At 39.6% G+C, this 144179-nt stretch overlaps 1 protein-coding gene across 1 annotated transcript; it reads left to right on the forward strand.

Moving 5' to 3' along the window:
* Positions 1-5448: 5448 nt before the first annotated feature.
* HTR1E (5-hydroxytryptamine receptor 1E) lies at positions 5449-84664 on the forward strand. The gene is made up of 2 exons (XM_053914088.1): positions 5449-5484; positions 83159-84664. The coding sequence occupies exon 2, from the start codon at positions 83344-83346 to the stop codon at positions 84439-84441; it is 1098 nt and encodes a 365-aa protein (XP_053770063.1). The 5' UTR covers positions 5449-5484; positions 83159-83343; the 3' UTR covers positions 84442-84664.
* Positions 84665-144179: the final 59515 nt, after the last annotated feature.

Consider the following 144179-nt stretch of genomic DNA (forward strand, 5'->3'; position numbering starts at 1 on the left):
CTGGGACTCAAATCAATGGTGTGGACCAGAAGGAAGAAACAAACATCCAAACAGAAAAGAATGAAGAAACAAGAACTTGGAAAAATGAGGAGAGGCTTAGGAACCTCCCGGATGCCTTGAAACGTTCCCACATCCGAATTATAGGGGTGCCAGAAGGAGAAGAGGAAGAACAAAAAATTGAAAACTTATTTGAACAAATAATGAAGGAGAACTTCCCTAATCTGGCAAAGGAAATAGACTTCCGGGAAGTCCAGGAAGCTCAGAGAGTCCCAAAGAAGCTGGACCCAAGGAGGAACACTCCAAGGCACATCATAATTACATTACCCAAGATTAAACGCAAGGACCTACATCCAAGATTACTGTATCCAGCAAACCTATCACTTAGAATGGAAGGGAAGATAAAGTGCTTCTCAGATAAGGTCAAGTTAAAGAAGCTCATCATCACCAAGCCCTTATTATATGAAATGTTAAAGGGAGTTACCTAAGAAAAAGAAGATCAAAAATTGGAACAGTAAAAATGACAGCAAACTCACAGTTATTAACGGCCACACATAAAACAAAAACGAGAGCAAACTAGGCAAACAACTAGAACATGAGGGTTGTCATTAAGGGAGTGGGAGGGGGAGAGAGGGGGAAAGGTACAGAGAATAAGTAGCATAGATGATAGGTGGAAAATAGACAGGGGGAGGGTAAAAATAGTGTAGGAAATGTAGAAGCCAAAGAACTTATAAGTATGACCTATGGACATGAACTATAGGGGGGGAATGTGGGAGGGAGGGGGGTGGGCAGGATGGAGTGGAGTGGGGGGGGAAATGGGACAACTGTAATAGCATAATCAATAAATATATTAAAAAAAAAAAAAAAAAAAGAAAAGAAAAGTGCTGAGGATAAGCCACTGTTCAGACTAGAGCTTGAGGTTTTGTTCATGTTAGGTTTATCCCAATCCACCTAGTCTTTCTTACTTATTTTCTTATGGGAACAAATATTAACGTGTGCCAACATGGAGAAACAGTCAGGTTGTGGCCATAGAATGGAGCTTTTCTTTAGTGCAAGGACAACTGTTGCTGCAGTGTATGGACCCTGATGGCATGTTCTAATCAATTAAGTCAATCAACCTAGATTCATTATTTTGTTCCCTGTATCCTGGGATTAGTGAACACCATTAGCTAATGGAGTCAATAAATAAATATTGTAAAGAGAATATGTCAAAAGCTTCACTGAAAACGGTTGTCAATTAAATAATTTGCTCACAATATTTTGTCACTCCCAGGCCCATTTCTATGGAACCCAGACCTACAGCCAATCCATAGCTAATACATAATGTGAGCAAGATATCAACCTTTGTTATAATAAGTTACTGATATCTGAGGGTTATGCTTTATTACCATAGCATAACTTACTGAAAGTGGACTAACGTAGAAAGCCACCTATAGACATTTTGTAACAGGGAGGAATTAGGAGGAATAAAAATGGGAATTTGTAATGGGATCCAGAACTCAGGGTTATGTAGGAAATATTAGATGTAACTGGGAGGCAACTCCCCCTGGTTACAGAGCCTGCGTAAGGGCTTGGAGATGATTGGCTCCACACCACAGGGCCACACCTGCCCAGACTTTCTATGGCAGCCCAGGAAAGCTGGAAAATACAGGAATGCTAGCAGCTGTGGCCAGTTGTGGGAGGAATTGGAAATGGTGCGGCAGAGGAAGATTGGCACTGGGATTTAAACCCAGTCACGGCAGCCATGCGGCGTCTTTTTGGGACCACGCAGCTTGGACAGAGAAGAGCCATGACTTCTATTTCTTTTTCTGAGATATGGTATCCTGGACTGGGCAGAGGGGGAAGAAAGGACTGTGTGTTTGTGGGTGTTCTAAAGGACTTTGGGTTCTCAATGAAGACACTAAGTTATTACTCTTAAGTTTGTATAACTCTTTAAATAATCCCTTTCCTTTTGAACAATCTCTGGCATTGAGAGACATCTTTCCCTGGTGGCAGGCAAGGTGAACCTAGTACGGGATGGGGGACCCCAGAGCACAAGGGTGGGTCCATTCGGTAACAGTATATTGTTCCCCACCCCCCAGGTCTGTTCTGTAACAGTTTCATACTCACCCTCTAGCCTTTGTCACACCACAGACAAAGGATGAAATTTGAAGCTCATTCTTTAAAAGCAACAGTAAAAAAGATAAAAACTCTGTCATAGGGTTATTGGGATTATTTGGTGGAATAACACATGGAGATCACCTAGGATTGTGTGGCTCCTCCCACCACAATTCCTTCCCTTCCCATTTTATTCCCACTCCCACTATGGAGATGAGAAACCACAAACAAATGTCTGCTAGTGTCTTGACTATTTTCTATCCTGTAAGATGAATAGGTTATACACAGTCCCTACCTTAAGAAGCTTCTAGTCTAACTCCTCGTAGAAAAATGCACCATGTGCATGCTGGCTTCTTCATACAATAGTTTCCAGCATCCCAGTGGTGATTAGGATGGGTCTTGGGGTTGTATACAAGCTATTGTTCATTTTTCCCAACACCCACCACTACCAACCACCCTTCCTCTTATACACACGCTACAGCTGCCCCCACTTACAGCTGATATTCCCTGACCCACGAAGCTGGTTTAGATTGCCCTCCTTTCTGCTCCCACAGCATCCTGAACTCCCCCATTCTCCCAACCATTACTTTGGATTGGATTAACTAGTTCACAAATGAGTCTTTCCACTAGATACTAGGATGTGTAAAAGAAGAAATTATATCTTCTTTATTGTATTCCTAGAAGCTGGTTCATGGTTGATACAGGGTGGGTGTTAACCAATATTATTTGAATGAATGAATAAATTTGATCAATTAATTTCTTCCTAATGATTTTTGAGTTCTCATAGCAAGTTGATGAATTTGTTATGCCTATGGCTCCACTCAATCCTTGTAGATGTTTATTTTTTTAATTTATTTATATATTTTTATTCAGTTACAATTGTCTGCATTTTCTCCCCATCCCTCCACCCTACCCCAGCGAGTCCCACCTCCATCCCCCACCTTTACCCTCCCCCTTGATTTTGTCCTTATGTCCTTTATAGTAGCTCCTATAGACCCCTCTCCCCACTATCCCCTCCCCACTCTCCTCTGGCTATTGTTCTTAATTTCAATGTCTCTGGTTATATTTTGTTTGCTTTTTTCTTTTGTTGATTATGTTCCAGTTAAAGGTGAGATCATATGGTATTTGTCCCTCACAGCCTGGCCTTGTAGATGTTTTTTAACTGATATGAAATTCTTCATTATGAAATTGGCATGTGATTTACATCCACCTACACTCTTAAAGCTCTCATAGAGTCCCTTGGAAATGCAAATGAATAGGCCACAAATTGGATTATTAGATCTTAATTAAGCAGATGTTGACTCTCATTAATACTGGTAAAATATATCCCAGAAGTTAAATAGCTTGAGAAGGTAGGGCATTCTGAGGTATGTTCAGGAGCATTTCCAAGTCAAATACATGTTTCTATAGCTGCTTACACTGCAATTACCAAAAAAATGGGCAAGTTGATTTCAAAAAAAATAAAAATAACAGAACGAACTCAAATTTCCTTCATCTTTTGGAAGGACTCCAGAGTTGCCCTTACTGTTACTTGCTCCTGAGATCTCTAAAATCTTTGATCCTATAAGGTTATTTTTAAAGATGAGGAATGATTCTTGTTCTGTTTATTTTTATATGACACCTCTATCATCAAACACATTTCAAAATGATGACTTGGAAGCACCATCTTTTTTGGTAGGAAAACATCCTTCCATCCCACTCTCCTATTAGGTGTTAGTCCACTTAAATCTTTTCTCTTAGTGTAGTAGGATTAAGAGAAGTAAATCACAACTCAAGACTACAGTTTGCCAACCTTCCTTTCTCTTGTTCAGCAAAATTCCCTTTCATACTCATCACCCAGCCCCTGCTGATATTGGGAGGCATTACAGACAGCAGTAAGTAAGAAGGGCACACATGTTTACTTCCTGAATCCAGTAAGATCTCACTTCTTTTATAATTGTCAAAGAGAGAGAGAGACAGAGACAGACAGACAGACAGACAGACACTTCTCAACTCAGCCATAAGGCTACACACAAAAAAGGCAAGTGTGAGGCAGGAATTTAGGGGAACAAAATGGGTTGTATACAGAGGCTCTGAGGTCCTTTTGACCCAAAGCCTGTAATAGACTATCTACAGGTCATATTGTCTGCATAAGATTCCCTATGTGAATAAAATATATTTTTAAAAAAATATTTCCTATGTCATTTTGCGGCTCCCCATCCCTTCTCTCCCATCAGCCAGAGGTGTAGCTCAAATGATCTGAGTTTCCCCCCCAAAATATCGGGGAATCTATCTACGTAAAGCTTCAGGGTTTCAGTTCCTGGCAGGAGCCCTCAGGAAGCTTCCGTCAGCAGTGCTAGGATTCTGTAAATTTCTTCTCAAGTTACCTTCTCTGGCCTTGCAGCAAGTGGATTACTCCTGGTACAGCAGGAACAACGCGAAATCCTCAGCCAACCTGAAGTATCAGCCCCAACCACCCCATCCTACCCCTTCTCCTTTTCTTCTCTGCCTTCCCCACCTTTCTGTCCTCCCCACCTCTCTGCCCCTTTTACTTTTCCCCTCCCCAATTTTCTTCCCCTTCCTCCCTTTAAAGAACTCAGTGGAGGTTGACTGTAATTTTCCCCTCGAGGAAAGCAGAGAATTTGCCTGGAGGAGCCACAAGTTCAAACCTGCCATCTCTTTACTCTCTTTCTCTCTCTCTCTCTCTGACCCAGCCTGGCCCTAGAAAAGAAGAAAGAAGTCTGCCTCTCCTTGCACTAACTGGCCCCTTCTCTGCCTGGGCCACAGCCAACAGTGGGCTCCAGAGGTGTGACTCTGTGTCCAAACCTCCAAGCCCATAGGCCAGGTTTATAGAGTGGACAGCGCTGCCCTCCAGTGTTTCCAATCGGAAGGCCTGAGAGCACCATCAGCTCCAGAATTTCTTTTACAGCCTAAGCAAGAAAGAGTTGAAGCACCTGGGAGCTCCGACCGCCAAGTCTCTAACACCACTCCAGCTCACCTGTTCATCCCCCCCATCCCTTCTCCGTTCAGTGATATCCTGGATGGCTGCAACCTGCCGGTTGATTTAATAGACTGGCCCCTGCTCCTGCTCCTCCTCCTATTGCCTGCTATCGCCTCCTCTTCCAGTTGGGGCGCCCAGACTTGGTGAAGCGCTGCGCCTGACGCTCTGTGCTCCTCGCTCCCGGCTCTGTCTCACCGCAGCCCAGGGTCACCGGTGAGAGCAAAAGACGCTAGAGAGGTACAGTGCCCCCGGACTCAGCATAGCCCAGAGCCGGGTGTCGCGAGAAGAGGTGCTTTGATAAAGCCCGGTGGGGGTGGGGGAAAGGAGCGGATTTAGGAGCGAGACTTCTGGAGCCAACGGGACGCCCCAGTTCGCCCAGGGCGACGCGGCTGCACGCTTCATCTGCGAAGGTGAGAGGTGCGCCCTTACCCCGAGGACCGGCTTTCCTGCTTATCTCCACCCTAGGCCAGGGGCTCAAGGTCTGTCAGGGGTCCATAGATAGAGGACGGGATTTGTACTCTCACTGAGGCACAAAGGCGGCGGGGAGTTAGGGCAGGGGGCGGCAGACTACGGGGGTAGTAGCCTGGGCATGGTACCTGCACCCTGGACATCTTAATAAGGAACGCATTTCTCAGTCAAACAATCCCCCCAACTGTGTGAACCTGAATGTCAACATTGCATATAACTGTAGTTTATGAATTCTATCCTGCTTCCTTGAGAAATAATTTGAGGAGGCTTAAGGATTAAATAAATGTCAAAGGGGTTTTAGGAGGAAAAACTTGGGTAGAAATCACGCGGAGAGGGATGTGCTCCAGGGACCACTGGAGGACGAGGTGATCTCAAAGCCAATGCTGATTGAAAAACCTTTGATTAAAAAGGATGGCGCATTTGCTCCAGCCCTCACAAAATAATGATGTGCTCAGTCCCCTGGTGGGGAGGTGATGGGGCTGACTCGTTTCCTGAAAATATAAAATGAAGCTTGGAAGTGCAAGTTAGGGAGGGAAATTTTGTCTTAGGCTATTTCCACTCAAGAAAATACTGTAAGGTGAGAGACTGCTCTCCCCATCCCCCTTAGTGGAGAAAATGAAAGGGAATGGAGGATAAATGGAAGTGGTTCCTGCTATCACAGGATCACACATGGTTTTGCATTTTTCAAACGTATATACTTAGTATGTTTTTGTCTGTGTCCACTTTTGGAGAGGACCTCGTACTCAACCCATCCCTTCTTGTCCTTGGGTTAGAAGGATGAGGCAGAGGGTGTCAGTGTCCCAGGGTGCTGCTTCCTAACCTTCTTCATGGTCCTTCCCTGCCTCCTGCACCAAATCTCTGAGTCCAGGAAAAAATGACGGATGGACAAATGGGTTAGGGTAGGGGTGTTTTTCTCAAATTATTCAGGATTCTCCTGTCATTCTTACTTTACCCCCAGCTCCAAGCAGTATATGCCCCTGGTCTGAACTTGACATTGCTCCAGAATATGTATTTGCCAATAGTTACACATACAGACATAATATGCATGACCTTAAACACCCGGTGTGGACTTGTGAATCTGGACTTTCCTGAGTTAACCCTGTTCATGGGGCAGGAAGTAGAGGCCTGCTCTGGGTCCCTGTGCTGCCTCTTCCAAGGGAAGCGTATTTGAAATCCCTTTGAAATATATATTTTAAATACAAAAAGGAGATTATGAGCTAGCCTTTCTTCTCTTGCTGGTGCACTTGTATTCCTGCTGAATTAAATGACATGACCTTGTCTTCAAGAAGTAAGTGAGCAGAGGCATTTGAGGTCCACTTAGCAATTTCAGAAAATATGCTGCCTGCTTTTTGCCTCCCTTCAGAACTTTAGACCCCAGACCACAGAACTCTGAAAATAAAGTGGGCTATGTAAGTGGAATTCAGCTCAATTTCTGTATCATGTTTAAAGCAAAATATGTTGCTTATTTCTAAAATTGCATAGCACCTCCACAAGTAACCATTTTGCTGCCTAGAAGTAGAAGTGCCTCTGCTCAGACATTTCATCACTAGAGAGCTATACAGAGAAACTCCTTCAAATCCTGATTCATCATTGTTGATAGAACTTTATGATTATGTCATCATCACCTGAAGCCCCCCAAATTGCTACAGATCTCTGTATAGATTTGTGATGATAGAGCTGGAAAGGAGCTCAAAAAATAGTTTAGCCATCATCTTGGTCCTCAGAGTCTGGGTACATGCATGCCTAAATATTCCTTTAGGTGCTCATTATTCCTTTCATGAAGATACTCAGAGATGAAGACTCCACTGATTATTTTTATATTAAAAAGTATTCAAATTAATCATTTATATCTACTAGCCGGCAAGTTTAAAACTCTACAGAAATCAACAACACAAACATAGTAAACTCAAGTTTTCATTCTTTTCTCCTGTCCATGGTGACTTTTACTCAGGGTTGTATTACTAGACCAAGAGCTCCTGTGTATCCTCCTAGACACACTTTCCCTTGGGCATGTGTTGAGACATGAGTCACAGCCTCCCTTGAAAATCACCCTAATATCACCTTTGTTAGCCATTTTGGTGCCTATTCAAAACATTTGCTCCCCATTTCCTTTTATTGATGCCTGGTCAGCATAGGTCATGTAAATGAATTTCTACCCATTGGAGGAAAATAATCAAGATAGGATTTCTCAGAAGTGGTATTTAGGGAGAGACAACACCAGGACACATCTCTAGCCCAAGTGGTAATACAGTATGTTCCCACACTACCAGAAGTTTACAAAATTTAATATATATTTATAAATTTTTTAAAAACCAGCCAACTAGAAATAGAAGAAATAAATTGCTTAATAAACTAGAAACAACAGATTTTTGCAATAAGAACATCTTTCTGAAGCAATAGCTAACATCACGCTGATTGGTAAAGCTCTATAAAGGTGAGACAAGGATGCATGCTAACACCACCACTATTTAACACTCGTCTAAATGTTCTGATCAGTGCAATGGACAGAAAGCAAAATGGGGCAGGGGGTGGGGAATGAAAGAAAAGGAAGAGAAAAGAAAAAGGGGCAGGAAAGGAAAGTGTTATAAACTTATAAATTCTGGTCAGGTTGTACTGTTATTTACAGATTAAGTCAGGGATTATTGAGGCCCATCTTAAGGCTGCCTAACACAAAATGATAATATACAAAAAGCGGTAAAGGACTCAATTTAGTATCAGGTGCTGATGTTATTACCTCATAGTACTGTTCTTAGACTGCAATTAGGTAAAATAAATTTGTAAAATGTAAATTTTCATGCAAACTCCAGATTTCATTAGTTTTATTAACATTGACAATCTAGTTCCAAATGGCAGGTGGCAGGATAAGAAGAAGGGCAGGTGGTGATATAAGAAGATACAGGAGTAAGAGGTCTGAACTGTACACCTTCTCTGTGTGTGACCTTGGAAAAACCATGTATCTGTTCCATGCCTTAGTTCTCTCATAAGAGCATTGATAACAGCAGCCTGGCCAGGGTAAAATGAGATAGTATGCATAAAATTATGCTGAAACTTAAAAAATTAGATTATAATGATGGTGATGTCAATGTGGCAAAAATAATTAAAAAATTATGTATTTCAAAGCTGCTTCTAGTTCCTTTAACAATTGAACTAAACAGATGTGATTTTTATGTTAATGTTTTTAAACATTTTCATCAAGTTCTGCTAATCCCTATTTTCACAGTAATTTTATATGGCTTAATATTACTTGCATTGCACATCAAATATACTGCCCTAAAAGGGGGATACAAATAGAGTATTTGGAAACTGACCCATAATTCAAATGCACAGAGAGGGTTTCCATATAATTAATGGAATTTTACAATTTATGTGAGATGTTGTAATATAATTAGTATTTTTCTAGTAAAAGTCATTATCTTTAATTAGCTTGAACTTTCTTTTTTTTTTTTGTTGCCTCTTTTTTTTTTTAAATATATTTATTGATTATGCTATTACAGTTGTCCCATTCCCCCCCCACTCCACTCCATCCTGCCCACCCCCCTCCCTCCCACATTCCCCCCCCATAGTTCATGTCCATGGGTCATACTTATAAGTTCTTTGGCTTCTACATTTCCTACACTATTTTTACCCTCCCCCTGTCTATTTTCCACCTATCATCTATGCTACTTATTCTCTGTACCTTTACCCCCCTCTCCCCCTCCCACTCCCTTATTGACAACCCTCATGTTCTAGTTGTTTGCCTAGTTTGCTCTCGTTTTTGTTTTATGTGTGGTCGTTAATAACTGTGAGTTTGGTGTCATTTTTACTGTTCCTATTTTTGATCTTTTTCTTAGGTAACTCCCTTTAACATTTCATATAATAAGGGCTTGGTGATGATGAGCCTCTTCAACTTGACCTTATCTGAGAAGCACTTTATCCTCCCTTCCATTCTAAATGATAGCTTTGCTGGATATAGTAATCTTGGACGTAGGTCCTTGCGTTTAATCTTGGGTAATGTAATTATGATGTGTCTTGTTGTGTTCCTCCTTGGGTCCAGCTTCTTTGGGACTCTCTGAGCTTCCTGGACTTCCCGGAAGTCTATTTCCTTTGCCAGATCGGGGAAGTTCTCCATTATTTGTTCAAATAAGTTTTCAATTTTTTGTTCTTCCTCTTCTCCTTCTGGCACCCCTATAATTCGGATGTTGGAACGTTTCAAGGTGTCCTGGAGGTTCCTAAGCCTCTCCTCATTTTTCCAAGTTCTTGTTTCTTCATTCTTTTCTGGTTGAATGTTTGTTTCTTCCTTCTGGTCCATACCATTGATTTGAGTCCCAGTTTCCTTCTCATCACTATTGGTTCCCTGTACATTTTCCTTTGTTTCTGTTAGCATAGGCTTCATTTTTTCATCTGTTTTTCGAATAGATTCAACCAAGTCTGTGAGCATATTGATAACCAGTGCTTTGAACTGTGCATCCGATAGGTTGGCTATCTCTTCCTCGCTTAGTTGTATTTTTTCTGGAGCTTTGAAGTGTTCTGTCATTTGGGCCATTTTTTTTGTTTGTTTGTCTTGGCGCGTCTGTTACTTTAAGGGGCGGAGCCTTAGGTGTTCACCGGGGCGGGGTAATGCTGGTCGCTGCGCTGTGACGCTGTACGTGGGGGCGGGGCCGAGAGGGAGCAATGGCGCCCGCTTCACTCTCCTCCGGATTTCAGTCTTTCACTCCGCTACCCACAATCAAACTGGGCCCCTCTGGTGCTGGTTCCCGAGTAAGTGGGCCTGTGCACACTCTAGGCCCCTGTGGGTCTCTCCAACAACCTCTCCTGTGAGGCTGGGAGTCTCTCCTGCCGCCCCAACCCCCAGGGGCGCTTTCAATCAGAGGTTTGAGGCTTTATTTCCCCGAGCTGGAGCCCTGGGTTGCGCAGCGGTCTGCTTCTCTGCCCGCCGTTCGTCCGGTTTATCTGTGGGTGAATGTGGTGCCGCAATGTGCTATCCGCCACTCTGCCTGCCCCACTCTCCGCCACTCTGAGTCCGGCCCTCTGGGTTTATCTGTGCAAATGTGGGACCGCAGGGTCTGCTAGTGCTCGGACTGCCTGCGCCATTTGTCCCACACTCCGCCAGTCTCAGTCCCGCCACAGCCACGCGAGTCCTCTCCACCCCAGTGCCGTCTCCGCCCCTCCTACCAGTCTGGATGAATGATTATTTTCTGTTTCCTTGGTGTTGGTCCCCCTTGCTGTTCGATTCTCTGTCAGTTCTGGTTGTGCGAGGAGGCGCAGTGTGTCTACCTACGCCGCCATCTTGGTTCTCCAGCTTGAACTTTCTGACATTATATCAAGTGCTCTAGAATTGGGCACACCTGCATAAATAATTTTTAGCATACAATCAAGCCTTATAGTTACTAAAAAAAGAGCTCACAAAACAGCCTTTTGAAGTAGGGAAATGTAATCAACTCTTGGTTATCTCAAAGAATGTTTTATGTTTGATTCTTGTTTTATCTGCATTTCTTTTCTCACTCTATTCTGACACAAATTTAACAGAACAAGTAGAGTTCAAAATCCTCTGTTCAGTTACTTTAAGGTTTTTTCCCTGATTACAAATGTATTACATATTCATTGTAGAAAATATGGAAATACAGATAAGTATACAAAATAGAATTAAAATTACTCAAAACCTCCCCACCAAGAGATAGCTACTATCAATACTTAGATGTATCTCTGTCCCCTCTCCCACAGTGCTGTTCACCTATATAGGACAAAAACAGGTGTTTCTTTTTTTTTTTCAGATGTTTCTTTTTAAATAAAAATAGAATACTATGTATTTTTTTTATCCAATTAACTTTTCTCAATTAACATTCTATCTTCCATACTTTCACATAAATATTCTTTAAAAACATCACTTCTAATAATTATATAACATTCTTTTTAAAATTTTTTTATTGTTATTCAATTACAATTGTATGCCTTTTCTCCCCATCCCTCCACCCCACCCCAGGCGAACCCACCTTCCTCCCCAACCTACACCCTCCCCCTTGGTTTTCTCCATGTGTCCTTTATAGTAGTTCCTGTAATCCCCTCTTCCCACTGTCCCCGCCACCCCCCCCCGACCCTGGCTATTGTTAGATTGTTCTTAACTTCAATGTCTCTGGTTATATTTTGTTTGCTTTTTTCTTCTATTGATTATGTTCCAGTTAAAGGTGAGATCTTATGGTATTTGTCCCTCACCACCAGGCTTATTTCACTTAGCATAATGCTCTCCCGTTTCATCCATGCTGTTTCAAAGGGTATAAGCTCCTTCTTTCTCTCTGCTGCTTAGAACTCCATTGTGTAAATATACCATAGTTTTTGGATCCACTCGTTTGCTGATGTGCACTTAGGTTGCTTCCAGTACTTGGCTATTGTAAATTGTGCTGCTATGAACATTGGGGTGCACAGGTTCTTTTGGATTGGTGTTTCAGGGTTCTTAGGGTATAATCCCAGCAGCGGAATTGCTGGGTCAAAGGGCACTTCCATTTTTAGTTTTCTGAGGAAATTCCATATTGTTTTCCACAGTGGCCTCACCAGTCTGCATTCCCACCAACACTGCACTAGGGTTCCCTTTTCTCCACATCCTCTCCAACATTTGTTTGTGGATTTGTTTATGTTGGCCACTCTGACTGGTGTGAGATGGTACCTCATTGTGGTTTTAATTTGCATCTCTCTCATGGCTAGTGGTGCTGAGCATCTTTTCATATGTCTCTGGGCCCCCTGTATGACTTCCTTGGAGAAGCGTCTGTTCAAGTCCTTTGCCCATTTTTTAATTGGGTTGTTTGTCTTCCTGGAGTGGAGTTGTGTGAGTTCTTTATATATTTGGTAGATCAGGCCCTTGTCTGAGGTATAATTAGCAAATATGTTTTCCCATACTGTTGGTTCTCTTTGTAATTTGGTGCTGTTTTGTTTAGCCATGCAGAAGCTTTTTATTTTGATGAGGTCCCATTTGTTTCTTCTTTCCTTTATGTCCCTTGCTTTAGGAGACATGTCTGTGAAGATGTTGCTGCATGGAATGTCTGAGATTTTCCTGCCAATGTTTTCCTCAAGGACTTTTATGGTGTTACGACTTATATTTAAGTCTTTTATCCATCTTGAGTTTATTTTCGTGTATGGTATAAGTTGGTGATCGAGTTTCATTTTTTTGCACGTAGCTGTCCAGATCTCCCAACACCATCTGTTGAAGAGGCTGTTGTTACTCCATTTTAGGCTTCTGCCTCCTTTGTCAAATATTAATTGACTGTATACACTTGAGTTTATTTCTGGGCTATCTGTTCTGTTCCATTAGTCTATGTGCCTCTTTTTATACCAGAACCAGGCTGTTTTGATTACCGTGTCCTTTTAATACAGTTTCATATCAGGTATTGTGATCCCTCCTGCTTTGTTCTTCTTTCTCAGAATTGCTGCAGCTATTCAGGGTCATTTATGGTTCTATATATATTTCTGAAATGTTTGTTCTATATCTATGAAATATGTCATGGGTACTTTAATAGGGATTGCATTAAGTCTATAAACCGCTTTGGGTAGTATGGCCATTTTGATGATGTGAATTCTTCGATCCATGACCATAGTACATGCTTCCACTTTTGTGTGTCTTCCTTAATTTCTTTCTTCAGTGTTGTGTAGTTTTCTGGGTATAGGTCTTTTACCTCCTTGGTTAGGTTTATTCCTAGGTACTTTATTTTTCTTGTTGCTATATCAAATGGGATTTTTTTCCTGATTTCTGTTTCTGCAGTTTCGTTGTTGGTGTGCAGGAATGCCTTTGATTTCTGAGTATTGACTTTGTATCCAGCTGTTTTGCCAAATTCATTTACTAGGTCGAGTAGTTTTTTGGTGGAGTCTATAGGATTTTCCATGTACACTATCATGTTGTCTGCAAACAGTGACAGTTTCATTTCCTCCTTTCCAATTTGGATACATTTTATTTCTTTTTCTTGTCTGATTGCTGTGGCTAGGACTTCCAATACTATGTTGAATAGGAGTGGTGAGAGAGGGAATCCTTGTCTTGTTCCTGATCTTAGTGGGAAAGCTCTAAGTTTTTGTCCATTGAGTGTGATGTTGGCTGTAGGTCTCTCACATATGGCCTTTATTATGTTGAGGCATGCTCCCTTTATTCCCACTTTGCTGAGTGTTTTTATCAGAAATGGGTGCTGTATCTTATCAAATGCTTTTTCTGCATCTATTGATATGATCATGTGATTTTTGTCTTTGTTTTTGTTTATGCTTTTTATTATTTTTATTGATTTGCGAATATTGTACCATCCTTGCATCCCTGGGATGAATCCCACTTGGTCATGGTGGATGATCTTTTTAATGTATTGCTGGATGCGGTTTGCTAATATTTTGTGGAGAATTTTAGCGTCTATGTTCATCAGCGATATTGCCCTGAAGTTTTCTTTCTTCATTGTGTCTTTTCCTGGTTTTGGGATTAGGATGATGCTGGCTTCATAAAACGAGTTTGGGAGTCTTCCATCAGTTTGGATTTTTTTGAATAGTCTGTGAAGGATAGGGGTTAGCTCTTCCTTAAATGCTTTGTAGAATTCTCCTGTGAAACCATATGGTCCAGGGCTTTTGTGTGATGGGAGTTTTTTGATGACTGCTTCAATTTCGTCTGCTGTCATTGGTCTCTTCAGGTTTTCTGCTTCTTCTTCATTCAGTTTTGGAAGATTATATTTTTCTAGAAATGTGTCCATTTCACCTAGGTTTTCAAATTTCTTAGCATACAGTTCTTTGTAGAAATTTCTTACAATCTTTTGTATTTGTGTGGTATCAGTTGTAATCTCTCCTCTTTCATTTCTAATTGTGTTTATTTGGATCCTCTCTCTTTTTTTCTTGATGAGCCTACTTAAAGGCTTGTCGATTTTGTTTATCATTTCAAAGAAGCAGCTCCTGGATTCATTGATAGTTACAATTGTGCTTTTAGTCTCTTTGTCATTTAACTCTGATCTGATCTTGGTTATTTCCTTCCTTCTGCTTGCTCTGGGCTGTCTTTGTTGTTGTTCCTCCAGTTCTTGTAGGCGTAGGGTTAGGTTGTTTGTTTGAAATGTTTCTATCTTTTTAAGGTAGGCCTGTATTGCTATGAACTTCCCTCTCAGGACTGCCTTTGCCGTGTCCCATAGAATTGGGTTGTTGTGAGTTCATTTTCATTTGTTTCCAGAAACTTTTTGATTTCTTCCCTAATCTCGTTCTTGACCCATTCATTGCTTAATAGCATGCTATTTAGTCTCCATGATTTTGAGTGTTTTGGGTTTTTCCTTTGGGGTTGGTTTCTTCTTCAGTCCCTTGTGGTCAGAGAAAATGCTTGATATGATTTCAATTTTCTTGAATTTGTTGAGGCTTGCTTTGTGTCCTATCATGTGGTCTATCTTTGAAAAAGTTCCAAGTACACTTGAAAAGAATGTGTATTTTGCTTCTTTGGGATGAAAACCTCTATATATATCAGTTAAATCCATTTCATCTAGGGTATTGTTAAGTGACACAAAATCCTTTTCGATATTTTGTTTGGAAGACCTGTCCATTTTTGATAGTGGGGTGTTAAAGTCCCCTACTATAATTGTGTTCCTGTCAATATCTTTCTTGAAGTCCTCCAAGATTTTCTTTATGTATTTGGGTGCTCCTATGTTGGGTGCATATATTTTTACAATGTTTATGTCTTCTTGGTGGATTCTTCCTTTGAGTATTATGAAGTGACCTTCTGGGTCTCTCTTTATGGCCCTTCTTTGGAAGTCTATTTTGTCTGATATGAGTATTGCTACCCCTGCTTTGTTTTCCTGTACGTTTGCTTGGAAAATTTGTTTCCAGCCCTACACTTTCAGTCTGTGTAAGTCTTTTGTCCTGAGATGGGTCTCTTGTAGGCAGTGTATGTGTGGGTCATGTTTTCTTATCTATTCAGCTATTCTATGTCTTTTGATTGGAGCATTTAATTCATTTACGTTTAAGTTTATTATCGATAGGTAGTTATTCATTGCCATTTTTTCCTACATGTGTTCCTCTGTCTTTCTCTTTTTCTTCCTTTCCTTAAAGCAGTCCCTTTAGTATCTCTTGCAGAGCTGGTTTGGTGGAGCTGTATTCTTCTAGACTTCTTTTGTCTGGGAAACTCTTTATTTGGCCTTCTATCTTGATTGAGAGCCTTGCTGGGTAAAGTAGTCGTGGTTGCAGGCCTCTGGTTCTCATTACTTGGAATATTTTTTGCCATTCTCTTCTGGCTTGAAGCATTTCCATTGAGAAGTCAGTTGCTAACCTTATTGGGACTCCCTTTTATATTACTTCCTGTTTCTCCCTTGCTGCCTTTAAGATCCTCTCTTTGTCTTGGAATTTTGCCATTTTAATTTTGATGTGTCTTGCAGTGGGTCTCTTTGGGTTCCTCTTGCTTGGGACTCTCTGTGTTTCCTGGATTTGGGTGACTTTTTCTCTCCTCAGATTAGGGAAATTTTCCATCATTACTTTTTCAAACAGGTTTTCTATCCCTTGCTCTTCTTCTTCTCCTTCTGGTATTCCTATTATACGGATATTGTTACGTTTCATGTTGTCCTGCATTTCCCTTATTGCCTCTTCATTCTTTCTGAGCCTCTGTTCCTTTTCTTGCTCTTTCTGGGTGTTTTTTTATACTTTGTCCTCCAGCTCACTGATCCAATCCTCTGCTTCATCAAGTCTGCTTTTCATTCCTTCTACTGTGTTCTTCAATTCAGAAATTGTATTCTTCATTTCCTCTTGGCCCTTGTTGATAGTTTCTATTTCCTTTTTCATGTTGATATAGTTTGCAGTGAGTTCATTGTAGTTTTACCTGTAGTTTCTGGTAGTTCTCTGTGAGCTCAGAGAGCTCAGTGAGCTTCCTGATAACCATTGCTTTGAACTCAGTATCTGATAGTTGACTTGCCTCTTTTTCAATTAGCATTCTTTCTGAGGCTTCCTCCTTTCCTTTCATTTGGGAATTGTTTCTTTGTCTTCCCATTGTTTGTGAGACTCTTCTTGTTAGCCTCTGCTTCTTAAATTGATCTATTCGGACTCCCTGGGTTTATGGTATGAACTTCTATGGTAGAATGCCAATGGGATTCAGTGGCGCTGTCTCCTTAATCTCCTGTGCTCACTGGTCTTGAGCTGATGTTTATAGGTGTAACACAGTCTTACTCTGGTCTTTTCAGCACTCCAGGTTTACTTGTCTCACCTGTGGGAAAAAGAGGAATGGGGGGAAAAAGAAAAAAAAACGGAAGGAGGGAAAAAGGGTATAGAAAAGGAAAGGAAGGAAATGAGTAGGAATAAAGAAAGATCAGAGGCAAGATAAGAAGGAATTTTTTAACAAAAATTAAAACAAGAGAATAAATAAAAGAAGGCAGGAAGAAGGAATAAAAAAGGTAAAGGATGGAAGGAAGAAGGAATAAAGAAAAGAAAGGAGGACAGAAAGGAAGAAGGAATTCAGGGGGAAAGGATGAAAGAAAGAAAAAAAAAGTCTTCTGCTGGCTTTAAACCAGTCAGGTTGATTCTGCTGGTCGTCCTGTCTGTGGAATGGGAGGGGTTGGTTGGAAGGATTGGTTTCACTTTTCTCCCTTCCTGAGCCACAGTCTTCGCTGTTGTTCAGCCTTCATTCTAGTTCTTCCGGGTCCTTCTGCTCCCCACTAGGCCTTTAGTTCACCAGCTGTGCTGTCCTTGAGTTGCACCAGTTAGGGGCAACTCACATTCCACCTTCTTGCTCTTTGTTGTCTTAGATGCTAGGGGCTCTTGGTGCTGCTATGGGGTAGTTCAGCCCCCTACTGTGTCGAGTCTTTCTGGGGAATGCCGTCTCTCCTAGCCCTGCAGCTCCCCTCTACTGGGCATTCTGCCTTCCTCCTAGAGAGCCAGTAGGCCCTGCAGAGTTCTATGCACAGGGGCTAAGTAGGAGTTTTTCAGAACCAGTGCTTTTGGCTGTGGTCGCCTGCAAGCAGCCAGGGCATTGATTGGGTTGTGTGGCCGATCTCTGCTTTGAACTTCGGTTGGTTGCCGATCCCCTGCTTTGGGTCTGTGCGTGGGGGCAGCCAGCCACTGATCCGATTGCGCACTCACCCAGGAGATTTTTGTCTGTGCTCCTAGGCAGCTGTGGGCTTATCAGGGCGCCCGCCCACCCGGGGTTTCAGGTGTGGGCCCCAGGCCAGTGATTGGGGTATGCACCCACTGGGGCACTTTGGGTCTGGTGCCCAGGCAGCTGGGCCGCTTATCAGGGCTCGCGCTCACCCGGGGTTTCAGGTATGGGCCCCTAATCCGCTAATTTGAGTGGGCACCAGCCGGGCTTCAGGTGAGCGCTGGGGCTGCTTTTCCTCGATCACCGTCCAGGGGCAGAGGGGGGAGGGGCGCCAGAGGCCTTGGCTGCTGCAGAGAGTTCTCTAACTAGCTACTACGTGCCTCTATTTTCTTTTCCTTTTTGAGAAATTCTTCCTATTCAAGCCCCCCTGGTCCAAACAAGCACCTGGCTGCTCACACAGCTCAGCCTGGCTCTCTCCCAAGAATCCTGCAGCAGACCCTGCGCCATGGCAGGGGCTTCAGTCGACCTCGTCCCCGCGCAGGTCCCGGGGATCTTATTGTCCTTAAACACTCTTCTTACCATCTGATCTTTCGATGTCCTCTATCTTTGGTCTCTGATCTTCATATATGCTGGAATACCGTTGGCTGTTCGCTCTGCTCCTCATATCAGCTAGGTATTTCACTGGCGTTGAGGGGAAGTGGACTCCACTCCCACCTATCTCGCACCATCTTCACAACTCTGATCATTATATAACATTCTAATGTGAGGATATACCATAACTTATTCAACCAATTACTACTATTGCCCTTCTAGGTTATCACCAGTTTTTTCTTTTAAATACAGCATTATAAAATTATAGTGTCAAACTAAGCAAACAACTAGAACAGGAACAGAACCACAGAAATGGAGATCACATGAAGGGTTATCAATAGCGGAGTGGGAGAGAGGGGGAAAGGTACAGAGAATAAGTAGCATAAATGATAGGTAGAAAATAGACAGGGGGAGGGTAAGAATAGTATAGGAAATGTAGAAGCCAAAGAGCTTATATGTATGACCCATGGACATGAACTATAGGGGGGGAATGTGGGAGGGAGGGGATGAGCAGGATGGAGTGGAATGAAGAGGGGGAAATGGGACAACTGTAATAGCATAAACAATAAATATATTTTAAAAAAGAAATTAAGAAAGCAAAACAATTATAGTGTCAAAAGAAAATTTTACATAAATCTTTTCTCATTATTCCAATTATTTTAGTAAAAGTTCTGTAACAAAGAAGTTCTTTAAGTCACTGGGAGGGCAAAGAGTTTTGGTAATTTAAGTGCAAATGGAATTTATATATACATCAAATCCTGTTCTTTCCTCTTCCCTTCTTTCCTTGGGCAAAAATTTACAGGATTTTAGTGCTGGAAATTGCCAATGCAACAATCTAATTGAGTGGCCAGCTGTCATTCTCTGCCTACCCAGCCTCCATCTCCCTTCTGTGGAAACAGTGCCCTGACTTTCCCTGAGGAACCACACCTCTTCACTCTCAGTCTGTGTGGTTCAGGTCAAACTGAATATACTGTTTGCTCCAATAGTTACATGTGACCCAGACCAGTCCCAACATCTTGTCCTTGCAGCCACTGTGTTTGATTCAGGGTGGCCAGTGATCCATGGAAGACCAATCAGAATCAATGAAATTCGTTTCAGGGGTTTACAGGTGCCATCAAGACACTGTATTTATAGTGGCTTTGGAGATTTCAGGAGGTATGCCTAAGATTGCTGGGACCTGGCAGAAGGGCAGAGCCTCCTAAAGATAAAAGCTTACATGGTGAAAAGAAAAGATGGAAAAAGATTCTTCATATTACTGTTTGAGTTTCTAGACCCACTAGTGCCTAATCTACTGTGGACATTGAAGTTTCGTGAGCAAATACATTCCCTTTTTTTCCAAAAACCAATTTAAGAGGATTTCTGCCATTTGTATTTGAAAGGATCATTACTAATTCAGGGATCTTCCACCCTCAAATGATGAAAATGAGTTATGATTAAGATATTGTAGGGACATACTTTAGAAATTTATGAGTTGTGGTTAAGACACATCTGGAGTCGAACCCTAGCTCCATCACTAATGTTACATGACCTTTCCCACCTCAGCTTCTTTACCTCTACAATGAGGAGAATGCTAATACTTACCTCATAGAAGTTTTGAAGGGTTAGATCAGTTAACATGTGAAAAGTGCTGAGAGCAGTGCCCTGCACCTCCTGAGTGTTATATCAGTGTGTCCATGCTGCTACTGCTGTTGTTTAGAAGGCAGAAAGTGAAACACAGGAGGGTAAATCTTGCTCTTGCAGAGATTTATTGGGCAAGCCAAAATTCAAATTTAGGTCTTCTTTCTTCTCCGTTCATTGAGCCTCTTCAAAACTTAACCATGTCATCATCTTTATGATTGACAGTTAAGCAGTAAGTTTTGAGAGGGTTTTTGTCCATGTATTTGAATATTTCTGTCAAAAGCATTTGAGGGAAACCTAGAGCCCACAAAGGAGGTTTATGTTGCTAGCAGAGATATGACCCTATTGTTAGAGCTGTTTGTAGGTTATAACTTGTAACAATATCCCTTATCATATTAAATTTAATTAAATTTATTGTTAAATTTATTTTTAATTAGAATGAAAACACATTTTATTATAATTTCTGTTATTACAAGTGACTGAAAAAGAAATACTTTGCACCTTTCCCAGCTTCCTATTTTAAATAAAATATACCTTCCCATTAAACCAGTTGCTCTTGTAGAATCCTTAAATCATTCAGCATTCAGTTAGTCATCTCCCATTACCTACTGAGCACTGGGTGAACATGTTTTAGGGGGAGGCAGATAGTCTCTCCTAAATGGAAATCAGATTTCATTATGTCTGGCTCAGAGAGAACATGGCATATGGCAAATGAATACACAGCTGCCTTTTCCACTGAGAATTAGTCTAATATCTAAATGCACAGTAAATAAAGCATTATCTAAATAAGAATATTATGTTTAAATTCCTTGTCATTGTTAAAGAATCAGGTCATTCCCTTCAATTATAACAAGATCATGCTGTCTTACTTGAAAAAGTACCTGTTAAATAGTATTTAATGTCATACTATTCAATCTTAGCCTGCCTTTTAAATTCTATTATTAAAAAATTATTTTCAGGCAGCTACATTGCCTGTTATTAAAGCCTTCCATAAGTCCTTGTAGAGTTCTACTAGAAATGAAGGACTTGGTGGAATGATAGTGTGTGGGGAAGATCCATGGCCTAGAGCTTTGGAACAGTCAGATCAGAGTTTAAATACAGCTCTGCCATGTCTTGGCTGCCTGACACTAAGCGAGGTACTTATCTACTTTCTGCCATAGTTTCCACATCTGAAAAATGGTAGTAATAATATCATGTAATGATGATAATAATACAGACCTCAAAGAATTGTTGGAATCAAAATGAGAAATGCATACAGTGCTGTTAGCACAGCACCTGTTGCATAATAAGTATGCAAAATAATGAGAGCTGCTTTGTTACTGGTTCTAAAGTTTTGCTGAATTATCTTTGTAACCATGGAAAAATTATCAAACTTTCCTGGGCCTGAGTTTTGTCATCTTTATAAGTTAATTGGATCAGATTCTGTATAAAATACCTTTCAGGTTTAAAATGTCATGGCAATGCCCACAGGTGTTGGAGTAAACCAAAACTCTGTAACAGTGTCAAAGCTGTGAACACTTTTTTAAACCTGTTGTTTTACAGTGAAATCAAGCTGCATCCATTCTCCAAGGCTGATCATCCTCCCAGGTAAAACAGCAAGGTTCATCCTTCAGGACTTTTCGTCCATCCAGTGCTCAGACTTCTTAGCACTTACATGGGGGAAGTTCAATGGTCCACTTCAGAAGTTCTCTGATCATGATGACTTTAGTAGCATTATTGACATTATTTCAGATTCTGTAATGAAGCCTTATCATAACCAAAGGGCTTCAAGACACTGACAACACAGACAAAAGAAACCAACTCAAATATGAACTGGTTCATGAGGAGGATTGCTAATGCAGATTTTTCCCTCCCAATTGTTTAGTGGGGTGAGTGCTGGGTGCACTATCTAGTTGTCTACACTGATCAAACTAACCTGAAAATCTCCTTATTAGCCCTTAAATTTGTACTTCACCAACACAACCTTTGATTATTTATGTTTTTCTTTACATAAAGAGCTTTTAACTTTTTTCCTTAGACTCCAAAGTAAAAAATTAAATAACATACTTTCAACCTAGACTCTGAATGTTTCCACACATCATTATTAAATCTAAATTGATAAGTATTTTTTCCTTAAAAGATGCAATTTTTAAAACTAGGTCATTTGCTATGTGAACAACTGTAGCTGTATTGATTTATGAGCTCTGTGGAAAAAGATGGGCTACATAAGCATTAGCTGTTAAGCACATTTTAAGCTGATAATAATGTCCCTCTTACAATAGGTGTTTTTGTGTTAACTGATGTTTATACTCACTTTTCAAATGATAGATTATAGATTGATAAAGGTTATATATTCAAAATTCAGTTCAGTGGAAGAATATACAAGAGGTATATCTATTTAAATATATGCTACGAGACTGGAAAATGTTTTTCTTCTAATAACATAAATGGAATTTTAGTGGCACACAATATTTTGGCCCTCAGATTGACAACACCAGAAAGTAAAATAGTAACTAGATACAGCTAAGCATTGGCAAATATCCTTTTATTTGGTTGTGAAGAAACTGATACTAACTGCCTTTTCATTGATATAAATTTTTCTTATTTGAGGCTCTCTTGATTATAAGTAACATATTCCCATTTAAAATTAACCTAATCATGAAGGGAATTTATTAGAAGATGATAGGACATTTGATGGAACCCAGGAGCCCAAGCTAGCTGCTAGGCAATTATCAAGAACCTGGAACCTAATGTGTATATGTCTCTCTTTTCTCTTTCCTCCCTTTTCTTCCATACATCCTCTCCACACCCCATTCCCCTCTTCTCTCTGGATTAGCTTTCAGTGTTTCTGCAGGTGCATGGCCAAATACATGTGTTCTATAGCTCCTTAGTTGAGATGTCTAGATTCAAACAACTCAGCATCTCTTACTCGCAGTTTCAAATTTTCAGAAAAGAGACTGATATAGTTAGATGTCTACCCCTGGCCCTATCAATAATGTCCAGGGTGTGAGGTATGGAACCCAAACATGGTTGCTGAGAATCTAATCCTAGCAGGGGGGGAACAGTGTGCAGGGAAGAAAAGGATATGGATTGTAGATATACTGCCCCAAAGTTGTCTATTCTCTCTTTTGGCTGGCACACACACACACACGCCTACCTTTTTTTTCATTTACTAAGAGCTCTCTCTGTTATACATGATTCAATCATGTTACATTAAATGACACTCACCCATCCTCTTTCTAAAGGGAACTAATCCAGTCACTCATATCTAGCAATTGAAACCAAAAATGTTATCAGTGGATCACTCTTCTCAAAGTGAGTGATTTCCAGATTAGTCCATTTTTTCTCTAGATCAGACTCCATTTTATTCATACAACACTCTTTTCCATCCTGCAATGGAGTGGTTATGTGGGAAACTTAGCTAACAGGACCACAAATATTCCCATTTCGGAAAAGAAGCAAAAAGCAAAAATCTTTTATTTATTTTTTTATTTAATATTTATTGTATTTTTCCATTACCATCAGTCAGTCTCTTTATAGCAATCCTCCTTACAGCAATCACCACAATGTTGTCCATGTCCATGAGTCCTTTTTCTTTTTTGCCCAATCCCTCCACCCCCTCACCTCCCACTCCACTAGCTGTCATCCTGCTCTCCATCTATGAGTCTGTCACCATTTCCTTGTCAGTTGAGTTTGTTCATTAGATTCCACATATAAATGAAACAATATGGTATTTGTCTTTCTCTGACTGGTTTATTTCATGTAGCATAATGTTCTCCAGGTGCATCCATACTGTGGCAAAGGGTAAAATTTTCCCCTTTTTTACAGCCAAGTAGAACTCCATTGTATAAATATCCCATAGTCGTTTTATCCACTCACGAATTGATGGACACTTGGGCTGCTTCCATATCTTGATGATTGTAAATAATGCTGCAATAAACATAAGGGTGCTTATGTTCTTTCAAATTAGTGTTTTGGGGTCCTTCAGATATATTCCCAGAAGTAGGATTGCTGGGTCAAAAAGCAGATCAATTTTTAATTTTTTGAGGTAACTCCATACTGCTTTCCACAGTGGCTGCACCAGCCTACATTCCCACAAACAATGCAAAAGGGTTCCCCTTTCTCCACATTATCACCAGCATTTGCTGTTTGTTGATTTACTGATGGTGGCCATTCTGACAGGTGTGAGGTGATATTTCATTGTGGTTCTAATTTGCATTTCTCTGATGATTAGTGACATTGAGCATCTTTTCGTGTGTATTGGCCATCTATAGGTCCTCCTTGGAGAAGTGTCTATTCAGGTTCTTTGCCTACTTTTTAATTGGGTTTTTTGTTGTTTTGGGGGGTTTTTTGGTGTTGAGTTTTGTAAGTTCTTTATAAATTTTGAATATTAATCCCTTATCAGATGTATCGGCAAATATGTTCTCCTGTTCTGTGGGTTGTCTTTTTATTTTGTTGATGTCTTCTCTTGCTGTGCAAAAACTTTTTAGTTTGATATAGTGCCATTTGGGGTTTTTTTGGTTTGGGGGGGAGATATATCCGATAAAGTATTGCTATGAGCAATGTCCAAGATTTTGCTGCCTATGTTTTCTTCGATGATTTTTATGGTTTCAGGTCTAACATTTCAGTCTTTGATCCTTTTTGAATTTATTTTTGCATGTGGTATTAGAAGGTGATCTAGTTTCACTGCATGTATCTGCACGTATCTGTCCAATTTTGCCAACACGATTTAATAGACTACCTTTAGCCCATTGTATGTGCTTGCTTCCTCTCTTGAATATTAATTAACTATAAAAGTGTAGGTTTATTTCTGGGATCTCTATTCTGTTGTATTGACCTCTGTGTATGATTTTATGCCAGTACCAGGCTGTTTTCATTACTATGGCCTTGTACTATAGTTTCATATTAGGTAGCATGATTCCTCCAGGTTTGTTCTTCTTTCTCAGGATTGCTGTTGCCATGCATGGCCTTTTGTGATTCCATATAAATTTTTGAAATATTTGTTCTAGTTCTGTGAAATATGTCATTGGAATCTTGATCAGAATTGCATTGAATCTATAGATTGCTTTGGGTAGTATGAACATTTTAATGATGTTAATTCTTCCTATCCATCAACACAGTACGTGCTTCCATCTATTTGCACCATCTTCAATTTCTTTCTTTAGTGTCTTATAATTTTCTAGGTATAGGTCTTTTACATCCTTGGTTAGATTTATTCCTGGGTATTTTGTCCTTTTTGAAGCAATTGCAAATAGAATTGTTTTCTTAATTTCCCTTTCTGTTAGTTCATTATTGGCATATGAAAATGCAACTTATCTGGATATTAATTTTGTATCCTGCTACTTTGCTGAATTCATTTATCAGTTCTAGTAGTTTCTTGGTGGAATCTTAGGGGTTCTTTATGTACAGTATCATGTCATCTGCAAATAATGACATTTTACTTCTTCCTTTCCAGTTTGGATGCCTTTTATTTCTTCTTCTTGTCTGATTGCTGTCTAGGACTTCAAGTACTATGTTGAATAAGGGAGGTGAAAGAGGACATCCCTGTCTTGTTCCTGATCTTAAGGGCAACACTTGCAGGTTTTGCTAGTTATGTACGATGCTGGCAGTGGATTTCTCATATATGGCCTTTACTATGTTTAGGTATGTTTCCTCTAATCTCGCTTTGCTGAGAGGTTTTATCATAAGTGGGTGCTGGATATTATCAAATGCTTTTTCTGCATCTATTGATATGACCATGTGGTTTTTATCCTTCATTTTGTTTATGTGGTAAATCACATTTATTGATTTGCAAATGTTGTACAAACCTTGCATTCCCAAAATAAATTCCACTTGATCATGGCATATGATCTCTTTGATGCATTGCTGTATTCTGTTTGCTAATATTTTGTTGAAGATTTTAGCATCTATACCTATAATTTTCTTTCTTTGTAGCATCTTTATGTGATTTTAGAATTATGACAATGCTGGCCTTGTAAAATGAGTTTGGGAGCTTTCCCTCCTCTTGAATTTTATGAAATAGTTTGAGAAGGAGAGGCATTAGTTTTTTTTGGAATATTTGGTAAAATTCACCTGTGAAGCCATCTGGTCCAGGGCTTTAGTTTTGGGGAGTTTTTTTATTCCTGCTTCAATTTCAGTAGGTGTAGTCTGTCTATTAAGATTCTGAGATTCTTCCTGATTTAGTTTTGGAAGATTGTATGTTTCCAGTGTTTCCAGGAATTTATCCATTTCATCTAGGTTGTCCAGTTTGTTGCAATAGGTCTTCATAATATTTTATAACAATCCTTTTATTTCCTTAGTGTCCATTGTTACTTCCTCTCTCATTTCTGATTTTATTTATTTGGGTCCTTTCTCTTTTTTTTCTTGATGAGTCTGGTTAAAGTTTTGTCAATCTTGTTTATCTTTTCAAAGTACCAGCTCTTTCATTCATTGATTTTTTTTTGTACTTTTAAAAAATGTATTTCATTTATTTCAGCACTGATCTTTATTTCCTTCCTTCTACTCACTTTGGGCTTTGTTTATTGTTCTTTTTCAAGTTCCTTTAAGTGTGAGGTTAGATTGTTTAACCTCAGATTAAACCTCAGATTGAGCCTTTTCTTATTTTCTGAGATAATCTTGTAATGCTATGAATTTCCCTCTTAGGATTGCTTTCCCAGTGTCCCACAGATTCTGGATTGTTGTGTCAATTGTTGTCTGATTTTCATTTGTCTTAAGGTATCTTTTGATTTCTCCCTTGACCTCTTTGTTGTCCCATTCATTGTTTAATAACATGTTATTTAGTTTCCATGTCTTTGTTTGTTTTTCAGTGCTCTTCTTGTGATTGATTTCTAGTTTCATAGCATTGTGGTCAGAGAAGATGTTTGATATGATTCCAATCTTCTTAACTTATTGAGATTTGTTTTGTGCTCTAACATGTGTTCTATCTAAAACCATTCCATGTGCACTTGAAAAGTATGTATATTCTGCTGCTTTGGGATGAAATGCCCTGAAGATATCAATTAAATCCATTTGATCTAGTGTGTCATTTAAGGCTCCTGTCTCCTTGTAGATTTTCTGCCTGGAAGATCAATCCATTGCAGTTAATTAGGTATTAAAATCCCCAACTATGACTGCATTTCTGTCGATCTCAACCTTTATGTTCATCAAGATTTGCTTTACATATTTAGGTGCTCCTATGTTGGGTGTATAAATGTTTTTCTAAGGTTATATCCTCTTCTTGGATTGTTCCCTTTATCAATATGTAGTTTCCTTCTTTGTCTCTTACTATAGCCTTGATTTTAAAGTCTATTTTGTTGAATATAAGTACTGCAACCCCAACTTTTTTTTCTTTTCCATTTGCAGTATATCTTTTCCCATCCCTTTATTTTCAGTCTGTGTGTATCTTTCAAACTGAGTTGTGTGTCTTGGAGACAGCAAATATATGGGTCTTGTTTTCTTATCCATTCAGCTACCCTCTGTCTTTTGGTTGGGCATTTAAGCCATTTAACTTTAAGGTGAGTATTGATATATACATATGTAGTGCCATTTATTGTTAAACTGTTCTCTTCTGGGTTTTTTTCTCCCCCTCCCACTCCCCTCCCCCTCTCTCTCCTCCTCCTCCTTCTTCTTCTTTCTTCTTTCCTCTTTCTTTCTCCTTTCTTTCTTCTTTCTTTTTTCTTCCAAGCCCTTTAACATTTGTTGCTGTACTACTGGTTTGGTGCTAACAACCTCCTTAAGCTTTTTCTTGTCTGGAAAGCTCCTTATTTCTCCTTTGATTTTATATGATAGCCTTGCTGGGTAAAGTAGCCTTGGCTTCAGGTCCTTGCTTTTCATCACCTTGAATATTTCACACCACTGCTTTCTGGCCTGAAATATTTCTCTTGAGAAATCAGATGGCAGTCTAATTAGTGTTCCTTTGTATATAACTATCTGCTTTTCTCTTGTAGCTTTTAGGATTCCCTCCTTGTCTTTAAGCCTTATCATTTTAATTAGGATGTGTCTTGGTGTAGGTGTTTGGGTCCAACTTGTTTAGGATTCTCTAAGCTTCCTGGACTTGTGTGTCTTTTTCCTTCACCAGATTAGGGAAGTTTTCAGTCATTATTTCTTCAAATAGGTTCTCAATCCCTTGCTCACTCTCTTCTCCTTATGGTGATCCCATGATGTGGATGTTGTTATGCTTCATGTTGTCCATAATATTTCTTAAGCTCCCGTCATCTTTTAAAATTCTTTTTTCCTTTTGCTGCTCTGCCTGGGTGTTTTTTTCTACCTTGTCTTCCAAATCGTCTAATTCGATCCTCTGCTTCATCTAACCTACTGTTTATTCCTTCCACTGTATTATTTACTTCAGTATTGTGTTCTTTATTTCTGACTGGTCCTTTTTTATGGCTTCTGTGACTTTTTTCATGCATGTTGAGTATCCTTATAATCATTACTCTAAACTCTCTATCTTTAAATTGCTTCCCTCCATTCCATCTAGTTCTTCTGGAGAATTTTCTTGTTCTTTCATATGGGGTCTTTTTCTTTGTCTTCCCATTTTGGCTGCTTCTTTGTATTCTTCGTATTCTTTGCATTCTTTGTATTCTTTGTTAGTTTGTAACAACTAACCACCATAGTTGTTAAACTGATTGGTGATATAGCCTCCATCTGTAATCAGCAGCCTGGTTTAAGCACCACAGAGTGGGGCAGAGTGATTCCTGTGGGCAGGGCTATTGCTTCGCTTCATGCTGATGACATTTGGAAAGGAGTGCTCTGCCTGAGAAAGATGCTTCTGCAGTATGGGGGATGACTCAGCACAGGAATCCTGGCAGCTGTTCCTTCAGTTCCCTTCCCAGAACCACCATACCCAGACTCTCCTCAAGTATCTCTAGTCCACTCTGCCCTCCCTCTGCCAGAGCTCAGGGTAAGTATCTACAAACAAAATTTTGTGCATTGGCCTTTTAAGAGGCTCTCTGTTTCTCTAGCCATCTCTCCCTGGCATACAGAAACCCTGCTGCTTTTCACAGCTGCATGTTATCTGTGCTTCTTTCCAGCATTGGTGCTATGGGCTGGGGTACCTAGCTTGAGGTTTAGACTCCACATTTCTCAGGGGAACCCCTGCCCCTGGCCTGCTGAAATATCCCTCTGGAACTTCAGCTGCCACCCTGGGAGCCTAGCCAGCCCCCTTGCACCTTCTCCTCACTCCCTACGAGTCTCATTGTAGTGAAGTCATTTCTTCTGTCTATCCTTGGTTATAAGGCTTCTCTCCAGCTAGTGTCCAGTTGGTTATTCAGGATGATTTCTCTACAATTTACTTGTAATTCCAGATTGGTCCTGGGAGGAAATTAGTGTAGCTTCCACTTACTCCTCTGCCATCTTGGAACTACAAAAGGCAAAAAATCTATTCTACAACACCATAGATTGGCTACCAGAGCAGAAAAATATATTGCATTCCAGAAGACAAGAATTACAAGGCAAAAAATAGGATAAACAACAAATTTTGTGAGCATCCAATGGTATCGGGGTGTGTGAATTCCTTGCTTAATTAGCTGTTTTATCATAACATGATGCAAAGGAAGGTGTTCTGTCTATACACCACCAGGAGTGACAGCCCATGAGTTCCACACTCTCTCTGTAGCTCTGTTAATTATAGCCTTCTCTATTGATACAGTTTCTCTCTTAGTCAAGATTCTTGGGTTACAAGTAAAAACATACACAAACACAAAGCCACATACTTCAAGTTAGTTTAGGGGAAACATATATTGTGAGGAATTTATCAGAAGGGTAAAAGGATGTATCAGTTAGCTTTTACTGAATAACAAATGACCCCCAAACTTAACGATATAAAACAGCATCCTTTATTTAACTCAGTTTTGGAGATTAGCTGGGTAATTTTTGTGCTCTGGTGCAGCCTAGCTGGTCTCTGCTGAGATTGCTCTGCATACAGCTGGCAGGTCAGTTATAAGCATGATGATCTATTATGTTTTCACATTTCTGGAGTTGGCAGGCTGTCAGCTAGTGAAAGGAAGTAGGTGGGCCATGTGGTTCTCAACATCCAGGATATTAGACAAGGTATCCTCACTTTCTGGTTGCTGAAAGGTCACCCTGTGGAAGGGGATGTTGTGGAATCCTTCCCAGAGGGACTCTCTATCACAGTGTGTAATGGCAAAGCCTGCCTGTGTGAAAAAGACAAGTAAGTACTCTATTACCAAGACAGTAGCAGGCAAGCGCAACAAAAATTGAAAACAAGGTTGTCATTTTCTTTTATTCCTTCTGAACCTGAAGTACCTGTAAAAAACCCTCTGTTCTATTAGACAGTTTGTAAACAATATTTAATGGAAGTCAAATTTGATGTTTTCGCCTATGTTGGGAACATCCCCAATGAAAGAAATATTCCAGAGCACCATCCCAGGTTGCAGCTGGAAAATGAGTGTCACATAAACCAAAGCAAATGGGCTATCTGCTTCCTGATAATAAGCTTGATTCTTGGGCACTTCCCTGAGCCTATGTCTTACAGCTTCGCCACACTTTCCTATAGCTTGTGGAGGTCCAGCAAAGAATCAGCCTCCCCAACACTGTTTTTGGGACAACTTCCATCTCTTACTGGCACCACCACTTATTATTTCTACAGAGCAATTGAGAAGGAACATGGGCTCCATGCAGATCATCTTCCCATCTGCACTGGCCAATCATGTAACCTCAAGCAGAGCCTCCTATCAGCTTGTCACCTGCAAAATCTAAATTTAAAATAATCTGCTCTTGCTGGTACTCCATATGTTGGTTATCAAGATCAAATGAGATGGGTGTCTATAGTGGTAGCACCTTAGAAACAGTAGGATGTCCCATGCATGTAAAGAAGTGGAACTTCTCTCACAGGACACTTGGTAGTGAGCTCAGTTGTGACAGGTCATTTTATACCCAGTGTCCTAGTACAGAAGTAAAAATCCCACCTTGGAAATGTAGATGACCACAGGTAAAATTTTTGCTCTGCCACCCTGGTTTGCTGCTGCTTCTTGCAGTATCTCGGAAGCTTTTCCTCTTAGCTTTACTCTTCAGGTACAAACATTTGAATAAGTCCATCAGAAGAAGGTTGGAAGGCATAAGAACTTAAAATTTGGTTCTCCCAGGAAAAGCATCCAGAAAGTCTGCCAGTGGGTTCAGTGATGACTTGTCACACTGTTCTAGTTTAGAAGCCCTTTGCCCCACTTACTTTCTGATCTCTCTTCCATAATTTTCTCCTACATTTATCATTATTATTTCCTCTGATTTCCTTTGAACTTCTCTTCAACAGATGATGCTTTCCCATCCTTGAAATTACTTCCAAATGTCAAGCAGACTCAAAATTGTAAAATGCTAAACACCCAACATTCAATTTATGTTCTGGATGTAGTACATTTTTCTGTTATTTTTAATTTTTACACTTGAAATTTTTCCCCTACTCCTACATTTTACTTTAATGAGTTTCAAGTCTGCAGAAAAATTGAAAGACTAGTAACATGAGCTTGGGTATATTCTTCTAGTCAACAGTCATTAACATTTTTTCACATTTATTTGCCTTCTGACTCTCCATATACAAACACACACATCCAAAATTAACAAAATATATTATGCATATTCATATATGTCTATGAGTGTACAGGTACACATATATGTATAGGTTGAACTATTTGAAGTCACAATATATTCTAGGCTCATTTTGGACTTTCTCTACACCAATATAGAATCATCCATTTCTCCAAGGAGTACTGGTTTCTTCTGATGGTGAATGATACTTAGAAACCACAACCTGAGTTCTAGATATACTTGTTACTAAAGTTTCATTGCTTCTAGACCTTCTCAGTGAACAGAACTAGGAAAATAATTTTAAATTGTGAGCTTATATTAATGTTTCCAATTCAAATCTGGCACCCCAGGGTTCTTTCTCACCATCCCATTCGTACTTTATCACCCTTCTTTCACACTGAGAACTCTTGTTTCCAATTACATTAGTGTATTTACTCAAGTGTTCTATCCTGCAGTACACACAAAATAGACTCAGAATTAGTGTACCAATACTACTGCTAACAATAAAGCTTTTGAGTAAGGTCAAGATTTCTTTGCTTTTCTATTTTTTCCTTAGAATGTATATCATTTAGTATTATAAAGTATACGTCACTATACAGGGTGGAGCAAAAGTAGGTTTACAGTTGTGAGTACACAAAACAGAGTTTAATCTTATACTATTATTTATTAATTATTGTATTATTTTCTACATAATACAATATCTATTTCCCATATAATACAATAGTATTATCAGCTTGATTAGAAACATTTGTTTCTATTTATGGCCCATTTTATAATTTGCTTTTTTCCATTGTTTTTTTCATTCATTATTTTTTAATATATTTTATTGATTATGCTATTATAGTTGTCCCATTCCCCTCCCTTTATTTCCCTCTGCCCTGCACCCCCCTTCCCAGCCACATTTCCCCCCCTCCCACCCTTAGTTCATGTCCATGGGTCACATATATAAGTTCTTTGGCTTCTACATATCCTATACTATTCTTAACCTCCCTCTGACTATTTTGTACCTATCATTTAAGCTTCTTATTCCCTGTACCTTTTTCCCCATTCTCCCCCTTCCCCTTCCCTGCTGATAACCCTCCATGTGATCTCCATTTCTGTGATTCTGTTCCTATTCTAGTTGTTTACTTAGTTTGTTTTTATTTTTGTTTTTAGGTTCAGTTGTTGATAGTTGTGAGTTTGTTGTCATTTTACTGTTCATATTTTTGATCTTCTTTTTCTTAGATAGGTCCCTTTAACTTTTCATATAATAAGGGCTTGGTGATGATGAACTCCTTTAACTTGACCTTATTCTGGGAAGCACTTTATCTGCCCTTCCATTCTAAATGATAGCTTTCCTGGATAGAATAATCTTGGCTGTAGGTCCTTGCCTTTCATGACTTCAAATACTGCTTTCCAGTCTCTTCTTGCCTGCAAGGTTTCTTCTGAGAAATCAGCTGATAGTCTTATGAGAACTCCTTTGTACATACTGTCTCCTTTTCTCTTGCTGCTTTTAAGATTCTCTCCTTATCTTTCATCTTTGGTAATATAATTATGACATGCATTGGTGTGTGCTTCCTTGGGTCCAACTTCTTTGGGACTCTCTGATCTTCTTGGACTTCCTGGAAGTCTATTTCCTTTGCCAGGTTAGGGAAGTTCTCCTTCATTATTTGTTCAGTTAAGTTTTCAATTTCTTGCTCATCCTATTCTTCTGGCACCCCTACATTTCAGATGTTGGAACGTTTAAAGTTGTCCCAGAGGTTCTTAAGCCTCTCCTCATTTTTCTGAATTCTTGTTTATTCATTCTGTTCCAGTTGAATGTTTATTTCTTCCTTCTGTTCCAAATAGTTGATTTGAGTCCCAGTTTCCTTCACTTCACTGTTGGTTCCCTGTATATTTTCTTTTATTTCACTTTCTGTAGCTTTCACTTTTTCCTCCATTTTTTGACCTTACTCAACCATTTCTGTAAGCATCCTGATTACCAGGGTTTTGAACTCTGTATCTGATATGTTGACTATCTCTTCATCCCTCGGTTCTATTTTTGGAGCTTTGATCTGTTCTTTCATTTGGGCCATGTTTCTCTGTCTCAGCCCATCTTTTACATTTTAACAGGTGAAGCCTTAGGTATTAGCCAGGGCAGGGCAATCCATGTTGCTGTGTTGCGGTGCTGTATAGGGGGCAGGGGCAGGAAAGGGAACAGTGCTGCTTGCTCAGCTCTCGGCCAGCTTTCAGTCACTTCCCCCATTACCCACAAGAAAACTGGGCCCTGCTGGTGCTGATTCCCTGGGTGGGTGGGTTTGTGTATGGTCTAGGACCCTGTGAGTCTTTCCAGTGGACTCTCCTGAGGCTGGGAGTTTCTCCCGTTGCCACAACCCCCACAGGTTTTAGCCAGAGGTTTTTGAGGCTTTATTTCCCCATTCTGAAATCCTGGGTTGTGCTATCTATCTTGCTCCCCAGTTGTTCCTCCCAGTTATCTGCACACAAATGTGGGACCATCTGGTCTGCCAGCCACCACCTTGCCCATGGTGGTCCAAGAGCCACTGCCTCACCCACCCAGTCTTCCAGCTGCCTCTTTATAGAGAGTTGTCTCTGCCAAGCTGCCCATCTCTGCCCCTCCTACCAGGAGTCTGGATGAATGATTCTTCTTTAATTCCTTGTTTGTCAGACTTCCACACAGTTCAATTTTCTGGCAGTTCTCATTATTTTTTGTTTTTAAATTTGTTTTTGTCCTTCTTTTTGTTGTGTGAGGAGGCAAAGAATATCTACTTGCACCTCCATCTTGGCCCGAAGTCTCATTTATTATTTTTTGAACACATAAAATATTTACAAAGTTCTATAGTCAGAATATATTCTTAAAAAGTACACTTAGAGAAGTAAGTATTCCCATTCTTCTTACCTCATTCTCCATGGGTAACCATTTGCATTAGTTTCTGGTTTATCTCTGTTGTTTCTTTTTATAAACTTTTGCCTTTTGTCTTACCCAAAAAGTAGCATATACGATATACCTTTATACCATGCCTTTTTTTTTTTTTTTGCTTATCGGTATATCTTGGAAATAGCTCCATGTCAGTTCAAAGAGATCTTTTCCTTGATTATTTTTCATGACTATATAATACTTAGTTTTGTGGATGAACCATTGCTTATTCACCCAGTGGCACATACAAGAGTTTTAAAATTGTTTTTACTATTTTATTTTTAAAATAATTTTGCAGTGCTTAATGTTGGGTTTTTTAGAAGTAAAAAATTTTAGAGGTAAATTCATATAAGTAAGATTACTAATAAAAAGTTAAACATACTTGTATAGTGAATTCCTAGAAATAAGATTGCTAAGTCAAAATGTAAATATATGTGTAGGTTTGTTAGATATTGTCTAACTTCCCTTTCAGCAGTGTAGGAGAGTGATGTTTTCTCTAAACCTTGCCCAAAAGAGTATGTGGTCAATTTTTAAAATTTCTCCAGTCTGCTAGGTGAGAAATGATATTTCAATGTAGCTTTATTTTTTTTTTTACATTTCTCTAGTTATGAGTGAATTTGAACATATTCTCACATAGTTAAAGGTCATCTATATATCTTTTCTATAAACTGTCAGGTCATATCTTTTGCCCATTTTTTATATTGGGCTTGGATCTTTCTCAATTAATTTTAAGAGCCCTTTTTATATTTTATAGAATAGACCTCTATCTTCAATACATGCCTCAAATATTTTTCCTGTGTGTTTGTATGTGTGTCTGTGTTTTACCATGTAACATTTTTAATATAGTCAAATTTATTAGTATTTTCTTTTGTTGCATCTACATTCTGAGGCATTATAAAGGCTTTTCCCTAGGTTCTCAAGGAATTGACCTATATTTTCTTTTGTTCTTGTATAAATACAGTTTTAAATTTAAAACTCTGATTAATCTGGAATTCTGGTATGGATCTAATTTTACCTTTTTTTCAAATTTCTATCCAGTTGTCCCAACATAATTTATTTATAAATCCATCACTTTCCCAGTGATTTAATTTTTATTAATATTTTTAAATTGTTAATTTATTTTTTAGATAGAGGCTAAGGGAGCTAGAATGAGAAGGAGGGAAACATCAGTGTGCAAGAGAAACGTCACTGAAAGGCTGCCTCTTTTATGCCCCCAACCAAAGACTTGGCTTGCAACCCAAGCATGTGCCCTGAATGGGAATTGAATCAGCCAGGGCTTCCCAGTGATTTTAGATGGTACTTTTAAGATAATCAACATTTCCATTTGCACTTGAGGCTCTTTGGGGAGCTTTTCTTCTGTTCCATTGGTCTGTCTATTTAAGCACTAATATAAGTGTGATAACTTTTCAACTGGGTTTTATACAATAGCCACTCCTTCTGCAATTGGTGCTTGTATGTAGTAAGGGGAGGAGGGTCCATCAAGCCCAGTATCTCACAATTTAAAGACTTGGAAAAGTATTTGTGGTGGACAGACCTTAAGGTAATTCCCTATGATTCTGCCTTCTGGTACTCACACCTTTGTGTGCTTTCCTCCCCTGGAATGTGAGTGGGTTCTCTGACTTAATTCTAAGCAATAAAATACAACAAAGATGAAGATTGCCACTCCCTTACATTAGATAAGCCTGAGTCTTGCTAGCTGACATACTCTCACTCTCCTGCTGGACTTGAAGAAGCAAACAGCTATGTTGTGAACTACAGAGTGAGCACATGGCAGAGAACTGGGGTGGCTTCTAGGAACTGAGGGCAGCCTCTGGCCAAGAGTCAGGAAAAAAACCCCAACCCCACAGAAAACTGATCATCTAGAGTCTCTCTTCATTGTGGGCTTTAAAGAAGCAGGCTACCATGAATCCTATAGCTTTGAGGAAATTAATTTTGCCAGTAACCTAAGGAAGTTTGAAAGTGGGTCTTCCTGCATTTAAGTCCGTGATGAGAACCCAGTCCTGATGGGCACCTCAATTGCAGTCTTAAGAACTCTAAGCAAAGAACTCAGCAAAGTCATGCTCAGACTCCTGATCAGAGAAACTATAAGATAATAAACATGTGTGGCTTTAGGCTGCTAAATCCATGGTAGTTTATTGTGTGTGCATAGGTTTGAGTGAGAGAATGTGTGTGAGAGAGAGAAAAATGAAACACATTAAAACACTAAATATATTTTTAAAGTATTTTTATAGTCATAAATAGCTGAGATACTACTTGCTTGCCCTGTGGCCTTGTATACATTATATACATTTTCTGTTCTCTTTTTTATCTTTGTGAAAATAAGAATAACTCCACCAACCTCGTAGTGTATGAGAATAAATGGTTAAAGTATGTGAATATGCTTAGCCCATTATTTGGTCATGTTAGAAGACTATAAAATTAGGTTTCTGCTTATTGGTTTGTTTGATTCTTTTTTGGTCTTCACTAGGTTCAATGGCTGTGTTCCATAACATGCCACACTTGTCTTTCAGTACATAAAACAATGAGGGATTTGTAGCGTTGCTGAAACAGCCAGTCTTCAGATACCCAACAAGCCTGTGCACTGAGACAGCTTAGTAAAACCTACCTAACAAAATTTAAGAAGCCTTGGAAGCAGGTGTTTTGGAGCAATTTCAAACAACTTTGGGCACCAACCCATGGGCAATTTTTGCTTAAGTGGATCTGGCATCTGGGACTTTTCAGAAACAAAAATTCAACACGGTTCAAAGCTAATTATTTCTTACCTTTTAAGGTGACTACTTGAGCAATATATTTCAAATAATCCTAATCTAAGGACAATTTTCCATTTTAACCTTTTTAAAAAGGTAAGAAAAGAAAATTATCTTTTTTCCCTCTTAAATAGCTGTATAGAATACCTTCTATTTATTAGGAAATTTGGAACTTTCTTTTTATGACAGATGCTGGCCAAGACCCTCTATGCTTTTGTGAAACACTGTCACAGTTAAATTCCAGGATTCAAGATGAGCTTTCTCTTACGCTGTCACTATTCCTCTCACCTATTCACACTAAAAGGACTCTGTAGAGACCTCAGATATGTCCCAAGTCAACTTTCCACTTGTTTTAGCTTCTTACAAAATAAAGTATTTTCCCAGTGTGGAAAAAAGAAAGATTTACATGTATTTGCATGGAAAGATTTCAAAGATATATTATTAAATGGGGAAAAAAGCATGTGATGGAATGAAGGCAAATATGCATAGCAACATTTCATTTGCATGGAAATGTATGGTGAAGGTCTGCAAGATGCATGCTGGTGACCCATGGAAGGGGGGAATAGAATGTGAAAGTGGAAAGGACCTGTCATTCTTAGTTATGTATACTTCTATATTTACATTTTTACATTTAGGCTATATTCACACATTATTTAATTTTTTTAAGTTGGTTTTAACTGGGAAAAAAAAGACATGTAGTCCTTGATTAGTAGAAGCACTTGTCAACTCCTTGAAATAATATTTCTTAACAATTCTATCTAAAGTATCCTCTCTTCCTCTGTCTGTGTCTGCTTGCTTCCTTTTCCCCCCTCTCAAAACACTTGCCACAATCCAAAATTCACTTGTATAGGTGCTTATTGTTTATTGGCCTCTCCCCCAACTAGAATGCAGGCTTTGTAATAGCAAAAACTCAATCTTGTTCAATTTCAATTCTTCAGTGTCTAGAAAAGTACCTGGCGTGGAGTCAATAAATGTTCGAATGAATGAAACAGATGCCTGTTTGCCCTTGTACAATTGTTCTCAGCTGCACAACTCCAAATGGACAGAAGCTGCAAGGAAATGTATCTGTTTGTCCAAGTTTTACGCCTGCTTCCAGAGTATACATCTCTTCTTTGTTAGACACACTAGTTTCAAGAACCCCAGAGAAAATTTGCCCAATGGCAGATTCTAGCAGTCACAGACTCTGAAAGAGAAATAAGTGCCTATGAACTACAAGTTGTCCTGGCTCCCAAAAAGTATGATGTAGTGTGTTAATTAGGATCTCCAGAGAAACAGAATCAGCAGGATGGATGGATGGATGGATGGATGGATGGATGGATGGGATGGATAGATGATAGATAGATTAGATAGATAGATATAGATAGATAGATAGATAGATAGATAGATAGATAGATAGATAGATAGATATAGAAAGAAGATAAGGACTTATTTTAAGGAATTGGCTCACTCTATAGTGGGGACTGATAAGTTCAGACTCTGCAGGATAGGCCTGCAGGCTGGAGACCCAGGGAAGGGTTGATGTTGCAACTCGAGCCCAAAAGCAGTCTGCTTACAGAGTGCCCTCTTCCTCAGAAGACAGTCTTGTTTCTCTTAAAGTCTTCAACTGATTGAATGAGGCCCACAGTCCCTCTAGAGGGTGATCTGCTTTACTCAATGTCTTCTGATTTAAATGTTAACTGATCTAAAAAAAAATACCTTCACAGAAACATGTAGACTAGCATGGCCTAGTCAAGTTAGCCATCATAAGCAGGATCGAGGGCATGTGTGAGGAAGAAGGGGCAACTTCTATGTAAATGCCTGACAGATATTGAATCTCTTTTAACCCTCTTATGCAATGATCAGAAAGAAAATCAGGTGGTACAGCCAAGTTCAGCAGTGGGAGCCCTCACTTTCCAGTCTCATCTCAGCCATGAGCCAAGATAAACTGTTGGCAGAGACCCAGTAGCTCTGAATCCCCAGCTTCATCTGTAGTGACACTCTTCCCAGTGTCACACTATATTCTTGAGTACCAATATTACCCAATTTACTGGTCAGGAGATTGAAATGTAGACTGTCTAAACAAGTGAACTAAAGTGGCACACCGAAAATGTTGTCCAAATAAATCAGAATAAGATTTAGCAGACAAGTTTGAAAAGCTATATTTTGAGTTTACATTATTCCAGCTGGTGACCTTCAGCAGTTAGATTCTCTTTTTGCCTCAACTCAAGCAGATGTTCTGTTATCACAGGTGTTCTGTCCGTCTCTGTTCAGATGCAGATGGGAAGAGGAGCTGATCAGGGGCAACCACTCTGGGAAAGTGGAGGGTTATGAAAGAGAGGCTGGAATTGACCAATAATTTTTTTAAAGGCTGGACTGGGCATTAAGGGAACAGAATTCTAATAGGTTTACCACCTCTCTGGTAATTTGGGACAAGTCACTTAATCTTCAAGCCTCAGTTTCCTCACTGATTCTCTCCCAGGCCTACAATTTCATGGGATATCTAATCTCAGACACTCGACTGGTCATAAAGGCCTCAAGCCCCTCTCTTCATGCCTAAAGCTAATCCTGTGTGCCTTCAAATATCTGCTACTGCTGTTGTTGATTTTTTTTCTACCACTTAAGTAATTAAAAAATCGATATTTTAAAGTATTTATTTTCCCACAATGGTGAGTCAGAATATAGGCTCTGAATTGTTTGACACATAACAATTACAAATACAATTACAGTAAACAATTACATAAAGTGTATGTTTATTCAATTACAAGTAGAAAATAAAACTGTGCCAGTGGAAAAAATGAAGCTAGAAACTGTCAACAGAACCTGATTATATTTCCAAGTCCTACTACATTCTTTAATAGTTTGATTTCAAATAAGTTTCCAATACCCAAGAGGTTGGTTTTTCTCTTTTAATATTTTTGTTGCTCAGTTGATTCAGAAAATCTCTTGTTGCTATGAAGGTTGACTGGGTTTCTGCATGTGTTTTAAAAATTTCTCTTCGTGCCTTTACAATTAAAAGTAATACCTAATTATAATGCTAAATGAGTGAATGTGAGATCACATGTAAAATAAAAGAGAGCGCTTTTTCTAAGTTTATTTTTCTACCAGACTTTAACACCTTCCCATTCTTTCACATCCCACTTGAATGCAACTAAAGTGTGACTAAAATCAATTATATGAGTTTAATTTGCCCAAACTCAAGGTAAAGTTTTATTACTCTTTTCCTGAGCATCTGGTTATTCCAATTAATTTTCACCTCCTTATCAGAGGCTTTAATAATTCACTTCCATGCCCTGCTTTTGCCAAGTGCGTCAGAACCGGATTGTTAGCCAGAGGTGTCTCCATGGCTGTTAAGAAGCTATGACCTTGGATGAAGAAATAAGCAGTGTACTGAGCAGAAGGGGGATGAGGTCATGGCTTTGAGCAGCGACCGCCCCCTTTATTTTGCCCTTGGGTTTTGTAATGTACACACACACACACACACACACATATGCATCATTGTATGCATTCTTATGTCAGTAAAGAGTGGCGAGTGGAGATGAGGGCATATTCCACATATTTTAACAAGTCTAAATTCAGCTCTTTGGCAGAGCTTCATTTGAGTAACCCCTTTTAAATCAGGGCCCTCTAATTAACCCAAATTCCTTTAACACTGAGCTACTTATGTGCCTCTGTTGTTGTGGTACAAGATCAGGCCCCAGGCAAACATGGTCATGACTGGCATTGAAGGAAATGCGGACCTGCTAAAAAAAATGAAGAAGATGATGTCAGTGCCTGGAATTAAGGTTGGAGACACACTAAATATAAAATGGGGTGAAGGACACCTATCTGTGGAAGATGTGTGAACATGTCCCTGGTCCACAGAAGTCCTCAGGAGGCTTCTTGACTTCTTCCCTAAGGTGTTCTGGGTACGTGCCTCAGTCCCATACACCGAGTGTCTGACAATACTAAAAACACATGGGAAAACAGATGCATAAACATGAGTACATCCATGTGGAAGGGGACTACCACCACAAAAAATGTATGGAGGCTAACATCAATCACAACAAAAGAATAAATCAGGAACCCATGCTCTATGCTTCTATTTTGTCTTTAATTTCCAAGGCTAATCTTCTAAGTAAGAACTGTTTTCCTGGAAGCATTTTTTCCATGTACCTTCTACTTGTTCACACAGGATGAGCAAAGAAGGGGGTATAAAGGCGGTGAAATTTTGTTTGCACATTAAGAAGTTCTTAGTGATAAAAATGGAACAGTTTATAAAATGTGATTGTGTGGTCTGCCAACCTGGAGCACATAAAGTAAAAAAATACTATTTGTCTAAAGTCGCTTGAGTCTGAAAGCACAGGAATGGAATTCAAATTATCTTATCTCACTGTGAACCACCTTTATTTTTTTTCAAGCAAGGGTAGTTAGATTTGTCTAAGTTAAATGAGCGCATGATGTGATTACACTGTATTACTTTGACTTCTCTTTAGAACAATAATGAGTTACAGTTTGAACAAATATCTTTGAAACAGCTTAACAAATTCTCTTAAAATAGTGATTCACAGTAATGAAGAAGTAAATAATATGGAAATAAAATAAAACTTAAGAAATAATATTAATTTTAATGTCCTTTGATTTTTAATGCTCTGCAATTACAAAGAATTACTCGTTTGCAGAAATGATAACTTTCACATAAAATTATAATTGACCATTTAAATTAATAAAGGAAACAATATGGTACCACTAAAGAAATTAAAAGGAAGATCATTAGAGATGTATTCTCTGAATTTACTGTGTTTCATCCACCTCCAGATTGTGTTGTTCAGATTGTTGCTTTAGAACAAAATCTGCTCAATCAATATCACCTTCTGCCTTGTTTCTGTTGCTTCTATAGGCCAATTTCCCCATCAGTGCACCCACTCCCTGCCCTACACACATGCAGCCTTTCAGACCAATCCCAACTTGAGGGACTCAGCCCTTTGAACTTCCTACCCCTTGCAGCAGAGCTGTCTGAGGGGCCCCTTCATCAATCCTGGAGCATGTTCACTGCTGCTGTGATACAAAGCATGACCAGAGCTAACCCCTGACGCTAGGCAATTCTCCTTCTCCTCACCCTCTACAGTTAATGGTCCTTTCCTGATAATGAGGCATTGAATCTATCCCACTCTCCTCACCTTCTGAGTTCCAGTTCAAGGACTGTCATTGATTCTCAAATGAAAACATTAGAATTCTTCAATGTAAGGTGATTCTCAAACTTGACTGCATATTTTATTCACCTGAGGAGTTTTTTGTTGCTTTTTATTTAATACCAGTGTCTGGCCCTAGCCACATAGATTCTGATTTAATGGTTCTGGGGCAGGTTACAGTCATTAGCATTTGTAGAAGTTTCCCAGGTGGTGCTAATGTGCAGCCAGGGTTGAGGACCACTGTCCTAGTGGGCTCCACAAATAATCCCAGTCTCACTGTCCAAGGCAATGCCAGCAGCCAGGCCAGGCCATCCAGGGGTTTCTATAAGTAAATAACTCAAGGAATGATAACAAATAAGTGGTCTTTCTCTATAATTAAGTAGTTTTAACTGATAACAGTCTTACTTGGATGATACTAAGGAATAAAAGGATAAGATTGTTTTATAGATTTTCAGACTCAAAAAAAATTAAAGGAAATATCTGGGCTATGTGGAATCTGACGTGGAGAAAAATGATATTACCAAGAAGAGGAGAAAAACAGAGCTAAAAACCAAAGTCGAGTGAAGTCATTGAGTCCAAGGAAAAAAAGATGAAATGAGGAAAGAGAGAAAAGTAAGGAGGGAATAATTGAAGTTTTAAGGTAAGTTAATCTTACCTACATTAACAGACTTACAGATACAGGAAATCTCCACCCAGTTATTAGTATCATCAAATGACTGAGACTCTGGGGAGTAATGAAAAGTATAGAATTTTTGAGCTAAAATGGACAGACTAAATCTGTCCTCTTTCTAGCTCTGAAATCTTGGGCAATTGTGGCAGATTTTCCAAGATGCCCACAACAAGATCTCTTATGTCTTATGTTCTTCTTACGATATGGCATTAAATTTTCTAATAAGAGATCTTCCCCATCCCTTGAATCTGGGTGGACCTATGACCACAGTGGACATGACACGACATAACTTCTGAAATGATGTAATGAGAAGCCATACAGCTGTTCTCAGGAAAATCTCTCTGGGGATGTTCCCTCTTGGATCCTGGTCACCATGATGTGAGGAAGTGAGAGACCATGTGTGTTTAGAGGCCCAACAGCTCCAGCTGAGGTCCCAGCTCACCACCACCATCAACTTCTAGAATGAGCCTTTAAGTGACTGTAGCCCCCAACTTGCAGGCATTCCCAGCTTCAAGTGTTCCCAGCTGAATTCCTAGCCCACAGACTACTGGAGTATAATAAAATAGTTGTTGTTTTATACACTATGTTTAAAGGGGTTTGTTACATCACAATAGTTGGAATAGCAAATTCATAATTTTCCAAGGTTTGATCTAGTGGTTCATCCAAAGTTTTGGTTCAGTACACTCCTTTTTGTGGTTATGTTGACAATAGTAAATAATATGTGTAATTTCCCTGGCACTGGCACAAAATAAGTGCTCATTAAATGATATCAATTCATGATAATGACTATCATTCATTTCCATTAACTATTTAAGGCCTGGCCTCTGCCCTTCAAATTTAAAGATGCATGAGAAAGTGAACAAAAAGCTCTGTGTGATGGATTCTCTTTCAAAATTAACTGTGCACAAGGACCAGCCCTTTGGTTTGCGGTGATACCAGTCATTTGCCCCATGACTCTATTATGTGTTACTTTTCAGATTTATGTTTTTCTGAGCAATTTAATATTTATTAAACAGCATCTGTGCACAGTGATACAGAAGATAGAATCCCCACCAAAAAGAGTTAATAATCTTAATAATAATTAAGAAAATAAAATCATTAAACAGACCTAAGAGAGTTTCTAAAATATCCCTTCATTTTGTACTTGAGGAAAGTGAAAACTGGAAAAGTTGCTGAAGTTGCTCAGGATCACACAATATTAGCAGCAGAGCTGGGACTAAAGCCCAAGACTCTTTACTTCCAATAATTTATTCATTTATTCCTTCATGAAATATTTGTCGAGAGTTTTCTATGTTCCAGCCATTGGGGATATGAAGATGAATAGGAAACACTCTTACTGGTGAGGAACTCACAGTCTAATGGGAGATACCATCACAAAAGCAGATAAATACAGAGAGTGAGAGAAGTGCTTCAGCATTGCCAGGGGGTATGGGAGCAGAGTGAGGAGCTGCCTACTCTTCTTTCTTGGGGACTCAGAAAGGAGGTGACGTTTGTGCTGAGGTTTGAATGCTGAGTAGGAGTTTGCCAGGCAGAGAGAAGGGCATTCCCAGTAAAATGATCAATACGGAATTTCCCATTATCACCAGTTTTGCTTTCTGGGTTGTCCTACTGATAGCCCATAGCTGTCTGAAAATATTAAATGGAAATTTTCAGAAAAAAATTGTAAGTTTGAAATTGCACACCATTCTGTGAAGCATGATGAAATCTCTCATGACTTGCTCCATCCCACCCAGGACATAAATCATCCATTTGTCCAAGGTATCCACACTGTACATGCTGCCTGCCCATTAGGCATTCGGTAACGTCTCAGTTATCAGATCGATTGTTGCAGTACCACAGTGCTTGTGTTCAAATAAACCCTTATTTACTTAATAACATCCCCAGATTGCAAGAATGTGATGCTGGCAATTCATATATGCCCAAGAGAAGCCATAAGGTGCTTCCTTTAAATGAAAAGGTGAGCACAGTACAGTAAGACATTTTGAGAGAGAGAAAAAGAGAGAAACCACATTCATATAACTTATATTACAGTATATTGCTATAATTGTTCTATTTTATTATTAGTTATTGTTAATCTCCTAATGTGCCTAATTTATAAAACATACTTTATCATAGGTATGTACATATAGGAAAACACATAGTATATGTGGGACTCAGTACTATCTACAGTTTCAGGTGTCCATCGGGGATCCTGGAATATGTCCCCCGTGGATAAGGGGGGACTACAGTATATGTGAAGCTTTGGAGATATGAACGCACATTTTCATCACACCAGGATTTCTGAAACTCAGTTTCATAAACATATTCTTAAAGGACTTAGATAAGTTTTATCCTTTTAAAGGATTAATATTGTATTCAAGTTTAATGAACAGGCATAATTCCTAATACCCAAAGGCACATAAAATGTACCTCTTTTTAGAGAAACATAGAGCATCTGAACTCATAGAGCATCTTTGAGGGCCCTCAGAGATCATTAAACTCAGGCCTCTTGTACGCATGTGCCAGAGCTGAGGGGTGACACAGCATAATGAGCAGGAAGACTGCGGAACCAGGATCATAGTTAAAGAGCAAGAACAATTAAAACAGAAGGCGGGGGAGGGAGGTGGGTTTGTCTGGGGTGGGGTGGAAGGGAGGGGAGAAAATGCAGACAACTGTAATTGAACAGCAATAAAAAATGTTTAATAAAAAAAGAATAAGATAAGGATGCTTTAAAAAAAGGTTAAAATTAGATGATTATTGCCTTTGATGCCCTTCCCCCATGGTGTATCACAAATTATAAAAGCAAAGGGAAGGAAAAAAACAGCAAATGGGAAGACTATACTCTCTAGACAGCCTATCAGAATTATAATAAGGTATTTGGAAGAAGAGAAGACATTTCAAAAGTGCACCATTATTAGTGCCACCAAGGAGGAACTAGAAAGTTGCTGTTTAAATCATTGGTTTTCTGCCAGTTCTCTTTCTTATATAAATATAAATTCCCACTGTGAGTTATTGCACCTTAATTTAGTTAGGAATACATTTTTTAAATGGCTTGCTAAAATGTGTGATTCAATAGAGGAAAAGTATTATCAAGTGGTGTAGTGATCTACAAATAGCTATTATTACTAGTACTTAACCTTCGTTAAACACCCACAGTGAGCTAAGCACTGTACTCAACTTTGGATAGGAATGGTTCCTTCTTTGACAAGCAAAGATTAAATATACAGTAGAGAAGAAAGCTTAGATCTATGTAGGATCAGGGAAATTTATTTTTTTACTCCAATTTGTCCTTGCTGCTCTTGTCAAATTAACATAATTCAAGATACTAAACTAATACTAGTAACAGTTATTCCTTATGTTCAGTGTTTTATACTTTACAAAGGGCTTTATATACATATCTCCTTAGATAACTTAGTATATAGTCTCTGGAAGATGTGAATGTTAAGGAGAGGTAGTTTTATTTCAAGAGAACACAAAAAAAGTTGGAGGGGTCAGCTGGCCTGTCAGAGCATCAAAGGGAAGCTGTACTTTGAGGGAGGAGAGAGATTTTTCAGATAGGCAATATATGCTAAAGTAATGGCCCCTTCCACCTGTGTCATTGATTTCGGCCACTGGTTTGCCTCCTTGGAGGTAGTGGCTGGTAACCAGTTTCTTGTGTATGCTTCCAGAGATATCAAATTCACACACTAGCTACAGTTTACACATGCGCTATCATACTTTATGCATTGTTGTGTACTCCACTTCTTTCTCTTATGACATACTTTGGAGATTATTTCATGCCACATCATCATTATTATTATTTATTCCTCACCCAAGAATATATTTCTTGACTTTAGGGAGAGAAGAAGGGAGGGAGAGAGAGAGAGAGAGAGGGAAACATTGATGTAAGAGAGAAACATCAGTTGATTGCTTCCTGTATGCACCCTGACTGGGGATGGTACCTGAAACCTAGGTATGTGCCCTATCCAGGAATGGAACCTGAAACCTTTCAGTGTATGTGACAACACTCCAACCAACTGAGCCACCCAGCCAGGGCCCACATTATTATTTTTAATGATTGTATTATATTTCAGGTATAAATATACCATAATTTATTTAACTAGCCTTCTCTCAAAGGATATTTAGGGGTTATTTTTGTTGTCTGTTTCTTTGTTTTTGTAAACTCTGCTATTACAATGATTCAATAAATAGCCTTATAGAAACAACTCTGCAAGTGTATATGTAGAACATAATTTCCCATAATTGGAATTGATGAGCCAAAGTGTATATGAATTGGTCATTTTGATAGCTGATGCCAAATTGCCCTCCAGAAAATCTACATTGATTGAGATTGGGGTACCTATTTTCCCACTGTTACTAATGCAATGTGTTTTTGAAATTCTTGACGTTTGATAAACTGGTAAGTGAAAAATCGGATCTCATGGTAGTTTCATTTGCCTTCCTTTTAATTATGAGACTGGTCATTTTTTCATAGTTTAAAAAACATCAGTATTTCCTTTTATGTCAACTCTGTTTATACCCTCTCTCAGTTTTTCTTTTGGAGTGGCTTGTTCTTTTTCTGATTGATTTTGGGAAACTCTTTAAATATTAATGAAATTAGTACTTAGTAGATAATCTGAACTGCATATACACATATTTTCTTAGTATGTCTTTTGTCTTTGTTAATGATATTTTTGCCTTATAGAATTGTCTAGTTTTAATAAAGTAATGAATTAATTACTCTTAGGTTTTGTTTCATATTTATAAAGGCCTTTATCGAAGTGCCCATCAGCAAACAAGTGGATCCAAAAACTATGGTATATTTACACAATGGAATTCTACGCAGCAGAGAGAAAGAAGGAGCTTATACCCTTTGCAACAGCATGGATGAAACTGGAGAGCATTATGCTAAGTGAAATAAGCCAGGAAGTGAGGGACAAGTACCATATGATCTCACCTTTAACTGGAACATAAGCAATAGAAGAAAAAAGCAAACAAAATATAACCAGAGACATTGAAGTTAAGAACAATCTAACAATAGCCAGGGCGGGGGTGGGGGGTGGGGGCGGGGATAGTGGGAAGAGGGTATTACAGGAACTACTATAAAGGACACATGGACAAAACCAAGGGGGAGGGTGGAGAGGGGGGAGGGAGGTGGGTTCACCTGGGGTGGGGTGGAGGGATGGGGAGAAAAGGCATACAACTGTAATTGCATAACAATAAAAAAAAATAATAAAAAAAAAAAAAAAAAAGAAAGTGGTCTAAAAGAGGGAGAATTTCAAGTAAATGCATGGATTTTTCTATAGGTTTATAAAGATTATAAAAATATATGCTTCTTTTAAGTGCTGCCAATTTGTGTAAATATCTAAACTTTTCCTGCTATTATAAGTATGTACCAATTGTCATAATTCAATTGCTTATTTTGAAAATATACCAAAAACGTATTTCCTTGAAAGTTACCTCTAAAAACTCAATTAAATGAAATTATCTCAACTTTGTTTTTATTAATTTTAAAATTTCTAAATACACTGCTCTTTATTAGAAAAAAAAAAAAAGATTATTTCTAAAAGAAACTCCCTCATTTTAATTTGGTACTATGATTTTTATTTGTAAATTATTAATCTATTTGGTATTCATTTAGTGTGAGGTAAGGATCTAACTTTGTTTTTGTTTTGTTTTCTTGATGGTTACTAAGTGGTCCCAACTCCATTCATGAATAATTCACCTTTGCCCCTCAATATGAAATGCCACCTCTGTTATTACATTCCCTTATAGAAAGTAGTACCTTGTTAAAGCCATTACTCAGTTTAGGGATCTAGAAATTCCACTGGGTCAATTCACCAGAGCTGATGCTAGCTAGATACAACCTACTAACCCCAAGTGGATATGTGTGGCAGGAATGCAGAAAAAGTAATGGAGGAAATGGGCAGAGGACTTTGCTGGAATTAAGACAGCAAATAGAAACAGAGAAAAGTCAAGATAAAAAATATGAGGGAAAACATAGGAAAGCTTCCAAAACAAATGCTTTAATAATGCAGATAATGCTTTAATAATGCTTTAAAGGGGATGGGAAGGGACCTATTCCATTTGCTCTCAGGATCAAGTTCAAATTCCATCATGTGAACTCCTCCACCTCTGTGATCTGGCCTCTGTTTACCTCTCCAGCCCAGGGCAGGTTACCTCTTACTTGTCTTTAGGTTTCAGCCTACGCGTTATTCCCTTGGGTCTACTTCCCTGACCTGGCCAAGACTGAGCAAGAACTCTTTTTCTGTGTCTCTGCAGGATTCTGTGTGGTATAGAGGCTAATAGTTTGGTCTCTTAATGCTTCCACCTCTGTTGTGGACATTTTCCTACACTCCCAGCTTCTATTCCTCTTTCTCCTGGTAACTAAGTTTCTCTTGGGGGGCAGCTCCTTCTCTTATAATAAGCCTCTGTGTTGCTGGTGCTGTTGACTCCACCCAGAGGTCCCACACAAGATCTAGAGCAAAGCCACTTAGCACCAATCATTCTCTGAGCCCCAATAATTAGTTCAGGAATGGTATGTGCCCTGGGACAGCTAATAGGACACAGTGAAACTTAGGCTGGGGGTGGTGAATGAAAACTCACACAGAAGTCATCTTACAACACAAGGATGAAGAAGGGACCAAAAATGAAGAAACGGACCAAGAAATGGAGAGACAGAGAACATGACTTTAAGCCCTAGGTCAAATCTGAAACCAATCTTCCCCTTAACTGTTTAATGTTATGTGAGAGTAAGTTGCCAAGCATTATCCCTACCACCACTAAATATTTTAGTGTGTATTTCAAACGAAAAAGACATTCTCTTTTCTTATGGCTGAGTAGTATTCCATTGTACATCTGTACCACGTCTTCTTTATCCAATCATCTATCGAAGGACACTTTGGTTGTTTCCATGTCTTGGCCACTGTGAATAATGCTACAACAAACAGAGGGGTGCACATATCTTTGTGAATAAATGTTTTTGAGTTTTTCAGGTAGGTACCCTGAAGAGAGATTGCTGGGTCATATGGTAACTCTATTCTTAATTTTTTGAGGAACCTCCATACTGTTTTTCACAGTGGCTGTACCAATTTACATTCCCAATAACAGTGAATGAGGGTTCCTTTTTCTTCACAACGTCTCCACACTTGTTATCACTAGTCTTGTTGATAATAGCCATTCTAACAGTTATGAAGTGGTATCTTATTTTGGTTTTTTTTCTTTGCATTTCCCCAATAGCTAGTGAAGTGGAGCATCTTTTCCTGTATCTGTTGGCCATTTTGTATGTCTTCTTGGGAGAAGTGTTGGTTCAGGGTCTCTGCCCATTTTTTAATTGGATAATTTGTTTGTTTGGTGTTTAGTTGTATGAGTTCTTTATATACTTTCAATATTAACCCCTTGCCAGAGCTGTTGTTTGCAAATATCTTCTCCCATTTGGTTGCCTTTCTGTTTTGTTGTGTTCATGTGGGCAGTTATTTTTACCATGCAGAAGCTTTTTAGTTTGATATAGTCCCATTCACTTGTTGTTGCCTTTACTCCCCTTGCCATTGGGGTCAAATTCATAAAATCCTAAGATCAAGGTCCACAAGTTTAGTACTTATGTTTTATCCTATATAATTTATTGTTTCAGATCTTATATTTAGGACTTTAATCCAAATATGAAATACTGCCATTTGTAACAACATGGGTGGACTTTGAGAATACCATCCATACTAAGCAAAATAAGTCAGAGTGTTAAACCATTACCTTTTTAACAGTTTTGGTTCAAAAAGTGTAACAGAATATGATGTTCTTCTCTACTTCACTTAATATTGCTAGAGTTCCAAAAATGTTCTTGAAAAACAATAGAACTAAAGACAAAAGTTTTAGGGAAAAACAATACCCATTCTCAGAATTGATAGACAGTTAATTCATAGTTTGACTTAATTCACAGATATTTTTAGCTAGAGTAAATCTTTCTACATGCTTCCTACAGGTGCTATTATAGATACTACTGGAAATATCAGTAGAAAATATTAATTGCCTTAGCATCCATTTCTCTTTCTTCCTTCTTAATAGAACCCTGATTTTATTTGGATGCCCCTTCCCAAATGACTGAGGGAAAACCAACCCCATTGTCAAGTTGTTCCTGCAGTCAGCACATGGCATTGCTCTCACTGTTATTGTAGATAAAGAAGTTGTGTGGCCTCATACTTGGGGGAAAGGTTTCTCTCTTTTTTAGAGTGTGAACAAGAATATGTGTAGGGTTAGAGAGTGCTGGTAAGTATCTTGCAACCCTAAGAGAAGCCAGTCTGAATTCAACACTGTTACACTGAGGAAAGCAGAGCAAAACTGTGGGAAGAGTTTATATCCGTGATGACATTATGGAATTATTGAGTCACCAACCTGCCAGGCCTAACTATTACTGTACTTGCTGTTATGTGAGATAATAAACTTCTTTACTGTATAATTTTTCATTAAAGTGGGCTTTTGAATTTGCAGCCAAAAGTATCCTACTCAATCAAACCATGTCTAAGCTCTAGTCTGAAAGCTGAAATTGTAGGCAGACATCCAGGCCAACCTTGCAGCGCTGAGAAAAAATGTTTTTATGGGTTAGAGTCAAGAGTTACAAGGACTTCTCAGTATCCCTGAAGAAATAAATCTGAAAATAATTGGGCTTTTCCCCTAAGATAAAAATGTTCTTCTGGTTCTGTGATCCTGGCAGTACTTTGTTAGTGTCAAAGAGAAAAGTGTTTGTGTAAACAAGGTAATTTGCTTTGATTTCATCTCCAAACTATACTAGTTCACATTGGATTCACATTTCTCTTCTGAGTTCCTATGAGCATAAATTGTGTCTGTGAGTATGCGTGGATGTGTACAGATAATTTACTGAACTGATCAATGCAGATTCCATGTATATAGGTGATCTGAAATGCCACAACTATTGTGTCTGCGTCATTTCAGACTGATTGTATAGGTTGTGTGGTACAATGGAAAGCATTCTAGACTTCATGTCTGGAGGCACAGGTTACAATCTGTCTCTTCATTCATAAACTGTAGGACTCTTGCAAGTCTCTTCACCCCTCCAGCTTCTCTTTTATTTCCATAGAAGAGGTTGAGACAACAAAGGCTCTGATGTCATTTCCAGCTTTCACATCTTGTAGTTCTCCTGCATGTCCCTTATTGTCATGCCTAATAAAAACCACCAGTTTTGTTGCTTATTGGTCACTTTAGTTTGAGAGGGCTTTTTTTTCAGACAATGTAGAGAATGCTAAACACTATTTTAATGTAAAATGTAGGTAAAGAAACAAGCAGATGACATTTAAATGCAGTAGATCCCCAGTGACTCTGAGAGTCTAACAGTATAGCTTCTCATGAATCTTGGCATTTTCCTAAATTGCATAAATTATGTTTACCATTTCACAGGTAAATATTTACATACCTAACTAATGACTCCACAAAGCTATGAGGAATGAGGAGAATAATTTATGCCCTAGAGTATATCTGAACTTTGTAACTCAGCTGCATTGAAGAAACACTCCTTAATATCCTTAATGTTGTCTTCACTGTCCTAGAACAAAGGCGTTACTCAGCCACTTCTGAGGCTGAAATATTCCATGTGAACTGTCACATGGGTACTTGTGCAACATTCCTGCATGGTATAAATAAATAATTACCTACATGTTTAATTCCCACTGCACACTATATTTGGTGTATTATGTTTGTTTTTAGTTCTCACAACTGTCCTTTGTTAGCAAGTCAAATTTAGTGGTCTCAGAGAAGTCAAGTAACTTAACCAAAGACAATAGCTAGTAAGTGATAGAGACAGGATTTCAACCTAAGATTCTAAAGCTGATGCCTTCCTTCTTGTTGCCCCAGTGTCTCCAGCAACATCTGTTGGACACATCCATTACATGTCAAACACTCCCTTTGCTTTTCGTAGAAACTGGAGCTTTCCACCTAACTTTGCTTTCTCCCTTGAGCGATGCCTCAGCACTCAGAGCCTTTCCACATGTCCTTCTAACACCCACCACTCCATCAGGAATGAGAACTGGCTGGGCTTGGCCTCAAATGTCAGCATACTCAGCTCTGTAACAGGGGCAACTGACACCTTGAACAGGCTTGTCTTTAGGCATTAAAAGCTCTATTTCTTTTCTCTCTTATTCTTAAGTATAGACATTTTCCCCATAAGTATCTACCTCTTCTCTCCTTTCACCATTATCAACCAATTGCCCAAATAACCTATTCCCTACTTCATGTTCTCTCCAGAAAACATCTACCTTCTAAATGTGTTTTAGAATACTGTACACCTTTACTGATCTTTAAGAAAAAAGAAAGATTGGAGGCACTGTCCTAGACTACTCTCCTTCTGTCTTACACTGGGTCTCCTGGAAACAGACTGAAGTGGAGAACTGTGTGCAGAAGGCTGGTTCGGGAGACCTCTCAGGAGATTCACATGCAATGAAGTGAGGAAAGGACTGAGGGCGGGAAGACCCACCCAGGGATGGGTCAGCCCTAGAGAAGGGTCTGGGATGAACAGCACAGGAGGCACTACATCCTGTCCAACTGGTGGACCTAATTTGTGTCTTCAGCTTAATTGCCTCTTCTGCTTCCAGTGTTTAAGGTCCTAAAGACTAGTGTGGAATCTGACTATGCAGAATTTCAAGCATCAGGATCTTTCTCTCCTGGGAAACCAAATGGAACAAAGAAAGATTATGAAATATGAAAGTTCTAAAAATAATAGAATGAAATTGGGAAATGAAAGCCAGTCAAATCTATGTGGAATATAGCATATTACTGATTCATTATCAGGCCACATAATTTAATTATATTCTACTTAGCAATTTTCACACCCTAAACTTTTTAGAGTGAAGTCTGTATTTTGTGATTAAGAGAAAGGAGAGGGAGAAAGAGAGACAGAGACAGAAAGAGGTGCCATGTAAGAGAAGCTTGAATGAGGATATCAGAATGCATTGCAAATTCAGAAACATTTTTAATATGTAAAAGAAATGATGGAGCCCTGGCTGGTGTAGCTCAGTGGATTGAGCGTGGGCCTATGAACCAAAGGGTTGCTGGTTCAATTCCCAGTCAGAGCACATGCCTGGGTTGTGGGCTAGGCCCCCAGTAGAGGGCACACAAGAGGCAACCACACATTGATGTTTCCCTCCCTCTCTTTCTCCTTTCCTTTCCCTGCTCTCTAAAAATAAATAAATAAAATATTAAAGAAAAAAAAAAAGAAATGATGGAGCCCTGGCTGGTGTGGCTCAGTGTATTGAGCACCAGTCTGCAAACCGAAACATCACCAGTTTGATTCCCAGTCAGGGCACCTGCCTGGGTTGTAGGCCAGGTTCCCAGTTGCGGGTGTGTGAGAGGCAACCAATACTTCTCTCACACATTGATGTTTCTTTCCCTCTCTTTCTCCCTCCTTTCCCTTCTCTCTAAAAGTGAATAAATAAAACCTTTATTTACAAAATGATGGAAATTCATCTTTTGTTTTTCATGAATAATCTAGGTTTGATTATCTTAAACTATTAGTAAGAATTCCTTCCATTTCACCTTTCCTCAACTTGAGTCATTTACAATTTATAACACAGAGAACCATTTTCAGATCTAACTTAACATGTAACTCTTTACTGTCTCAACTCAATTTAGCAAAACCTAAAAACAAAATTCTTTCTTAAGATATAATTAATTTCTACAAAATGTCAATTTGAGAGTTGCTAAATTAGGAACATACATATCACTGTTACTAGGTTCTTCTGGTCAAACTTTAAAGATAACCTTTCAAAATATATATCTATACCTCAATTCCTAAGATAGGAGGTTTTAGTGACTGAATTATTTTGACGAAAATTTAAAGCTCTTACTTAAAAGTATTGAATCAAGCACATCAGTGGTATTATTCATGTTGAAAACAATGATCTATTTTTGTCTTAGTAGGAGATTGCAACTGACCCTTGAATAACACAGGAGATGGGAGCTCTAACCCCCTACACAGTCAAAAGTCTGCACATAGCTTTTGACTCCCCCAAAACTTAATAAACTGTTAGCCAGAGCCTTACCGATAACATAAACAATGGAGTAACAAATGTTTTGTATTTTATATGTATTATACACTGCATTCTTACAATAAAGCTAGAGAAAAGAAAACATTCTTAAGAAAATCATAAGAGAAAATATATCTATGGTATTTTTTCAAAGACATCCACGCAATATAAGTGGGCCCATGCAATTCAAACCCATGTTGTTCAGGGGTGAACTGTAGTAATAAATATGCAAATAATGCTGTTAGGTTAACCTGCTTAAATAAATTAATAACTCAAAAACCATTCTAAAGTTTTGAGGAACATTTCCATATAAAGAATAAAGGGGTATATGTGTATGCAGGTATTTAAGTCATTTCCCATAATTTATAGTATTCTAGGAATTACACAAAATGAATTTTCAAGTCTGTCTCTAATGAAGTCATAATTAATATTTCTTTTTAAATAAATTTGCTAATAATAGGATATAAACTTGTGGAAGTCGCAGTTTCACTTATACCATCTCCTCAATGAGTGGAACAGTAACTGGCACTAAGTGTGAATCACTAAATATCTATTAAACTAATAAGTTGGTACAACGTTGGTGAGGACTATAAGACAATATAAAACCAAGAAATGACCCTGGCCATTCATTGAATGTACTTTGTCTTAGAAAGAGAACTAGCAAAGTATTTAAAGCAAAGTTCAATCCAGGTTTGGGTAAACACTAAAACACTCTATTGAAATCGGTCCAAATTCTATTCACCATCTTGGTTTCTTACACAGATGTTCTGAAATCTTTTAAAATAGCACAACAGGCATACGCCCAGAACCACTACAGCTTTGTTTCAATAGAGAGCTAAGAGATGGCCTGTTTGTAAAATATCTTTACCATGAATTATTCATGCTGGGAAATCAACAAAATACTAACTAATTCAGCTGTTATGGTCCTGGAGAACTCAAGAGAGACAAGAGAACTGGGCAATGAATAGCACTCCATGGAGTCACATGAAGACCATAAATACTACATCATCATCACTGTTATCTGGTGTGTTTCATAGCTCGCAAAGCACATTGATATATACTGTTTAAATTAATGCTCAGGACAATCTTGTGATTCAGGTAATAGTACTGAATCATGTTGGAAGTTTGTGAATACTAGTCATAACCTTCTGCAATTTAACCAATTGAAGATAATAATAATAGCAATAATAATCATAATAATCATAGCTAGCACCTAAATAGCATTTATCCATGTGCCAAGTACTTTCTACATGCTTTAACATCTGTTAACACATTTACTCCTTACAACAATCACAAGTTTCCAAATAGGAGTCAAGGCATCTACTTTATTAAATTTGGTTGGCAAATTTAGTTTCCACCTGATACAAAAATTGCACTTTTTTGTCCCTCTCTCCTGAATTGAAGATAATCGAGGAATGGCCACCCTAACTTTCCCACCCATGGTCATTCTATAAAACTGGCACAGAGAGAATTGAGGTCTGACACGAACAAGCTTGTGTGCTCTGGGGTCTTGTGCTGTCAGAGCCTGAATGCATGAGCTCCCAGCCCAGGCATGTCTATGAACTGAGGGGGATGCAGCGGGTGTGAATGTCAAGAGCTCCCCAATTTCACTGATCTCTCACAAGTTTTTTCAGTGGATGGAAAATTGTTACTGAAAATGATGCTGTGTGTTGTTATGATGAAGCCGCCAGTCACCAGTTGCCCATAACTGCAGCCTTCTGAATCATCTGAATAGTTTCTGCAGAGGAATGTTCAAGCTTAATGCACTTTGATCCAGACTCATTGTTCTACTCGCTCAGTCATTTTGAATGCAATGACCACACAATACACATGCTCACTCAATAGTGTCTACCACCCCCACTGACTAATACAGTGAAGTCATCATTGTTCACACATGCACATTCCAGTCCACTGTCCTTGGCTGCCAGGTTACATCAATGTTGGGCAAACCATTCTCATTACATTACCAATGGCTGGACTTTTTCTGGACAGACCTCATTCATATTTCTAGAGTTATTTGAATTTCACTTAACTAATACTTTTCCTGATCTGTCCCTCTAGTTAAATTCAAGTTTATATTAGCCTATACTCACATTTATTTTTGGAAGTACTATAAAAATTTTTCCAAATTTGACTTTGGGCATAGTTCATTCTTCCTATTGCCATAAGAAATCCCAATGATTCATTTCCTGGAGGTAATGAATCTTAGTTGCTGTGGCCTTTGCTTCAATGGCTTTGATTTTTAAGATAACACCTCACTTCCTTAATACATTCTAAGATAAGGCACATGTTTTTAGGCCTCAAAAAGCTATATCTTCAAAGTTAAGAAACAAAAGCAGTAGTCATTTCAAAATATATGTGTGTAAAATATAAAAGTATCTTTTAGAGTAGAGGATCCTATAACCCCACTCTCATTAGGAAGTCCAGGACTCTGGGATGGTTTTCACAAAGTGGATAAATGTTTTTGAACTGATCGGTCTACATTCTCTCAACCCACCTCCCTTAAACCCAAAGCCCAGCCCTCTGAGCTTCTGTACTTAGAGCAACTCTCTCTAGCCTATACAAGGAGCCCGCCCACCTTTGACTTGGGTTTCAATACTGTGCCCTTAACCAATGGCGAGTCCACCAACAAGAAAAAACAGGGACACTAAATTCAGCACTTAACTATAATTCTTTACAGGTTAGAGTAACCCTAAGTACTATAACAAAGAATCCCTGAAATGTCAGTCAATAGAACAGCAGAAGTTTATTTCTTGCTCAGGTAAGGATCCAACTCAGGAACTGATGGACAGGTACTTTCCTGTACATGGTGATTTCAGATGGACTCCTTTGTCCTTTGGCCCTGCCATTCAAAGCCTCACAATCTTCTGCATTCAGCCAATGAAAGAAGAAAGCATGGAAAACACCTCTGCTTCTTTACGGCCACAGCCCAGAAGTAACACACATCACTTTTGCTCACATTTCACTGATGAAAAATAAGGACAAAATCAACCAAACCCAGGTGCAAGGGAAGGAGGAATTGAAAATATAGTCCTTGAGAACCAAGATGGTGGCGTAGGTAGACACACTGCGCCTCTTCGCACAACGAGAAGTGACAGAAAATTGAACGGCAAGGAAGTCCAACACCAAAGAGATAAAAAATAAACATTCATCCAGACCAGTAGGAGGGGCAGAGACGGTAGCCGGGGCGGAGAGGACTCACGTGGCCGTGGCGGGACCGAGACTGGCGGAGTGTGGGACAAACGGGGCAGGCAGTCTGACCACTAGCAGACCCTGCGGCCCTACATTCGCACACAGATAAACTGAGAGGGCCAGAATCAGAGTAGCAGAGAACGGGGCAGGTAGAGCGGTGGGTAGCACCCCACCGCCCCACATTCGAGCACAGATAAACTAGGATGAACGGTGGGGAGCAAAGCAGACTGCATAACCCAGGGCTCCAGTGCGGGAAAATAAAGCCTCAAACCTCTGAGTGAAAACACCCGTGGGGGTTGGGGCGGCAGCGGGAGAAACTCCCAGCCTCACAGGAAAGGTCATTGGAGAGACCCACAGGGGCCTAGAGCGTGCACAAGCCCACCCACTTGGGAACCAGCACCAGAGGGGCCCAATTTGATTGTGGGTAGTGGAGTGAAAGACTGAAATATGGTGGAGAGTGGAGCAGGCACCATTGCTCCCTCTAGCCCCCCCCACCCCCCACTTACAGCATCACAGTGCAGCGACCACCGTTACCCCGCCTCGGAGAACACCTAAGGCTCCGCCCTTTTAAGTAACAGAAGCACCAAGACAAAAAAAATGGCCCAAATGACAGAACACTTCAAAGCTCCAGAAATAATTCAACTCAGCAGCAAACAGATAGCCAACCTATCAGATGCACAGTTCAAAACACTGGTATTCAAGAAGCTCACAGAATTGGTTGAATTTGGTTGCAAATTAGATGAAAAAATGAAGGCTAGGCTAAGAGAGACAAAGGAAAATGTACAGGGAAACAATAGTGAGGCAAAGGAAACTGGGACTCAGATCAACGGTGTGAACCAAAAGGAAGAAAGAAACATCCAACCAGAAAAGAATGAAGCAACAAGAATTCGGAAAAATGAGGAGAGGCTTAGGAACCTCCAGGACATCTTGAAACATTCCAACATCCGAATTATAGGGGCGCCAGAACAAGAAGAGGAAGAACAAAAAATTGACAACTTATTTGAACAAATAATGAAGGAGAATTTCCCCAGTCTGGCAAAGGAAATAGACTTCCAGGAAGTCCAGGAAGCTCAGAGAGTCCCAAAGAAGCTGGACTCAAGGAGGAATACACCAAGGCACATCATCACTACATTACCCAAGATTAAAGAGAAGGAGAGAATCTTAGAAGCAGCAAGAGAAAAGAACACAGTTACCTACAAAGGAGTTCCCATAAGACTGTCAGCTGATTTCTCCAAAGAGACCTTACAGGCAAGAAGGGGCTGACAAGAAGTATTTGAAGTCATGAAAGGCAAGGACCTACATCCAAAATTGCTCTATCCAGCAAAGCTTTCATTTAGAATGGAAGGGAAGATCAAGTGCTTCTCAGATAAGGTCAAGTTAAAGGAGTTCATCATCACCAAGCCCTTATTATATGAAATGTTAAGGGGACTTTTCTAAGAAAAAGAAGATCAAAAACATGAACAGTACGAATGACAGCAAACTCATAGTTATTAACAATCACACCTAAAACAAAAACAAAAGCAAACTAAGCCAACAACTAGAACAGGAACAGAACCACAGAAATGGAGCTCACATGGAGGGTTATCAACAGGGGGGGTGGGAGGGGGAGATGGGGGGAAAGGTACAGAGAATAAGTAGCATAGATGATAGGTGGAAAATAGACAGGGGGAGGGTAAGAATAATGTAGGAAATGTAGAAGCCAAAGAACTTATGAGTATGACCCATGGACATGAACTATAGGGGGGGAATGTGGGAGGGAGGGAGTGGGCACGTTGGAGTGGAGTAAAGGGGGGGGGGGAATGGGACAACTCTAATAGCATAATCAATAAATATATATATTTTAGAAAAGAAAATATAGTCCTTGATTAGATGGCAACTTCCCAATGATAAACTTAGGCTATGGAATGAGAAGCACAAACAATTTATAACATCAAACAATAATTTATTAACATCTATCTTGTTCTAGATACTGCATTAATAATCAAAGACAGCATATGTGACATGAAAATAATTAACTGCAATTTATTCACTCAGTCATTCAACAAATGCTTGTTGAACATCAATTGTGTGCCTCTTGATAGGCTGTGGACTAAGGAAACAAGGATAATGGTTTCAGTCCTGTTTAGGAGACAGGCCTAAACAGTGCTAGATTACCCCAAAGTAAATCAAGTACATGTTTAAGGGTTCCAGTATAGGAGCACCAAAAGTAGAGACTTCTTTCTGTGTGTCTTTTTTTCTCTAAAAGAAAGCCTTTGAGACAATTTGATCCTTGATATGTCCTTAAAGGGCATTAAAATGGTAATCAAAAGAAAAGAACTTTGTGAAACTTCCTTATACTTAAATTGTTTGGCATTTTTAATTACATGTAAAAGGAACATCAAAATATTTTCAGAATGAATGATGCCTATAAAGTCTCAACTTGGTCTTAGATATTTAAACAAATACTTTAAAGAATGTCAGAAATCATACGGTATTTGTCCCTCACTGTCTGGCTTATTTCACTTAACATAATGCTGTCCAGTTCCATCCATGCTGTTGCAAAGGGTATAAGCTCCTTCTTTCTCTCTGCTGATATGATCTCACCTTTAACTGGAACATAATAAATAGAAGAAAAAAGGAAACAAAATATAACCAGAGACATTGAAGTTAAGAACAATCTAACAATGGGCAGGGGGGAGTGGGGAGGGGACAGTGAGGAGAGGGAATTACAGGAACTACTATAAAGGACACATGGACCAAATCAAAGGGGAGGATGGAGGTGGGGGAGGGTGGGGGATTGGGCTGGGGTGGGGTGGAAGGATGGGGAGAAAAGGCACACAACTGTAATTGAATAACAATAAAAAATTTAAAAAAAAAAATGTCAGAAATAACCTCACAAATGGGGTGGGATTTGGATGCCTTAGTAAAAGAGTAGGGTTCAAAAGAGGAAAGGAAATGAGGGAAGGTGTGCCAGGTCAAAGAACTTGAATAATGTTAGTTAGTAGACAGTGTCAGGCTACCATTATGGCTAGGAATGACCAATTATCCTGGGGGGAGGTGGGGTCCTCTTATGAGCCTAGCTTCACTCAGGCTGTGATTTGGACAAATTAGTTCTGTCTTCCATGATGAACTGTAAGCACCTCAAGGGCAAGGACCATAGTCATCCTTTAACTCCAATTGCGTCTGTCCAATTGTAAGCATCTACCCAAGTTTGGAGAATTGAATAGAACTGAATGTGTGCATTCACTTCTTATAAATTCTATGGTGAACAATACAGTAAGGGGAAATTTTTTCCATGTTTTTGTTTGTTTCTTTGTTTTTATTGATTTGAGAGATAGAGAGAAATGTTGATTTGTTATTCCACTTATTTATGCATTCATTGCTTGCTTCTTGTATGTGCCCTGACTGGAGGTTGAACCTACAGCCCTGGCGTATCAGGAAGATGCTATGACCAACTAAGCCACCTGGCCAGGGCCAGGGGGAAATTTTTAATCTTATCTTGACTTTGAAAACCAAGTGTTATCAGGTTGGGATAGGAAGAAGGTGAATACTCTTATCGACTTGGATGGAATGCTTCTGACTTTTATCACAAATTAAATTTACTGGAATATTTTCTTCACTGTACATTTCTCCTTCTGTTATTTCCTTTTACTTTGTGTGGTAAATATGAGATATTTTTCTCCACATAATCTTTACCACAGAAAACTGCCATTATTTAATCTATTATTCCATTATTCCTAAACATCTAAAGAATTGGAAAAACTATCAGTTAAAAATTCATGGTGGCATTTGTCATATTTTGTAGAACAAATTCTGGTAATGTTTACTATTTCCAGTGTCTGGAGGGCCATTCCTAGTTGTGCTGTTGTAGAAAGGGGAAAAGTTATATTACCACCTTGTGCTTCTCATAAACTAGAAAAAATGCATGAAAGGTCACAATTCTATGTTTTCTTTTTCTTTTTTAAAGTATTTTTTATTGATTGTGTTATTACAGTTTTCCCAGTTTGTCCCACTTTATCTCCCCTCTGCCCTGCCCTCCCAACCCTCCAGCATTTCTCCCTTTAGTTCATTTCCATGGGTTGTACATATAAGTTCTTTGAGTCCCTTGTTTCCTATACCATTTTTTATCTCTCCCCATCTATTTAATGCCTACCGATTATGCTTCTTCTTCCCTGTACCTTTTCCCCCATTCCTCCCTTCCCCCTCCCCACTGAAATCCCTCCATGTGATGTCCATTTCTCTGATTCTGTTTCTGTTCTAGTTGTACTGATAAGAGCTTGAATTCATAAGCATGGTGATTGGAAGAATTTGGTTTTCTCTAGGCAGAAATGGGATTGAAATTAAATTAAATCAAAATAGTGGTCCTCAAGACCTTTGCTGCTATTTGGAAAGATAATGATTTTGTTTTTAATTCTAGGGAAGTAAAAAATGTTTAGCTTTTCAGATACTAATCTAGGTTAGTTACTAGTTATTGATCACTATCAATAACTATGTCATAACTATGTTCTGCTCCTCAGTGTAGACACCACATCTGAATCAGCTCAGTACTCCAGGGGCCAGGACCCAGACTTGGAGTTCGTATGAGGTGAAATTATTTGCCTTTTCTATTATATCTGAAGTACTTGAACTGTAGCAGTTTAAGAAGAAAAAATAAATACAATCCTGTAATATTTACAGAGATATCATTGCCCTTCCAAATTGTAATGAGTGCTACTAATTCCTATAGACTCTTTCAACACCTTGCGGGAAAATAGTGAAATCTAATTAACTATATTCTAGAAGGGACTGACTGATAACATGCAACTAAAAAGGTTCATCGCCAGTAAAAAGAAACATTAAACATCCTCTTAGCACCCCTAATAATCATAACATTGAGGAAGGGAAAAAGAAAATGTGGCAAAAATTGACTAAATGAATATTGTAAATTTGGGAGTCAGACAATGTACCTACAGGAAATTCAAAATAAAAGGAACAAAAATACATTTACTTTTTGAGGCAAGAGAGTCAAATACAAAGTAAACAAGCAAATGTAGGGAGAAGATGGCGGCAAGATAGGTGGGAGTGGAGTCAACTTCCCTCTGCACCTGGATGAAACACCTACCCAATCTACTGAGGAACAAAGTGAAAAGCCAACAGCACCCCAGCATTTATGAAGATAGGAGACCAAAAAGTATATGGGACATTGAAAAAACAGAAGGTAAGGGGATTGCTTCAGGACAAAAAGTCCCTGGGACCAGCGCGGGGACCTGGGCGACTACAGCCCCAGGCCATGACTGCTGAGCCTACCACAGGACTCCTGGGAGAGAGCCAGGTTGATGGCTCCTTCCCTAACAAACAGTCTTGAGCACCACTGAGAGAGGTGGTTGCTTGAAGTCGCAGGGAGGGGAATAAGGACGAAGTGGTAAGCCCACGGAGACCATGGGCACTGACTGGGGAGAGTTGAGAGTTGGGCCATGTGGGACCCTGACATTGACAGTCCCCAGTCTAGCTGGAGAGGTGGGGTATGTGAGAGGACAGGCCCTTCCTTGCACAGAGGGAGCCACAGGATTGAGCAGCAGAATTTTCACAAAAAAGAAGAAGACCCTGAGGGGGACTTTGGGGAATTACCCTGCAGCAAAAGCTCCAGTCTCCTCTCCACCTGGCTGCCCACCCATCCGGGGAGTGTCTGCACCTCATCTAGGAGGTAACTGAGACCACAGGCACCAACTGGGGCGTGTGCACATCAACCAGGGAGTGTGCACATCCAATGAAGACTGTACACACGACCAAGGATGTCTGCACCTCATCTAGGAGGGAACTGAGACCACAGGCACCGGGGAGAGTACGAACCAAGGAAGGCTCTGCACGTACACCCATAGCCCAGAGGAGGCCTACCATAAAAACGAGTAGGTAGAAGCCAGCAACACCAGGATACCTCCTGGAAGAGGAAACCCACCAACAAAGGAAATACCAACAGAAGAAGAGAAGAAGGTGAAGGAGGGAGTGGAAGTCACACTAACGTCAATACAAGACTGATCTGGAAATATAACTAAATGGTGGAGAAATTACTAAGAACAAACAACTGAACAAGAGCAACAGAAAAGCCTCAAAACCCTGTACACACAAAAGAATCCACTTCGACACAACCTACCCACACTTGCAAAACAGAAAAAAAGAGGTGGGGGAGAGACTGACCCTCAGATAACCAGCTGGTGGAAAAGACCCACCAAAGAAAGACCCAAAAAGACCAAAAACCAAAGGCATACACAGAGCCAACATAAACCACAGCCCAAAATCAGCAAGACTGGGAGATCAAGGAGACTGCACCACTGAATATCACAGGTATTCTACCACAGAAGTTTACACCAAAAACCCAGGGGGGCAGAACAGAGGAACTTAAGAAGCAGAGGCTAACAGGAAGGGTCTCACAAAATATGGTAAGACAAAGAAACAATCCACAAATGAAAGGAAAGGAGGAAGTCTCAGAAAAAATGCTAAATGAAAAAGAGGCAAGTCAACTATCAGATAATGAGTTCAAAGAATTGGTTATAAGGAAGCTTCATGAGGTCAAACAAAATTACGAAAAACTACAGGGAAACTACAATGAACTCACTGCAAACTATATCAACATGAAAAAGGAAAAAGAAACCATCAAAAAGGCCCAAGAGGGAATGAAGAATATAATTACTGAACTGAAGAACATAGTAGAAGGAATGAAAAGCAGGCTTGATGAAGCAGAGGATCAGATAGGTGAGCTGGAGGACAAAATAGAAAAAAACACCCAGAAAGAGCAAGAAAAGGAAAAGAGGCTCAGAAAGAATGAAGTAATAAGGGAAATGCAGGACAACATGAAATGTAACAATATCCATACAATAGGCAAACCAGAGGAAAAGAGAAAGAGTGAGGGATAGAAACCTGTTTGAAAAAGTAATGATGGAAAATTTCCCTAATCTGAGGAGAGAAAAAGTCACCCAAATCCAGGAAACACAGAGTCCCAAGCAAGAGGAACCCAAAGAGGCCCACTGCAAGACACATCATAATTAAAATGGCAAAATTCCAAGACAAAGAGAGGATCTTCAAGGCAGCAAGGGAGAAACAGGAAAATAGACATTCTTTTCTAATGCACATGGAATATTTTCAAAGACAGACCACATGATAGGACACAAAACAAGCCTCAACAAATTCAAGAAAATTGAAATCATATCAAGCATTTTCTCTGAGCACAAGGCACTGAAACTAGAAACAAATCTCAAGGAAATATCCCCAAAACACTCAAAAACATGGAGATTGAATAGCATGCTCTTAAACAATTAATGGGTGAAGAATGAGATTAGGGAAGAAATCAAAACGTTTCTGGAAACAAATGAAAATGAACTCAAAACAATCCAAAACCTATGGGACACAGCAAAGGCAGTCCTGAGAGGGAAGTTCATAGCAATACAGGCCTACCTAAAAAGAATAGAAACATCTCAAATAAACAACCAAACACTACACCTACAAGAACTCAAGGAATAACAACAAAGACAACCCAGAGTAAGTAGAAGGAAGGAAATAACCAAGATGAAAGCAAAATTAAATGACATAGAAACTAAAAACACAATTGTAAAGATCAATGAATCAAGGAGCTGCTTCTTTAAAAAGATAAACAAAATCAAAAAGCCCTAAAGTAGGCTTGTCAAGAAAAAAAGAGAGAGGACCCAAATAAACACAATCATAAATGAAAGAGGAGAGATTACAACTGATACCACAGAAATACAAAGGATTGTAAGAAATTACCACAAAGAACTATATGCCAAGAAATGTGAAAACCTAGATGAAATGGAAAAATTTCTAGAAAAATATAACCTTCCAAAACTGAATGAAGAAGAAGCAGAAACCCTGAACAGACCAATAAGACCTGATGAATTGAAACAGTAATTAAAAAGCTACTGACACACAAAAGCCCTGAACCATATGGTTTCCCAGGAGAATTCTACAGAGAATTAAGGGAGAGCTAATCCCCATCCTCCACAGATTATTTCAAAAAATTCAAGAAGATGGAAGACTCCCAAACTCGTTTTATGAAGCCAACATCATCCTAATCCCAAAACCAGGTAAAGACATAACAAATAAAGAAGACTTCAGGCCAATATTGCTGATGAACTTAGATGCTAAAATCCTCAACAAAATATTGGCAAACCACATCCAGCAATACATTAAAAAGATTATAGACCATGATCAAATGGAACACATCCCAGGGATGCAAGGATGGTACAATATTAACAAATCAATAAACATAATACCCCACATAAAAAAAAGCAAAGACAAAAACCACTTGATCCTATCAATAGATGCAGAAAAAGCATTTGATAAGATACAGCACCCATTTCTGATAAAAACACTCAGCAAAGTGGGAGTAAAGGGACCATTCCTCAACATAATAAAGGCCATATATGAGAGACCTACAGCCAACATCACACTCAATGGACAAAAACTTAGAGCTTTCCCACTAAGATCAGGAACAAGACAAGGATGCCCTCTCTCACCACTCCTATTCAACATAGTATTGGAAGTCCTAGCCACAGCAATCAGACAAGAAAAAGCAATAAAAGGCATCCAAATTGGAAAGGAGGAAATGAAATTGTCACTGTTTGCAGACGACATGATAGTGTACATGGAAAATCCCATAGACTCCACCAAAAAACTACTCGACCTACTAAATGAATTTGGCAAAACAGCTGGATACAAAGTCAATACTCAGAAATCAAAGGCATTCCTGCACACCAACAATGAAACTGCAGAAACAGAAATCAGGAAAAAAAATCCCATTTGATATAGCAACAAGAAAATAAAGTACCTAGGAATAAACCTAACCAAGGAGGTAAAAGACCTGTACTCAGAAAACTACACAACACTGAAGAAAGAAATTAAGGAAGACACAAACAAATGGAAGCATGTACCATGCTCATGGAATGGAAGAATTAACATCATCAAAATGGCCATACTACCCAAAGCAATTTATAGATTCAATGCAATCCCTATTAGAGTACCCATGACATATTTCACAGATATAGAACAAACATTTCAGAAATTTATATGGAACCATAAACAACCCCAAATAGCTGCAGCAATTTTGAGAAAGAAGAACAAAGCTGGAGGAGTCACAATACCTGATATCAAACTGTATTACAAGGCCACTGTAATCAAAACAGCCTGGTACTGGCATAAAAACAGGCACATAGACCAATGCAACAGAACAGAGAGCCCAGAAATAAACTCAAGTCTTTACGGTCAATTAATATTTGACAAAGGAGGCAGGAGGATAAAATGGAGCAAAAACAGCCTCTTCAACAGATAGTGTTGGCAGATCTGGACAGCTACGTGCAAAAAAAATGAAACTCGATTTGCCAACTTACGCCATACGCAAAAATAAACTCAAGATGGATAAAAGACTTAAATATAAGTTGTAACACCATAAAAGTCCTTGAGGGAAACATTGGCAGGAAAATCTCAGACATTCCACGCAGCAACATCCTCACAGACATGTCCCCTAAAGCAAGAGACATAAAGGAAAGAAGAAACAAATGGGACCTCATCAAAATAAAAAGCTTCTGCATGGCTAAAGAAAATAGCACCAAATTACAAAGAGAACCAACAGTATGGGAAAACATATTTGCCAATGATACCTCAGACAAGGGCCTGATCTCCCAAATATATGAAGAACTCACATGACTCCACTCCAGGAAGACAAACAACCCAATTAAAAAATGGGCAAAGGACTTGAACAGACACTTCTCCAAGGAAGACATACACAGGGCCCAGAGACATATGAAAAGATGCTCAGCATCACTAGCCATCAGAGAGATGCAAATTAAAACCACAATGAGGTACCATCTCACACCAGTCAGAGTGGCCAACATAAACAAATCCACAAACAAATGTTGGAGAGGATGCGGAGAAAAGGGAACCCTAGTGCAGTGTTGGTGGGAATGCAGACTGGTGAGGCCACTGTGGAAAACAGTATGGAATTTCCTCAGAAAACTAAAAATAGAAGTGCCCTTTTACCCAGCAATTCCACTGCTGGAATTATACTCTAAGAATCCTGAAACACCAATCCAAAAGAACCTGTGCACCCCAATGTTCATAGCAGCACAATTGACAATAGCCAAATAATGGAAGCAGCCTAAGTGCCCATCAGCAAACGAGTGGATCCAAAAACTATGGTATATTTACACAATGGAATTCTATGCAGCAGAGAGAAAGAAGGAGCTTATACCCTTTGCAACAGCATGGATGGAACTGGAGAGCCTTATGCTAAGTGAAATAAGTCAGGCGGTGAGGGACAAATACCATATGATCTCACCTTTAACTGGAACATAATAAATAGAAAAAAAAAAGCAAACAAAATATAACCAGAGACATTGAAGTTAAGAACAATCTAACAATGGGCAGGGGGGAATGGGGAGGGGACAGTGAGAAGAGGAGATTACAGGAACTACTATAAAGGACACATGTACAAAATCAAAGGGGAGGGTGGAGGTGGGGGAGGGAGGGGTGTTGGGCTGGGGTGCGGTGGAGAGATGGGGAGAAAAGGCACACAACTGTAATTGAATAACAATAAAAAATTAAAATTAAAAAAAAATTGAATCTAATCCAAAGATAGTTGATGTGCTACTTAAGGTAAATAATATTAGTCCCTTGCACTGATAAATTCCAAACTATTAGTAGTTTAATAAAATAAAATGTCATTTCTTACATATATCATGATCTATTGCAAGCCAGAAGGTTACTATTCTAGCCATTCAGGGACCCAAGATACTCCCATCCCATCCACTGGTGGACAGAGCCTGAGCATAGAGACAGTACATTCGAAGTTTTTGTAGACCAGGCCTACAAGTGGCACATACCATGTCTGCTTACATTCCCTCCCAAAAAACACTCTATTCTATTAATAGGGAAATGCTAAATGTTTTCTCCCTAAAATAAGACATGAGATAAAGATATCTGTTTTCACTACCAATAAGCAACATAGTCCTAGAAGGTCTAGCTACTTCAATAAGGCAAGAAAAGTCATACAGATGAGAAAGAAGAAATAAAAGTGTTTCAATGGCATGATCATCTATGTAGAAAACTTCAAGAATCTACCCAAAAAGTCCTATAACTAGTAAGTGAATTAAGCAAGGTTATATAACACAAGATCAATACACAAAATTGATGCAGATCTCGTCCCTCAAGATCTGCTATTGAGGTTTCAGTATTCAAACACACATACACACGGACTATAGAAATCTGGTGGAGGAAAAGGGGCTACGCGGCTACTCTCCAAGTTAGAGAGAGACCCCTTCACCCCGGCCTGGACAGGCTTTATTGTTTTTCTAGGCCTCCTACATCAAAGATGGTCCTCATTTATTATTCATAGGTTTGTTTGGGGTGGTTATCTTTGCAGACACAGGAGAGGAAGTCACTGAGTACATCAAAGGGGGGGGGGGATATTTGCAATGTAAAAGGAGAAATGGTCGAAAAGGCTTTGTCCCATACCTGGGGGGTCTAGTCCAGATTCTGGGAAGATAAAGATACTCAGTAAACATTTGCTTCCTCAATTCAGGGTGAGGGAGTTTTTTAGCAAGAGCAAGTCTCATAGCAGTCTAGGTACAATGCAGGCCTGATTTCCCACTGGAGAACTTATCCATGGACGTGGGTCCTGCCCGCCTACTTTGCTCCCCACTGGTTTTCCAAGTGGAGGCTGAGCCATATTTCCCACGCTTGGAACGGTTTCCCACACAAAATCAATTACATTTCTACATCATAAAAATAAATGTGTGGAAACTGAAGTTAAAAACATGATGCCATTTATAATCACTCCAAAGAAACTACAATACTTGGTAAAAATCTAACATAACATATATAGGACTTTATGCTAAAAATTACAAAATACTAAGGACATAAAAGGAAACCTGAACAGAAAATACATAAAAGATGGTAGAATTAAAACCAAGCACATCAACAATTACATTAAGTTTAAATGATCTAAACATCCTAATGAAAGGTCAGAGAATGTCAGGCCAGATAAAATGCAAGACACGACTAGAGGCTGTCTATAAGAAAGCTATCATATATAAAGATATTGATGGGTTAAAAGTAAAAGGACATAAAAAAGATATATCATACAAACATTAATTAAAAGAAGGCTGGAGTGGCTATATTAATATACAAAATAAACATCAGGGCATAGAATATTATTGGGGACAAATGGACATATTACAAAAAGATTTAGTCAATTCATCAAGAAGACATAATTCTAAATAAGTATGGATCTAATAACAGACCTTCTAAATACACCACTCAGAAATTGACAGCACTAGAGAGAGAGATTGGCATACCCACAACTATAGTTGGAGAGTTTAACAGTTATCTCAATAATTGATAGAGCAAGTTGACAAAACATCAGTAGAGCTATAGAAGATTTGAACAATAATGTAAACCAAATTACATAGATCACAGAATACACATTATTTTTAAACATACATAATATCACCAACATAAATGATTAGCTGAACCATATAAGTTTCAATAAACTTCAAATGATTGAAATCATACAGACTCTATTTTGTGAGCCTGAATACGATGGAATTAAAAATCAACTTTAAAAGAATCTGTGAAATCCTGAAATATTTTGAAGTTATGAAATGCCCTCATAAATATTGCATAAACCAAATAAGAAACCATGAAAAAAAAGAAAATATTTTTGACTGAATAATAATAAAAATATAATTATTAAAATTTTTAGGATGCACACCAAAGAGTGCTTAGAGAACAATTTATAATTCTAACTATATTGTTGGTGAAAAAGTTTTAAACTAATTAATAGACCAGAAAAAGAAAAAGTAAGGAAAGAAGGAAATAATAAATATGAAGGCTGAAAATAATTAAAGAATTAATAATAGAGGAAGCTGATTCTTTGCAAAGATCAATAAATTTTTTTAAATCCTTACCTATACTGATCAAGAAAAAAACTGAAATTATCAATTTCAAGAATGAAAGAGCAAATATCACTATATAGTATATTACAAGCATTGAAGGGATATGAAAGGAACATCACAACCAACTTTATGGCTATCTATTTAAAATTTAGATAAAATAAACAAATTTCTTAAAGGACATAAATCACCAAAAGCAAAACAAGAATAAATAGAAACCTTTAAAAGCCCTATGTATGTCTTAAAAATTGAATTTCTAATTAAAATCTTCCCATAGGTTAAATTCAAGATTCAGAGGATCCACAAGTGAATTTCACTAAATATTTGCAAAAGAAATGACATCAATATTTTCAAACTTTTTCCAAAAGTTTTTAAAACTGATTTAAAGTATATTTTATTGATAATGCTATTACAGTTGTCCCATTTTTCCCTCCCTTTATCCCCCTGTACCCAGTACACCCCGCCCTCCAGCATTCCCCACCCTACTTAGTTCATGTTCATGGGTCATACATATAAGTTCTTTGGTTTCTCCATTTCCTATACTATTCTTAACCTTCCCCTGTCTACTTTGTACCTACCAATTATGCTTCTTATTCCCTCTACATTTTCCCCTATTGTCCACCTGCCCCCAGCCCCTCCACACAGATAGTCCTCCATGTGATCTCCATTTCTGTGATTCTGTTCCTGTTCTAGTTGTTTGCTTAGTTTGCTTTTGTTTTTTGTTTTATGTTCAGTTGTTAATGACTGTGAGTTTGTTGTCATTTTACTGTTCATATTTTTTATCTTCTTTTTCTTAGATAAATCCCTTTAACATTTCAATTATGAAGGGCTTGGTGATGATGAACTCCTTTAACTTGACCTTATCTGGGAAGAACTTTATCTGCCCTTTAGAGTAATCTTGGGTGTAGGTACTTGCCTTTCATGACTTGGAATATTTCTTTCCAGCCCCTTCTTGCCTGCAAGGTTTCTTTTGAAAAATCATCTGATAGTCTTATGGGGACTCCTTCATAGGTAACTGTTTCCTTTCCTCTTGCTGCTTTTAAGATTCTCTCCCTCTCTTTCATCTTTGGTAATGTAGTTATGATGTGTCTTGGTGTGTGCTTCCTTGGGTCTGACTTCTTTGGGACCCTCTGAACTTCCTGGACTTCCTGGAAGTCTATTTTCTTTGCCAGATTAGGGAAGTTCTCCTTTTTATTTGTTCAAGTAAGTTTTCAATTTCTTGCTCTTCCTTTTCTCCTTCTGGCACCCCTATAATTTGGATGTTGGAACATTTAAAGATGTCCTGGAGGTTCCAAAGCCTCTCCTCATTTTTTTGAATTCTTGTTTCTTCTTTCTGTTTTGGTTGAATGTTTATTTCTTCCTTCTGTTCCAGATTGTTGATTTGAGTCTCAGTTTTCTTCCATTCATTGTTGGTTCCCGGTATATATATTTTTTATTTCACTTTGCATGGCCTTCATTTCTCCTTTATTTGGCATCTGTACTCAATCATTTCTTTGAGCATCCTGATTACCAGTGCTTTCAAGTCTGCATCTGATAAGTTGGCTGTCTCCTCATCGCTTAGTTCTTTTTCTGGAGTTTTGACCTATTCTTTCATTTGGGCCATGTTTCTTTGGCTCAGGCCACCTTTCACATTTTAAGGGGTGGAGACTTAGATATTCACTACAGCAGGGCAAACCACTTTGCTGCATGGCAGTGCAGTCTGGATGAATGTTTCTTCTTTTTTAAAAAAATTATTGATTATGATATTACAGTTGTCCCATTCCCCCCCATCACTCCACTCCAACCAGCCCACCCCCTCCCTCCCACATTGCCCCCCTATAGTTCATGTCCATGGGTCATACTTATAAGTTCTTTGGCTTCCACATTTCCTACACTATTCTTACCCTCCCCCTCTCTATTTTCCACCTATCATCTATGCTACTTATTCTCTGTACCTTTCCCCCCCTCTCCCACTCCCACTCCCCTATTGACAACCCTCCATGTGATCTCCATCTCTATGGTTCTGTTCCTGTTCTAGTTGTTTGCCTAGTTTGCTCTTGTTTTTGTTTTAGGTGTGGTCATTAATAACTGTGAGTTTGCTGTCATTTTTACTGTTCATGTTTTTGATCTTCTTTTTCTTAGGTAACAACTCCCTTTAACATTTCATATAATAAGGGCTTGGTGATGATGAACTCCTTTAACTTGACCTTATCTGAGAAGCACTTGATCTGCCCTTCCATTCTAAATGAAAGCTTTGCTGGATACAGTAATCTTGGATGTAGGTCCTTGCCTTTCATGACTTCAAATACTTCTTGTCAGCCCCTTCTTGCCTGTAAGGTCTCTTTGGAGAAATCAGCTGACAGTCTTATGGGAACTCCTTTGTAGGTAACTGTGTTCTTTTCTCTTGCTGCTTCTAAGATTCTCTTCTTCTCCTTAATCTTGGCTAATGTAATGATGATGTGCCTTGGTGTGTTCCTCCTTGGGTCCAGCTTCTTTGGGACTCTCTGAGCTTCCTGGACTTCCTGGAAGTCTATTTCCTTTGCCAGACTGGGGAAGTTCTCCTTCATGATTTGTTCCAATAAGTTTTCAATTTCTTGCTCTTCCTCTTCTCCTTCTGGTACCCTTATAATTCGGATGTTGGAGCGTTTCAAGATGTCCTGGAGGTTCCTCAGCCTCTCCTCATTTTTCTGAATTCTTGTTGCTTCATTCTTTTCTGGTTGGATGTTTCTTTCTTCCTTCTTGTCCACACTTTTGATTTGAGTCCCAGTTTCCTTTGCCTCACTATTGTTTCCCTGTACATTTACCTTTGTTTCTCTTAGCATAGGCTTCATTTTTTCATCTAATTTGCGACCAAATTCAACCAATTCTGTGAGCATCCTAATTACCAGTGTTTTGAACTGTGCATCTGATAGGTTGGCTATCTCTTCATTGCTTAGTTGTCTTTTTTCTGGAGCTTTGATCTGTTCTTTCATTTGGGCCATTTTTGTTGGCTTGGAGCACCTGTTACATAAAGGGGTGGAGCCTTAGATGTTCACCAGGGTGGTGTAACGCTGATCTTTGCACTGTGATGCTGTACGTGGGGGAGAGGCTGAGAGGGAGCAATGGCACTTGCTCCACTCTCTGCCAGGTTTCAGTCACTCCCTCTGCCACCCACAGTCAAATTGGGCCCCTCTGGTGCTGATTCCCAAGTGGGTGGGCTTGAGCATGCTCTAGGCCCCTGTGGGTCCCTCCAAGGAACTCTCCTGTGAGTCTGGGAGTTTCTCCTGGTGTCGCCTCAATCCCCACAGGTATTTTCAATCAGAGGTTTGAGGCTTTATTTCCCGGAGCTGGAGCCCTGGGTTGGGTGGTCTGCTTAGCTCCCCCGCCTTTCCTCCCAGTTTATCTATGTGCAAATGTGGGGCCACAGGGTCTGCCAGTCACCACCTTGTGGGGTCTGCTAGCTGCAGCCTGGCCTACCCCGTTCCACAATCCACCACCTCACTGTGTCCTCCAGCCGCCACCTTGCCACAAGTTCTCTCCCCCCTCCACCCGCTGCCCATCTCCGCCCCTCCTACCGGTCTGGATGAATGTTTCTTCTTTATCTCCTTGGTTGTCAGACTTCCATACAGTTTGATTTTCTGGCAATTCTGGTTGTTTTTTGTCTTTAAATTTGTTGTTGTCCTTCTTTTGGTTGTGCAAGGAAGCAAAGCATATCTGCCTATGCCTCTGTCTTGGCCAGAATTCTAAAACTTATTTTTAAAGGTCAGCATTATTTTGCTATCAAAACTAGGCAAGGTAAGTACAGGAAAATAAACATTCATACAAATATCTCTCCTAAAAATAAACATAAAAATTTTTAACAAAATATGAAGCATGTCAAATACAACAATATTTTAAATGGACAATACGCCATAACTAATAGAAATTTTTCCAAAAATGCAAGACTGGTTTAACATCCAAAAATCAATTACTTTAAGTCATCACATTAACAGAATAAAGAAAAATGTCATAAAAATCATCGCAATAGAATAAAAGGTAGATTTAATAAAAATTAAACAACCTCTTATTATAAAAACTACCAGCAATTTCAGAATAGAAAAAATTCTACTCAAACCAATAAAAGAGATCCAAGGAAAAATTTTGCTAATATAATAATGGTGAATTATGAACATTTTTCCTCTCTAATGCTGGGAACAAGGTAAGAATATCTGCTTCCATCACTTCTACTCAGTATTTTACTGGAAGTCTAGTCAGTATGATAAGGGTATATAAAAAAATAAAATTGGAAAAGAAATAAAACAACCTCTAGTTGTAAATGATATGATTTTTTTCTTAGAAAAATCATGACCCTACAAAATATTTACCAGAATTGATAAGAGTATTCAACAGGGTACTAATCCACAAAATCCATTCCATTTTTCTATACAGACAATAAAAATGGAAATTGCAATACAAATACCACTTACAAAAACATCAAATATATTAAAATACATAGGGATATATATAAATAAATATGTGAAAAAAACACTACATTGAAAACTACTAATGTTACTGAGAAAAATTAAGAATAAATGAAGAATGCTATGTTGGTCATAGATCAAAGGACACATAATATTGATAAATTTAATTCTCCTTTATTTATTTTATAATTTTTACATAATCCCACTAAAATTTCATCAGGGGTTTTGGAGGAATTGACAGTTTGATTCTAAAATATATATGGAAATTAATAGACTCTAGAATACCCAAGACAATATTGAAAAAGAACTAAGTTGGACTCACATCACCTAATCTCATGACTTACTATAAAAACAACAGTAATCAACACAATGTTCTATTGGCATAAAAGTAGGTCAACAGAACAGAAGAGAGGGTATAGAATTAAACTGACATATTTTAATGGGGACAGTCTTCCCCACAAAAAGTGCTGAAATACGTAGACATCCATACAGGGTAAAAAAATAAACTTCAACACCCTTCACATGAACTCAAAATGGATCATGAACTGTCGGTATGAAAATTCAGGAAATCGGTACTTGTACACAGAGAGCAAGGAGAGATGGAAGAAAGAAGCAGACCACTCCAGATTGGTAGGTGACAGGGTTAATAAGCCAGAGAAATTACATATGAGACTTGTTTTGGGCAGCTGCAAGACAAATAGGTTACTGTGCCTGCCTTATAAGTTTATATAGATGCTCTAGCAAGGTTCAGTTACAAACACCATACAGATGGCCTAAACAACACACTGCCCTCTCAAGGCTGCCTCTTTAAAGTTTCTCCAGCTATGAGAACAGTGGGCAGAGGTACATTCTAAGAATGGGATGGGATAAGGAGCCTCCCATTGCCTAGGTCCAGTTCTCTTGTCAACCAGCAGTCCTGTTCTCTCTGACTACTTCCAACATGAACATAAAAGTGAAAGCTATTAAACTTCTCAAAGAAAATATAGAAAAATACGTTTATGACCTTAAGTTTGGAAAAGACTCCTTAGGAGACAAGGAGCTCTGATCATAAAGAAAAAGTAGATAATGTAGACTTCATCAAAATTAAAATCTGCTTATCAAAAGACATCCTTAAAAACTACAAGGCAAACCACAGAATGGAATACAATGTTCAAAAAACCATTTTTCCGACAAATGTTTTTATATGTAGACTTGTGTCCAGAATATATAAAATTCTCTTTAAACTCTATGTACTCTGTCTTCTTTGAATTTTTACAATGATAAACTACATGTATATCCCAATCACAACTTCAATAAGGAAATAAATAATAAAAAAAATTTAAAAACCCACACTCTAATCTTTTATATCTTCCTTGGCTCCCATTGAAGATCAAATTGAAAAATATATTACTATCCACCCTTCCTTTGCTTGGACAGATAAAGAAAAGTCTTTATGAAGACTGAGGAAGTGAATTTAAGGAACAATTAGAGAGATAAAATTAGTAATATGGGGGCAATCTGTCACTTCCAAAATAACAAAAAAAGAAGAAATGGGCACATACTGTAGATTTTTTCTAAAAATGATTTGGAGCAATTTGGGCAAAATGAAAACAATCAAAGAAGAGGTGAAAAATATGGTGAATTCTAAATAGTTATTGAAAACCCACAGAAGATGGTAAAATTAAAAATGAGTTGAGTGTGCTCATGATCTCATCTCTTTGGTGCTTGTCTGACCATCACTGAGGTTCTAAAGCACCCTGGTAAATGAGAGCAGCATGTACTAACCAGTTTGGCTTAGAATGGTTCTCTCCTACTCATTTTAATAAAAAAACATTGAAACATAGCTTTGGAATGCACTGGTATTTTCCAGGTCATAATTAGAGAAGAAACTGAAAGTCAGAAGCTCCCAAGAAGTTCTTGCATCAACTCCTGATATGTCCATTTTAACTATGATTATTGCAGTTAATTTTCCATTTAGTGGATTAATACAAGTTTGGTGTGTTGTTATTAATATTTGAATTGGTTCTGCAGAATGGATTTTGAGTTAAGTATTATTATAGTCCCTTCTTTCCTACTACTTGAAAAACTAAAGAGACTTAAGGGATTTTCAGGTACCATTTAACCAACACTGTTCTAATTAGAAATCACACTATCTCCTTAGGAGTTGGTAGTGATTGTAAAACCATGTGTTATCTTCTTAAGATTAAAAAGAAGACAAGACAGCTGAGGCTGGGTCATTTCCTGAGTATGCCGGTTTCTTTGGCCCCTTCACTGCCTCCAATATGATCCCTTAAATTGCTCAAGAAATTCTTACCTGGGGTCCCCAAGCCCCACTGACTGTGTACTAGCCTCCTCCATTACTGCTTTCCTGCTTCTTCTTTTACATTTCACGCAGCCCCAAAATGTTCTTTGTCCTGATATAAAGAATATTGAGTGCAGCAGCAAGGAAAATGACAAATGGCCTGAGTAAAAAAGACAATCGTCAAAATGAAACAAGCTTGACCCCACATCTCCTCCACGGTTACTACCTTATTTCTCTGCTCCCCTTATCAGCAAAACTCTTAAATCACTTTACTCACTTCTATTTCCTCTCCTCCCACTCTTTCTTGAAACCACATTCAGCCTTTCGTCTCCACTACTGCACCAAACTGCTCTTGTCAAAGTCATCAATGTCATTCATATTGCCCAGTTCAATGATCAGGTTGTCACCACCCATGGCCCGTCAGTCACATTTACAACATTGATCACTCTCTTATTTAATACATCTACTTCACGTGTCCTTGGGATGGAATTCTCTCTCATCATTCTCCTCCACCTCACTAGCCGTTCTCTGCTTTGCAGTTTCCTCCTTCTCTACCTGACCTTTAAACAGAGAAGCTCTCCAAGGCCCAGTTCTCAGACTTGTTCAATCTGTCCCTGCTCCCCAGGTGATCTCACCTTGCATTTCAAAAGAACATGTTGTTAGGAAATAAATGTTGGCAGGTTGAACATGTGCAGGATTTGGGGGTGACTGACAGCCCAAGGATGAAAACTTAACTCCTACTCTAAAAGGCAAGGGCACAAAATAAACCAGTAAGTCATGTTAAAGAGCTAACAATGTAGTTCCCTCCAAAGTGCAGAGTTTTTGCTAATTTCACTAGAAGCAGTTAAAAAGATATATCAGACATACATCCTACCCTCCAGAAGTGTATAGCCTGCTGAGGGATGGCAGGGAGGGGAGGATGAAAAATAGTTACAAAGTAGGAACAAAATGGTGTCACCAGAGAAATGATAATTAGTGAAAGGTTTTCTTAGGCTCAGCCGAGGAAGAAATGCTAATCAGCCACAAAATTAGGCAGTACAGAGCTTTATTGGGGTTTGCGCACCCGGGCGAGGTTCCTGGGTCCGCAGAGCGGGGCTGGGGAAGTTGCACCCAAGCAGGGAATATGGCGGGGTTTTATGCACCAAATTCTGGTTGGCTCTCTATGTGGGGACTAGGGATTGGTCTCTTTGAACCAGGTGGCAATCTATCATTGGTGGTTCCCTGGTTTGACATCAGCCGTCTCTTCTGGGTTGTAGTTTGGCTGCCATTTTGTCCTACCCCACCCATCCTGACATTCTGACCTCTTTGACAGGATAAGGGGTGGGCTTAGGTTGCCAGGCAGATATCCCCGCCCATCCTGACAATTAGGAGTTACAGGAGCTCAGATAAGCAGAACAGCTTTTAAAGCTCTATGAAACTGTATTAATTCTGATTATTTTTACCGAATGCTTTCAAAATAACTACATTTCCTAACTGCCTCTATTATCAAATTGAAAATTCTAGTTTTCTGTCCCTTATTCATGCGATTCTCTATACTCAATCTTATAATCAGAGTTGAAAGGCCTTTTAATTGAGAACTATTATTTCCAGCAAAACTCAAGAACCCAAGAAAAACATAACTATGGATTACTAACTGCAGCAAAAAATATATATATATATTTAATTTTGTTAAAGAAAAAGAGGTCAAAATTGAGAAATAAAGATATGGGACAGAGGGAGAAATATAGAGAAGTTGCCCCAAGCAGCTAGCAGCTGGCTCAGCTGTAATTCTGAACCTAGGTCTGTCTGATTCAGAGCCCAAATGTATTCAACTTTTTAGCCTCGCCTCAAATTTATTTTTTTGTTTAAACTCTTTACTATTTTATGTCTCTGAACTATAAACTTTCATATTACATATGTTCTAACTTTCTGTGAGATACTATGTGATTAGCAAAAAAAAAATATTTTCTCTGTGATACATTCGACCAGATCAGAAACAGTAAAATCTTTATTCATTGCTATAAAGGGGCACTAAATGCTGAAGACAGTAAAGTGTATTTTTTATTATTTATTTTTTTATGCTATCACAGTTGTTCCTGCTTTTTCTTCCTTCACCTCCATTCACCTCCATTCACTTCCTTCACCTCCATTCAGCCCCACCCTCTCCCCTCTATTAGTCAACCCCCATATCATTGTTTGTAACTCTGGGTTCAAATTTAATTGCACATTTAAACTGATCATAGAAGGAAGGCAAGGTACCAGTGGAGGAAAAACATCCAATTTACAATAAAGAGGAGACTGTTGATGGAGCAAGTTCACTGGAAGAACTAGAGAAACATGAGACATCCAAAAGTGGTACATCTACAGCAAACACTGTAAAAGCATAATGGAAGTAGAACCAAGATGGTGGCGTAGGTAGACACACTGCGCCTACTCGCACAACCAGAACTGACAGATAATCTAAGGGCAAGGAAGTCCAACACCAAGTTGATAAAAAATAAACATTCACCCAGACCGGTAGGAGGGGCGGAGATGGGCAGCCGGGGCGGAGAGGACTCACGTTGCCGTGGCAGGACCGAGACTGGCAGAGTGTGGGACAAACGGGGGAAGATACTGCGGCCCTACATTCGTGCACAGCTAAACCGAGAGGGCCGGACTCAGAGTGGCAGAGAACGGGACAGGCAGAGCGGCGGGTAGCACCCTGTGGCCCTACATTCGTGCATAGATAAACTGGGACAAACAGCAGGGGAGCAAAGTAGACTACGCAACCCAGGGCTCCAGCGGGGCAAAATAAAGCCTCAAACCTCTGATTGAAAACACCCGTGGGGATTGGGGTGGCAGCAGGAGAAACTCCCAGCCTCACAGGAGAGGTCCTTGGAGAGACCCACAGGGGCCTAGAGCGTGCACAAGCCCACCCGCTTGGGAACCAGCACCAGAGGGGCCCAATTTGATTGTGGGTAGCAGAGGGAGTGACTAAAAACCGGTGGAGAGTAGAGCAGGCGCCATTGCTCCCTCCCACCCCTCCCCCACATACAGCATCACAGTGCAGCGACCACCATTACACTGGCCCCGGGGAACACCTCAGGCTCCGCCCCTTTAAGTAACAGACAAGCCAAGACAAAAAAAAAGGCTCAAATGGCAGAACACTTCAAAGCTCCAGAAATAATTCAACTAAGCAGCGAACAGATAGCCAACTTATCAGATGCACAGTTCAAAACACTGGTAATTAGGATGCTCACAGAATTGGTTGAATTTGGTCGCAAATTAGATGAAAAAATGAAGCCTATGCTAAGAGAAACAAAGGTAAATGTACAGGGAAACAATAGTGAGGCAAAGGAAACTGGGACTCAAATCAAAAGTGTGGACAAGAAGGAAGAAAGAAACATCCAACCAGAAAAGAATGAAGCAACAAGAATTCAGAAAAATGAGGAGAGGCTGAGGAACCTCCAGGACATCTTGAAACGCTCCAACATCCGAATTATAAGGGTACCAGAAGGAGAAGAGGAAGAGCAAGAAATTGAAAACTTATTGGAACAAATCATGAAGGAGAACTTCCCCAGTCTGGCAAAGGAAATAGACTTCCAGGAAGTCCAGGAAGCTCAGAGAGTCCCAAAGAAGCTGGACCCAAGGAGGAACACACCAAGGCACATCATCATTACATTAGCCAAGATTAAGGAGAAGGAGAGAATCTTAGAAGCAGCAAGAGAAAAGAACACAGTTACCTACAAGGGAGTTCCCATAAGACTGTCAGCTGATTTCTCCAAAGAGACCTTACAGGCAAGAAGGGGCTGGCAAGAAGTATTTGAAGTCATGAAAGGCAAGGGCCTACATCCAAGATTACTGTATCCAGCAAAGCTATCATTTAGAATGGAAGGGAAGATCAAGTGCTTCTCAGATAAGGTCAAGTTAAAGGAGTTCATCATCACCAAGCCCTTATTATATGAAATGTTAAAGGGAGTTGTTACCTAAGAAAAAGAAGATCAAAAACATGAACAGTAAAAATGACAGCAAACTCACAGTTATTAATGACCACACCTAAAACAAAAACAAGAGCAAACTAGGCAAACAACTAGAACAGGAACAGAACCATAGAGATGGAGATCACATGGAGGGTTGTCAATAGGGGAGTGGGAGTGGGAGAGGGGGGGAAAGGTACAGAGAATAAGTAGCATAGATGATAGGTGGAAAATAGAGAGGGGGAGGGTAAGAATAGTGTAGGAAATGTGGAAGCCAAAGAACTTATAAGTATGACCCATGGACACGAACTATAGGGGGGGATGTGGGAGAGAGGGGGGTGGGCAGGATGGAGTTGAGTGAAGGGGGGGAATGGGACAACTGTAATAGCATAATCAATAAATATATTTTAAAAAATTAAATAAATAAATAAATAAATACAGATATTTTTTTAAAAAGCATAATGGAAACAGAGAGGCAGTATGTTTCTTGTATAACTGCCAAAAGATACAGACTGTCTTTAAAACAATCACCCTTTTTGGTGTTTAGAAAATCATTATTATTTTCTTTCATTTTCAATATCTAGAGGATAAATGACACCTATTTGCCCTCTTTTTGCCCTATGGGCAGGAGAAATTAAGTCCTGAAGTATATCACACTTAGGCTAGAGACTTTGATTTTTGCCCCCTGAATTCCCATCCTCACTCCTCCCAGAGACACTCACCTCTTTCACTCCTGTTCCACACATGCCTCGCCTGCTCCTTCTCTCATCTTTTGATGAAATCGTTGTATCTAGAAGTCCTAATAATCTACATCAATCAATGTCCTATCGTAAAACTGCTGAAACGCCAGTTTTTCTTTAAAATTCCTGGACCTAATCACATAGAATCTAATCAGAGGATTTGATCAGTGTCCTAACCAGCAGCCATTAGCTGTGATTATCTCTATGGTGAATTGATTGTTTTGTGAATATACGTTTATATTTAACTTTACTCTTTAAAAATTCCTTACAGCTATGCATTTAATAAATGTCTCTCACCTCACTGACTACCCAGCTTAATCACAGCTATCCAATAGATAGACTAGATGATAGATAGATAGATAACACAAACATTAACCAAAACTAACCATGTTCTTTAAAATGCAGAGATCTTTGAGCTTAGTGGTGATACCATTTCACAGTCAGTTTACTGCATTATTCTGAGAACAATTTGTCTTAAACATCAAAGTAACATGACATGCTCTTTTCCTCTCTTGTCTCCAAAGCACATAGTGGGATATATAAAATGTCAGAAATAATTAGACAGAATTGGACAATCCTACTGAGACACTAAAATATCTCCAGAGTTCAATATTTGCTATGAAACTATTAAATCTGGTTTGAAGGCTGCTTATTATAAACAATATAATTTTTTAATGTAATGGTCCCCAAATTTTTAAAGCATGACATAATGTATGTTTCCAAATGTTAAAAAAAGTCTTTTATATATGTGTGTATCGTGTATAAAGAAGAATAAATATAAATAAGAAAAGATAGACTAAATTTGGTAATGTCTTCATCAGAAAGTTTTGGAACTTTAGAAAAAAGTATCCTTTGAAGAATAATGTAAAAATGAAGTTTACATTCAGAGGAGAAAAAGAACCTTATATCAAAATTGTATAAAAAATTTATAAATACAAAATATTACCATGTTTTCCAGGAAAAAAATATGGATTTTCATGTATTAACCAGTAGCATACTGTTTTCCAGGAACCCTCCATTCAGAAGGAATGCTGTGGCGCTTCCCTCTACTCACCCAAAGTGGAACACAAGAGACTACATAGCTGAAGAAATTACAGCCTTCTTACAATGAGAGGCATTCAAGTCTAAGTAGTTTCCAGCTCAAGGAAAATAACCAGCACCTCCTCCACAGTGTAGACTGGAACGGGGAAAACATGAACATCACTAACTGTACTGCAGAAGCCAATGTGGCTGTGAGAGCCAAGACCATCACTGAGAAGATGCTCATTTCCATGACTCTGGTGATCATCACCACCCTGACCATGTTGCTAAACTTGGCTGTGATTATGGCCATCTGCACCACCAAAAAGCTTCACCAACCCGCCAACTACCTAATCTGTTCTCTGGCCGTAACAGACCTCCTGGTGGCAGTGCTAGTCATGCCCTTGAGCATCATGTATATTGTCATGGACAGCTGGAAGCTAGGGTACTTCATTTGCGAGGTGTGGCTGAGCATGGACATGACCTGCTGCACCTGCTCCATCCTCCATCTCTGTGTGATTGCCCTGGACAGGTACTGGGCCATCACCAATGCTATTGAGTACGCCAGGAAGAGGACCATCAAGAGGGCAGGACTGATGATCCTCACAGTGTGGACTATCTCCATCTTCATCTCTATGCCCCCTCTGTTCTGGAGGAGCCACCGCCAACTCAGCCCGCTCCCTAGTCAGTGTGCCATCCAGCACGACCATGTCATCTACACCATTTACTCCACTCTTGGGGCATTTTATATCCCCCTGACTTTGATACTGATTCTCTATTACCGGATTTACCATGCAGCCAAGAGCCTTTACCAGAAAAGAGGGTCAAGCCGGCACTTAAGCAATAGAAGCACAGATAGCCAAAATTCATTTGCAAATTGTAAACTTACACAGACTTTTTGTGTGTCTGACTTCTCCACCTCAGACCCTACCACAGAGTTTGGAAAGATCCACATGTCCATCAGGATCCCTCCCTTTGACAGTGATCTAGATCACCCAGGAGAACGCCAGCAGATCTCTAGTACCAGAGAGCGCAAGGCGGCACGCATCCTGGGACTGATTTTGGGTGCATTCATTTTGTCATGGCTGCCATTTTTCATCAAAGAGTTGATTGTAGGTCTGAGCATCTATACCGTGTCCTCTGAAGTGGCTGATTTTTTGACATGGCTTGGTTATGTTAATTCACTGATCAACCCTCTGCTCTATACAAGTTTTAATGAAGACTTTAAGCTGGCTTTTAAAAAGCTCATTAGGTGCCGAGAACATACTTAGATTGTAAAAAACCTAAAGGCGTGATTTTGACCAGCCTCACGAATGGACATGAGTAAGGGGTGCAATATTTTAATTCTTGAACATAATTGGTTCAGGAGAGTTTGTAAGTATGTGTGGTCTTCTTTTTTTGTTTGTTCTGTTCTCTTTGAGGCTTGTTATTTGACGTCCTGTTTGCTACTTCTGGTTTTGTTTGTGGTACATAATTTCAAATAAACACTGTCATGCAAAAACAGATATTTCATAGAAGTAATAATAAGGTGAACTAGTAAGTACTTTTTATTATTTTAGCCATTTCAGTTAACCCTAAAATTAAAGAATGCCAAAATAAATCTTCATTTACAGAATTTCTTATTACTTATAAACCAAATGTCTGATACCTTACCCTCATGTGGCATTAAATTTGAGGTTCAGCTCCAAACACTTACAAATTCCAGAGGGATTTTGTAAATCTCTACACAACTACATAAAACATTAAAAAAGTGGTGTGCTGCCATCTACTGCTTGCAGACATGATCTAAAAATCATTTACTGTGACTACATAGCTCACTCCTTTCAGGTGCAAATAGTACAGATGGCATGCCTTTTCTGTTCACGATTACATAAGCTTCCTCATTCCCTAAGAAGAACCTGGAATGAATACACTGGCAGTTACCTAGGTCTGTGATTTTGAATATGAAACATAAGCAAATAAGAAATAATCTAAACTTACTCTGTAGTCAATGTGTTGCTATATTGCCTGAAAGACATATTGAGTTCTCCTCCCATTCTAATTAGGAAGTGTCCCAGCTAAGCCTTAAACACACTCTCTCATTCTATCAGGATTAAGGTGAGAGTACATGCCAAATAATTAGGAAATTTTAAAACAGTTAAATGGGGCACAGTGATTAAATAAAGAAATATATTACCTAATGAACTTTGTTGGAGAATGTTACTCGTTATGTTGCCAATTGTGAAATTGAAAAAGATAATTAAAAGCTGAAAATCTATGTTTACAGCAAAGACCACCCATCAGGAAATGAGCATGGAATTTTGTCTCCTGGAATCTCTGTAGCACCCATGCCAGACTGTACCCTGGGACCAGGAGGCTGCAGGTAGGACCTGAGGCCACAATGTGGCCTGACTCAGCCTCCACTGGCCAGAAGTGACCACTGTAAGTGACATGGAGGAGATCACTACTAAATCGAGAGTGATAACAGAAAGGATTAAAGTTTGTAAATGTTTGTATACTCCTAAGGAAATGACTGTTTTAAACTTCTGCTCCTTATCTTTCACTCACAGCCTCTACTCATCTCTTCAATCCTCACAGATCATTCCTTCTCTTTATTTACTGAGAAGACATTGATTTGCCCCCTCTCCACCTCTGTGTCTTAGCCATTAAGTCTATCCCCCTCTCATCTTTTCTTGCTCCTTTCTTCTCTTTCCCTCTCTTCACGCCTTTCTTTTCCCTCCCACCCCTTCTTCTTCTACCCAATATTCTTTAATCTAAATTATTAATTTACTCAAGTCTCGTGGACACTAGAGTAAACTTCCTGTGGCTGTACTTCCCCCTCAAGCTCCTGCTTCATCTCTCTCCTAAATCTTCCACCTAAGTTTCTCCAATCATCAATCCACTCATTCTGCTCCACTTACAATGAATTTTCTGTTCTATGCCATCTGAGTATGCCCCTCCCAGCCCTTTCAGAACAGATCTCCCAAAAGTCATTGGTGACTTGCCAATAAGCAATTCTAGTGGTCTTCCCTCTGAGCTTATCTACGTCCCATACTCTTGCCATCCCTTTCTTGTTGAAGCTTATGCCTTCCAGGATATTTTACTATCCTGATTCTCCCACTACCTCCTCATTCTTTGTCTTCCTCCTTGAGGATTTTTCCTCGGCTCTCACGTGCATATTTGTGCTCCATCCCAACCTCCATCATTTCAACAATTAGTTCTATGCCTATGGCTCTTCAATGTGTGTCTTTAATTCTGATTCCTCTCTTTCTTTTTTTTAAATATATTTATTGATTACGCTATTACAGTTGTCCCATTCCCCCCCTCACTCCACTCCATCCTGCCCACCCCATCCCTCCCACATTCCCCCCCTATAGTTCATGTCCATGGGTCATACATATAAGTTCTTTGGCTTCTCCATTTCCTACACTATTCTTACCCTCCCCCTGTTTATTTTCCACCTAGCATCTATGCTACTTATTCTCTGTACCTTTCCCCCGCTCTCCCCCTCCCACTCCCCTATTGACAACCTTCCATGTGATCTGCATCTCTATGGTTCTGTTCCTGTTCTAGTTGTTTGCCTAGTTTGCTCTTGTTTTTGTTTTAGGTGTGGTCATTAATAACTGTGAGTTTGCTGTCATTTTTACTGTTCATGTTTTTGATCTTCTTTTTCTTAGAAAAGTCCCCTTAACATTTCATATAATAAGGGCTTGGTGATGATGAACTCCTTTAACTTGACCTTATCTGAGAAGCACTTGATCTTCCCTTCCATTCTAAATGATAGCTTTGCTGGATACAGTAATCTTGGATGTAGGCCCTTGCCTTTCATGACTTCAAATACTTCTTGCCAGCCCCTTCTTGCCTGTAAGGTCTCTTTGGAGAAATCAGCTGACAGTCTTATGGGAACTCCCTTGTAGGTAACTGTGTTCTTTTCTCTTGCTGCTTCTAAGATTCTCTCCTTCTCCTTAATCTTGGCTAATGTAATGATGATGTGCCTTGGTGTGTTCCTCTTTGGGTCCAGCTTCTTTGGGACTCTCTGAGCTTCCTGGACTTCCTGGAAGTCTATTTCCTTTGCCAGATTAGGGAAGTTCTCCTTCATTATTTGTTCAAATAAATTTTCAATTTTTTGTTCTTCCTCTTCTCGTTCTGGCACCCCTATAATTCAGATGTTGGAACGTTTCAAGATGTCCTGGAGGTTCCTCAGCCTCTCCTCATTTTTCTGAATTCTTGTTGCTTCATTCTTTTCTGGCTGGATGTTTCTTTCTTCCTTCTTGTCCACACTTTTGATTTGAGTCCCAGTTTCCTTTGCCTCACTATTGTTTCCCTGTACATTTACCTTTGTTTCTCTTAGCATAGGCTTCATTTTTTCATCTAATTTGCGACCAAATTCAACCAATTCTGTGAGCATCCTAATTACCAGTGTTTTGAACTGTGCATCTGATAGGTTGGCTATCTCTTCATTGCTTAGTTGTCTTTTTTCTGGAGCTTTGATCTGTTCTTTCATTTGGGCCATTTTTGTTGGCTTGGAGCACCTGTTACATAAAGGGGTGGAGCCTTAGATGTTCACCAGGGTGGTGTAACGCTGATCTTTGCACTGTGATGCTGTACGTGGGGGAGAGGCTGAGAGGGAGCAATGGCACTTGCTCCACTCTCTGCCAGGTTTCAGTCACTCCCTCTGCCACCCACAGTCAAATTGGGCCCCTCTGGTGCTGGTTCCCGAGTGAGTGGGCTTGTGCATGCCCTAGGCCCCTGTGGGTCTCTCCAACGACCTCTCCTCTGAGGCTGGGAGTTTCTCCTGCTGCCGCCCCAACCCCCACGGGCATTTCAATCAGAGGTTTGAGGCTTTATGTCCCAGCGCTGGAGCCCTGGGCTGCGTGGTCTGCTTCGCTCCCTGCCATTTGTCCAGTTTATCTGTGCGAGAATGTGGGGTCGCAGGGTCTGCTAGTGGTCAGACTGCCTGCCCTGTTTGTCCCACACTCCTCCAGTCTGGGTCCCGCCACGGCAACGCGAGTCCTCTCCGCCTGGCTGCCCGTCTCTGCCCCTCCTACCGGTCTGGATGAATGTTTATTTTTTATTTCCTTGGTGTCAGACTTTCTTTCCGTTCAATTTTCTGTCAGTTCTGGCTGTGCGAAGAGGTGCAGTGTGTCTACCTACACCGCCATCTTGGTTCTTTGATTCCTCTCTTTCTTACACTCCAGACCCATGAATTAGGTCTGGAGAGTATCTCCCTATAACTACATGGTCAGTGCTTCAAATACAGTCTTTCTAAACTGAACTCATGCTCACTTTCCCACACTCAGACCTCCTCCCTCTACCTGCTCAGTCTCAGATAACAGAACTATCATGCTTTTCATCACTCATATTAGATAAATATGATTCTTTCTCTTTGTGGCTTGTCTCTCACATCCAGATAGTCTCCACTTCTTGTCCATTTACCTCTACAGAAATGTTCGTATATGCCCCCTTCTTTTCAAATATTTTGGTTCTCTCACCTGGACTAATCCTTTTATCTGATCCACCTACCTGTGGACTCACCCTGCAACTCTTCCCCTATATACCTGCCAGATATATCTTCCTAGAACAGTTGTTCTCAGAGTGGCATCTCCAGACCAGCAGCATTAGCACCACCAGAAAATTTGCTAAAAATGCGAAGTCTAGGACCCCACCAAAGACCTATTTCATCAGAAGTTCTGAGAGTGGGGTGTCCCATCAATCTCTGTTTTAACAAACCCTCCAAGAGATTCTGGTGCACACTAAAGTTTAAGAATCACTATCCTATCGTGCACCATTGATTTTTAATTGCAGTACTCAAAATCCTCTACTATTTTTCCATCAGTATTAAATGAATTTAGATTCCTTAGTATAATATTCAAGGCTCCTTTACTATGTGGCCTCAAACTCCAGAAATGTCTGGATGTTTCCTTATTTGCTGAGCTCCCCTAATATTTGTTCCTACTGCTTCAGAAACCTGACCCCATGGCTTCCCACCTTCTTCCACAAATCCTTCATCACATAATTCACATGCAGTCTCTTCTGTCAAGTCTTCCTGCGATTCTCCTCTCTCTTCTGTGACTACAAAAGTCCCCTCTCCCTGCTCTCTGCTCCCATACAATCTCATTTGTGTCTCTGTTACTCTATACATCCTATCTTGTAGTGCATTTGTTTGTATGTTTCTGCTGTATGACCTAGTAGATTGTGAGCTCCTTGAGAGCAGAAACTGTGTCTGTTTCCTCTCTGTATCCCAGGGACTCCTACTCTGTGTTACACGTGGTAGGCACTCAATAAATGTCTGTTAATGTGAATGAAATTATGTGCCTGGAAGAGAAAAACATAAATGTGCCATCTTCTCTCAGTGAGAAAACCAAATTTCTAAAACTGCATGGTGTAATACTGACTTCCTTTTCCCCCAAATTCCCAGCTTCTCCCCCCCAAAAAATGTGAAGAAATGTTTTCACATGGAAAGGAAATGGACTTTTCATTGAATATAAATGAATGTCCTGTATTTGTTAAGATTCAGTCTAAGCTGCTCTTAAAGAAGAGATCCCCAAATATAGTAGCTCAAACCAGATAGTTTCTATCTCTCTCACATGAGAGTCAAGAGGTAGAAGGGCATCCCAGAGTGAGTAGGAGAATCTGCTCCATGAAGCCATCCAAGGTCTTGAGTTCCTTCCATCTGTGGTTTTGCCTTCCCCTCAGCACTCCTCATTACACCCACATTCCAGTCCATAGAAAGGGAGAAAATTAGAGAGCAAACAATTCCCTTTTAAAGAGATCGTGCACATCACTTCTACTTGTATTCCATTGCTCACCTGGCCACACCAAGTTGTAAGAAAAACTAGGAGAGTAAAGCTCTAGATAGGCAGCCATGTGCCTTGCTAAAAATGAGAGCCTTATAACAAAAGAAAAAAGGAGAGGAAGAATACAAGGGAGCAATGAATAGTATCTGTCACAAGAGGATATTGGTTTCTGCATGTGCTGTTCAAATAGTACTGGGCAAGTCAAATAACTGCCCAGCTGGTGGTGATCTATGTATAAGGATGTTGAGATTTAAACTGCAGGGGATTTGACTGAGATTGTGCATTGACTGAAAACCCAGTATTTATCATGACAATAATAACTATAATATCTAGAAATTATATGAGGAACTCACTTGCTTTTCCATCACCCTCCACTTATTATCTTGGCAATTATAAGAGTTTTAAAATAAAAACAAAAAGGAGACGCATAACTAATTTTCACTTACAACCTCTTTCCAATTTACTAGGTAATTCCCAATCAAAGCTGTTCCTCTCACACCTATCTCTGCCTTTAACAAAGAAGAATCTGTATAGATTTCTTTTATAAATCAAACCTAATGGAAAAAATCTGTTGTTTGGCTTACTCATTTAACCAATAATGCTAGCTGCTATTGACCACTATCGCCCCCTTGAGAGAAGTAACAGAACTACCTGATATGGTCAGCTTTTCCAGTTTAAACACTAGCAGATTAAAACTAAACCCCAGAGGTGAAATTTCCATTACCTGCATTAACTAATAAATTATGACTTAATGTTTTTATACTTAGTGAAAGAATTCTTGGACATAAGTCATGCCCTTGGAAACCTGGTAGATGCATTGATTTTAATTGGTGGCAAGAAGAACCCCTATTAGTATTGCTGCCACTACCTGCTTTGGATAACTGTATGGGACTACTATACTTAATGAACTTCAGTTTACAAACTCGGATAATTATATACAAGATAAGTTCCAGAGCAAGGTCCAACATCTGTGCTTGTCACCAGCACAAGGCATTTTAGTTTCAACCATCACACTGGTCTTAGTCTGCTAATGTGTGTTTGCTGTGTTTGCTTAGTTTTTAAGGTCTTCTACAACAAATTTAAACTTTAGTACAGAAAGCATTTGCAAAAGCAAGTGACAGCATCAGAAAAGCTACTGAAAGGAAGTTTATGACCACAATAGAAATACAAGTAAAGATAATCTTTAATTAAAAGTGCTGAGAAATATGGCAAAAATTGTATATAAGAATTTAATCACATTTTGTTCAGTTTCCAAAGGCCACCATACACTACATGTGAAAAAGTACTCTGCCAACTTATCAACTATAATTAGCAAGAAATAAGGAAAAATGATTAACGAGATGGGAAAATGTCTGATCATTACAAAGTGTTTGGAAATATTTGTGGGCATGTTTAGTTATCCCAATAGAGAGCATTAATAGAATTTTGTGGTAGGAGACAAAGAGGCTAAGTACTGCAATAAAAAAAGCCAATCCCACTCAATTGAGAATTGTACCACCCAAAATACCAATATCACCACCTACTGAGAAACTCAAGAGTATCAACATCAACCTGGGATGCTCAGAAACCTAATGTTAATTCAAGTATCATCTAGGGTTGACTTGAGAAATTAAGGCCTGAGTCTGGTGAAAGTGCTGCTTATGTTGCTTCAGGAAAGTAGTCTATTAACTTCCTGGAAGCTCTTAGTACCTAGTATAAAGGGTGATGCAGAGTGGCATTCAATTTATATCATTTATGTCTGTTGGATTTAATTGAAATGAACATATTGATTACAGACTTTAAGAAATTGAGGAGCAGAACTATGTGGTGGGTGAGGAGGATACCTTCTCCTATTGAAGTGAAGTTGTCAAATATTTAACATTTTTAAAGGAAAGAGGGGCATGAAGACAATGATGATACAAAAGAAACAGCAACAGGAGGAGTTGAAAAAGTATCAGCAGAGTTTTAGGTCATCAAAAAACATTGATTGCCCACCTGCTATGAGCTTGAGTGGACTATGAAAACTTTTAATTGAAAAAGAAAAATAGGTATAAGAACAATGATATGAAGAAAGCAAGAATACAGCAATGGAAAGAGCAGAGGCTGAAAGAAAAGACTGGTAGTGGTTTTGGACCCACACACACAAAGTTAGCATCTGTCCTAAGTTTGGCATCAAATCAGGAGCTGGGATCTCTGTAAGGGAAAGGAGGAGGGAAGACGGCAGATAATCCAGGTGAAAAACTGTAAGACCCAGATCCTCAGAGGAGGTTTGTAGAAAGATGATTATATTTATTTTCTGTTTGGATCAAACAGCATTTTAGAGGGAAATATAAACATTGTATTTGCTTAAGAGGGTGAGGAGAAAGAGGCAGAGGGAGCATCGTCCACATGTGAACCTTCAGGGAAAAGAAGATGATGCCAGAAACTGAAGAATGAGGCAAAATGGACAGTTCTTCAAAAAAATGTATAAAAAACATGGACACAACATGTTTTTCCAGTTTGTTTGGTATCAAACAGTCATATATCAAGGGATAATTTAAGAAAAACTAGTTTGAAGATATCCAAAGGAATGATGATGACAACAATTCTCTGAGGAAAATTTAGACTCATAAGCAGCCTAACAATAATAAGCAGACCAGTGATTCCACGTGGCTCTGGTTCATGACTGACTACTCAGTAAAACAAGGGATTGGTAAATAAATAAATCAATTACTCAGTTAAGCAATCAAGCCTGAGTTAGAAGGTGTTTGGCAAAGGAGAACAACTTGGATACATAACAGAAGTATTCATGAAGACAGTAAGAAAGATGTTAATAAAATATACATCCAGAGATATGTAAAAGTACTTTTATGAAAAGCTGAGGCTGCAAGCTAAACCATGGGCCATCCTTTCATTCTGTACTTTGGTGAGCAGGAGCAGAGAAGAGGCATTTTATACAGAATACTAAGAATAACCATAATGCAAATAGTTTTGACATATAAACGTTTGAGGCAGCATGTACTTTTTTACCTAACAACTTTACCTGATTTCTTCTTGTTTATCAGTTTCTCACTAATGAAAAACTAAGGCCTGACTTCCCTTTCTAATCATACACATGTACATAAAAGCAAAAACAATGTTTTCAACCCTACTAAAGAAAACAGAAGAGAGAATATGAGCACAGGAAAGCAAAGAACAGGATATGAAATATCAGCCTCACTGGTGATACTTAGGAGAAATCATAGTCAGAGTTTCCAAAATACAGGGCCTGGCACAAATAATGCACTTTTTTATTACAAAATCATAAGCATGTAATTCTGTAACAGAACAATATCACATTCAAGCACACCATATGACATTTTAGGTGAAATTTTCAAATTGCTGTCCATCTTGTGCAAGACACTTGAGTACCCTACCAACCACACTCAAGCAAGCCTTACTTCCACTGGACCTTGTATGTCTATACTGAAGAGATCTTGCCTTAGAATGGCTGCCTTCCCACAAACTCCTCCTAAATTGATGATCAGGTGGCCCCTGCTGAGAAAAACAACTCTAGGTGGTTCTTTAAGAATAATCTACCATGTAGTACCATGTGACACCATGTCTTTCTCTCTCTCTCTCTCTCTCTCTCTAACACACACACACACACACACACACACACACACACACACTCCATCTCCCTTATCTGTAGCTGATCTCATGGCCCAAGAACAGCCAGATCTATAGGTTGGCTTGTGCTATGAGGCTGTCTGGTACAAAAGTTCCATGCAAACAGAAGGTGATCAGTTACAATGAGGACATTCTCACTGCTCAAGAATTTGAACAAAAAATATAGGAAGAGCCCTGGCTGGTGTGGCTCAGTTGATTGGAGTATCATTCTGTACACTCAAGGATTGTGGGTTTGACTCCTGGTCAGGCAGGGCACATACCAAGGTTATAGGTTCAATTCTCAGTCTGGCATGTATAAGAAGGCAACCAGTCAATGTTTCTTTCTCACATCGATGTTTCTCTCTCTCTCTTGCTGTCTCTCTTGTCTCTAAAAGCAGTGGAAAAATATCCTTGGGTGAGGATTAAATAAATAAATAAAAATATATGAAGAAACAGTCCAATGTCAGTGGAATCAGAAGTAGAAAGGGAAACAAAGTGAGGCTGAAAAAAAGAGCAGCTGACTTGGGTTAGTTTCTCGGCAGCAGGAGTTGAGCAGAAGAACAGTGTCTCCTATCCTCTGGAGCTGCCTCTTACAATCCCATATGGCCTTCTGGTTCCCAAACTATGCTCCAAATCCTTGAGGTTTAGCTGTAAGAATATTCCAGAAACTCATTTGTCTCTTATTCCAACAGTCACCATTACAATCAATCAGCACCACTTGACATATCCTGCATTGTTCTTTCTTCTAACCAAAGGAGCCCTCACACACAGAGCCCCTTGGTGTCTGAGCTGCGAGCTTATGAAACAGGCATGCTGGCTCCATTTGTACAGTAAGTGCCATTGGACTAGATTCAAGTCTTTTCATTTCCACTGACCTTTCTAGTGTGGAAATGTGCATAGTTTCTATTACTCCCTGATACCGTTTTGTTGCCTTCAGGAAACTAAATTTCTCCATTTAGTTTTTACTCTATGTATTTCAATTCCATCTATCATAGGCTGTTTTTTGTCGTCATTGTTGTTTTGGAGGTTGTCGTTCTTCATTTTTCTTGGTTGTAGAAAGGAAGAAGAAGGGCATGGTAGGAGTGATAGTGGGAAGAGGAAGTATTGTCTCAAAGTACTGTCTCAGTATGTTCAGGAAGCTAGAACAAAATACCATAGATAGGTTGGCTTATAAACAACAGAAATGTATTTCTCACAGTTCTGTAGGCAGGAAGTCTGAGATCAGGTTGCCAGCCTGGCCAGGTTCTGGAGAGAGCCTTTTTGTGGGTTGCAGACCATTGACTTCTTGATCCCTCACAAAGAAGCAAGCTCTCTTGTGATTCTTAAAAAGACACTAATCCCACTCATGAGGACTCCGCCATCATGACTTCATCTAATTGAAATTACCTCCCAAAGACCCTACTTCCTAATACCATTGCATTGGGAGGAGAGGGTTTTGACATATGAATTTTGGTGAGATGCAATAGTCAGTGTGTGACAAGCACTAACAAGCATCTCTGCATGGTTTGTGGACCAGGATTTGCCAGTTGCATCTGCAGCCTCTCGGAGTGTTCAGAGGGCTTTGGGGAGCAGAGCCATGACATTAACAACCACTAAGTACTCCGCCAGGCTTAGCTCAGTCACAGCCATCCTGGGGGATAGAATTACCTCCTTTAATCCAATAAAAGTGTTGTAGAAATGAATATACTCTACCAAATGGGCATGTTTGCAGTGAGATGAGCCTTTTCTTCATAAAAACATACAGGAAAAAATACTAAAATCCAGCAGAAGGCCTGGAGGAAAATTACTAGAAAAAATTTTGTTTGAAGATAAAGTCCATATAATCAACAAACATTTCTTAACATCTGTGTGTCAAACTACAGTATATTGTCTTGTGATGGAGACAGACTCAGTCCTTAAGAAAAATATGGGGACTTCCGGCCAAGATGGAGGCATAGGTAGACACACTGTGCCTCCTCACACAACCAAAAGGAGGACAACAACCAATTTAAAAACAAAAAACAACCAGAATTGCCAGAAAATCAAACTGTATGGGAGTTCAACAACCAAGGAGTTAAAGAAGAAACATTTGGGCTTCCAGCCAAGATGGAGGCATAGGTAGACACACTGTGCCTCCTCACACAACCAAAAGGAGGACAACAACCAATTTAAAAACAAAAAACAACCAGAACTGACAGAAAATCGAACTGTATGGAAGTCTGACAACCAAGGAGATATAGAAGAAACATTCATCCAGACCGGCAGGAGGGGCAGAGATGGGCAGCTGGGGGGTGGGCGGGTGGAGGGGTGCGGAGAGGACTCACGACAAGGTGGTGGCTGGTGGACCCAGAGAGGTGGCAGATTGTGGAGTCAGGTGGGCAAAGCTGCAGCTGGCCAGTGAGGCAGTAGCTGGTGGACCAGGTGACAGACCACAAAACCCAGAGTTCCAGCACAGGGAACTACAGCTTCAAACCACTGATTGAAAACACCTGTGGGGATTGAGGCAGCAGCAGGAGAAACTCCCAGCCTCACAGGAGAGTTCCTTGGAGGGACCCACAGGGTCCTAGAATGTACACAAACCCACCCACTTGGGAAGCAACACCAGAAGGGCCCAATTTGATTGTGGGTAGCAGAGGGAGTGACTAAAATCCGGCAGAGAGTGGAGCAAGCACCATTGCTCCCTCTCAGACCCCTCCCCCACATACAGAATCACAGTGCAGTGATAAGCGTTACCCCGACCTGGTGAATACCTAAGGCTCCACCCCTTTATGCAACAGGTGCTCCAAGACAAAAAAATGGCCCAAATGAAAGAACAGATCAAAGCTCCAGAAATAACACAACTAAGCAATGAAGAGATAGCCAACCTATCAGATGCACAGTTTAAAACACTAGTAATTAGGATGCTCACAGAATTGGTTGAATTTGGTCACAAATTAGATGAAAAAATGAAGCCTATGCTAAGAGAAACAAAGGAAAATGCACAGGGAACCAACAGTGATGGGAAGGAAACTGGAGCTCAAATCAACAGTGTGGACCAGAAGGAAGAAAGAAACATCCAACCAGAAAAGAATGAAGAAACAAGAACTCAAAAAAATGAGAAGAGGCTTAGGAACCTCCAGGACATCTTTAAAAATTCCAACATCCAAATTATAGGGGTACCAGAAGGAGAAGAGGAAGAGCAAGAAATTGAAAACTTATTTGAACAAATCATGAAGGAGAACTTCCCTAATCTGGCAAAGGAAATAGACTTCCAGGAAGTCCAGGAAGCTCAGAGAGTCCCAAAGAAGCTGGACCCAAGGAGGAACACACCAAGGCACATCATCATTACATTACATTACCCAAGATTAAAGAGAAGGAGAGAATCTTAGAAGCAACAAGAGAAAAGAACACAGTCACCTACAAAGGAGTTCCCATAAGACTGTCAGCTGATTTCTCCAAAGAGACCTTACAGGCAAGAAGGGGCTGGAAAGAAGTATTCCAAGTCATGCAAGGACCTACATCCAAGATTGCTCTATCCAGCAAAGCTTTCATTTAGAATGGAAGGGCAGATGAAGTGCTTCTCAGATAAGGTCAAGTTAAAGGAGTTCATCATCACCAAGCCCTTATTATATGAAATGTTAGAGGGATTTATCTAAGAAAAAGAAGATAAAAATATGAACAGTAAAAATGACAGCAAACTCACAGTTATTAACAACCACACCTAAAAGAGAAACAAAAGCAAACTAAGCCAACAACTGGAACAGGAACAGAACCATAGAGATGGAGATCACATGGAGGGTTATCCACAGGGGAGTGAGAGGGGGAGCGGGGGGAAAAGTACAGAGAATAAGTAGCATAAATGGTAGGTAGAAGATAGACAGGGCAAGGGTAAGAATAGTATAGGAAATGTAGAAGCCAAAGAACTTATATGTATGATCCATGGACATGAACTATAGGGGAGGAATGTGGGAGGGAGGGTGTGTGCAGGATGGAGTAGAGTGAAGGGGGGGAATGGGACAACTGTAATGGCAGAATCAATAAAATATATTTTAAAATAAAATAAAATAAAGAAAAATATGGTGTATCAAAAGAGAAAGCCAAGTAAACAAGTAAGCGATTGCAATAGAGAGGATACATTGCATAACAGAGATACATACAATGAGCTATGTAAGTGCAGAAGAAATGCACAGCTCTGTGGGTGATAGGAGCTTTCACTGAAAATTTGAACTGGAACATGATATAAGGGTTCACAAGGCTGACAATTTATTCAGATAAACAGCATGAACAAAGGCCTGGAGATTCAGAGATCCAAATGGTGTTTGGGGAATGACAAGTGGCCTTGGTAGCCAGAGTGTGGGGTAGGAAGGACAATGGCAGGAGTGGAGGCTGGCTGGGCAGGCATGTCCATGAAGGGCTAACTGCCTCACTAAGGACATTGTATCTTATCCTACAGGGAGTAGAAAACTGCCCAAGGAGTTTAACCAAAAGAGAACATGACCAGACCTACAGTTTTGACAGCATCCTTGAATGAAAGACGATGGAAGAATGAAGACCAAGTAGACAGGTGATGGAATAAGCCAGAGAGCAATAAGGGAGAGTCTGTGTTAAGAAGAAAAGGAAAGTGAGAGGAAAGAGAAGGTGGGGAGATTTTAGATTTTAGAGATAAAAGTGGAGGGCATTCAAATCAATTGATTTAACTGGTATGTGACCTTTTTAAATTGAAAGAGAGCAAAGTTTCAGACTGCCAGGGGGAACATGGAGTAATCTCAGCAGCAGACCATAAACTCAAAATTTGAGACTACAGTAGACTTGGGCAAGAGTCACCTTTTTTGACAAATAAACCAATGCTTTCCATTAGACTGTCTCCCCTTGCCTAACCACAGCCAACTGGACAGAAAATCTCTTCTAGGAAATAACAATAGAATCAGAGGTATGAATGCCACACTTCATTTGTCTACACTGTTAGCAATACTCTTGCATCGAGCCATTCTAAACACATTGGTTACTTAACTATCAGTTAAGGAAACAACCCTTACTCCAGCAGATATTCATTCATTTATCATTCAACAAACATTTACTGAGCACCTGCTATCTGCCAGGAATTATGATAACTCCTAGATATTCAATGGTGAACTACACAATACAGTATCGTTGACTAACTTAAATTTCAGTCAAATGAAAACAGATAATTTAAGTGGCATTTTCTTTTTTTTAATTTTAATTTTTTATTGTTATTCAATTACACTCGTGTGCCTTTTCTCCCCATTCCTCCACCCCACCCCAGCCGAAACACCCTCCCTCCCCCACCTCCACCCTCCCCCTTGATTTGGTCCATGTGTCCCTTATAGTACTTCCTCTAATCCCCTCTCCTCACTGTCCCCGCCCCACTCCTCCCTGCCCATTGTTAGATTGTTCTTAACTTCAGTGTCTCTGGTTATATCTTGCTTGCTTTTTTCTTCTATTTATTATGTTCCAGTTAAAGGTGAGATCATATGATATTTGTCCCTCACCTCCTGGCTTATTTCACTTAACATAATGCTCTCCAGTTCCATCCATGCTGTTGCAAAGGGTATAAGCTCCTTCTTGCTCTCTGCTGTGTAGAATTCCATTGTGTAAATATACCATGGTTTTTGGATCCACTCGTTTGCTGATGGGCACTTAGGGTGCTTCCAGCACTTGACTATTGTAAATTGTGCTGCTATGAACATTGGGGTGCACAGGTTCTTTTGGATTGGTGTTTCAGGGTTCTTAGGGTATAATCCCAGCAGCAGAAATGCTGGGTCAAAGGGCACTTCCATTTTTAGTTTTCTGAGGAAATTCCATATTGTTTTCCACAGTGGCCTCACCAGTGTGCATTCCCACCAACATTGCACTAGGGTTCCCTTTTCTCCGCATCCTCTCCAACATTTGTTTGTGGATTTGTTTATGTTGGCCACTCTGACTGGTGTGAGATGGTACCTCATTGTGGTTTTAATTTGCATGTCTCTGATGGCTAGTGATGCTGAGCATCTTTTCATATGTCTCTGGGCCCTCTGTATGTCTTCCTTAGAGAAGTGTCTGTTCAAGTCCTTTGCCCATTTTTTAATTGGGTTGTTTGTCTTCCTGGAGTGCAGTCGTGTGAGTTCTTCATATATTTGGGAGATCAGGCCCTTGTCTGAGGTATCATTGGCAAATATGTTTTCCCGTACTGTTGGTTCTCTTTGTAACTTGGTGCTGTTTTCTTTAGCCATGCAGAAGCTTTTTATTTTGATGAGGTCCCATTTGTTTCTTCTTTCCTTTATGTCCCTTGCTTTAGGGGACATGTCTGTGAGGATGTTGCTGCATGGAATGTCTGAGATTTTCCTGCCAATGTTTTCCTCAAGAACGTTTATGGTGTTAAGACTTATATTTAAGTCTTTTATCCATCTTGAGTTTATTTTTGTGTATGGCATAAGTTGGCAAATCGAGTTTCATATTTGCACGTAGCTGTCCAGATCTCCCAACACCATCTGTTGAAGAGGCTGTTTTTGCTCCATTTTATGCTCCTGCCTCCTTTGTCAAATATTAATTGACTGTAAAGACTTGAGTTTATTTCTGGTCTCTCTGTTCTGTTCCATTGGTCTATGTGCCTGTTTTTATGCCAGTACCAGGCTGTTTTGATTACAGTGGCCTTGTAATACAGTTTGATATCAGGTATTGTGATCCCTCCTGCTTTGTTCTTCTTTCTCAAAATTGCTGCAGCTATTCGGGGTTGTTTATGGTTCCATATACATTTCTGAAATGTTTGTTCTATATCTGTGAAATATGTCATGGGTACTTTAATAGGGATTGCATTGAATCTATAAATTGCTTTGGGGAGTATGGCCATTTTGATGATGTGAATTCTTCCAATCCATGAACATGGTACATGCTTCCATTTTTGTGTGTCTTCCTTAATTTCTTTCTTCAGTGTTGTATGGTTTTCTGAGCACAGGTCTTTTACCTCCTTGGTAGGTTTATTCCTAGGTACTTTATTTTCTTGTTGCTATATCAAATGGGATTTTTTTTCCTGATTTCTGTTTCTGCAGTTTCATTGTTGGTGTGCAGGAATGCCTTTGATTTCTGAGTATTGACTTTGTATCCAGCTGTTTTGCCAAATTCATTTAGTAGGTCGAGTAGTTTTTTGGTGGAGTCTATAGGATTTTCCATGTACACTATCATGTTGTCTGCAAACAGTGACAGTTTCATTTCCTCCTTTCCAATTTGGATGCCTTTTATTGCTTTTTCTTGTCTGATTGCTGTGGCTAGAACTTCCACTACTATGTTGAATAGGAGTGGTGAGAGTGGGCATCCCTGTCTTGTTTCTGATCTTAGTGGGAAAGCTCCAACTTTCTGCCCATTGAGTATGATGTTGGCTGTAGGTTTCTCATATATAGCCTTTATTATGTTGAGGAATGCTCCCTTTATTCCCATTTTGATGAGTGTTTTTATCAGAAATGGGTGCCATATCTTATCAAATGCTTTTTCCGCATCCATTGATATGATCATGTGATTTTGTCTTTGCTGTTGTTGATGTGATGTATTATGTTTATTGATTTGCGAATATTGTACCATCCTTGCATCCCTGGGTTGAATCCCACTTGGTCATGGTGGATGATCTTTTTAATGTATTGCTGGATGTGGTTTGCCAATATTTTGTTGAGGATTTTAGCGTCTATGTTCATCAGCGATATTGGCCTGAAGTTTTCTTTCTATGTTCTGTCTTTACCTGGTTTGGGGATTAGGATGATGCTGGCTTCATAAAACGAATTTGGGAGTCTTTCATCAGTTTGGATTTTTTTGAATAGTCTGTGAAGGTTAGGGGTTAGCTCTTCCTTAAATGCTTTGTAGAATTTTCCTTGGAAACCATCTGGTCCAGGGCTTTTGTGTGTTGGGAGTTGTTTGATGACTGCTTCAATTTCGTCTGGGGTTATTGGTTTGCTCAGGTTTTCTGCTTATTCTTCATTCAGTTTTGGAAGATTATATTTTTCTAGAAATGTGTCCATTTCACCTAGGTTTTCAAATTTCTTAGCATACAATTCTTCGTAGTAATTTCTTACAATCCTTTGTATTTCTGTGGTTTCAGTTGTAATCTCTCCTCTTTCATTTCTAATTGTGTTTATTTGGATCCTTTCTCTTTTTTTTGATGAGCCTACTTAAAGGCTTGTCGATTTTGTTTATCTTTTCAAAGAAGCAGCTCCTGGATTCAATGATCCTTAGAATTGTGCTTTTAGTCTCTATGTCATTTAACTCTGCTCTGATCTTGGTTATTTCCTTCCTTCTGCTTGCTCTGGCTGTCTTTGTTGTTGTTCCTCCAGTTCTTGTAGGCATAGGGTTAGGTTGTTTGTTTGAAATGTTTCTATCTTTTTAAGGTAGGCCTGTATTGCTATGAACTTCCCTCTCAGGACTGCCTTTGTGTGTGCCATAGGTTTTGGGTTGTTGTGAGTTCATTTTCATTTGTTTCCAGAAAGTTTTTGATTTCTTCCTTAATCTCGTTCCTGACCCATTCATTGTTTAATAGCATGCTATTTAGTCTCCATGATTTTGAGTGTTTTGGGTTTTTTCCTTTGGGGTTGGTTTCTAGTTTCATTCTTTTGTGGTCAGAGAAAATGCTTGGTATGATTTTAATTTTCTTGAATTTGTTGAGGCTTTCTTTATGTCCTATCATATGGTCTATCTTTGAAAATGTTCCATGTACACTTGAAAAGTATGTGTATTTTTCTTCATTGGGATTGAAAGCTCTATAGATATAAGTTAAGTCCATTTCATCTGTTGTATTGTTAATGACACAATATCCTTGTTGATATTTTGTTTGGAAGACCTGTCCATTTTTGACAGTGGGGTGTTAAAGTCCCCTACTGTAATTGTGTTGCTGTCAATATCTTTCTTGAAGTCCTCCAAGATTTTCTTAATGTATTTGGGTGCTCCTATGTTGGGTGCATATATATTTACAATGTTTATGTCTTCTTGCTGGATTCTTCCTTTGAGTATTATGAAGTGACCTTCTGGGTGTCTCTTTATGGCCCTTCTTTGGAAGTCTATTTTGTCTGATATGAGTATTGCTACCCCTGCTTTGTTTTCCTGTACGTTTGCTTGGAAAATTTGTTTCCAGCCCTTCACTTTCAGTCTGTGTAGGTCTTTTGTCCCAAGATGGGTCTCTTGTAGGCAGCATGTGTGTGGGTCATGTTTTCTTATCCATTGAGCTATTCTATGTCTTTTGATTGGAACATTTAATCCATGTACGTTTAATGTTATTATCGATAGGTAGTTATTCATTGCCATTTTTTCCTACCTGTGTTCCTCTCTCTTTCTCTTTTCCTTCCTTTCCTTAAAGCAGTCCGTTTAGCATCTCTTGCAGAGCTGGTTTGGTGGAAGTGTATTCTTTTAGACTTCTTTTGTCTGGGAAACTCCTTATTTGTCCCCCTATCTTGACTGAGAGCCTTGCTGGGTAAAGTAGTCTTGGTTGCAGGCCTCTGGTTCTCATTACTTGGAATATTTTTTGCCATTGTCTTCTGGCTTGGAGCGTTTCCATTGAGAAGTCAGTTGCTAACCTTATTGGGGCTCCCTTGTATGATACTTCCTTTTTCTCCCTTGCTGCCTTTAAGATCCTCTCTTTGTCTAGGAATTTTATCATTTTAATTATGATGTGTCTTGCAGTGGGCCTCTTTGGGTTCCTCTTGCTTGGGACTCTCTGTGTTTCCTGGATTTGGGTGACTTTTTCTCTCCTCAGATTAGGGAAATTTTCCATCATTACTTTTTCAAACAGCAAGGTTTTCTATCCCTTGCTCTTCTTTTTCTCCTTCTGGTATTCCTATTATACGGATATTGTTACGTTTCATGTTGTCCTGCATTTCCCTTATTACCTCTTCATTCTTTCTGAGCCTCTTTTCCTTTTCTTGCTCTTTCTGGGTGTTTTTTTCTACTTTGTCCTCCAGCTCGCTGATCCGATCTTCTGCTTCATCAAGTGTGCTTTTCATTCCTTCTACTGTGTTCTTCAATTCAGAAATTGTATTCTTCATTTCCTCTTGGCCCTTGTTGATAGTGTCTATTTCCTTTTTCATGTTGATATAGTTTGCAGTGAGTTCTTGTAGTTTCCCTGTAGTTTCTGGTAGTTCTCTTTGAGCTCAGTGAGCTTCCTGATAACCATTGCTTTGAACTCAGTATCTGATAGTTGACTTGCCTCTTTTTCAGTTAGCATTCTTTCTGAGGCTTCCTCCTTTCCTTTCATTTGGGGATTATTTTTTTGTCTTCCCATTGTTTGTGAGACTCTTCTTGTTAGCCTCTGCTACTTAAATTGATCAATTCTGACTTCCTGGGTTTATGGTATGAACTTCTATGGTAGAATGCCAATGGGATTCAGTGGTGCCGTCTCCTTAATCTCCTGTGCTCACTCGTCTTGAGCTGATGTTTATGGGTGTAACACGGTCTAACTCTGGTCTTTTCAGCACTCCAGGTTTTATTGTCTCACCCGTGGGAAAAAGAGAAAGGGGGTAAAAAAAAAAAAAGAAATAAAAAGGAGAAGGGAAGGAGGGAAAAAGGGAATAGAAAAGGAAAGGAAGGAAGGAAGAAGGAATTAGGAAAGATCATAGGCAAGATAAGAAGGAATTTTAACAAAAATTAAAACAAAGGAATAAATAAAAGAAGGCAGGAATGAGGAATAAAACAGGTAAAGGATGGAAGGAAGAACGAATAAAAAAAGAAAGAAGGACTGAAAGGAAGAAGGAATTCAGGGGAAAGGTGGGAAGAAAAAAAAAAGTCTTCTGCTGGCTTTAAACCAGTCAGTTTAGTTCTGCTGGTCTTCCTGTCTGTGGAATGGGAGGGGGTGGTTGAAAGGATTGGTTTCACTTTTCTCCCTTCCTGAGCCATACTCTTCCCTATTGTTCAGCCTCCAGTCCCATTCCTCAGGTTCCTTCTGCTCCCCACTAGGCCTTTAGTTTACCAGTTGTGCGGTCTTGAGTCGCACCAATTAGGGGCAACTGACACTCCCCCTTCTTGCTCTTTGCTGTCTTAGATGCTAGGGGCTCTTGGTGCTGCTATGGGGTAGTTCAGCCCCCTACTGGGTTGAGTCTTTCCGGTGAATGCAATCTCCCCTAGCCCTGCAGTTCCCCTCTACTGGGTGTTCTGCCTTAGTCCTAGGGAGCCAGTAGGCCCTGCAGGATTGTGTGTGCAGGGGCTAGGTAGGAGTTGTTCAGAACTCGTGCTTTTAGGTATGGTGGCTTGCAGGCAGCCTGGCCGTTGATTAGCTGATCCGATGCTTTGGGCCTGGGTCTAGCAGCTGGATGGTCCGCCTCTTTGGGCCTGTGTGGGGGGCAGCTAGTCTCTGCTCCCGGTGCACACCCACCTGAGGTTTCAGGTGTGGGCGCCCAGCTGGGGTTTCAGGTTTGGGTGCCTAGCGGGGGTTTCAGTTGTGGGCGCCTAGTCCGCTAATCTGGGTGCTCACAACCGGGCTTCAGGTGGGCTTCACGTGGGCTTCAGGTGAGCGCTGGGGCTGCTTATCCCACGTTCACAGTCCAGGGGTTGAGGGGGGAGGGGCGCCAGAGGCGGCTGCTGGGAGAGTTCTCTAACTAGCTGCTGAGTGCCTCTATTTTCTCTTTTTATGTTTGAGAAATTCTTCCTATTCAGCTCCTCTGGTGCAAACAAGCACCTGTCTGCTCACATAGCCCAGCCTGGCTCTCTCCCAAGAATCCTGCAGCAGACCCTATACCTGCGCCGGGGGCTTCAGCCGCCCTGGTCCCCGGACAGGTCCCAGGGACCTTATTGTCCTTAAGCACTCTTCTTACCATCAGATCTTTCAATGTCCTCTATCTTTGGTCTCCGATCTTCATATATGCTGGAATACCGTTGGCTGTTCACTCTGTTCCTCAGATCAGCTAGGTGTTTCACTGGTGCTGAGGGGAAGTGGACTCTGCTCCCACCTATCTCACCGCCATCTTCCTCAGAGTCTTAAGTGGCATTTTCAATGCAATGTGTTAAAAGGCAGTAAAGGGTGATACTTCTCATATTTCTGATTGAGGAGGTCTTGGGAGAGACCTGAGATTGTACATTTCTAACAAATTCCCAGGTGATGTTGATGTTCCTCATCTAAGGACCACACTCTGCATGACATAGGATCATGTAACTCTGTCTAGGGACTGGTCATCCAAACCCATTCAAAGAAAAGTTGGGACTTAACTCTAGTAGGCTGAAAAGAATACTGAAAATGAAGTTAAGACAAACTAGTCTTACACATTCATTCATTATTGAGTGACATCAGGAAAAGTTGTTTAATCTCTTGAAGCCACAGTTTTTCCATCCATAAAAACAGTGAAAATATTTATTTCTCAGGTGTTGTGAGACTTAAATGACAGAAACTCAAAAAGGTGCTTTGGTGAACTGCAAACGGGGGGTGGGGGTAGGAAGTGAAATGAGAAAAACTTTAAAACTGCATAAGGGAATGCAATGAGGGTTCTTTTTTGATGAATAATGCTAAGAAATCAGATACACAATGTCCGGAAACTGTATGGCACTTTTAATGCAAGTTCTGATTTGATCAAGGGAGCCCCCCAGTGGCTGACAGAAAGGAAGCGTCTAAATTCTCTGGTTTATAGAGGCGTTCCCAGGTGAATGAAGACTCATTGTCACATCATAATCTAACTAGAACAGACTGTGGAGAGTATCTCCTCAATCTCCCACATTTAAGACAAGAGAAAACTAAAGCACAAAGAGCCTTTATATACATATTTCAAAAGTCAGAAATCAGACTACTTATTTTGAAATTTCACCCCTTATTTTTTTCCTAGGAATATCAAAATTCAATAATATCCATTTCAACATAAGTAAAAGCTACTTTTGTTTTCAAAATATATAACTAAGGCATGTGTATAATTACTGAGATATGAAATTATCACTCAGCAATGTAACCCTGGTGCTTTAAACACATTTACATCATGGAATTATTTTACTTTAGTATAGATGTTTTGGCTGAAATTGTCCTGCAATTAAAACACCAATATTTTTATCTTATCAAAACCTGTACTTGTGACTATTCCTTTATGCCCTCTACTGGCCATAATATTATTATCCAATGTACAATATAAATTATTTCTGTGTGGCCTACCCAGCTACTTCATAATTTGCCCAAACACTAGGAAGATTGACTTGGGGATAAAATACTAAAGAAATTTACAAAATTCAGGAATACACTGAAAATGTTTAGGGGATGAAATAAACCCAAAACAAATTATTACTGGGGTAAATATTTGGGATGTTAAACAATTATGATATCAATTAGTTTCACCTAATATTTGATCTACAAAATACAGGGTCCAGTACAAACAATGCCCCTTTTTTATTTAAAAATCTTTTATTACAAAATCATAAGCGTGTAATTCTGTAACATAACAATATCACACTCATGCATACCATATGCCATTTTAGGTGAAATGTTCAAATTAAAACTATAAATTATTACACCCATATTATTACCCTACCAACCACACTCAAGCAGGTGTTACTTCTCTGCCAGACCCTTTATAATAACTAGGCTGTGAATTTTGTTCTTAATTTTAAATTTTCCAACTGCACCAGATTCTATAAGAATGGTCTTTTTATAATATATTACTAAATTTGATGCTGGAAAACAGAAATATTACAATTAAATTACCACATGTTGAGAGATGCTTAGTCTAGAAGTAGAGGTCTTAAGACTAAAGTAAGCCTAACTAAAATATATTCCTGGTTCCCATACAGTTTTACACTTACAAACATACCCACATGCACTCATGTGCTCACGTACGCACCCACTGCACAGCATTAAATTATACTCTTGATCCAAAGAAAAATCACAACCCTAAAATAAACCAAACTATGATCAGTTAAAGCCAAAACCAATCAAATCCCTTATGATCCTCCATGATTCCTTTCCACCACCACATCATCTCTGGAGTCTCTTGCCTTCCCCCGCTCATAGCTAAACCTGTTGGTACATTTCCCACATGGACCCCCAGTGATGTCTGCCTCCTAGACAACAGTTTTGGAGGCCCACCATCTAGTCCTGATCAATAACTTAAGAGGAGGCATATGTTGTTCTCTGGGTCATCTTTGCTGCCAGTCATACTTGAGGCCTTATATTCCCTGATGTAGAACCTGATTTCTTGACCCTGTGAACCCCAATTCCTAGTTCCAGGCTCCTCTTTTATTTCCTCCCTGCCTCCCTTACTCTACCTGTCCCCCACATCCCAGCCCAGCATCTGCATTCATTTCTAGACCTGCCATAATAAAATACCACAGACTGGGTGACTTAAGCAACAGAAAGTTATTTCTCACAGCTTTGAAAGCTGGTGTCCAAAATCAAGGTGTCAGCAAGTTTGGTTTCTCCTGAGGGTACTCTCCTTGGCTTGTCTTATTCCTGTGTCCTGATATGGTCTTCCCCTGGTGTGTCCCTGTGCATGCAAATTTCCTCTTCTGCAAAGTCACAGGTCAAAGCGGATTAGGGTCCACTCTAATTGCCTTATTTTAACTTAATCACCTTTTCTTTTACCTTTACATATTTATTTGAAGTGCCAAGCAAAAAGGTCCTATCACCAAATAAAAATCACATTCCAAAGTAGCAGGAGTTAGGGCTTCAACATATGAATCTTGGGGGGAACACAATTTAACCCATAGCAACAATGAACACCTAACAGGCCTCCGGAAGCAAGGCATCATGTCCATGAGTGATTGAGGCTCCCCTGACCTGATGTTCTGCCAATAGGTTCAGCCCCTCCTATCTGCCCACAGAAACCAAGGTTCTGATCATTGTTTGACTGGACCAAAATGTCTTTTAACACAGAATCTCATCAACGTTGGTAGCAGCTCTGTGGTTCACACTGTCATATTGGTTTCTCTGGTGTCCTGGCTGGGTCTCAGGCTGAAGCACAGGTTTATCTACATCATGTTGCCAAAATATTACTACTATTTATAATAATACTAATTAAAACATTTATTGAGTTCTAGTCATTTTTCAAGTACCATGACAAGTGTTTCTCATGCATAATTCTCACTATAAGGCTATATATTTGGTGCAAAATAGATGAACGAAGACTATAATTGTCTTTGTTTAATGGATAAGAAAATGTCTACTCATAAAAATTAAGTAGCTTGTTCATGGTCACATAACCAGTAAGTGGCAGAGCTGGAGCTCAGGGCTTTTTAACCCTGGGCCTCATGCACTGCTACACCCTGTCCATTCCCCTGAGTTGTAACCGCTAAGCCATCTACTGCCTTGTCTCTCGTATCCCTCATCCCTGGACATGTGCCCAAGTTTCAAAGAAATGAGACAAGTAAAACTTCTTTGGAGATATTCAAAATCAAAATTCAAGTGCTGGACAGTCACACTTACATAGACTGGGGTAAGAAATATATTTAAAATTGAAAACACTTTGTTGCTGGTGGCAATTTTAAAACATAGTCCCCAAACTATCTTGAGGTTGATGGGTTTTTGATTGCTTAAACCAAAAGAGTAAGACAAAATTGTACCCTGACTTCCTAGTATAGGTCAGAAAAGACCATCAGTTTTCTACCTAGTCTTCTTGGTATACTCACTCTGGAAGAAGTCAGCTGCCATGTGAGAAATGTGCCTACCCTGAGACCATTAGGCTGAGAGTTCAGTCCAGTGCTCCAACTGACAGCCACAGATGAGCTCCCAGCTGACAGCCATGAGCTCTCAGCTGCCTTGAGAGTGAGCCAGTGTACATCCAGGAGTTTCCAGTCTTCAAATAACTGTGGCCGGGGCTGAGATCCAATAGCAAATGTGTGACACCCCAAACAAAAACGGCTTGCCCAAGCCCTTCTTGAAGTATTTGCCCACAAAACTATAAGTAAATAAAATGACTTGTGAGCTAGTACATTCAGGGGTTAATTTCCAATGTAGCAATAGTAACCAGAACATTACTCCACTCAGTTTTAACATCTCATGGTACTCCAAGTTTCTGACCTGTCCCTGTCTGCTAAACATGGGAAAGCTTTAGTAATCACATTCACCTGTGATGTAGATGTGTATGAGGTACATTTCTAACAAAGACACATAGAAAACAGGAAGAGCATGAAACTGAAACGAAAGTACATAGACATACTTCCTAAAATTTAGGCTGACTCATTTTTCCTCTTAAGAAGAAATAAATATTGCTGTTCAGAATGTACCCTTTATATGATGTGATGAGAATAACATTTTACCTCTCCAGTCTTCTTCCCAAAATCCATATCCGCTGTCTAATCAGAAGGGATCCAAATTCAGTAACATTCTACAAAATATCTGAGCAATAATCCACAAACCTGCCAAAGTCATTGACAAATAAAGTCTGAGAAACTGTCACAGTCAAGAGGGGCCTAAGGAGACATAATGGATGACTAAATGTAATGTGGTGTTTGGATGGGATCCTGGGACAGGAAAAAGAAAACATTAGGTTAAGAACTAAGAAAATCTGAATAAGGCATTGACTTTAGTTAATGTATCATTAGTGTTATATGCATGATATATACTTTGGTTGTGACACATATATCATACTTATATAAAATAGTAGCAACAGAAGAAACAGGATACAGAGTATGTGAGAACTATGTACTATCTTTGCAACTCTCCTGTGATCTAAAACTATGCTAAAATAAAAATTTATTTTAAAAGAATTTTTAAACCTGCTACTGTTCTATCAAATTTTTACTGTTACTTATACAATTTTGGTGCATTTGACTCATTCATTGATGTGTATATAATTATAGGTCCATTTAACAATCACATTATCTTAGATGTGACATTAAATAAACCCAAAATCTAATACTACACTATTGTGAATGCTTGGCCAAACTATATTCTCTTATACATTCCCTATAGTTTGGTACCTCATGTAGGCATCCTGGAAGAGCTCTCAGAGTAGGTGCCTAAGATAACATATGGTGTGTTTATTATTTATGCTTAACTGCCCCAGTATCATGCTTTGTAATGCTCACAATTATAAAACATATTTTTCTGTTCTGCTTTTCTATCTTGATTTTAAGTTGTTGATGACTTATATTTGGATTTCATCTTGATTCATTTTTTGACATTTCCCTCTCCTTCCCAATTCCATTCATTCTTCTTGTATAGAACGTTAAGTAAATGGGACACTTCCTAATCTCAGCTGAAACTGATAGGTGTCTCATATTCTTATGTTCCAAAGAAACATGCCGAATACACATACAGGACTGGCTAAGAAGCATCCAAAAAATAAAAACTATAATCCTTAGCACATCGCCAGTCTCCAGGATATTGGAAAGAAAGCTAAGAAATTACTTAAAGTTATTGGCGAGGTCTTTGAACAATGCATTCCTACCCCAAACCTCATCAAAGGAGTGCTGCCCCCTGCCACCAGCCAAAGGACAGGGCTTTCAGAGAACTGAAAGAGTCGGAAGATGGTGGCGAGATAGGTGGAACAGAGTCCACTTCCCCTCAATACCAGTGAAACACCTAGCTGATCTGAGGAGCAGAGCGAACAGCCAACGGTATTCCAGCATATATGAAGATCGGAGACCAAAGATAGAGGACACTGAAAGATCTGACAGTAAGAAGAGTGCTTAAGGACAATAAGGTCCCTGGGACCTGCGTGGGGACCAGGGCGGCTGAAGCCCCGGCCCAAGCGCAGGGTCTGCTGCAGGATTCTTGGGAGAGAGCCAGGCTGAGCTGTGTGAGCAGCCAGGTTCATGTTTGGACCAGGGGGGCTTGAATAGGAAGAATTTCTCAAAAAGAAAAAGAAAATAGAGGCACTCACGGGCTAGTTAGAGAGCTCTCCGCAGCAGCCGCAGCCTCTTGCGCCCCTCCCCCCTTAGCCCCTGGACTGCGAACACGGGATAAGCAGCCCCAGCACTCACCTGAAGCTCAGTTGCATGCACCCAGATCACTGGACTAGGGGCCCACAACTGAAACGCCAGCTGGCCTCCCACACCTGAGACCTCGGGTGGGTGGATGCGCACTGGGAGCAGAGGCTAGCTGCCCCACACACAGGCCCAAGGCAGCAGACCAACCAGGCGTGTGCGCACGCAACTCAGGCCCAAAGCAGCAGAAATACTGGCCCTGCCCGACCCAGGCACAAAACCACAGATCAGCTGATCAAATGCCTGGCTGCCTGACAGGGACGACACCTAAAAGTACCAGTTCTGAACAACTCCTACATAGCCCCTGCGCACAGAGCCCTGCAGGGCCTACTGGCTCTCTAGGACTAAGGCAGAACACACAGCAGAGGGGAGCTGCAGGGCTACAGGAGACTGCATGCCACAGACTCGACCCAGTAGGGGGCTGAACTACCCCATAGCAGCACCAAGAGCCCCTAGCATCTAAGACAGCAAAGAGCAAGAAGGTGGAGTGTGAGTTGCCCCTAACTGGTGCAACTCAAAGACAGCACAGCTTGTGAACTAAAGGCCTAGTGGGGAGCAGAAGGACCCTGAGGAACTGGACTGGAGGCTGAATACCAGCGAAGAGTGTAGCTCAGGAAGGGAGAAAAGTGAAACCAATTCTTCCAACCACTCCCTCCAGTTTCACAGACAGGAAGACCAGCAGAATTAACCTGACTGGTTTAAAGCCAGCAAAAGACTTTTTTTTTACTTTCCTCCTTTCCCCCTGAATTCCTTCTTCCTTTCGGTCCTTCTTTCTTTTCTTTATTCCTTCTTCCTTCCATCCTTTACCTTTTTTATCCCTTCTTCCTGCCTTCTTTTATTTATTTTTTTGTTGTAATTTTTGTTAAAATTCCTTATCTTGCCTCCAATCTTTCTTTATTCCTTTTTCCTTCCTTCCTTCCTTCCTTCCCTTTTGTATTCCCTTTTTCCCTCCTTCCCTTCTTCTTCTTTTTTTTTTCTCCCCCCCTTTCTCTTTTTCCCACAGGTGAGACAATAAAACCTGGAGTACTGAAAAGACCGGAGTTAGACCGTGTTACACCCATAAACATCAGCTCAAGACCAGTGAGCACAGGAGATTAAGGAGACAGCACCACTGAATTCCATTGGCATTCTACCATAGAAGTTCATACCATACACCCAGGGAGTCAGAATTGATCAATCTAAGATGCAGAGGCTGACAAGAAGAGTCTCACAAACAATGGGAAGACAAAGAAACAATTCCCAAATGAAAAAAAAGGAGGAAGCCTCAGAAAGAATGCTAACTGAAAAAGAGGCAAGTCAACTATCAGATACTGAGTTCAAAGCAATGGTTATCAGGAAGCTCACTGAGCTCAAAGAGAACTACCAGAAACTACAGGGAAACTACAAGAACTCACTGCAAACTATATCAACATGAAAAAGGAAATAGACACTATCAACAAGGGCCAAGAGGAAATGAAGAATACAATTTCTGAATTGAAGAACACAGTAGAAGGAATGAAAAGCACACTTGATGAAGCAGAAGATCGGATCAGCGAGCTGGAGGACAAAGTAGAAAAAAACACCCAGAAAGAGCAAGAAAAGGAAAAGAGGCTCAGAAAGAATGAAGAGGTAATAAGGGAAATGCAGGACAACATGAAACGTAACAATATCCGTATAATAGGAATACCAGAAGGAGAAAAAGAAGAGCAAGGGATAGAAAACCTTGCTGTTTGAAAAAGTAATGATGGAAAATTTCCCTAATCTGAGGAGAGAAAAAGTCACCCAAATCCAGGAAACACAGAGAGTCCCAAGCAAGAGGAACCCAAAGAGGCCCACTGCAAGACACATCATAATTAAAATGATAAAATTCCTAGACAAAGAGAGGATCTTAAAGGCAGCAAGGGAGAAAAAGGAAGTATCATACAAGGGAGCCCCAATAAGGTTAGCAACTGACTTCTCAATGGAAACGCTCCAAGCCAGAAGACAATGGCAAAAAATATTCCAAGTAATGAGAACCAGAGGCCTGCAACCAGACTACTTTACCCAGCAAGGCTCTCAATCAAGATAGAAGGCCAAATAAAAAGTTTCTGAGGAAAAAGAAGTCTAAAAGAATACACTTCCACCAAACCAGCTCTGCAAGAGATGCTAAAGGGACTGCTTTAAGGAAAGGAAGGAAAAGAGAAAGACAGAGGAACACAGGTAGGAAAAAATGGCAATGAATAACTACCTATCGATAATAACATTAAACGTACATGGATTAAATGTTCCAATCAAAAGACATAGAATAGCTCAATGGATAAGAAAACATGACCCACACATATGCTGCCTACATGAGACCCATCTCGGGACAAAAGACTTACACAGACTGAAAGTGAAGGGCTGGAAACAAATTTTCCAAGCAAATGGACAGGAAAAAAAAGCAGGGGTAGCAATACTCATATCAGACAAAATAGACTTCCAAAGAAGGGCCATAAAGAGACACCCAGAAGGTCACTTCATAATACTCAAAGGAAGAATCCAGCAAGAAGACATAAACATTGTAAATATATATGCACCCAACATAGGAGCACCCAAATACATTAAGAAAATCTTGGAGGACTTCAAGAAAGATATTGACAGCAACACAATTACAGTAGGGGACTTTAACGCCCCACTGTCAAAAGTGGACAGGTCTTCCAAACAAAATATCAACAAAGATATTGTGTCACTTAACAATACCCTAGAGGAAATGGACTTAACTGATATCTATAGAGCTTTTCATCCCAAAGAAGCAAAATACACATACTTTTCAAGTGTACATGGAACATTTTCAAAGATAGACCACATGATAGGACACAAAGAAAGCCTCAACAAATTCAAGAAAATTGAAATCATACCAAGCATTTTCTCTGACCACAAGGGATGAAACTAGAAAGCAACCTCAAAGGAAAAAACCCAAAACACTCAAAATCTTTGAGACTAAATAGCATGCTATTAGACAATGAATGGGTCAAGAACGAGATTAGGGAAGAAATCAACACGTTTCTGGAAACAAATGAAAATGAACTCACAACAACCCAATTCTATGGGACACGGCAAAGGCAGTCCTGAGAGGGAAGTTCATAGCAATACAGGCCTACCTTAAAAAGATAGAAACATTTCAAACAAACAACCTAAACCTATGCCTACAAGAACTGGAGGAACAACAACAAAGACAGCCCAGAGCAAGCAGAAGGAAGGAAATAACCAAGATCAGAGCAGAGTTAAATGACATAGAGACTAAAAGCACAATTGTAAGGATCATTGAATCCAGGAGCTGCTTCTTTGAAAAGATAAACAAAATCGACAAGCCTTTAAGGAGGATCATCAAGAAAAAAAGAGAGAGGATCCAAATAAACACAATTAGAAATGAAAGAGGAGAGATTACAACTGATACCACAGAAATACAAAGGATTGTAAGAAATTACTACGAAGAACTGTATGCCAAGAAATTTGAAAACCTAGGTGAAATGGATACATTTCTAGAAAAATATAATCTTCCAAAACTGAATGAAGAAAAAGGAGAAAGCCTGAACAGACCAATAACAGCAGACGAAATTGAAGCAGTCATCAAAAAACTCCCAGCACACAAAGGCTCTGGACCATATGGTTTCACAGGAGAATTCTACAAAGCATTTAAGGAAGAGCTAACCCCATCCTCCAGAGACTATTTGAAAAAATCCAAACTGATGGAAGACTCCCAAACTCTTTTTATGATTCCAGAATCATCCTAATCCCCAAACCAAATAAAGACACAAGGAAGAAAGAAAACTCCAGGCCAATATCGCTGATGAACATATATGCTAAAATTCTCAACAAAATATTGGCAAACCGTATCCAGCAATACATTAAAAAGATCATCCACCATGACCAAGTGGGATTCATCCCAGGGATGGAAGGATGGTACAATATTTGCAAATCAATAAACATAATACATCACAACAACAACAGCAAAGACAAAAATCACATGATCATATCAATGGATGCGGAAAAAGCATTTGATAAGGAACAGCACCCATTTCTGATAAAAACACTCAATAAAGTGGGAATAAAGGGACCATTCCTCAACATAATAAAGGCCATATATGAGAGACTTACAGCCAACATCAGACTCAATGGACAAAAACTTAGAGCTTTCCCACTAAGATCAGGAACAAGACAAGGATGCCCTCTCTCACCACTCCTATTCAACATAGTAGTGGAAGTCCTAGCCACAGCAATCAGACAAGAAAAAGCAATAAAAGGCATCCAAATTGGAAAGGAGGAATGAAACTGTCACTGTTTGCAGACAACATGATAGTGTACATGGAAAATCCTATAGACTACACCAAAAAACGACTCGACCTAAAAAATGAATTTGGCAAAACAGCTGGATACAAAGTCAATACTCAGAAATCAAAGGCATTCCTGTACACCAACAACGAAACTGCAGAAACAGAAATCAGGAAAAAAATCCCATTTGATATAGCAACAAGAAAATAAAGTACCTAGGAATAAACCTCACCAAGGAGGTAAAAGACCTCTACTCAGAAAACTACACAACACTGAAGAAAGAAATTAAGGAAGAAACAAAAAAATGGAAGCATGTACCATGCTCATGGATTAGAATAATTCACATCATCAAAATGGCCATATTACCCAAAGCAATTTATAGATTCAATGCAATCCCTATTAGAGTACCCATGACATATTTCACAGATATAGAACAAACATTAAAGAAATCTATATGGAACCATAAACGACCCCAAATAGCTGCAGCAATTTTGAGAAAAAAAAAACAAAGTAGGAGGGATCACAATACCTGGTATCAAACTGTATTACAAGGCCACTGTAATCAAAACAGCCTGGTACTGGCATAAAAACAGGCACATAGACCTATGGAACAGAAAAGAGAGCGGAGAAATAAACTCAAGTCTTTATGGTCAATTAATATTTGACAAAGGAGGCAGGAGCATAAAATGGAGCAAAAACAGCCTCTTTAACAGATGGTGTTGGGAGACCTGGACAGCTATGTGCAAAAAAATGAAACTCGATCACCAACTTATGCCATACACAAAAATAAACTCAAGTTGGATAAAAGACTTAAATATAAGTCGTAACACCATAAACGTCCTTGAGGAAAACATTGGCAGGAAAATCTCAGACATTCCATGCAGCAACATCCTCACAGACATGTCCCCTAAAGCAAGGGACATAAAGGAAAGAAGAAACAAATGGGACCTCATCAAAATAAAAAGCTTCTGCATGGCTAAACAAAACAGCACCAAATTACAAAGAGAACCAACAGTATGGGAAAACATATTTGCTAATAATACCTCAGACAAGGGCCTGATCTCCCAAATATATAAAGAACTCACATGACTCCACTCCAGGAAGAGAAATGACCCAATTAAAAAATGGGCAAAGGACTTGTACAGACACTTCTCCAAGGAAGACATACAGAGGGCCCACAGACTTATGAAAAGATGCTCAGCATCACTAGCCATCAGAGAGATGCAATTTAAAACCACAATGAGGTACCATCTCACACCAGTCAGAGTGGCTGACATAAACAAATCCACAAACAAATGTTGGAGAGGATGTGGAGAAAAGGGAACCCCAGTGCAGTGTTGGTGGGAATGCAGACTGGTGAGGCCACTGTGGAAAACAGTATGGAATTTCCTCAGAAAACTAAAAATGGAACTGCCCTTTGACCCAGCAATTCCACTGCTGGGATTATACCCTAAGAACCCTGAAACACCAATCGAAAAGAACCTGTGCACCCTAATGTTCATAGCAGCACAATTTACAATAGCCAAGTACTGGAAGCACCCTAAGTGCCCAACAGCAAACGAGTGGATCCAAAAGCTATGGTATATTTACACAATGGAATTCTACGCAGCAGAGAGAAAGAAGGAGCTTATACCCTTTGCAACAGCATTGATGGAACTGGAGAGCATTATGCTAAGTGAAATAAGCCAGGCGGTAAGGGACGAATACCGTATGATCTCACCTTTAACTGGAACATAATCAACAAAAGAAAAAAGCAAACAAAATATAACCAGAGACATTGAAGTTAAGAACAATCTAACAATGGGCAGGGGGGAGTGGGGAGGGGACAGTGAGGAGAGGGGATTACAGGAACTACGTTAAAGGATACATGGACCAAATCAAAGGGAAGGGTGGAGGTGGGGGAGGGAGGGTGGTTCGGCTGGGGTGGGGTGGAGGAATGGGGAGAAAAGGCACACAACTGTAATTGAATATCAATAAAAATTTTTTTAAATCTTTAGGAAAAATGAAACACTAAAAAAAAAAAAAAAGAACTGCAAGAGAGAACACCACCATGCTCAGAGAGAACGCTGGTGTTTTCTGGGGAGACCAAGGCTGGACAATGAGGAGGGGCGCCTAGGGGAAGTGTTACTGAGAAGCAAGCATGTTACCTTGCCTGGTGTAGCCATGGGAGAGTTTAACCTCTGGCCTTCAGGGTTGGGGTGTGCCGGTAGTGGCACCTGTTCTTATCTGGAAAATTTTAAGGTTATTGGTTGGATGGAGTGGATTTTGACTGCAGGGGTGGGAGCGAAGGCTAGGATACAAGAATACTGCACTTGTACCCATAGTGGGCCAAGACAGCATGTTTACAAAGGGCTAGAATGGGCACAGAAGAAGATAGTCTGCCTTGAGTGACTTCTAAGGGCCCCTGCTCCCAAAGCTCTCCTGGAGGGATGAGGTGAGCCTCGCAGAAAGAGGCTGCACAGCATAGCCAAGAGCACACATTGGATGGGTCAGCCAGGGAGCACCAAGCCAACTTCAGGGAATTGTTGAAGGCTCTAGCCAGGGACAAGGGTGTCTGAAAAATCCACGAAATACTCCATGAGAGAAAAACCCAGCATTTTGGCATGAGCCACACAGAGAGCATGAATTCCAGGTTATAGTTGGACAAGGTAAGGCCAAATTGCCTCTGGTCCAAATGACCAGAACTGACCTTGAAACCACAGTAACTATCCTACTAAAATACATTCTTTAAAAAAAACCCTGAAAACAGTCTGGTGGCTGCTGTGGCTCAGTGGATTGAGCACCAGCCTATGGACCAAAGGGTAACCAGTTCAATTCCCAGACAGGGTACATGCCTGGGTTGCAAGCCAGGTCCCCAGTAAGGAATTTATGAGAGGCAACCATACATTGATGCTTCTCTCCCTCTCTTTCTTCCTCCTTTCCCCTCTCTCTAAAAATAAATAAATAAAATCTTTTTAAAAACTGAAAACAAGATGTCTTAAAAGGGTCTGCTTGAATTAATAGATTTTCCCCCACACCAAAGAGGTTAAAATCAGGTAGCATTCTGGAAGGAAGGAATGGAGGCAATAATATTATTATTATTTATTATTATGCATCTAAAGGAGAAAATACAGTTTCTGGCAGACCAGCTTTAACCCTAGAATCACACAAATTTATTTGTAAGGGAATGGAAAACCTGAAAGAGTTCTAGAATACATAGGTGAGAATCACCTTTCATAATCATATTGATTCTGCCTGGAAACCAACTACTATACAAATACGAATTGTAATGCAGGTTTGTTCAAGATAAAGAGCTTGTTAGCATAGTATCAAACAATGCCCATCAACCAAATGGAAATCTACTTGCTGTGCAAAAAGTTGTGTCAGTCCCTGCTACCGTCAAGAAATCAGTCACTCACCAACTTCAGTTAGAGCTTATCAATCAATCCTGTTTTAAGAAGCATATCCAATTCCCATCTGTACAAAAGTGCAGATTTCCTCAGGGAAATTATCTCATGAATTTCTCACCCATGACCAAAGTTTACAATAGTGCTTGGCAAGTTATTGTGAAGAAATTATCCCCTGACATTTGAGAGCTGTATGTATATAATGATGCCAAAGTCAAGATTTGGGACCTGACACTCTTTTAAAGTAATTCTAATACAAACCTGCATCCCTACGTACTTCCCATGCCTGCAACTCAGTATGAACAACAAGACAAATCCTGCAGCTATATGCCACAGCCCACATGCCCTTATGTACTTCATTTTAAGGGTCACTATCTATATTAATTTGCTAGGGGACAAAGCATAATAGCCCCCTTATGCAAGGGGGATATGTCCCAAAACCCCAGTGGATGCCTGAAACCACCAATAGTACTGAGCTCCATATATACTATGCTTTTTCCTACACATACACACCTGTGATAAAGTTTGAACTATTCTTGCACTTTGGGGCCATTATGAAGTAAAATAAAGGTTACCTGAACACAAGCACTTCGATACCGGGGTATTTGCCTGGTAACTCAGATGGCTACGAAATGACTGATGGGCAGGGAGGATAAGAGCATGGAGATACTGGGAAAAGGGCTGGTTCACATCTCAGGAGGGACAGTGGGAACGAGATCTTAACACACTCTTCAGAACAGTGCACAATTTAAAACTTGTGAATTGTTTATTTCTGGGATTTTTTTGATTTCATATTTTCAATATACAGTCGTCCCAAAATAACTGAAACCTTGGGAAGTGAAACTATAGAGAAGGGAAGGCTACTATGCCACAGACTGAGTGGCGTAAATAGTAGAACTGTATTTTCTCACAGTAATGGAGGTTAGAAGTCCAAGATGAAAGTGTCAGAAAATTCGGTTTCTGCTAAGGCCTCTCTCCCTGGCTTGGAGATAGCCCCCTATGCACTGTCCTCAGTGGCCTTTCCTCAGTTTCTCACACTAAGAGGGCTCCCAGGTATCTCTTCCTCTCCTTATAAAGACACCACAAATCCTATCAGACTACAGACCCACCCTGAAGACCTTATTTAACCTTAATTACCCCCCTCAAATATAGTCACACTGGGGTTAAGATTTCCACATATGATTTTATTTTGCAGGGGAGGGAGGCACAATTTATCCATAACATTACCTTTTCAGCAATAACAGCACCCCAATTAATGCTAAGACTGTCTGAGATGGAAATACCCAATTTAATTCTGTTCTCTAGCTCTTCAGAAGTCTCAGATAACTATTCAATATAAGTAATGCTTTATTGATTCACATAACACTCATTTGAAGGTGGTGTTATTTTACTGAAGAATCCGAACCTGCTACCAGTACCACAGAGGCAAAAGGAATTACTGAGGCAGTGGCAAGTATTAACGAGATTGCAGAACTGGGAATCCAACAGAGAATAAATTTTAACTTCTGCCATTGGTATATAATAAAAAGCTGGTTTCTAATTACCCTTATCTTGTCATAAAAGCCACTGGGCAATCTCTCCTTTTAAGCACTCACTGCTTATCTTCTGTCAAATAACTATTAATTCAGTGTTCTAATCTTAAAAATATATTTTTTAAACATTCTTGAGTTTCTAATGTATAGAAATCCCACCCAAGATCCTCATTTGGATAGTCAAGTCCCTCCTTAATCCAGCTCTATTTATGTACCCACCATGGGCTCTGCTCCCTCTGCAGTATGACCCCCTACTTCCATCAGACCATTCTTCCGGTGGCCCCTGGGCCTCCGATGGCAATTTGACCCCTGGCTTGCCCCTTTTGCCCTTGGTGCCTTAGGACCTAACAAGCTGGAAAAGATTCTCACAGAGCAGAATGTATAAATTGCATATGCATCCCTTGCTTAAGGACTCTAATACCCAGGGTTTAGGGTTTCCGTTTCTTAGTCACTTTCCCGATGGGAATTCCCACTTTTATAAGTTTCATCTCAAGTCCTACCTGCTTGAGGAAAGACTGGTTTTCCTACTCAGTTTTATGAAGTTGCTCTTCTCTGAATTTAAGATCCACTCTACTCACTCTCGCTACACAGTACAGCTTTTCTTTCTAGTTAATTTTCATAATGGGTCTTGAAATGGACTGTAAATTCCTTCAAGTCAAGAAATGTTGACTTTGACGGGTTTTAAACATCCAAAGAGTTCAACAAAGTGTGGAAACATTTGATAAATATTTTTCTCTTCAAAGTGGCTTGAGTTCAAGCCCTTCACTACTTCAATCTTCCCAACTAATGCTAATTACTGAGGCTGTGCTGCAGCTAGCATTTTATTCATGCTTGACATCACAAACCAGTTATGGGCCAACCAGTATGAGACAGTGAGAAAAAACATGAAAGAGGTTTGAGTATTGACAAATTCCTTAGTAGAGGTAGAAAGAATCACTGAGCAGTAGTCAAAGAAAGAGTCACACAGGGAAGTTTCACTATAGAAAAGAAAGCTCTCCATTGACATACTAAGTGGAGAAACAACTTAACTTTATGCACATTGGTGCTAATTATTTAGATAATAATAATGAAATTAGTTTCTGTTTTTAAAACCAAATAAATTCAAACCTTTTTAATTTTCTAAAGTACTAAAGCAAAGTTTTGGGTAGAGTGGGCTGAGGTAGGATGGGAGTGGAATAATGATTGAATTTTTTCAGTTGAACCCTACTATCTAAGAGCAGTTTCTGCCCCTTTCCAAAACTGAGCTACAGGTGTCACATTTTGGCCTCAGACTAATATTAGGCAGTGATGAAAACTGCCTTTTAGCTCTGTGAATCAACAATTCTCAACCCTTTAGAATTGTAATATCTTATTCTAAGTTGCCTTTACAACTACCACCCCACTAAAAGTTATCTATGGTATAATTATATATGTACTTAAAGCATATAAGCTAAAAATACATATTTTTACTAAAATTCTAGACACAAATGATTGGATGGGTTGCACTGAATTGCCTAAGATAACCGTGCTAGAACATAAACAAAGATTCTCAGCACTTGCTAGTACAAACTACGTAACTCCAAGCAAGGAGAGCTCCTAACTCCTTCTGACTAAATTCCATTGTGGTATGATAATCCAAACAGCATTTCCAAAAGTTTTTGGACAAAGTATTCATTTTAGCTGAATATATTTATTATTTGATATTAGACCTACCTTTGACTCATCCCCCAATTTTTTTTAAATGACAGCTTTTAGTTTGTGCCAAAATGATACAAGTTTTCCCCCACTTAATTCAATGGTTGATCTTACTTAGTAAACCAAATGCAGTAAGTTGGAAAAATGGCTACACATGATTCCTCTCACTGTACTCATATCCCCTCTTGTCATGTAAGTTTGAATGTCCTCAAACTTGACTCTGAGGTAGGCCATGGTGATGCGGATTCCAGCCAGCAGGATCCTGTGTTGTGGCAGCAACAGACAAATACACACGGACTACAGAAATCCTGTGGAGAAAAAGAGTGGCATGGCCACTCTCTAAATGAGAGAGGGCGAGAAGGCTAGAGAGAGCCCAAGAGAAAGACCCGGACAGGCCCCTGCCTGGACAGGCTTTTATTGATTTTCTGGGCACATTACATTGAGGATGGTCCTCATTTACTATGCACAGGTTCACTGTAGGTGATTATCTTTCCAGACAACAAAGGACAGAATGCTGCTAATTACTTAAAAGATAAGGATGTTACAGATCAAGGGGGAAAGTGGTTGAACTGGTTACACTCCACACTTGGGTGGTTTAGCACAGACTTTGGGAAGTTAAAGATACTCATTAAACATTTGCTGCCTCAATCCAGGGTGAGGGAGTTTTAGCGAAAGCAAGTCTCATAGCAGCCTAGGTACAATGCAGGCCTGATTCCCCATGGGAGAACCTGTCTGTGGGTGTGGGTCCTGCCTGCCAAACCTCGCACCCACTGGCTTTTCCAAGTGGGAGCTGGGCTACATTTCCCACGCATGGAACAGTTCCCCATATCATGGGCGTGCTTTGACCAATGATACATTGGCAAACAAAGGTTTGAAAATCACTTGTGCTTTTTCCCTCTGGCCAGTACTACCACCACCATGTAAAGAAACCCAAACAAGCCTATTGTATAATAAAAGGCATGTGGTCCAGTTAGCACCCCCATCCCCAGAAGCAGAGCTGACTAACAACTGACTACAGATACATGAGAGCCAGCCCAGCCAGAAGAATTGCCCAGCATATTCAAAACTACCACTGCAAAGAAGTGTGAGCTAAATAAATGGGTGCTGTTTTAAACCACTAAATTATGGGGTGGTTCATTATTCAATAAAAGCTAACTTACACACCATGAGATTTCAAATAATAGCTTACTATTCCCTTCAGCCCTCGATCAACTTCTATGATCCCTTGTTTAAGTTGGTCATTGCTAGATTTTATTTTTTCCTAAACACGAGGGGATTGTGCTATTGCAGTCCAGAAACCAATTCAGAGATTCAAATGACTGTCTCATAAATGGGAGTCTGGGAATGCAATAATTTTCACCACCTGGGTTTTACTAATATTCAGCTGTAATGTGTTCCAAATGGCTGAAATACATTGATGGCTGAAATACAAGCACCAAAGTCCAGATTTGCAAAGTTATTTGAAATCTAGTGAAACAATGAAAGCTTTCAAGTAGAACGAGACTTTTTCTTTGTTTCATTAAATGCACTAAACAGATAGCATACTATAGCCAAAAAATAGCATTCAAATTTCAGAAACTTGACAGTTTTGTTGAATAATCCTGGGTCAAACACTCCCCGCACAAATAGCCCTCACTTTTTGTACTAGAGATTTCAAAATTAAATGAAGGGAGAATCAAAAAACTAAGTTGTAGCACATCTAAAATAAAGTATTTATTTATGTCACAGATAAAATTATTTTGTTTTAGTGGTATTATAGTTGTAATTACTTTGGCATTAATTTTTTTCTGATTCCTATGATATAACATAATTTTTAATTTTGCATTCTTGATGACTATTCTTGTTTAACATTAGGACATATGGATAGATTTCCACCCAAATTTTTCCAGGCTAAAATCCACCTTTGTACCAAAACTTACCATAAATTGTTTTTTTCATCAGCCAATGAGAAGACAAAAACTGACAAGTGGAGACTCATCACAAACAAATATGCTGAGGAGAATTCTTGTAACATTTTCAAAGTCTTCAGACAGTATTATTATTTCTCAAGTTTTCTTTTCTGCCACTTTTATGCTCATTTCATTTGGGGGGATTAAAAGTCAAAGGGATTTTAATATTCTCAGTGAAGTCTTGAATGAGCTACTGGCCCTGTCCTTCTCTGAAGACTATTTTCCACCAGGGTTTCAGAAACTCTGCTCATGTGATGCCAAAATGAACTGAAGTAAGAAAAGCTCCCTTTATTCACTTTTAATTTTTTGAGGCATCTCTGTACTGCTTTGTACAGGGGCTGCACCAATCTGCAATCACACCAACAGTGCAAAAAGCTTCCCCTTCTCCACATCCTCAGCAGCACTTGTTGTTGTTGATTTTTTGATGATAGCCATTCTGTCAGGTGTGAAATGATATAACACTATGGTTTTAATTTGCATCTCTAGTGATTTTAAGCATCTTTTCATATGTCTATAGGCCATCTGTATGTCCTCCTGGAGAAGTGTCTATTCAGGTCCTTTGCCCACTTTTTAATGGGGTTTGGTTTTTTTGGTATAGAGTATTGTAAGTTCTTTATAAATTTTGAATATTAACCCCTTATCAGATGTATCAGCAAATATGTTTTCCCATTCTATGGGTTGTCTTTTTACTTTGTTGATGTTTTCCTTTGCTGTGAAAAAACTTTTTAGTCCCGTTTGCTTTTTTTTTTTTTTTCGTTTTCCTTGCCTGGGGAGATATATCAGATAAAATATTGCTATGAGCAATGTCTGAGATTTTGCCACCCATGTTTTCTTCTATGATTTTTATGGTTTCAAGTCTAATATATAAATCTTTAATCCATTTTGAATTTATTCTTATGTGTGGTATAGGAAGGTAATCTAGTTTCATTTTTCTATACAATTTTCTGTCCAATTTTCCCAACACCATTTTTTGAATAAACTATCTTTAGCCCATTGTTTGTGCTTGCTTCCATTATCAAATATTAATTGACTATAAAGCTGTAGGTTTATTTCTGGGCTCTCTGTTATGTTCCATTGATCTATGTGAATGTTTTTATGCCAGTTGTTTTTTTTAATTGTTGTTCAAGTGCAGTTTCCTGCCTTTTCCTCCCACCCTAGCCCAACACTTCAGCACTCCCCACCTCCCTCCCCTTTTCACTCCCCCCATTAATTGTCTATGTGTCCATTATAATTTTTCCTGCAAACCCTTCACCCTGTTCCCCTGAAATTCCCTCCCCAGTACCATGCTGTTTTGATTATTGTGGACTTATAGTGTAGTTTGCCTTTTGACCCAGTGATCCTACTTCTAGGAATATATCTAAAGGAACCCAAAACACTAATTCAAAAGAACATAAGCAATCCTATGATAATTGCAGTGTTATTTACAATCACCAAGAATTGCAAGCAGACCAAGTGTCCATCAGTAAATGAGTGGATAAAAAACTATGGGACATTTACACCAAAAAAGAAGAGTTTCACGCTTTGCAACAGCATGGATGGACCTGGAGAACATTATGCTAAGTAAAATAAGCCAATCAGAGAAAGACATACCATATGATTTCACTCATATGTGAAACCTAATGAACAAGCTGAACTAACAGGCAAAATAGAGACAGACTCATAATAGAGAGCAGGATGACAGCTAAGGGGAGGAGGAGGGATAGGTGGAGGGACCGAGCAAAAAGGAAAAAAGACTCATGGACATGGACAACAATGTGGTGATTGCATGGGGGTATGAGGAGACTATATGGTAAAGGAAAAAATACAATAAAAAAATAAAAATGGACAGGGAAAAAAAGGAAAGAAATGCTCCCTTTAAAATGCAGCTGTCCAGTAAGCAGGTCAGTTAGGTATGGGAAGTTTCTGACTACAAGACAATCATTTGGTTTTTCCATAAACTAGAAGCTGGGTAGAATAAAAACAGTTGACTTTCTCAAGTTGAACAGACCTAAATCTTTATATTAAAATGGTAATGATTTCTTTTTGTGCACTGGATAAGGAAAGTTTACTGAGAAAAGACTAAAGGGAATATTTAAGTGCATGCACTTAATAAAAATGAAAAATGGATTTCTCTTTCCCTGTTTTCTAATGATTGAATATTATTTAATAGCTCATTACATCCTGGGAGGGAACAGACTAAGATTAATTTCATGATTATTAGAAATTATACTGACTCTTGCAAAAGGAAATCATTGAAAATTATTGTCTAGCTTTTCTACAGTAAAAACACCCTATCTTCCTGTCACTTGGTGGCCTGGGTGTTACATGATCACAGGCATGACTTCCCATTGTAAAAATAAGTAATCCAATGAACCTTCTTTATAAGAGAAAATCTGTCAGAGCAAAAGGAAAAAGAGAAGGCCAGTCTGTTCAACCCGGGATTTCTGTGGTTTCCTACTACCTAAATGGAAACTTAATCCTCAAGGGCACTTATCAAGTGATGAATAATTATAGTCCCTTTATTCAGAACCCAGCAATTATGTTGATAGAAAAGCAACTCTGTTGGACTTTGTTTTTGGTGGGTATGAAATTACTTTGGGAGATATAACCTCTTCCAAACTTTGCATAGCTGCTCCCACTGTATTATGTTCTCTTTATGCCTTATCTCACTTAACCTTCACAAACAACCCTGGGAGATAGATGAGAAAATTGAAGTTAAGGAGCTAAGACAACTTGTTCATGATTACACAGCTTATAAACAAAGACAGGATTTGGACTAAAGCAATGTTTTGCCAATGACATGTCTTAACCAGTGCCTTCAACTTAACAAAGGAAGTAGCAACAAGGAAACTGGATGACCATCAGTTGTGTGGCTATAACTCACATTTAACTAGTTTGCTTGGTCCAAAAAGAGGGACTAAAAACAGCTGATTTGCACTACAGATAAACGCATCCAATATTAGGCCTGACCCCTAGCAATAGTTTCCTTAGGCACCCTTAGTCAATAAGCGCCCACACACCCAATCAATGAAGCCATATGGCAGCTGGGTTTATTGCTCGTTAAAAGTATCCAGGAACAAACAGAAGAAATAATGTGTTTCCAGGAGCAAGGAAGAGATTATTGATCATGATTCATGAGAATTCACTTACGTGCTTCGCTGTAGTTGAGTGGGTGAGAGAAAAGAAAAAACAGGCTGGTGAAATAGAGCTCCTGTAAAGAGGTGGATAGTCTCCATGCTTTGGACAAACTTGATTTATGAGTATATATTCGTGTCACAGAGTTTGCCACCCAGCAACCACATAAAACCATCTACACTTACCTAGTAACTGCTCAGAATAACTTAATTCTACTGTTTTCATAGCTAATAACAAGAGGTGCAAAAGGAAAACATAGGGAATTGACAGAAATTGCAGGGAGGTGGGATCTTTGCCAATGCTGGACTTTGCATTCTGGCAAAGCTTATACTTATTAAACAAGATTCTACCTATAGGATATTTTTTCAGGATAATGTTGAATATAATATTATTTTTCATAATCATAGCTTATAGATTAAGTAAATAAGGTGAAATCTGTTCTGCTTGTGGAATTTCATAAGAAGTCTTCATGAAAACATCCTAGTCCATCCACTCCTTCTCAGCATTCTTCACCAACCCCTCTAACTCTGCCCACGTCTCACAGTTGGGACCTCTGGGAGAGTCTCACTCACCTTCCTTCTCCTCTCTCCCTGTTTTCTTGGCTACCACCATCACGTCTATGGAGTTGATCCTGAATCTATATTACCAGCTCAAATTTTCCTCTTAAACTTCCAACAGTTTTTTCCATCATTGTGCTGACATCTTCATTTATCAGTGTGTTTACTCACTCATTTTCAAAGGCATTAGAATGGCCTAGACTAGTCTTGTTGTTGTTCTTTGAATATGCCAAAAACATTCCCACCTCTAGGCCTTTGCACCTGCCATTTTCACGGCCTGGAACACTACTTCCCTTTACACACATGGCTTACATTCTCGACTCCTTCACATCTCTCTCTAATGTCGGTGAGATCCTCCTGACCATGGTAACCACAACACACACTACCCCAGACCCCTGTATTCCCGATTCCCTTTCCCTGCCTTATACTTCTTCATAGCAATTACTGCTTGTAAAACATGTTTTACTTATTTATTTCATTTATTGCTTATCACTCCATGCAAGCTCCTGAGGGCAGGAATGGTTTTCTGTTTTGTTCAGTTCTACATCCCTTGTGCCTAAAACATAACTGGTGCAAAGTAGCCACCCAATTTTTACCTACTGAACGGAATGAATGAAGAACTGAGTGAATGACTGCCCCATTGGCACCTCATATAAAACTCCTTATATTCCACAAATCTGCCCCTCCTCCTTCCCATACTTGTTAGTAGCATCTGCTTCCACCCGCTCATTCAGACCAAAATTTCAATTACTTCCAACAAAACTTCTCTTTATCCCTTTGTCAACTGTCAAATTATTTTAAGTCATTCCAAAATCCCATTTACCCACCTATTCCTACCTATTCCATTTCTATATCCCCAGCCCCGGTCCAGGGTCTCATCACTTCCCATGTTTATCACAGAGACTGCCATGCAACTGTAAGCCTTACTTGCCTCCACCTTCAATTCATCTCAAAGACTGACCTAGACTGAGTTTCCTCCTAAAACACATGAGACAGATCCTATTATGCCCCTGCTCTAAATCCTTTGCATAGAATTCAAGGCTGTCCCTGACCTGATCTCAGACAACTCTGCAACTGTTGCCTGTCCACATGTTTTGTACCCAGACACACTGAACAGCTCCCCATGTCCCAAAGCCATGGAGTGCTATCACAATTCTCAGCCTTGTTTGTGTTGTTCCCTCAGCCACCCAAGCCAGTTCAGCTGTCAGTGCTCCTGAAAGTGTTCCCTGGTATCTCACTCCCCTTTACCTCCCACCCATTTTGTTAACACTTCTATTTTAGCATTTACCCATTTAATTTAAGTGTTAAGTGTTCGTCTCTCACCACAAATCAAAATCTCTGGGAACTGGCAGTGGGCATCATTTATCTTTATACAAATCATAGTGCCCAACCCAGTGTTTGACGTACAATAAACCCTAATAAAATATGGTTCATTGCTGAACATATTTTAGCAAAATATGAAAATGTGAGTACATATCAAAAATCCCATGGAGAATGATCAGACAAAATTCTCAAACAGAATTCAGAAAAGAGGCACTGGTTTAATTAAGGCACAACATAGGCTAATTTCTACTCATCATTCAGACCAGATTCTAGGACCACTAAGGAAGGCCCATTTCCTGTCCCCAGTAAACCAGCACAGCCTGTGAGTTGATCACAGCGTTGTTCTCGATTATATGTGACAGATGAGTTACTCCAGCCCCACACATGGCGTTACACCTACCCACTCCCAGTTCTGGGCTGGGCAACTACAAAGGTAGGAAATAAAATCATTACTTATATAAGCAAATCAAAATGAAGAAGACAGACAGAAAATTGGTGGGAGGAGAGAAAAGGGTGTGGCAGGGACAATTTTATATAGTCCATCTTATTTTGTTTTATCACATTTGATTTCATTTTATTTTACATTTACAAATAAATAAATAGAAATGTGCATAAATGCACAAATGTGACTATATCAACATATTTTTATTTTTCTTCTTTGCTTAGCTTCCTGTCCCTCATCTACTCCCATTTTGCCTTTGGCAGCCCACATTAACAATCTAGCCCAGCATAATTGTCTTCTTTTTCATATAAGCATAGGAAAAAGTTATCAATCATATGCAAACAGAGAAATCTGTAATTGTTTTATAAAAACTGGATTATTGTATACACTCTTGGGCATCTTGCTTTTCTCACTCAGTTTACTTCATGAAAATCCCTTCAAATCAGCTAGAATATGTAGATCTAATTCATTGTTCATAATGGTTGCATAAAATTCCACAATCTGGCTATTGCATAGTGAACATGTACTATGGCTCTAGATTTTCTCTACTAATAAACCATGCTACAATAAACATGACTGCAGAAATATCTTAAGTAGTGGTGCTTCTATTTATAAGGGATAGACTCCCTGGAGTGAAATTTCTGGGTTCAAGTGTATGTATTTATATGCATTATACTTATATGTGTTTATCATTTTATATTTGTAATCTTAATGCTATTGCCAAATGTTATATTCCCAAAAGGCTATAAAATGCATATTTTTACCTTCAGTGAATGACAGAAACCTTGCCCTCTGTCTCCACCAGTAATAGATATTATTGGGATTTTTAATTTCCATCTGTCTGAGTTATAAAATGACATCTTGGTGTTAACTTTAATTTAATCTCTGAATCACTAGTGAGTTTGAGAACTTTTTCACGTTTGCTACCCATGTGAATTTTCTGTTCTGTGAATTGTTTGTTCATACTTTTAATTATATCTTTATTGGAGTCTTTTGGCAACTTGTTTTAATTGTTAAGTGGTCTTTGAGTATTATAAATATTAACTCTATGTTCTGTCTGTAGTTCAAATATTTTCTGAAGGCTTTCCTTTGCATTTTCACTTAGTTTATAGTATATTTTGCCATGTTTATATATTCAAATATTCTATCTTTTCTTTAACAGTTTCTAGGTTTCCAGTCATGGGGAAGATGTCTCAAGTCCCTAGATTTTTCATAGTCATCTAGATTTTCCTGAAAGATATTAATGTTTTTACATTAAATTTTTAATCCATTTGAATTTTTTGTTATTTTTAATATATTTATTGATTTTATTTTTTATTTTTTATTGTTGTTCAGTTACAGTTGTCTGCATTTTCTCCCTGTTTATTGATTTTAGGGAGAGAGGAAAAGAGAGAAACATTGATGTGAGAGAAAAATATCAACGGGTTGCCTCCCATTCATGCCCAAACCAGGAACTGAACCTGCAACGTAGGCATGTGCCTTGACCCAGAAGAGAACTCCCAACCTTGTGGTGTACAGTACAACGCTCCAACAGAGTCACACCAGCTAGGGCTGAAATCTTTTGTTTTGATTGAAGATGAGGAAAAAAGTAGAAGTCAAATGCTATTTTTTATATTACTAGCCAATTGTACAAGCACAATTTATTAAATAAATTATCCTTTCTCAGTGAATTGATATATCTACCTGCAAAAGCAAACTGAGAAAAAGTGGCTAGTGAAGTAGGAAAAAAAACAGAAGAATGTGGTATTTTGGAAGCCACATGAAGAAGTAGTTCTAGAATGAGAAAAATTATCAACTGCCAAATGCTGCTGATAAGATGAAGACTTAGATTTGCCCAGTGGATGGATTTAACATCATAGATGTCATAGAAGCTTTGATCATGTGGATGGTGTTAAGAGAAGGTTTAATAAAACAAATAGCACAGAATTGTGGATAGCATCTGAAATAGGAAGTGATAAATTTATTAAATTTGAAGTTATATTTATACTGGTATTGTTAACTATGATTTTCTTTCTCTATATCAGTTTTTTCATTACCAATTAGCAAGAAATAAAAAAAGACATCCTTATCTTCTATGGAACACTTATTGGTTCTCAGTAGATGTCTGTTGAATAAGTAGGTGTGAACTATACATTATAACACTTTCTAGCAAGGTCTATCCTTATTGAACCAACACACTAACCAGTGTGACAGGAGTCCAGAACACCAGTGGTTCCTTAAACTAACAAATTATCCTTTACAATGGTGCCTACATGATCTCACCTGAGGACTGTGCTAAATGATGAAGCAAGATAATACTAATTCTGGTCCAGAACCCTACTCCCACTTAAATAATGTTGGCAAGTTCTTGCTTCGGCAGAGAGGAGGGAAAATAGGTCATCTATGACAGGTGGCAAACGACTACATGACATTTTAATCAAAGAACTAACTGTTCTTTAAAACTCAGTGTTAAAATTTGATTTATATATTTTAAAAAGGTCAGTAGCAGGAGGAATTATAGCCCCAAGAAACAATGCAGTTCAAATATAGCAGGTTTTGATAGGAAGTGTCTTTATATGAGAATTGCATACTAGATGAAGATCAAGAATGAAAGAAAAAAAGCAGAAGAAAGTGCTGTAAGAGATAACGTTCATAGTTCCACTCCAGAGGATTCTGTAAACAAAGAAACAATCATGAGCTCCCTTGAGTATTTTATGCCTCAAGCCTTTATTAAGGCTGTATATTCCTTTTTTCAAAAAGTAGAATTAAATTAGATTTCTCAAAGCTTCACCAGTCTTGCCTCATGTGCAGTTCATTGATTGCACATTTAAACACCTCTAAAATTCAGAATAAACATTCTCACCCATTAGACAAACCACATCAGAATGAAATTTCATATGCAATACATTAGCTAGAAACTCACATAGGAGAGTGTGTGTGAGGAGAGAAAGTTCTAATGACTACGGTGAGAAATACAATCAAGGTGATATACCTTTATCCTTAAAAAAAACAAGAAATGTTATAAAACAAAGAAATATATAAATGAGGGTGACAATAAGCTATCATTTATAAAGCTGAAAAATCACTTGCTTGGATTTATTATCAGTTAAATAATTTTTAAAGTAGGTTATTATTATGTAGGTATTGGATATCCTCGAATCCTTGATTCTTCAATTTTTCTAATTGACATTAAAAATAAGATATTCTGGAGAACCTAGATGGTGGCCTAGATAGACACACTGCGCCTCCTCGCACAACCAGAACTGACAGAAAATTGAATGGCAAGGAAGTCCAACACCAAGTAGAAAAAAAGAAACATTCATCCAGACCAGTAGGAGGGGCGGAGATGGGCACCAGGATGGAGAGGACTCGCGTTGCTGTGGCGGGACCGACACTGGCAGAGTGTGGGATGAACGGGGCAGGGAGTCTCACCACTAGCAGACCCTGCGGCCCTACATTCGCGCACAGATAAACCGAGAGGGCTGGACTCAGAGTGGCAGAGAATGGGGCAGGCTGAGCAGCAGGTAACACCCCGGGGCCCCACATTTGCACATAGATAAACCGGGATGAACCACTGGTGGCGAAGCAGACCGTGCAACCCAGGGCTCCAGCGTGGGGAAATAAAGCCTCAAACCTCTGATTGAAAACACCTGTGGGGGTTGAGGCTGCAGCAGGAGAAACTCCCAGCCTCACAGGAGAGGTCGTTGGAGAGACCCACAGGGGCCTAGAGCATGCTCAAGCCCACCCGTTCAGGAACCAGCACCAGAGGGGCCCAATTGGATTGTGGGTAGCGGAAGCAGTGACTGAAATCTGGTGGAGAGTGGAGTGGGTGTCATTGCTCCCTCTCAGCCCCTCCCCCAGGTACAGCTTCACAGCGCAGTGACCAGCATTACCCCACCCCGCCACGGGAACACCTAAGGCTCCAACCCTTTAAGTAACAGATGCACCAAGACAAAAAAAAAAAAAAAAATGGCCCAAATGACAGAACACTTCAAAGCTCCAGAAAAAATACAACTGAGCGAGGAAGAGATAGCCAACCTATCAGATGCACAGTTCAAAATGCTGGTTATTAAGACACTCACAGAATTGGTTGAATTTGTTCGAAAACCAGATGAAAAAATGAAGGCTATGCTAAGAGAAACAAAGGAAAATGTACAGGGAACCAACAGTGATGTGAAGGAAACTGGAACTCAGATCAATGGCGTGGACTGGAAGGAAGAAAGAAACATCCAACCAGAAAAGAATGAAGAAATAAGAATTCGGAAAAATGAGGAGAGGCTTAGGAACCTCCAGGACAACTTGAAACGTTCCAACATCCGAATTATAGGGGTGTCAGAAGGACAAGAGGAAGAACAAACAATTGAAAATTTATTTGAACAAATAATGAAGGAGAACTTCCCCAGTCTGGCAAAAGAAAGAGACTTCCAGGAAGTCCAGAAAGCTCAGAGAGTCCCAAAGAAGCTGGACCCAAGGAGGAACACACCAAGGCACATCATAATTACATTACCTAAGATTAAACAAGAGAGAATCTTAGAAGCAGCAAGGGATAAGGACACAGTTACCTACAAAGGGGTTTCCATAAGACTGTCAGCTGATTTCTTAAAAGAGACCTTACAGGCAAGAAGGGACTGGCAAGAAGTATTCCAAGTCATTATAAGGCAAGGGCCGACATCCAAGATTACTGTATCCAGCAAACCTATCATTTAGAATGAAAGAACAGATAAAGTGCTTCTCAGATAAGGTCAAGTTAAAGGAGTTCATCATCACCAAGCCCTTATTATATGAAATGTTAAAGGGAGTTACTTAAGAAAAAGAAGATCAAAAATATGAACAGTAAAAATGACAGCAAACTCACAGTTATTAACAACCACACCTAAAACAAAAACAAAAGCAAACTAAGCCAACAACTAGAACAGGAACAGAACCACAGAAATGGAGATCACATGGAGGGTTATCAACAGGGGATTGGGAGGGGGAGAGGGGGGAAAAGGTACAGAGAATAAGTAGCATAAATGATAGGTGGAAAATAGACAGGGGGAGGGTAAGAATAGTATAGGAAATGTAGAAGCCAAAGTATGACTGATGGACATGAAGTATAGGGGGGGAATGTGGGAGGGAGGGGGTGGGCAGGATGGAGTGGAGTGGGGGGGGAATGGGACAACTGTAATAGCATAATCAAGAAATATATTCTTAAAAATCAAAAAAAAAAAAAATCAGCCGAGATCGGCCACACAACCCGATCAACGGCCTGGCTGTCTGCAGGTGACCACACCCAAAAGAACAAGTTCTGAACAACTCCTACCTAGCCCCTCTGCACAGAACACTGCAGGGCCTACTGGCTCTCTAGGAGGATGGCAGAACGCCCAGCAGAGGGGAGCTGCAGGGCTATGGGAGACTGCATGCCACAGACTCGACCCAGTAGGGGGCTGAACTACCCCATAGCAGCACCAAGAGCCCCTAGCATCTAAGACAGCAAAGAGCAAGAAGGTGGAGTGTGAGTTGCCCCTAACTGGTGCAACTCAAAGACAGCACAGCTTGTGAACTAAAGGCCTAGTGGGGAGCAGAAGGACCCTGAGGAACTGGACTGGAGGCTGAATACCAGCGAAGAGTGTAGCTCAGGAAGGGAGAAAAGTGAAACCAATTCTTCCAACCACTCCCTCCAGTTTCACAGACAGGAAGACCAGCAGAACTAACCTGACTGGTTTAAAGCCAGCAGAAGACTTTTTTTTTCTTTCCTCCTTTCCCCCTGAATTCCTTCTTCCTTTCGGTCCTTCTTTCTTTTCTTTATTCCTTCTTCCTTCCATCCTTTACCTTTTTTATCCCTTCTTCCTGCCTTCTTTTATTTATTCTTTTGTTTTAATTTTTGTTAAAATTCCTTCTAATCTTGCCTCCAATCTTTCTTTATTCCTTCTTCCTTCCTTCCTTTCCTTTTCTATTCCCTTTTTCCCTCCTTCCCTTCTTTTTTTTCCCCCCATTTCCTCTTTTACAACAGGTGAGACAAGAAAACCTGGAGTGCTGAAAAGACCAGAGTTAGACTGTGTTACACCCATAAACCTCAGCTCAAGACCAGTGAGCACAGGAGATTAAGGAGACAGCACCACTGAATCCAATTGGCATTCTACCATGAAGTTCACACCATTACCCAGGAAGTCAGAATTGATCAATCTAAGACGCAGAGGCTAACAAGAAGAGTCTCACAAACAATGGGAAGACAAAGAAACAATCCCCAAATGAAAGGAAAGGAGGAAGCCTCAGAAAGAATGCTAAGTGAAAAAGAGGCAAGTCAACTATCAGATACTGAGTTCAAAGCAATGGTTATCAGGAAGCTCACTGAGATCTCTGAGCTCCCAGACAACTACCAGAAACTACAGGGAAACTACAAGAATTCACTGCAAACTATATCAACATGAAAAAGGAAATAGACACTATCAACAAGGGCCAGAGGAAATGAAGAATACAATTTCTGAAAAAAAAAAAAAAACCCACAATTTCTGAATTGAAGAACACAGTAGAAGGAATGAAAAGCAGACTTGATGAAGCAGAGGATCTGATCAGTGAGCTGGAGGACAAAGTAGATAAAAACACCCAGAAAGAGCAAAAAAAGGAAAAGAGGCTCAGAAAGAATGAAGAGGTAATAAGGGAAATGCAGGACAACATGAAACGTAACAATATACGTATAATAGGAATACCAGAAGGAGAAGAAGAGCAAGGGATAGAAAACCTTGCTGTTTGAAAAAGTAATGATGGAAAATTTCCCTAATCTGAGGAGAGAAAAAGTCACCCAAATCCAGGAAACACAGAGAGTCCCAAGCAAGAGGAACCCAAAGAGGCCCACTGCAAGACACATCATAATTAAAATGATAAAATTCCTAGACAAAGAGAGGATCTTAAAGGCAGCAAGGGAGAAACAGGAAGTAACATAAAAGGGAGCCTGATAAGGTTAGCAACTGACTTCTCAATGGAAACACTCAAAGCCAGAAGAGAATGGCAAAAAATATTCCAAGTAATGAGAACCAGAGGCCTGCAACCAAGACTACTTTACCCAGCAAGGCTCTCAATCAAGATAGGGGGACAAATAAGGAGTTTCCCAGACAAAAGAAGTCTAAAAGAATACACTTCCACCAAACCAGCTCTGCAAGAGATGCTAAAGGGACTGCTTTAAGGAAAGGAAGGAAAAGAGAAAGAGAAAGGAACACAGGTAGGAAAAAATGGCAATGAATAACTACCTATCAATAATAACCTTAAATGTAAATGGATTAAATGCTCCAATCAAAAGACATAGAATAGCTGAAGGGATAAGAAAACATGACCCACACATATGCTGCCTACAAGAGACCCATCTCAGGACAGAAGACCTACACAGACTGAAAGTGAAGGGCTGGAAACAAATTTTCCAAGCAAACAGACAGGAAAACAAAGCAGGGGTAACAATACTCATATCAGACAAAATAGACTTCCAAAGAAGGGCCATAAAGAGACATCCAGAAGGTCACTTCATAATACTCAAAGGAAGAATCCACCAAGAAGACATAAACATTGTAAATATATATGCACCCAACATAGGAGCACCCAAATACATTAAGAAAATCTTGGAGGACTTCAAGAAAGATATTGACAGCAACACAATTATAGTAGGGGACTTTAACACCCCACTGTCAAAAGTGGACAGGTCTTCCAAACAAAATGTCAACAAGGATTTTGTGTCATTTAACAATACAACAGATGAAATGGACTTAACTGATATCTATAGAGCTTTTCATCTCAAAGAAGCAAAATACACATACTTATCAAGTGTACATGGAACTTTTATAAAGATAGACCACATGATAGGACATAAAGCAAGCCTCAACAAATTCAAGAAAATTAAAATCATACCAAGCATTTTCTCTGACCACAAGGGATGAAACTAGAAACCAACCTCAAAGGAAAAAACCCAAAAGTCTCAAAATCATGGAGACTGAATAGACCTATTAAACAATGAATGCGTCAAGAACGAGATTAGGGAAGAAATCAACACGTTTCTGGAAACAAATGAAAATGAACTCACAACAACCCAAAACCTATGGCACACAGCAAAGGCAGTCCTTAGAGGGAAGTTTATAGCAATACAGGCCTACCTTAAAAAGATAGAAACATTTCAAACAAACAACCTAACCCTATGCCTACAAGAACTGGAGGAACAACAACAAAGACAGCCCAGAGCAAGCAGAAGGAAGGAAATAACCAAGATCAGAGCAGAGTTAAATGTCATAGAGACTAAAGGCACAATTCTAAGGATCAATGAATCCAGGAGCTGGTTCTTTGAAAAGATAAACAAAATCAACAAGCTTTTAAGTAGGCTCATCAAGAAAAAAATAGAGAGGATCCCAATAAATACAATTAGAAATCAAAGAGGAGAGATTACAACTGATACCATAGAAATACAAAGGATTGTAAGAAGTTAGCACGGAGAACTGTATGCCAAGAAATTTGAAAACCTAGATGAAATGGACACATTTCTAGAAAAATATAATCTTCCAAAACTGAATGAAGAAAAAGGAGAAAGCCTGAACAGAACAATAACAGCAGAGGAAATTGAAGCAGTCATCAAAAAACTCCCAACACACAAAAGCCCTGGACCAGATGGTTTCCCAGGAGAATTCTACAAAGCATTTAAGGAAGAGCTAACCCCTAACCTTCACAGACTATTCGAAAAAATCCAAACTGTAGGAAGACTCCCAAACTCTTTTTATGAAGCCAGCATCATCCCAAACCCAAAACCAGATAAAGAAACAACAAAGAAAGAAAACTTCAGGCCAATATTGCTGATGAACGTGGACGCTAAAATCCTCAACAAAATATTGGCAAACCGCATCCAGCAATACATTAAAAAGATCATCCACCATGACCAAGTGGGATTCAACCCAGGGATGCAAGGATGGTATAATATTCTCAAATCAATAAACATAATACATCACATCAACAACAGCAAAGGCAAAAATCACATGATCATATCAATAGATGCAGAAAAAGCATTTGATAAGATACAGCACCCATTTCTGATAAAAACACTCAATAAAGTGGGAATAGAGGGAGCATTCCTCAACATCATAAAGGCCATATATGAGAGACCTGCAGCCAACATCATACTCAATGGACAAATACTTAGAGCTTTCCCACTAAGATCAGGAACAAGACAAGGATGCCCTCTCTCACCACTCCTACTCAACATAGTATTGGAAGTTCTAGCCACAGCAGTCAGACAAGAAAAAGCAATAAAAGGCATCCAAATTGGAAAGGAGGAAATGAAACTGTCACTGTTTGCAGATGACATGATAGTGTACATGGAAAATCCTATAGACTCCACCAAAAAACGACTCGACCTAATAAATGAATCTGGCAAAACAGCTGGATACAAAGTCAATACTCACAAATCAAAGGCATTCCTGCACACCAACAACGAATATGCAGAAACAGAAATCAGGAAAAAAATCCCATTTGATATAGCAGCAAGAAAAATAAAGTACCTAGGAATAAACCTAACCAAGGAGGTAAAAGACCTGTACTCGGAAAACTACACAACACTGAAGAAAGAAATTAAGGAAGAAACAAAAAAATGGAAGGATGTACCATGCTCATGGATTGGAAGAATTAACATCATCAAAATGGCCATAGTCCCCAAAGCAATTTATAGATTCAATGCAATCCCTATTAGAGTACCCATGACATATTTCACAGATTAGAACAAACATTTCAGAAATTTATATGGAACCATAAACAACCCTGAATAGCTGCAGCAATTTTGAGGAAGAAGAACAAAGCGGAGGGATCACAATACCTGATATCAAACTGTATTACAAGGCCACTGTAATCAAAACAGCCTGGTACTGGCATAAAAACAGGCACACAGACCAATGGAACAGAAAAGAGAGCGCAGAAATAAACTCAAGTCTTTATGGTCAATTAATATTTGACAACGGAGGCAGGAGCATAAAATAGAGCAAAAACAGCCTCTTCAACAGATGGTGTTGGGAGATCTGGACAGCTACATGCAAAAAAATGAAACTTGATCACCAACTCTGCCACACACGAAAATAAACTCAAGATGGATAAAAAGACTTAAATATAAGTTGTAACACCATAAAAGTCCTTGAGGAAAACACTGGCAGGAAAATCTCAGACATTCCTCGCAGCAACATCCTCACAGACACATCCCGTAAAGCAAGGGACATAAAGGAAAGAATAAACAAATGGGACCTCATCAAAATATAAAGCTTCTGCAAGGCTAAAGAAAACAGCACCAAATTACAAAGAGAACCAACAGTATGGGAAAACATATTTGCCAATGATACCTCAGACAAGTGCCTGATCTCTCAAATATATAAAGAACTCACACGACTGCACTCCAGGAAGACAAACAACCCAATTAAAAAATGGGCAAAGGACTTGAACAGACACTTCTCCAAGGAAGACATACAGAGGGCCCAGAGACTTATGAAAAGATGCTCAGCATCACTAGCCATCAGAGACATGCAAATTAAAACCACAATTAGGTACCGTCTCACACCAGTCAGGGTGGCCAGCATGAACAAATCCACAAACAAATGTTGGAGAGGATGTGGAGAAAAGGGAACCCTAGTGCAGTGTTGGTGGGAATGCAGACTGGTGAGGCCACTGTGGAAAACAATATGGAATTTCCTCAGAAAACTAAAAATGGAAGTGCCCTTTGACCCAGCAATTCCGCTGCTGGGATTATACCCTAAGAACCCTGAAACACCAATCCAAAAGAACCTGTGCACCCTAATGTTCATAGCAGCACAATTTACAATAGCCAAGTACTGGAAGCAACCTAAGTGCCCATCAGCAAACGAGTGGATCCAAAAGCTATGGTATATTTACACAATGGAATTCTACGCAGCAGAGAGCAGAAGGAGCTTATACCCTTTGCAACAGCATGGATGAAACTGGAGAGCATTATGCTAAGTGAAATAAGCCAGGCGGTGAGGGACAAGTACCATATGATCTCACCTTTAACTGGAACATAATCAACAAAAGAAAAAAGTAAACAAAATACAACCAGAGCCATTGAGGTTGGGAACAGTCTAGCAGTGGCCAGGGAGGAGTGGGGTGGGGACAGTGGGAAGAGGGGATTGCAGGAACTATTATGAAGGACACATGGACAAAATCGGGGGGGATGGTGGGGGTGGGGGAGGGAGGTGGGTTCAGCTGGGGTGGGGGAGAGGGAAGGGGAGAAAAGGCATACAACTGTAATTGAATAACAATAAAAATTGAAAAAAAAATACCAATTGCATACTTCACAGATCTAGAACAAATACTTCAAAAATTTATATGGAACCAAAAAAGACCTTGAATAGCCATGGCAATCTTGAGTAAGAAGAACAAAGTAGGAGGGATCACAATACCTGATATCAAACTATACCTCAAGGCTACTGTAATCAAAACAGTCTGGTACCGGCATAAGAACAGATACATAGATCAATGGAACAGAATAGAGAGCCCAGAAATAAACCCATGTCTCTATGGTCAATTAATATTTGACAAAGGGGGAAGTAGCATAAAATGGAGTAATAATAGCCTCTTCAATAAATGGTGTTGGGAGAACTAGACTGGTACATGCAAAAAAATGTAACTAGACCACCAACTTAAACATACATCAGAATAAACTCAAAATGGATAAAAGACTTAAACATAAGCCATGATGCCATAAAAGTCCTAGCAGAAAACATAGGCAGTAAAATTTCAGATATACCACATAGCGATATTTTTGCCAATATATCTCCTAGGGCAAGGGAAATAAAGGGAAATATTAAACAAATAGGACTAAATGAAATTAAAAAGCTTCTACATGGCTAAAGAAACCATCATCAAAATGAAAAAGGAACTGACTGTATGGGGGACTATATTTGCCAATGACACATCAGACAAGGGTTTGATCTCCAAAATATATAAAGAACTCACATGACTTAACACCAGGAAGATACAATCCCTTGATCATTAACAAATCCCCTGATCATTAACAAATCAGTGAATAAGTGCTGGTGAGGATGTGGAGAAAAGGGAACTCTCATGCACTATTGGTTGGAATGCAGACTGTTGCAGCCACTATGGAAAACAGTATAAAATTTCCTCAAAAAATTATAACTGAAACTACCTTTTGGCCCAGTGATTCCATGGCTGGGAATATACCCTAAGAATCCTGAAACACCAATTCAAAATAACTTATGCACCCCTATGTACATAGCAGAGGTATTTACAATAGGCAAATATTGGAAACAGCCTAAGTGCCCATCAGTAGATGAATGGATTAAAAAACTGTTGTACACTTACACAGTGGAATACTATGCAGCACAGTGAAAGAAGAAGGAACTCCTACCCTTTGTGACATCATGGATGGAACTGGAGAACATTATGCTAACTGTAATAAGCCAGTCAATGAACAATGACACCATATGATCTCACTTATAAGAGGAATCTAATGAACAAAATAAACTAATGAGCAAGACAGAACCAGAGACATGGAAACAGAGAACAGACTCACAGGTGCCAGAGAAAAGGCCGGGGGTGGAGGTGAATGGTGGAAAGAAGGGGAAGAGATTAGTCAAATTACGTGTATGAGTGACCCATGGACAGACAATGGTACAAGGACGAACAGTGGGAGGGAAGGTTGGGCTGGACCGAGGAGGGCAAAGGAGGAAAAATTGGGAACACTGTAATAGAATAAACAAGAATTGAAAAAAAGAAAGAAAGCCTCTCAACTAATAATAATTAATAATGATAATAATAATGATAAGTTTAATGCACACATATACTCTGAAAGTATGAAAAGCTTATAAAATGTCAGTAATGGTTTTGTTCTTTTTTTTCTATCTTTATTTCTAGTTTTTTCTAATAAAGATGAATTACTTGTATAATTTTTAAGTGTTAAATTTGTAGAAATATTCATGCATAGAAGAACAATGATTGTTAGTAAAACTTAGGGTGCCTTAACTGAAAAATTAATTTAAAAGTTTTATCCAGTGTTCCCATGTTACACATGATAGGACTGAGGTAGTGAACAGTTATGTCAGTTTTGCTAGTAATAATCTGAATGCATAGATCATGCAGTCAATGGTTCTCAAACCTGGCTGATTTAAAGAATAATAAAAATGCTTGACTGAACACTACCCCACATCGATTAAATTAGAACCACAGTTACCGAGGAGAACCAAGATGGAGGCATAGGTAGACACACTGCGCCTCCTCGCACAACCAAAAGAAGGACAACAACAATTTAAAAACAAAAAACAACCAGAGCCGCACGGAAGTCCGACAACCAAGGAGATAAAGAAGAAACATTCATCCAGAGGGGTGGAGACGGGGAGCCGGGGCGCACAGGACTGGGGCAACACGGCTGGATCCAGAGACGTGGCAGATTGTGGGACAAATGGGACAGGCAGTGCGACAGCTGGCAGATCCCGCAGCCCCACATTCGTGCGTACATAAACTGGGAGGAACAGTGGGGGAGCTAAGCAGACCACGCAACCCAGGGCTCCAGCTCGGGGAAATAAAGCCTCAAACCTCTGATTGAAAACACCTGTGGGGGTTGAGGCGGCAGCAGGAGAAACTCCCAGCCTCACAAGAGAGGTCGTTGGAGAGACCCACAGGGGCCTAGAGCATGCACAAGCCCACCCACTTGGGAATCAGTGCTAGAGGGGCCCAGTTTGATTGTGGGTAGTGGAGGGAGTGACTGAAAGCACCATTGCTCCCTCTCGCCCCCCGCCATGTACAGTGTCACAGCTCAGAGACCGGGGTTACCCCACCCCGGTGAACACCTAAGGCTCCGCCCCTTTGCATAACAGGCCTGCCGAGACAAAAAAAAAAAATGGCCGCCCAAATGAAAGAACAGATCAAAGCTCCAGAAATAAGCAGCAAGCAGATAGCCAACCTATCAGATGCACAGTTTAAAACACTGATAATTAGGATGCTCACAGAATTGGTTGAATTTGGTCGCAAATTAGATGAAGAAATGAAGGCTATGCTAAGAGAAACAAAGGAAAATGTACAGGGAACCAATAGTGATGCGAAGGAAACTGGGACTCAAATCAACAGTGTGGACCAGAAGGAAGAAACAAACATCCAACCAGAAAAGAATGAAGCAACAAGAATTCAGAAAAATGAGGAGAGGCTTAAGAACCTCCAGGGCATCATTAAATGTTCCAACATCTCAATTATAGGGGTGCCAGAAGGAGAAGAGGAAGAACAAAAAATTGAAAACTTACTTGAACAAATAATGGAGAACTTCCCTAATCTGGCAAAGGAAATAGAGTTCCAGGAAGTCCAGGAAGCTCAGAGAGTCCCAAAGAAGCTAGACCCAAGGAGGAACACACCAAGGCACATCAACATTACATTACCCAAGATTAAAGAGAAGGAGAGGATCTTAGAAGCAGCAAGAGAAAAGAACACAGTTACCTACAAAGGGGTTCCCATAAGACTGTCAGCTGATTTCTCCAAAGAGACCTTACAGGCAAGAAGGGGCTGACAAGAAGTATTCCAAGTCATGAAAGCCAAGGACCTACATCCAAGATTACTGTATCCAGCAAAGCTAT

Source organism: Desmodus rotundus, chromosome 11 (assembly GCF_022682495.2).
Source record: "Desmodus rotundus isolate HL8 chromosome 11, HLdesRot8A.1, whole genome shotgun sequence".
Classification (NCBI taxonomy): domain Eukaryota; kingdom Metazoa; phylum Chordata; class Mammalia; order Chiroptera; family Phyllostomidae; genus Desmodus; species Desmodus rotundus.

Excerpts from the sequence above, each read along its gene's own strand:
- HTR1E (XM_053914088.1), top strand. The coding sequence starts at position 83,344 with ATGAACATCACTAACTGTACTGCAGAAGCCAATGTGGCTGTGAGAGCC.